General features: G+C 41.7%; 3 protein-coding genes across 4 annotated transcripts in view; 2 read left to right on the forward strand and 1 right to left on the reverse strand.

Moving 5' to 3' along the window:
• Positions 1–12,778: 12,778 nt before the first annotated feature.
• TMEM120B (transmembrane protein 120B) lies at positions 12,779–50,587 on the forward strand. The gene is made up of 12 exons (XM_065417818.1): positions 12,779–12,847; positions 21,761–21,879; positions 25,322–25,438; positions 26,281–26,340; positions 29,215–29,310; positions 32,284–32,373; positions 41,808–41,873; positions 42,921–42,982; positions 43,621–43,713; positions 44,203–44,267; positions 48,348–48,416; positions 50,474–50,587. The coding sequence occupies exons 1-12, from the start codon at positions 12,779–12,781 to the stop codon at positions 50,585–50,587; spliced, it is 1,020 nt and encodes a 339-aa protein (XP_065273890.1).
• A 2,034-nt stretch (positions 50,588–52,621) lies between these two features.
• RHOF (ras homolog family member F, filopodia associated) lies at positions 52,622–76,148 on the reverse strand. 2 transcript variants are annotated; one of them, XM_065417649.1, is made up of 5 exons: positions 75,978–76,148; positions 74,710–74,797; positions 57,857–57,966; positions 55,656–55,790; positions 52,622–53,631 (listed from the first exon to the last, which is right to left on the reverse strand). In XM_065417649.1, the coding sequence occupies exons 1-5, from the start codon at positions 76,146–76,148 to the stop codon at positions 53,467–53,469; spliced, it is 669 nt and encodes a 222-aa protein (XP_065273721.1). In that variant the 3' UTR covers positions 52,622–53,466. The 2 variants fall into 2 exon arrangements, with proteins under 2 accessions (XP_065273721.1, XP_065273720.1); XM_065417648.1 differs by lacking the exon at positions 52,622–53,631 and having other exon boundaries at positions 55,461–55,790.
• Positions 76,149–98,310: 22,162 nt separating this feature from the next.
• SETD1B (SET domain containing 1B, histone lysine methyltransferase) overlaps positions 98,311–144,179 on the forward strand; it is a 65,314-nt gene continuing 19,445 nt past the window's right edge. Inside the window, exons 1-9 of the mRNA XM_065417632.1 lie at positions 98,311–98,533; positions 98,728–98,882; positions 99,309–99,407; positions 99,862–100,132; positions 104,753–104,865; positions 108,190–109,365; positions 136,823–137,590; positions 141,890–142,063; positions 143,512–143,599. Coding sequence (XP_065273704.1) covers positions 98,461–98,533; positions 98,728–98,882; positions 99,309–99,407; positions 99,862–100,132; positions 104,753–104,865; positions 108,190–109,365; positions 136,823–137,590; positions 141,890–142,063; positions 143,512–143,599 — 2,917 coding nt within the window. The 5' untranslated portion in view covers positions 98,311–98,460. The remainder of the gene's footprint in view (positions 98,534–98,727; positions 98,883–99,308; positions 99,408–99,861; positions 100,133–104,752; positions 104,866–108,189; positions 109,366–136,822; positions 137,591–141,889; positions 142,064–143,511; positions 143,600–144,179) is intronic.

Below are 144,179 nucleotides of genomic sequence, written 5' to 3' on the forward strand. Positions count from 1 at the left end.
CTACTAGTGTGGGGAACAACACAGATCCACCAGGAGCTATACTTTGAAAGGCTGAAGGTTATGGTTGACAAATTCTGCTCCCCGTGGCCGCATGGAACTTTCTACTATAAGGATAAAGATTACTCTGTGCAAGAAACAGTATTTCTTAGGGGGTGATTGCAGACTGTGGAACAAACTCAGAGAAGAACTAAGAACCACCGCAAATCATAACTCCTTCCATTCCATCAGCCTTTTTACCAACTGCATCATATTGTTGACTCATATTCAATTAGTGATCCACTATCATCCCACATCCTTTTCTGAAGTACTATCCCCTAGCCAGTTAATTATAATTTTGTAGGTATACATTTGATTTTTTCCTTCCTAAGTGAAGTACTTTGCACTTGTCTTTATTTGATTTCATTTTCTTGCATTCAGACCAATTATCCAGTTTGTCAAGGTCATTTTGAATTCTAATCCTGTCCTCCAAAGTGCTTGCATCCCCTGCCAGTTTAGTGTCATCTGCAACTTTTATAAGCATATTCTCCACTGCATTATCCAAGTCATTAATTAAAATATTGAATAGTACCAAACCCAGGACTGACCTCTGCAGGAACCCCTCCCAGTTTGATAGTGAACTATTGATAACTCTTTGAGCACCAGAGGGGTAGCCATGTTAGTCTGGATCTGTAAAAAGCAACAAAGAGTCCTGTGGCACCTTATAGACTAACAGACGTATTGGAGCATAAGCTTTCATCTGACGAAGTGGGTATTCACCCACGAAAGCTTATGCTCCAATACGTCTGTTAGTCTATAAGGTGCCACAGGGCTCTTTGAGCACAGTTTTTCAATCAGTTGTTCATCCACCTTATAATAATTTAATCTAGCTCACATTTCCCTAGTTTGTTTATGAGACTGCTATGTGGGACTATGTCAAAAACCTTACTAAACTCAAGATATATCATGTCTACTGCTTCTTGCCTATTCACTCGGCCAATAACCCTGTCAAAAAAGGAAATTAGATTGGTTTGGCAAGATTTGTTCTTGACAAATCCATGCTGGCTATTTGTTATAACCCTATGATCCTCCAGGTACTTACAAACTGATTGTTTAATAATTAGTTCCAGTATCTTTCCAAGTATTGAAGTTAGGGTGACTGATCTATAATTCCTTGGGTCCTCTTTGTTCCCTTTAAAGATAGGTACTATGCTTGCCCTTCTCCAGTCCTCTGGAGAGTTATCCGTCCTCCAGGAGGTCTCAAAGATAATTGGTAATGATTCTGAGATTGGTTCAGCTAGTTCCTTAAGTACCCAAGGGTGAATTTCATCAGGACCTTCAAACTTGCATACATCTAACGTATTTAAATATTCTTTAATCTGTTCTTTCACTATTTTGGCTTGTATTCCTGCCCCCTTGTTGTTAATATTAATTGTGTTGAGTATCTGGTCACCATTAATCCTTTTGGTAAAGACTGAAGCAAAATAGTCATTAAATACCTCAGCCTTCTTGATGTCATCAGTCATTAGCTCTCCTTCACCACTAAGTAGAGGATCTGTATGTTCCTTCATCTTTCTCTTTCTCCTAATGTATTTATAGAGCCTCTTCATATTGCCTTTTACGGCCTCTGCTATGTGTAACTCATTTTGTGCCTTAGCCTTTCTGATTTTGTCCCTACATGCATGTGCTATTCTTTTGTACTTCTCCTTAGCAATTTGTCCATGTTTCCACTTTTTGTAGGATTCCTTTTTGATTTTCAGGTCATTAAAGAGCTCCTGATGAAGCAATATTGGCCTCTTCATATTCTTCCTATCTTTCCTTCGAATCAGGATAGTATGCCCTAGAATGATGCGATAATTCCGTAGGCAATGTAAGGATTACGTGACAGGTGCTACAACCTTGCACAAAAATGCTGAACAATTCTGTTGTCTGACTCTGGCAGCCAGAATTATATTCCTTTTACTTTAAATAGATGAGTTATTTCTGTGTTTTGTAAAGGTTGTGAAAACCCACAAAACTTTGATTGTAATGCAGATGACAGTCAGGACAGTGAAGCATTTAGATACAAAATACTTATTCCCTTGTAAATGTTAATAAATGGGAAGTTTATCCAAGCACTACTTTTATTACAAGGTATACTTCAGTCAGAGAGGGGAGCACAAACCCATAATAATTTATTCTGAGGTAAAATTCAGTCAGTAGTTTGAAGTGGAGGACTTTTTCCCCCTCAGGTAAATTTTTGGTGGGGGTTGAGAGTTTAAGCCATGAACACTTTGGCTCTGAGGTAAATTTTAGTCAGGTAGTTAGCAAGAGAACCACAATGTTTTGATTTCACACATCAGTGTCAGTCAAGAACTCCACAAAACAACACGAATAGTGTTCTGAAGTATATTTTAGTGAGGGAGACAATTATTTAAACCACAAACAATTTTATTCTGAGGTATATTTTCATCATCAGGGAGTTTTAATGTAGAAACGATGTTATCCTGAGGTAAATGTTAATCAGATCAGAAAATGTAATGCACAAACACCTGTCTGGCTTTTAGAAACTGACTGCTTTCTGAGAACCCGCCCCTCTCCTGTCTGTGGAGAGCAAGAAGCTTTAATGGAGCTGTGCAGAGCAATAATTGATCCAAACCCAGGTCAAACCCCAACTGCCAATCCAAACTATTGTCCCCTCTCCTGCCTCCCTTCCCTCCTCCCCCAAACAAATGCAGTGGATTGAGACGTTCTAACTCACATTTATTCTATCAACACCACATCAGTACTACATAAATGTTCAGACCCATACATGCTCCTTTTAGAAACCCACAATAGACATTCTCTTATTTCAGTCTGCGCAGCAGTTCTCTGCTATAAAGTGGACTACTCCTTGATTCCTTCCTTGCAGAGGGTTTTGGGCCCTTCCTTCTCTCTCCACTATTACCATAATGTATCCTCATATTAACAGATATCTGTGGTGGTCTATTGGAATCACAGTCTCATTTCAACCACTGCCAAATCCTAATACAACCAATGTTCAGTGCAATGAAAGGGTTATTTTTCTCCTGAAAATTTCTTCATCTCCACTGAATTACCCTTGAAATTTCAGCTTTTCTCATCTTTGAAGAGTACCTGATACAGGCCTAAGAGAGACACATTGACTATGAGAGAGACAATGTGGGTGAAGTAATATCTTTTATTGGACCAACTTCCGTTGGTGAGAGAGAGAAGCTTTTGAAGAAACTGTAGAAGGGTTCTGTGTAGCTCTTTGCTGCAAGACAAGTATGGCTTCTGTGCTTCAGCCACTTGACTGGTAACTTGAGTCCTGAGAGCAAAGAAGTTACTATGAACTTTATTAATCATGCCTTTATTGGATGAGATACATTCACACAGGAATCTCTAAACTCCCAAGTCTTATCCCAGCACATGGAGCAGAACTGTACTGTACTGGTATATTTTGCTGAGTTTACCAAAAATTAAAAATAAAAATGGAGGAGAAGGGGCACTTAAGCCTAGGACTGGTTTGACATGAGTAATTGTCAAGTAAACCCCAAGAAAGCCTAAACAACTTTTATTATGAGGTAAATTGTGTCAAGGCAGAGGAAGAATTTAAACAACAAAACACTTTCTCTCAGGTAAATGTTAATTCAGTTGGCAGTTTAACCGACAAACATGTTTTTTCTCAGGTGGTAAATGTTAATGAGGGAGTAGTTTAGCCAAAAAATATTTTTATTCTGAGGTAAAGTTCAGTTAGAGAGAAGAGCTGAAACCCATAACTAATTGATTCTGAAGTAAAGCTTAGTCAGTAGGTTGAGAAGGAGGACATTTTTCCTCAGATAAATGTTTGCTGGGTGATGGAAACTTAAGCCACAAACACTTTGATTCTGAGGTAAATTTTAGTCAGGTAGTTAGCAGGGGAACCACAATGCTTTGATATTTTTGATCAGGTATATGTCAGTCTGCAGGTCAGCTAAGGAAAAAAAGAAAAACAAAAAAGAAAAACAGTTTTCTGAAGTATATTTTAGTGAGGGAGAAAGCAGTTTAAGCCACAAACAATTTTATTCTGAGGTACATTTTCATCACCAGGGGACTTTTAATCTAGAAGCACTGTTATCTTAAGGTAAATATTAATCAGGGCAGAAAAGATAATGTACAAATATCTGTCTGAGATTTAGAAACTAGCTATTCTTTGAGAACCCACCCCACTCCTTTTTGTTTGGTGCAAGCTTTAAGGGAGAGATGCAGGGTAATAAATGTCAGGCCCCAGCTGCCCTTCTAACTTCTCTTCCATCTCCTCCCCCTTCCTGAATACCGTGGACTGAAAAGTTCTGATTCAGACTTATATTTTCAACAACACATTTATAAGCGCACAGATGTTCAGACCAATACACACCCCTTTTAGAAGCCTACATTGCACATCAAAGTGTCACAGGTACTTTTGAAAAATCTATTTAAAATACTAAGGAGATTCCCAGTTTAAAAATGTAATTAGTGTGAACCAGAGATTGTAAATATTTAACATTACTTATGAGAATATTCCCCAAGGAATATGTTGTTTTCTCAAAAATATAAAATAATAATTTTAAAATGTAGAATGCTCAGAAATGAACAATTAAGGTCACGCAAGGCCACGTATAATGTGGTATAAAGACCATTTTGCTTTTATCAGATTATGTTGGCCCCAAAGTTATGGTTCTGTTAAAATTTGCAGAAACAAATAATCATAAAGATATACAATCTTCTTAGTTTGGGAATAAAACTGTAACCTCTGCTAAAATAAAGTAAGAAAGTACATAATTAGTAACTCTGTAGTTCTCTGTTACCATAAAAATCACTGGTAGTTTAATCTGCCACACTGTTTTGTTTTATATGCACAGATGTGGTTAAAATAATGAGATTATCCAAACTCCTGTAATCTTCCAGTAGATATGAGATTACACATACTTCTGAAGTCTTCAGTAGTGGGAACAAGATTACATATATTTAAAATAGCTGCACAGGTAACCAGATTACGCATATAACCATACATGTTTAATGAAATTCTTTTATATGAATCTCTTTAAGAGCATACAAGTCTTTTGAAACAATACATGTCTCATTAATGATTGGCAAATGTTAGTGTAAATATATTTTAAAATCTTTTTGTGGGTATCATTGTAGGTGACATTTCTACACATAAGAATTACTTCCAGACAAGAAACTCAGACCAAGAGTAAACTTACTTATTCTTTTTAAGAGCTCCCCACTAAATACTGTCTCGCAATAACAACAATTCAGTCTTTCTTCAAGACCTAAGGCCTGGTCTACACTACCCGCCTGAATCGGCGGGTAGAAATCGACCTCTCGGGGATCGATTTATCGCGTCCCGTCAGGACGCGACAATCGATCCCCGAATCGACGCTCTTACTCCACCAGCGAAGGTGGGAGTAAGAGCCGTCGACGGGAAGCCGCGGAGGTCGATTTTGCCGCCGTCCTCACAGCGGGGTAAGTCGGCTGCGATACGTCGAATTCAGCTACGCTATTCGCGTAGCTGAATTTGCGTATCTTAAATCGACCCCCCCCTGTAGTGTAGATGTAGCCTAACTTATCTGCTCACATGTTAAAGAAGTAACAGAGGATGTAAAAATCAGACATAATAGCGCCATCTGGTGACTCCCCAAATAATATTATATTCTCTGCATCTTCCTTAGTTGAGGAAAGTGCATAATTTCCTGCTTTTGTGTGTGTTTTTTCCTTAAGGGCCTGATCTAGTAAAAGACTGGCTCACAGCCTGACAAATATTTAACAGGGCTCCAAAAATATGACACAGGGCAGAAATCCAAGAATGATACTAAGAGCCTGTTCCTTCTCTTTTTGCACACACAGTTAAGTGAATGGCACACACAGTTAAGTGAATAACAAGCTAGTTTTTAAAAGTTCTTGTTTACAGTTGTGTAATAACCACCCGAGACGCATGGCTAGAAAGGGTTAAACATCCTGAAAAATAAATAACCCACAGAAGACATGTGGGGAGATAATGTTTGTGTTTTTGTGTATTTACATATGTATGAGTAGGGTTGACAATGTAATCAACAATCCTTGTCTATGCTGTATTCTGATAATTCAGAGGTCAAAAGAAGATCCTAGCATTTAAATGAATTGTAAACATGGGATATCTCGGTGTTCATCTCTTTTTGAAATGTACTGTGAATGGTGGAGGAAAAAGCAAATGGCCTTATGTTAATTCATATAGCTAAGTACTGGTGATGGACCTCCTTCAAAGTCATCTTAATTACCTTTTGTTCCATGAGGAAATCCCAACTTGTCAAAGAGGACATGAAATTGTATAAAAGATCCTTGGGTCCTGATTCTGTCATCTCAGATCTGCTTAGACTTCATCAGGGGAAGTTTCAGTATCAAACTTATCAACAGCCACAGAGATAAGAAACAGTTGCTGATACTGAACAATACACAAACAGTTACACATGCAAGAAAATAAGGAAATATGTATGAAACCAGCTAATCCGAAAATACTCTGACTATAGTTTTACATTTTACAAAATGTTGTATTACTCTCAGACCATGATTGACTGAAACATTTGCTAAGGAGTATAGTGTGCAAAACACACAAGAGGCTAAATTATATCTCCTACCATTAATAGAGCAGTGGGGTGGAGAAATAAAGGGGATGGGTGAGCAGTTGTGGCACTCTAGGTTTGGTGGCTGGAGTACTGGGAGTGGAGTATAAGCGTTCTGGAAGTAGATGATGGACTCAGCACCAGACACTAGCCTCCAGACACTGTACTACACACTAGCTACTGCAGAGGAGGTTGTGGACCCAACCAACCAGGATCTGACGTCTCGCATGCCACGTCAAGAGACCTCACTAGATTGTTTTTTTTTTATTATTATTTGGAGCAGTATGGTTTTAAGCTTGTGAGAACAGGACATCTTTGAAGGATAAATAAGCAGAGGTGGAGGGATTATTCTCACACAGGGAAGAAAAATATTTTGAACATAAGAACGGCCATACTGAGTCAGACCAAAGGTCCATCTAGCCCAGTATCCTGTCTTTCAACAGTGGCCAGTGCCAGATGCCCCAAAGGGAATGAACAGAACAGGTAATCATCAAGTGATCCATCCCCTGTTGCTCATTCCCAGCTTCTGGCAAACAGAGGCTAGGGACACCATCCCTGCCGATTCTGGCTAATAGGCATTGATGGACCTATCCTCCATGAATTTATCTAGTTCTTTTTTGAACCCTGTTATAGTCTTGGCCTTCACAACATCCTCTGGCAAGGAGTTCCACAGGTTGACTGTGTGTTGTGTGAAAAAAATATTTCCTTTTGTTTTAAACCTGCTGCCTATTAATTTCATTTGGTGACCCCTAGTTCTTGTGTTATGAGAAGGAGTAAATAACACTTCCTTATTTACTTTCTCCACACCAGTCATGATTTTATAGACCTCTATCACATCCCCCCTTAGCTGTATCTTTTCCAAGATGAAAAGTCACAGTCTTATTAATCTCTCCTTATACAGCAGCCGTTCCATACCCCTAATAATTTTTGTTGCCCTTTTCTGAACTTTTTCCAATTCCAATATATCTTTTTTGAGATGGGGCGACCACATCTGCACACAGTATTCAAGATGTGGGCGTACAATGGATTTATATAGTGGCAATATGATATTTTCTATCATATTATCTATCCCTTTCTTAATGATTCTCAACATTCTGTTAGCTTTTTTGACTGCTGCTGCTCATTGAGTAGATGTTTTCAGAGAACTATCCACAATGACTCCAAGATCTCTTTATTGAGTGGTAACAGCTAATTCAGACCCCATCATTTTATATGTATAGCTGGGATTATATTTTTCAATGTGCATTTCTTTGCATTTATCAACATTGAATTTCATCTGCCATTTTGTTGCCCAGTCACCCAGTTTTGAGAGATCCTTTCGTAGCTCTTTGCAGTCTGCCTGGGACTTAACTACTAACTACTTGAGTAGTTTTGTATCATCTGCAAATTTTGCCACCTCACTGTTTACCCCTTTTCCCAGATCATTTATGAATATGTTAAATAGGACTGGGCCCAGTACAGATCCCTGGGGGCACAACTATTTACCTCTCTCCATTCTGAAAACTGACCATTTATTCCTACCCTTTGTTTCCTATCTTTTAACCAGTTACCAATCCATGAGAGAACCTTCCCTCTTATCCCATAACTGCTTACTTTGCTTACGAGCTTTTGGTGAGGGACCTTGTCAAAGGCTTTCTGAAAATCTAAATACACTATATCCACTGGATCCCCCTTGTCCACATGCTTGTTGACGCCCCTCAAAGAATTCTAGTAGATTGGTGAGGCATGATTTCCCTTTACAAAAACCATGTTGACTATTCCCCAACAAATTATGTTCATCTATGTGTCTGACAATTTTGTTCTTTACTATAGTTTCAACCAGTTTGACCGGTACTGAAGTCAGGTTTACCGGCCTGTAATTGCTGGGGTCACCTCTGGAGCCCTTTTTAAAAATTGGCATCACATTAGCTATCCTCCAGTCATTTGGTACAGAAGCTGATTTAAATGATAGATTACAGACTACAGTTAGTAGTCCAGCAGTGTCACATTTGAGTTCCTTCAGAACTCTTTGATGAATACCATCTGGTCCTGGTGACTCATTACTGTTTAGTTTATCACTTTGTTCCAAAACCTCCTCCAAATGACACCTCAATCTGGAACAGTTCCTCAAATTTGTCACCTAAAAAAAGTGGCTCAGGTTTGGGATTCTCCCTCACATCCTGAACCGTGAAGACAGATGCAAAGAATTCATTTAGTTTCTCCGCAATGACCTTATCATTCTTGACTGCGCCTTTAGCATCTCGATCGTCCAGTGGTCCTATTGGTTGTTTAGCAGGCTTCCTGCTTCTGATGTACTTAAACATTTTTTTGCTATTACTTTTTGAGTCTTTGGCTAGCTGTTCTTCAAATTCTTTTTTGGTCATCCTAATTATATTTTTACACTTCATTTGCCAGAGTTTATGCTCCTTTCTATTTTCCTTACTAGGATTTAACTTCCACTTTTTAAAGGATGCCTTTTTGCCTCTCACTGCTTCTTTTACTTTGTTGTTTAGCCATGGTGGCTCTTTTAAATGTTTTTTAATTTGGGGTACACATTTAAATTGAGCCTCTATTTTGGTGTCTTTAAAAAGTTTCCATGCAGTTTGCAGGGATTTTACTTTTGGTGCTGTACCTTTTAATTTCTGTTTAACTAACCTCCTCATTTTTGTGTAGTTCCCCTTTCTGAAATTAAATGCTACAGTGTTGGGCCGCTGTGGTGTTTTCCCCACCACAGGGATGTTAAATTTAGTTATATTATGGTCACTATTACCAAGTGGTCCAGCTATATTCACCTCTTGGACCTGATCCTGTGCTCCACTTTTGCCAGTAGGGAGTATTCCATCCTTATGGTGAATCAGAATGTTTTTAACATGTATACACGTAAATATTAATGTGCGTTTGTGATCTAAAAAGTGATTGTCAAACCTTATAATTTTTTTCTAAAATCATACGATTTGTCCAAAATAGCATACTAGAGTAGCACTCTCTATAAACTGCAGGTTTTTTGAACCATGTAAAAGATCCCATGGCACTATTCATAAGGTCTTGGGTTTGTCTTGGTATCCTTGGACAAATTCCCCTTTCCTTCACTGTTATCTGTTTGCCTGCTGATAGCTCCCTCTTCCTCAGATGTGTCTGTATCCAGCGTTTGGATGCTCTCAGAGAATGTAGGATGTTGTTTGATTAAAAACTCTCAGGGAGTTAAAACTATCCTACTTATCTGAAAGCAAATGGATGGCCTGGAGGGAACTGCAACAATATGCTTTCCATAGACATAATGCCCAGATGCCCTTTCCTTTCAACAGCATCATTATGGGTTTTACTAATGACAGATTAAATGAGAGGGGAACAGACTGTGAAGTATCACTAGCAGATGACCCTTGATAAATCTGATAATCTAACAAACATATATCTACAGTATATTTATATGCAATGGCTATGTTTCGAGACTAAGAATTTTATCTTCTCATCCAACAGAGTCCCATCAGCTTACAAGTGGTAAGATGACTGATCAGCCTTGATAGCCCCCAGTCAGTTTTAGAATTGATTATTTCTCACTATGAGGAACAGTCAGTCTACTTCAGAGAATGATAGTTCAGATGATCTCCCAGAAGCCATAGAAATGTCAAGGCAGGAGGGAAGGAAATGCACCATCCTTCCTGAGTTTCAGCCATTGCACTGTTTGGATGTTTAGATTCTCTTGGAGAGATGTGCAAACAAGTGGAGAATGTCTGGGTCCATTATCGTTGGAGATTAATAATGCCTGTTTATGAGAGGGACACCAGCCATTTCAGACCTGGTCCTGGCTGCGTCTCATTGGTTGGTGATCTATGTGGGACAACGGACAGAACTGCAAGTACCTAGCAAGGGCAGAGGGAATCACTTCAAAGTGGTTCTGCTTGTTCCTGTCAGAGATATCCCAGATGGTGGTGATGGGAGACTTCTCTGCCTTCTCTAGAGCTCTCAGTCATGCCACTCTTATTGTTGTTCAATATTAAAGTAAAACTACTGGGGAAAGACTGTGAGGTAGTATGGGTTACAATGCCCATCAATATATTGATGGTTCAAGTCTGTCTAGTTTCCAACAGCCCAGGCAGAACTATTCCATACTCTCTTAATATCTGGCAGAGATAGGGACCTGAAAAACCTTTTGATTCAATCTGGATAAGGTGGAAGTGATGGTGATTGATAGGAGAAAGCATTTTAAAGTCTGACCACCCATTCTCAAAGGGCTTTGCAATATCAGGGTCTTATAGACTCATGTCTGCTCCTGGATTCTCAGATAGCACCAGTGCTGAGAAACACCTTCTTTTAGCTGACCAAAAGATTGTGACTGTTCCTTTTTGATGCAGAGCTCATCACAGTCATCCATGCCTGTGTCCCTTCTAGTACTAGAATACAGCAATGCCTTCTACCTGAGACTAATCAAGTAGGCAACTCAGAAGTTTCATTTGTGCAAGATGTAGGTGCCTGCCTTCTGAACAAGGTGGACTAGGGAGTGTTAAAGACCAGAGGTTCTCACCTTGCACTGGCTGCTAGTCAACTTTGAAGTGAAATTCTAGGTTCTGGTCACCATCTACAATGACTTAATGGGCTACGACCAATCATGCCACGTATGTTCGTCCAGAATGCCTATGCTGTCACAAAGATGAGGCTTCAGGGAGCTGTGGGAGGATATTCTTGGTAGTAGGCCATCTACTTGGGAATTAATTTCTGCTAGAAGCTCTCCTGCCTTATTTACCCAAGCCTGGTCACATTCAAAAAGTGCTATAAGACTCATCACTTTGTACAGACTTCCTGCTAACTGCCAGCTCTAGTGCCCCAAGCATTCAGCCTATTGTCAATGTTCTCCTCATCTCTGTCCTTTAAGATGAGGAGCTGTGGGAGCCATGGGGAATTTGCTTCCTATGCTAGGAGATCATTTTGCTTTTAAGCTAAGACGGGTAAAGTGAGCCTAGATATTACAGTGATGGGTATCTTATAAATGTTTGCAATAATTAATAATAATTTAATAATAGAGTTAGTGAATGGATCATTTATCCTCATTATTCCTTGAAGCTAACAACAGGGTCATGCAATATTGTACATACTTTCCAGGACTGACATGGCTGTCTATATGAGTGAAAGGAATGAGAAAGCAAGGGAACAGGAGAGAAGCAGTGTGACTGTGGCACTGGGAGGGAGCCATGAGAGCTTTTTTGGGGCAGTATTTACTGAGAAAGCAGGCTTGGATTTCTGAAAGAAACACCTGTCTCATATAATCAATTTTTCTTAACAGAAACAACACAGCAAGGGTCCAAATATTGGCTAGCTGTTTGGGCCATGTGCAACATTATGAATTTAAATTCTTCCCCCCACTGTATCTGTGCATTAACAGAATAATCTAAGCAAAATATGGTCACCTCTGTACAGTCTCTCAAGGGACGCAGTTCCTACTGCTTGGTACATTTAATTATAGAATGATTAAAATACTATACTGTGTGCTAAAAGGAATAATCCCACACTGGGAGGGGAACAGGCTGAATGACCTAGTATGATTTTTCAGTCTGGTGCTTCCACAAATTTATGAAAATGAGACTCCCTTTGATCAGGCCCTATCTCTTACCTTGTATCCCTGAAGTGCCAGTGCACACCTATGCTCCAGAAGATAAAACTGAATTATTAATTATCATTATCATATGCAATAATTGCATTATATCTATTGCTGGAAAATAAACAATAAATCTCCAAGTGCAAAGTGTCCTTGGGCAGATCTCAGTTGACCTTGGCTGGGCTGGCAATGACAGACGGCAGGTTTAGCAGCGGTTGGAAGCAGTGGCTGTTCTAAGCAGACGTTTTCCTTGTTTCTATAAAAACTACAGAGGTCCTGCATGAGCGGAGATCCGGGTCTGCAGGTTGCGTGCTGAGTGTATGGGCAGGACAACCAAAGCATTACAATCACGGCTACAGCAGAGAGACTCACGCAAGGCGGCAGCAACACCACCCAGCTGTTCCTTAGCATAGGCCAAGGGGGCGGTGAGAAACAGAGCATGGGAGCGCGCGTGCTCAGTAGCACGCCCAACCCCTGGGTTCGCATGATGACGTCAGGACAGGGTGTGCACGTGGCCCTAAGACCAGCTGGAAGCTCGCGCTGCTGTTGCTGCTGCAGCAGCTAGAAAATCGCTCTAGCTCTCTGGAGCCTCCTTGAGGGGCTGAGCGCGGCTGGGACTGACTGTCCTTGCACCATGTTACTGCAGTTGGAGAGGTATCAGCGAGAGTGGCGAGAGCTGGAAGAGGAATTTCAGCAGCTCCAGGTGATGGGAAGCGGCAGGGTTTTGCAAAGTGACCAGCCAGTGCTTTGCTTTGGGAGGGGAAGCTTTTGCTTTGCTGTGTTTATATCCACACCCCTTTGTGTCCCTGAGCTATGCTTTAAGAGAGGGTTGGGACCGGGCCCTATCACAGCCAATGGGCTTCTAATGCAGGACTCTCTCAAGCTGGGTCATGCTGATTGAGAGAAGGAGATTTGAAAAACGTCTGTTAAAAATCCCAAACGCTTCACCACCGACAGAAGTGGTGGGGGTGTCCTTTTTAAAAAATGTCTAAAAATGAATTGTCCCTCGGCCTTCCCCTGTGAGGGACACCCTCTGCAGCTGGAGTGAGACCTGGCAGTTCTGATTATCTCTAGTATCAGATGAACCTAGGCTTGCATTAGAGGAAGCCTGTGATTGGTAACTGAGGAGGGAAAGCCTTGGGATTTGCCATGCATGGAAGGATTTATGCTGTGTATCCGCTAGCTATAGCCCTCCTTTTGCTCACTGTGGCTAATAACTTTCTGGAGAAAGTAAAAGGCTGTAGAAGGTTGCATTGGATCATGGATGCAATGCTTGTCAGTGAGGAGAGAAACTACTTGAGTAAGGATTTTATTTTTTCTAGAGAAAACTACTTTCTGTACAAAAAGATAATTCTGATTTTTTTTTATTGAACAGTTTCTGACAAGCTCTTAGAATTATTCTTTTTGGCGTATTTTCATTCTGCTTCAGATGAAATAATTAACTGAACAGCAATATTTTAAAAAAAGCCTACAAACACTTCAGTGGTAGGTAATAACCTTAAACTTTTTTAGGGTCCATTAGTCAGCCTTTCAGTTTCTCATGATACCTGTTCCTATTGGAGAGTGTATTATTTAACTTTATTTATGGGGTGATTATTGCAGTGTTAGGAGAGAGAATAATTTATTTTATTATGAATAAAGAAAATACTATGCATAGAACTGCGTTTTTGAATACAACAGCCAAATTAAAGCTCTTTTGGCATCCCCTGTATTAGTTCACCTGTAAATCTCAATAGCAATACTTTATACTATTTGCTGGGGAAGGGGAATTTACATTATAAGACATATGAAAAGATGTTCACTTGATGATGATGATTACTCTTCCAGATGCTGCTTTACACTTTGTTATATTAAGCTTGAATTTAATTTGATTCACTCCTATTAGTGCATTTTGGATCCCAGAAGATCAGATTCTAACACCTTGTGGTTTCTGTTGCTGTTTAGGGAATCTGCTGTAGTTTGAGTCTTGGCATTGAAGATTTATTAGGAGGTAGGGTGGATGAGGTAATATCTTTTATTGGACCAACTTCTGTTGGTGAGAGAGACAAGCTTTCAAGCTACACAGGAAGCATTCACGTTAGCACATCCTTTCCAGTTAGTCTATGGTTCTAATGTTATTTCTTAAATTGCAGAAAAGCTGTTTCTGCTGCTTACTGTAGCTGTATTCTGTGTGGAGAAAAGCTGAGAAAGCATTTCATGCAGATGTAAGCATGGGGATCCTGTAGCACTTCAGCACAGAAGTGGCTAGTCTTAGGGGTAATGCTGGAGTAACACCATTACTAAACATGGCTCTAAACATTTATTACAAGGATGAAACTTTAATGCAGGGTTGTGTGTGAATATATGTGAAGGGAAGGAGGTGAGGAAGGAGTCTCAGTGCATTGTTGCCTGCATTAAATGACCATTAAATAGCAAGCTTGGGCAGGCAGATGTGATATGTAATTTACATGTTGTGTTCATGTGATACTGCTGTAAAGTATCCGAGGTGGGCGATGCGTAACACTAGGAAAATTGTATGGAATATGTAGTTTCTGTAGCACTTTTTGTATGCAAGATGGATTACAAATGGTGCCCTATGTATGCTGTGGATCTCTGTGTGTCTATATCTAAATGCAGCTACATACATGGTGAAAACTAGGCTCATTATTTACCAGCTCTACACTACACAATAGTGTAGAGAAGGAACTGAGGGCAGTTCGCCCACATGCCCCTACATAGCCTCAGTGTCTGGCATGAGGAAGCATGGGATGCATGTATGTAAAGGCACTGTATTTGTATGTGGTGAGGAGGGGCGTTGAGTGTTTTTTTTTTTTTTTTTTTTTTGTGGTGTCTTTTTAAATGAAAAGTTATTTAGTTCCCATATCAAGATATCACCCTAAGCTTCGAAGATGATTAAAGTCCCTGCAGTACTACTTGCAAGAGTAAGTGTGTGAGCCCCAGCGCTCCACCAAATTCCAATTTGGCAAATCACTTTTATTGCAAATCACGTTTCTTACAAGTGCTGAATAAATAATTATTCTAGTCTAGTTAGTTTAGAGTCGCAAGGTTATTGTGGGGGGATGTCACAGTTTTGCCACTCTTACTTCTGCATTGCTGTGTGGCCAGAGAGCAGATGGCACTGCCGCCACTAGTAGCTGGGCAGAAGTAAGGGTGGCATGGTATGGTATTGCCACCGTTACTTCTGTGCTGCTGCCTTCAGAGCTGGGCCCTTGGCCAGCAACTGCCACTCTCTGGCCACCCAGCTCTGAAGGCAGCAGCACAGAAGTAACGGTGGCAATACTGTGATCCTCCTACAATAAACTTGCGACTCCCCTATAAACCTCTTTTGGGTAAGGACCCCTACAGTTACTACACCATGAAATTTCAGATTTAAATATCTGAAATCATTACATTTATGATTTTTTTTTTTTTTTTTTTTTTAAATCCTATGACCGTGAAATTGACCAAAATGGACCATGAATTTAGTAGGGCCCTATGCATAACATTTCTAAGACATGGGCTTTCCAATCCATCCACACTCTCATATAGGCACTCATCATCTTGTGGCTCTAATGCTGCAACACCCTTTTCTCTGGCCTTCACAAATGCTGCCTTGTTTCACTCGTTCAGAATGCTGCTGGAAGGATAACTTTCGTAGCCTGTTTTTTTGACCCTTTCGTCCCTCCGCTGTCTCCCCCTTCTCTGTCGCATCAAACAAGCTACTTTGTCTTTACCTTCAAGGCCTTTCATGGACATCCCCCCCCACCCTACCTGTCATCTCTCATTCGCTATTTAGAGGCTAACTCCTGCCTCTGACTCGTCAACAGTGCCAGCTTCCATCACGCACTAGTTACATTTTCAAACAAGCACCTTTGTGCCATCCCTCCTTCCCCCACCCCGAAGATTGAAGGTTTATTTCTGCCCCCCAGCGGCCGCGTGCAGACAGCAGCCGCCCCCCCCTCCCAGAGTCCGTTCCCAGGCCTAGCAGGCGAGTAGCTGTGTCCGAGGGAGAGGACATTAAATAAGAGTAATGCGTCCTGAGGAGTGGGCTGTACTCGTCTGTCTGTCCAGCTGTACATACATTCCTGTCCCGGGAGGGGCTGTGGGTGGCTGTGTGGCCAAGGCCTGCGGGGCAGCCTGCTGCAATCCAGTGCTTACTTGCGGGGCCGGTACGCGATTTTCCTGCCCTTTAGTACAGACCAATTGTGGCGCTTCAGGTAGTAGACGAGGGGTGCCAGGAGGCCAACATCATCAGCATCTTCATTCCCATGTGCTTGCGGTGATCGTGGGAGGAGTTCCCTGTAAACTCTGCCTATTATGATGATCAAGAGTCTGTCTTGTAGTATTTCCCTGTCTGTAATGTATCACCTGTTGTCGCTTGTCTTATACTCAGATTGTAAGCTCTCTGGGGAAGGGACTGACTTTTTGTTCTGTTTGTACAATGGCTGGTCCATGGTCCTGAGCCATGATTAGGGCCCCTTGGTGCTATGGGAACACAAATAATTAATAAGACTCTTGGATTCTGTTTATTCCTCCGTTACTGACTTGATGGGTGACCTTGAGCGAGTAACTTGCATGTTAATTTTCAAAAGTGAGTAGTGATTTTTGAGTACCTTACTTCAGACATCTTAAAGGGGCTCCCCCCACCTCCCAAGTGCTGATCATCTGCTCTCTAGAAATGAGGCCTCTTTAAGTTGTCTGAAGCTGGGCACCCTAAATTACTAGTTACCATGTCTTGGTTTCCCAATCTGTACGTGTAGGAGGGATGTCGAGACTAAATGTTTGTAAAGTGTTTTTGAGTTAATTGACTGGAAGGGAGGAGCCAATGGATCTATATAGTTCTGGACCCCAAGGCACACCTCCACACTGGAACCTTGAGGAGCACAGTTGTGCACAGGAAATGCTGAACCTCATGGCATGTGCTCCTGGCAAACTGCCTTCTTCCTTCCAGCCCTGCGTGGCACAGCCATACCAGTTCTGCTGCCTAGTTGGGCCTCATGCATCTATGGAAGATGTGGGGTAAGGATTTTCCCCATAGTGACTAAATAATCAAGTGTGTGTGTGTACACTTGTGCGTATGTGCACAGAATTTATCTCTGTCTACTAGGTATGTCAGCATATTGCTGGTCTTTATATACCAGCTAAATAAGCCTTGCAACAGCCCTGTGAGGTAAGTAGGTGTATGTGTATCTGTGTACATGTGCCATGCACAAGCCTAATTAATCAAAAGTGTGGTGTGTGTAGTAGAAGAACAGACCTATTTAAAAAAACAAACACACACAAATTTAAATGTGCTATCATATTATGGTCACAATTTACACTCAGAATGCACCTTTGATTTCCCAAATATGTAGGGGAAATATGTAGAAACATGACTTCCATTTGTATAAATGGGTAATCGTTGAGGCCATGACACTGCAGAGCTTATGAACTCAAGGAAAGTTGCAGTATTTAAAACCTTGCAGAGCTTATCAACTTCACATAGGTGCCTTTCTCCTAAGAAGCTAAAGTCCTTAAATGATCAGCACAGAGTTTTCCACATAGAAAGTTATGCACTGAAGTTAAACGTCTAGGGAAATATTTGACCTTTGGATTATGCTAGCTAACATAATAGGAGTCATGCACCCATTGAACTGCAAAAAGGGACCCTTTGTAAACTTTCCCCAGATATTTCTTAATGAGTAAATAACTTCGCTGTAAAAATTTTTTTCTTATGGACATTGATGTGGATTTTACAACAATTGTCTGCTTTCCTGCAGTTGTGGAACTCGCAATCTTTTACATCTATGTGTTTTTAATTAAAGTCTTTTAAGGAAAGTTAAGGCAGAACCAGAGTGTAAAATATATTTAAGAACATTTTAACTCCCTTTGGAAATTAACTTTTTTTTTAACCAGACAATGTAAACAGTCAAAAGAATTGATTGCACAAGCTCAAGAGAAGCAGAATTAGTTAATATTTAAACTGCCTTCCATTAAAGAACTGATTCTTAAAAATTAATTTGAGGGGCTGTGTCCAGTCCTGGAGATAGTTATTTTGATTATGGCTTTGCTGCCACTACTTACAGGGGGTTTTGAAACTGAAATCCAGTGTATACAGTACAATTTGTGTTGCATTCGGATTGTGCGTGTATATATAGTGAACATGTGTTAAACCCTTATGAGAAAAGAAGCAAATGTTTTTTTCTGTGTATTTTTACCACACTAAGTACTGCTGAATGATCTTAAGAAAACTGGCAAATGTATAATTGAACTCCCTCTGATCTTTACTTGAGGTGTGATTAGTGGATAGACCTGCCATGCAAATATAGAATCATAGAAATGTACTTCTGGAATGGAAGAGGTCATCTAGTTTCTAGTCCATCTCCTCATGTGAGGCAGAATTAAGTATACCTAGGACATCCTTGGCAGATGTTTGTCTAACTTGTTCTTAAAACCATAGCCCGTGCCGATGCTTAACTATGCTTTATAGTTAGAAAGTCCCTCCCCAACGGCTAACCTAATTCTCCCTTGTTGCAAACCAATTACTTTTGTCCTACCCTGTGTGGACATGGAGAACACTTGATCACCATCTTATTTATACATTTAACCCCTTCCTCTTCTCCAGTCCAAAATCTTATAAAGCAATGACTAAGATTTTAAATTGGTAGCATGAAGTTGGATTTAGGCACCAAAATAAGTGGCCTGAGTTTCAGAAATCTTGAGCATCCAGAAGTGCCCTTTGAAGTCAATTGACACTGCTGGGTGCTCAGCATTTCTGAAACTCAGGCCACTTATTTTGGTGCCTAAGTATGAACTTGAAGCCTAACTGTAGGCACAGATGTGGTTTTTTTTTTTTTTTTTTAAATCTTGGGCAATGGATTTCCCATAACAGTGGGTATATTAAGGCTCTGTCTAATGTGTTAAATTGACTTTTGTGGGAGGTTTACAAAAAAAAAAAAAAAAAAGAGGGTGGGGTTAATTATGAATGTAAGGAGAACACCCTTTATGTTAGAATCAGAACTCTGCCAGCTACAACAGCTATACTGACTGGCATTACAGAAATGTGTATGTAATAAAGATTCTGTTCAGAAATGTGTGGTTACCCTTTCATAGTATTCAACCGCTTTCTGTGTCCAGTGTAAACAGGCATTTGTGTTGCTTACACACTTAGAATCACGCTTGCAGAACTCTCTATAGAGAAACTTCCCTCAGCTAGTTCATAGCACAGTTGCTATTTGGCTTGTGATCATACTATGTATAGATGAAAATGGTGTCGTCTGGCTGGAATTGTATTTCGAAAAGGGCTTCTGACCTAGTTTGGACAAGGATTTGGTGTCTAGACAATGAAATGAGTTGTGCTTGTCCAGGGTGTGTTGTGTCATGTCTTCAGGCTGTGTTGAAAACAGTTGTCTTACTGGTGGGGACGCAGTCAACAGAGTAGAACAACTATTTTAACAAAGCAGGCTGTGTAGCATTCTAACCAATAGGTATCGTAGTTTGCCACAATTGGTGTTGAGCTTGGTTTTCTGACTGTTGTGGATGGGATCAACCACTTTCACTCCAGGTTGGGAGGACCTGGGAGAAAGCTATGTCAGATGCTTGTTGTTAGACGTAATTGTTCTGTATAAGTTCTTATACCACACTCGTCACCATAGCAGCTGAGCACTAAGTGATGTGACTACATCTGTCGTGTGTGTGATCTCTCCCATTCTTTCCCTGGGGGAGAAGTGTGTTGCAGTAGTGTCTTGTCTTTGGAATTTTTTTTATAATTCACAAAAATACATGTTGCCCCCCCTATGTTTGATAGAGAAGGCAAAGTTAAAGGAAGATGCCTTGCACTTGGAGTGGAAGTTGGTGAAGTTTTTGATGCTCCTTAGTTCCTGTAGGTGTTCACTTCACAATCTGGAACTGGCCCCTGAGAAAGTTCTGTCTTCTGCACCATGGAGCTTCACCCTTAATGCAACTTTTTACAATGCGCTAGAGGAGGCAAGCTATCGCTCGTGGTCTTCATCTCCGAGGTTTAGTTGATCTAGCTACTCAATGACCTGGGCCCAGTGTAACTTGAAGATCAGGACAGAGACCTTGAACTTGATTTGATATTCTATGGGAAGCCAGCGTAGAGAGCAGAGGACAGGTTTGATGTGTTTGTTGGTAAGGCAATATACTGCAGCATTCTGTATCCGATGGAGTGTCGTCCTAAGAGCTGAAGGCTTCATGCCCAGGTATATCACATTGCTTTAGTCCAGCTGAGAGGTGAAGGCCTGAATAACTGAGGCCAGGTCATCATTTGTCAGGATTGGATGGTGTTTCCTAGCCGATGGTAGATGGAGATGGTAGAAAGCGTTATTCATGGATGTGCAATGTGAGAGCTTAGTGCCAGTAGGAATCCAGGAGCATTCCTTAGGTACAGACTGAATTGACCGATTGTGGCTGTATACCTTTAACCAAATAAGACTGCACCATAGCTGCAAACTCTTCAGAGTTCTTTCCTGGGCCCACCAGCATAACCTCTGTCTTGCTTGGGTTTAGCTTCAGCCAGCTGGTGTGGCCATAATGTGGTGAATGATCGTTGGTGCTGAAGCAGCTTTAATGTGTACTTTTGTCCCAGACTAACTTAGCAAGGGCAATAAATCCAACATAAAGAGTGAAGAAATTACCCCGTTAGCCTGCAAGCTAAAATGAGGGGTGTGCGTAGGTGCAAGGAACATGCACATGTGCTCACAGGCGGTGGAAAAGCCAGTCAAACAGTAATTTCTGGGTTCAGAAAGTGAAAACATGACAGGTTTTGATGAGGAGGCTCTTCTTTAAAGAGGGCCTGTCAGGCTGCAGGGAGTGGCAGACTTCAAACTATATCTGTTAATCAGAATATGGTGCTGGTTACTAGTCATTCAAATTTGTTTAATTAGCAAAAGTGGTAAAGAGGGTTTTATATTTTAAATAAGATCTGTTTTCCTCTTTTCTTCCTAGCTCTTCATCTCCCATTTTATTGTACAGTGAAATTGGAGTCCTTGATCTGTCATTTAACCAGCCATTTCACAGAAACAGATTGGGATGGAACATAGGATTATGACTTTACTGCAGGATCAGACAGGAGGAGGAGATTTTTTTTTTTAGGAGTGGAAAAGCTCATTATGAAGTATAAATGACATCCTCAGTAACAGCAAGGGAAATGAAGAAAATAGGAGACATTCATCCTCTTTATATAGGCTTTTTATTTTTATTTTTTACGTGAAATTTATAATCACTTGGACTGGGCATTTGTGCCATAGGTATCCTGAGAACCTTGCATAGAATGAAACCAATTTATGATAAAGGGAGCAGTTGGCCATATTTCAGCAGCAGATACCTTCCCCAGCAGGAATGACATCAAAATCATGAAAATTACTTTTGTTTTTGGTGGTGGTGTTGAGGAACCACGGCTCCAGCTGAAGTCACTGGGAGATGCAGATGTTAATAATCTCAAAACTAGGGTGCATGGTAAAAATAGCACCCACAATTACAGGCAAACCTGTTCCTTAGGCAGGCAGGAGCAAGCCGGAGAAGCAACCTGGGCCTCTGCTCTCCCAGAAAAACAGGGTGTGCCTTGTTTTTGTTTTTTGTTTTTCTGACTTAAAGAGATTGCATCTTCTTTCTGCCTATTTTCTCTGCTCTCTTGCAGGAAACTCACAAGGTCTATAGACAGAAACTTGAAGAACTCAATAACTTGCAGACTGCATGCAGCAGCTCCATTCGTAAACAGAAGAGGAAATTAAAAGACTTGAAATACAGCCTCCAACGGTAATGGGATAGTCTTGGGGGGGTTCTCCTGAGTGACTGAAATACAGGTTATAATTATTGTTTTGCTGCATGTCCAGTCTCCTAAAAAAGCGAGCAGCCTTAGGTTATCACAGCTGTGTAAATTTTGATTTAACTTCTACCATAATAGATTCATAAAGTAGAAAATACCAACTAGATCATCTAGTGTATCCCTCAGGAGCCAGTACGGAATTGCTCCCTACAATATATTTTGTGTTAGGAATATTTTTATACTATAGGACTGCATTGCCATCAGTCTGTTACCTGTAGTTTTATTAGTAAGATAAAACTCAGTTCCTTCTAACTATGGAAAAGTCATGTGAATTCGCTGGTAGCAATGTGGTTGCATTTGAAGGTAAATTTTAATCTTCAGTGGTATTCTTCCAATGTGGTGCTTGGATACTCAACTCCCACCAACAACAGGAACTGTGTGCTTAATTCCATTGGCACTAGGCTAAAAATATTGCCTTTAGTGTCTCTCAAGGTTGCAGGTTACTTCCAATTTTCACATTAATTTTTGTTTTACCAATTTTCCCATAAATTACAGGCTATGACAAATCACATGTAGTGTAGGAATATTTTAAGCCCCTAAAGCTACGTTCTAGCTAAATTTACAAAAACTCTATGATGATTTAATGTTTAGAGATAAATATATGGGGTATCTCTTCTGGCTTATTGGAGACTTTAATATACTTCTAAAACCGGAATAGTTTTTATAATTTTTTTTTTGAGATTTAAAGATTACATTGCAATATTTGTATTGGTTAACATTTGCTTCCCAATTCATCAAATATTTATCTTTTAGAGTTTACTGTCAGTGTTAGATCATATGTAAGCATTGATTAACCGCCAGACTAAGGTACATGTTTATAGAGAAGGAGATGAGGAATTGATAGTGTTCTACTACATGGACTTTTAGTTATCATCTACTAATATTTCCTTTTCAGAATTTCCTGATGTGACCCAATTTATTGTCCCATTTCCAAGTGCTCAAGTGGCAAACGTTGAAAGAGGAACTCCCCTTTCCTTCTGTTCTACCACTACAAAGGAATACTCCTGAGGGCATTCTGCGCCAGAAAATTAAAAATTCTGCAAATTTTATTTGTCAAATAAATGTGGAGGCTCCAGCATGGCGTTGGGGAGCACAGGCCACTGGCTGCACAGAGGTGGGAGATCTCTGTGCAGGCCTCCCTCTCCCCCGGACATGGACTCAGCGGTGAGGTTGCACCCAACCCTGACACAGCGCAAGGACCTGGCGTGCCCCAGAAACACCCCAGGGTCCTGCTCCCTCTGTGACAGATGCATCAGGTGTTGGCTGGCAGGCAGGCAGGCTCAGCAAGGCAGGATCCAAGTGTGGAGGGGCTTAGTGTGGGGGACTCCAGGTGTGAGTTGAGAAGGTTCTGTGTGGGGCAATCTGGGTGTGGGCGGCTCAGTAGGGGATCAGGCTGCGGGGAGGATCTGGATGCACAGGGGCTTGTTGGGGGGGTTCTGGGTGTAATGGTAATGGGACTCTGTCAGGGGGTCCAGGTGAGAAGGTGGTTCGGACTCAGTGTGGGGGTCTGGGTGTGGGGGGCTCAATGGGGGGGTCCAGATGCTGAGGGAGTGGGGCTCAGTGGGGTGGGTATCCAGATGCAACTGGTTGGGGCTCGGTGGGGTGGGGATCCAAGTGTGGGTGGCTCGTCGGGGCAGTGCAGGTGGAGTGGGGCTCATCTGGGGGGTTCTGAGTGCGGGGTGGGGGGGGAGATGCTCGGCGGTAGGGTCAGGGTATGAGGGGGTCTGGATGCATGGGGGGGGGATTGGGCAGATGGAAGAGCAGCTCCCTGTACAGGGATCCCTCCCCCTGCAGCTGAGGAGTGATGGGTGCAGGAGGTGGGGGTGGGGAGTTTGCAGAGCTTCCTGCCGCTGGGGGAGAAATCTGGGGATAGGTCTGTCCCAGCCCCAGATGCCGTGCAGAGGAAGTCCGGTCCTCCCCAGCCTGGCTGGGACTAGCAGCTAAGCCCGGCACAGGATAGAAGCCACCAGCCAGGTCTTCCCCCGCCCCATGCCCCCACAGTAATTTACCTCTCTGCCGGCTGCCCTGGGTACCCGAAACACACTGCTGGGGAGGATCGACTGACCGCTCTTGTGGCTTCCCTGTCAGAAAGTAATTTTTCTGTGGCGAAGCAAAAAAATCTGCAGGGGACATAAATTCTGTGCATACACAGTGGTGCAGAATTCCCCCAGGAGTAGAAGGAATCTGCATTTTTCCCCTTTGTTTTGAGCTCTGGCAGGCTGTTCCCTATCTGTTCACACATTGGCAGTTGCAACTGGAATAGTCTCTTAGCAGAGCTGGGCAGGAACTTAAAAAATCCACAGAAGTGTCATCTTGCTATATAGTTTGGAGATGAAATTTGTCCCTCCTCCTCACCCCCCTCAAATTCTCTCTCCTTTGGTACAAAGCAGTGAGCTCCATATGACAATCTATTTTAGAGATTTTTTTAAAAAATATCCATTATTGCACTGTTTCAGCACTTATATCTCTTCCTTCCAGCCATAAGAACTTTGTGTGCTGAGCAGCAGTATGATTGAGGTTAGAGTCACAAAGCAGTTAATGAAAAGCCCTCCTATTGCTCTAATATTGTCTGTATTCAGCAGTACTTAAACTGGCACCACCTGCTGTCCCCAGAGCTGCTGATTTCAATAGAGGAGACACTGCAGGAAGAGCTGATCAGAAGGTCCTTTTCCCCTGCCTTCCTCCATCTAATGTACCATTAATTGTGTAGGGACCAAATCGATCTCTTGAATTTAAATTAGTTTAACATCCTTTCACTTGGGGCTCTGTAGGATGCATGATGTCACTTTGAAAGGCTATACAGCGTGGGTTTGTTGTTGGGGTTTTTTTTTTTTTTTTTCTCTTCAGATTGCCTTTTATGAAGTTTATGGTCTGGATAGAGATTTTTCAATTTAAAAGCATACTCAGATCAGTTTAGAATTTTTAAAAGCAAGCTTTTATAAAACATCTGTAAGACTATATTTTAAAAAAATTAAAGATAATGAAAGGCTCCTTTTGGAAAGGGATTCATAACATTACTTAGCAGTTTTTGGGGATCGAAACATAGCATCCTGCTAATGAACTGAGAAACAAAAAGCGAAATTGATCAGAACTTTTCACATTAGGTTATAATCATTGACTAGTCTTTCTGTTGCTTAAGCTGAACATAGTGTAAAAGTAAAGAGAGAGTGTAAACAGAGGAAAGTCAAAACAAATTTTTTTTTTTCAGTTTTAACAACCAAAGTTTAAAGGTAAGCTCTTGCTGTTAGAAGTGCTGGTAAGGAAATACTTTATTTAAAAAAAAAAAAAAAAAAGTTGCCATGTTTAAGCTGGTTTTATGCCCTTTAAAATACATTTTGTAAAATGGGATCTGTGTTTTCACCATCCTCACAGGTGCAAACACATGTCTAGTCCTGAAGAATCTGATCTCATACAGCAAATTAACACCCAGATCAAAGACAGGCAAAACGTTTTCTTTGACATGGAAGCCTATTTACCAAAGAGAAATGGGTATGTATTTATTAAATAATCTTCCTAATATAAAGCTGTTACAAGTATTTAGATCAATGTGTCTTTTCTAAAAGGATTTAACAGATATATCTGCAAAGAATGAGAGGAAAGTATAAGATAAATGAAACGGTAATATGGTAGGTAGCACAATAGACTATTTGATGTTTAATCACATCCCTGCTTACAGGAGGATTGAAATGGAGAGGGAAAGATGGATCAGAAGTAAATTTCACTTTTGAAAGAAACTGTATGGGCTCTAAGGCTTGGCTAACATGGAATTTTATTATTCAGACTATTCATGTAAACACTCCCATATTACAGTATAATCGTATTGGCTTTTGCTCTTTGGTACCAAGAGAGCTCTCATCTGTGGTACTCTGTCTTAACAGTACTGGGATGCCATTCATGGGCTGCTTCTTGCAGATGTAGCTATCTTGCTGTGAAAATATTAATCCAGTTTCCACGCCCCTGATTCTTTTGACTATTGATTCGTAATTTCTCCTGATCCCTAACATTACAGAGAGTAAAGAGGCCTCCCGCCAGAAACTTTTTATCTGTCTTACTCATTAAAATGTTGATTTTAAAAAAATGAACCAATCATCAACTAATATTGAGGATCAATTTGAAGAGAGCACTGATATGTATTCCTAGGGTACCATCTGCATTTTAAACGAATTTCTGTAGTTTTATCTCTTGCTTGCTATAATTAAAAATTTAGACCAAAATATATAGTATTGCTTACTGAAATTGGATCATCTCTCTAAATCTAGCCTGCAGGGCAGTGGTTCTTTTGTATTAAATTAAAATGGACTGATCTGTCTTTTGGCTGTTTTGTCTTTCAGGTTGTACTTAAATCTGGTGCTGGGAAATGTGAATGTAACTCTTCTAAGTAATCAGGCAAAGTAAGTGGGTTTTTTTGGTTTTGGTTTTTTTACAGTTCTTCCCAGTTAGTAGAAGACAGATGTTGAAGTATGGCATAGATGATTTTTTTCCATCGCATGAGCAGGGTATTGGCCCTGCAAGATCAATCAATAGAGCTATATACTATTCAAAATACTGTGCCATATTTATCCATGGTGTAATTCCACTGAATTCAATCTGACCACTTGTTTTTAAACAACTAGTCTAATATTTGGGGGCTACACACATGGACTTAATAGTGGAGAAGAGCGTAAATTGTGACTTTTTTTTTTTTTTTTTTGTAACTGTATAAATAGCAGTGTGATTCCAGCTATATTGGCTCTCAATGGCTTCCAGAAAAAATTTGATCCATTTATAAATAGAAAAGGAGAAAATATATTTATATTTAACTGCCAGTCCTGAAACTAGCCCTTCAAATTTTAATTAAGCTGGGTTCTCTTTGGCTTGTACCTAATCATCAGTAATAAAAAAAATCTGCAGATGAGACTGTGACCGCCAGTTAAACATCTGTAACACCATTGTCTTCAAGGTATTCGCTGTGTGAATCCCTATTGTGCGACTATGTTAAGGACCGGTGTTACTGAGGACAGAGTATAACTCTAGAATTGGAAGTATAATTATAGTTTTGAGTAGAAATGTGATATGTTGGCAGTTGGGGTGCCTAAGCTCTGGTTCTGTCTTCACCACAACCGGTTTAATCTAAGTATAAAATTAATAGTCTAATAATGATTCACGGTGTATCTCAGGGATGCTGTTAGCAGCCTGCAAAGACTGAACAGACTCCCTGAAGGGTCCGTTCTAGCTCCAGCACTTTTCAACCTACATACCAGCGAAATTCCACCAACATCCTCCTACAAGTTCATGTACGTGGATGACATTGCACTGGCTACCCAGGCTTCCTCATTTGAAACCTCAGAAAAGGTTCTAGAACAGGACTTTAAAAGCCTTAGAAATCTGTTTCCAGGTGGTTAAAGCCAAATGCCTCAAACAATGGTCTCAGCTTTCCATTTGAATAATAGGCAGGTCAAGAAAACATTAAATATAAATTTCTGTGGGTCACTGTTGATGCACGATCATAATCCTGGATAACCCTGGACTGCACATTCCGCTTCCGTCACCACCTTGAACACACCAAAAGGAAAATGAAGGCCAGGGTCAACGTCATACAGAAACTTGCAAGAACATCTTCGGGAAGCAACACCTGCATACACCAACTATTGACACTAGCCCTACTCCATTCCACAGCGGAATATTGTGCCCCAATTTGGAGCCAAAGCCCATGCACTATTTTAGAGGACACAGAAATTAATGCTGCTTTTTGGATAATCAGCAGCAACCTCATGGCTATCGGCATTGGTTAACATTGTGCCAGCAAATATCTGACAAGATGCTGCAACAGTTAGAGAGAACATAAAGATTGTGGCAAATACAGGGCCGGCTCTAGGATTTTTGCCGCCCAAAGCAAAAACAATTTTGGCTGCCCCCCCCCCCCCTGTTTTTTAATTACCCTGGCCCCGCCTCAACTCCACCCCTTCCCCAAATCCCCAGCCCTGCCTCCTCCCCCCAGGCTCTCAAGCCTGGGAGGGAGGGGGAGCAGCGGTTTCGCGCGCCACGGCCGCTCGGGATCTCCCCCTCCCTCCCAGGTTTGAGAGTCTGGGAGGAAGGGGGAGACCCGAGCGGCCGCAGCGCGCGAAACAGCTGATTCGCGCGCCGTGGCAGCAGCAGTGGAGGTGAGTTAGGGCGGCCGGGGCACATTTTTAGGGGCGGCATTCTGGCGCCGGCCATGCCGCCCCTAAAAATGTGCCGCCCCAAGCACCAGCTTGTTTTGCTGGTGCCTAGAGCCGGCCCTGGGCAAATACCACACTACTGCTCCTCTAGGTCGTGGTGAAAACGCGCGCGCACACACACACTCGCCACTGATTAACGTTGAGAAAACCCTTCTGGTCTTGTGCCACAGCCCTCCTAGCAGAAGATAAAGACGTTCGCAGAAGATGCTCTGAAGCCTGGGCAGCTGACAGAAATCTAATCCGTGACCCCAGCTGTGCAAGTGCTGGGCTTCTCCTCCCCACGGCACATAGGTACAGCTATAAACCATATCTGCATCTGACATGGAAGATATGCATACTTACTCCATAGAAGGAAAGTGAGGGAATCGCCAGACTACGACTGTGGCGTGGTGTAAACTGTTGGCAACATCACATCGGATGATTGCTCATCCTGGAGGAGTCACAGCCATTCAGGTGGCAACCCTATCTGCTCTGAACTGGATAAGAGACCTTAAGATCCAGCTGTAGTCACATCGTTGCTTTCACTGCTCCACTATTGCCATACAGAAGGAAGTAGTCTAATAATATTTACTTATCTCGCAGGGTGTTTGAGATTGAATTAATTCATGTTAACAAAGAGCTTTATTAAAGTGAAGCCTCTCTCAGTGGTGCCATATAAGTACAAAGGTCTTACTTCTATTATACCATGCTTGCATTTTCTCAGTGGGGGGTGGAAATGGAACAGTGAGGGCTACTTTGTGGTTTTGGGTGGTGGTTGTTTTTTTGTTTTTTGGGGTGGGGGGACAGATGAGGAAGGAATGTTCTTCAGGATTACTTTAAAGCTTGTTTTTGTGTGTGTCCCCCTGCCCCCATGACAGTTGATAAGAAAAGCACCCAAGAAAAAACTCTATGAATATTAAAGATGTTTTTTGTCTTTGGACAGATAGGGTGTTAAGTGTACAACATGTATGTAGAATGGGAACTCTACTTGTACAATGTAAACCAGTTTTAAAATCACAAATATGTAGATGTTTTACTTGTTTTTAATGGCAGAAATATTAATGCTTTTACTTTATTTTGTCATCCCAGGTTTGCCTACAAAGATGAATATGAAAAGTTTAAACTTTATTTGACAATAATCTTGTTACTTGGTGCTGTAGCATGCAGGTTTATTCTTCATTACAGGTAAGGCAATACTTTTATTTCTGATTAAACATTTTAAATAAAAATATAGTGTTGAATGTTTAGTTAGAATCCACTATGTTCTCTGCATCTCAGTATTGGAAGTTGTTATAACTCTGTTGTGATTAGTGCAGAATTCAGAGCTAAGAGGTGCTGTCAAGACAAATCATAGTGCTGATCCTTAAAACACTTACACTTATGAGTAGTCTCATTTTCTTCAATGGAGCTATTTATGTACATAAGTTATTCACGTGGAAATATTTGGAGGATCAGGCACCATATCTCTTAAAACCAATTTCCTTTCCTTTGCACCATAAATTATTACAGCTGAAAGAATTTTTAAATTTACTATTTAATAGGGCTGTCAAGCGATTAAAAAAAATTAATCATGATTAATCGCACTGTTAAACAATAATAGAATACCATTTATTTAAATATTTTTGGAAGTTTTCTACATTTTTCAAATATATTGATTTCAATTACAACACAGAATACAAAGTGTACGGTGCTCACTTTATATTTATTTTTGATTACAAGTGTTTGCACTCTAACAAGACAAAAGAAATAGTATTTTTCAATTCACCTAATACAAATACTGTAATGCAATCTCTTTATCATGAAAGTTGAACTTACAAATATAGAATTATGTACAAAAATACTGCGTACAAAAATATTGTGTACAAAAATAAAACAATGTAAAATTTTAGAGCTTGCAAGTCCACTCAGTTCTACTTCTTGTTCAGCCACTCACTCAGACAAACAAGTTTGTTTACATTTGCACGAGATAATGCTGCCCGCTTCTTGTTTATGATGTCACCTGAAAGTGAGAACAGGCGTTCTGATGGTACTGTTGTAGTTGGCGTTGCAAGATATTTACGTGCCAGATGTGCATGCTTCCCCCACCATTCAGGGGACATGCGTTCATGTTGATGACGGGTTCTGCTCAAAAAACATCCAAAGCAGTGCGGACCGACACATGTTCATTTTCATTATCTGAGTCAGATGCTAACAGCAGAAGGTTGATTTTTCTTTTTTGGTGGTTTGGGTTCTGTAGTTTCTGCATTGGAGTGTTGCTCTTTTAAGACTTATGAAAGCATGCTCCCTACCTCGTCCCTCTGAGATTTCGGAAGGCACTTTAGATGCTTAAATTGTGGGTCGAGTGCTGTAGCTATCTTTACAAATCTCACATTGGTACCTTCTTTGCATTTTGTCAAATCTGCAGTGAAAGGTGCTGGGTCATCGTCCGAGAGTGCTATAACATGAAGTATATGGCAGAATGCGGGTAAAACAGAGCAGGGGACATACAATTCTCCCCCAAGGAGTTCAGTCACAAATTTAATTAACGTATTACTTTTTTAATGAGCATCAGCGTGGAAGCATGTCCTTTGGAATGGTGGCCAAAGTATGAAGGGGCATACGAATGTTTAGCCTATCTGGCACGCAAATACCTTGCAATGCTGGCTACAAAAGTGCCATGCAAATGCTTGCTCTCACATTCTGGTGAAGAGGGCAGCATTATCTCCTGTAAATGTAAACAAACTTGTTTGTCTGAGTATCCGAGGGGTAGCCGTGTTAGTCTGTATCCACAAAAACAATGAGGAGGCCGGTGGCACCTTAAAGACTAAAAGATTTATTTGGGCATAAGCTTTCGTGGGTAAAAAGCCCACTTCTTCAGATGGATCAAATAATGCCCAAATAAATCTGTTAGCCTTTAAGGTGCCACCTGACTCCTTGTTTTTGTTTGTCTGAGCAATTGGCTGAACAAGATGTAGGACTGAGTGCACTTGTAGCCTCTGAAGTTTTACATTGTTTTGTTTTTGAGTGCAGTTACGTAAGTTGCACTTTCAGGGCAAAGAGATTACACTACAATACTTGTATGAGGTGAATTGAAAAACACAATTTCTTCTGTTTATCATTTTTACAGTGCAAATATTTGTAATAAAAATATACACTTTGATTTAAATTACAACACAAATACAAGATGTATATGAAAATGTAGAAAAACATCCAAAATATTTAATACATTTCAATTGGTAGTCTCTTGTTTAACCGTGTGATTAAAACTGCGATTAATCGCGATTAACTGCAATTAATCAACAGCCCTACTATTTAATCATTTGTTTTTGTATTTAGCTCAGCTTGGACAATGGTAGACTCATTGATTTTTTTTCTTGCTGGTGGTCATGTTCTATGACAGCATTGTAATTTTGGGACTGCAAACATTGCAGGGGAATGTGCAAATCAAAGCAAACGTCCTTTCTAAACGTAAATTTAAAAAAATGTCTCTGGCAACTTCTTGTATTTAATAGTTAACGGGAGGGCCAGGTTCAAGTTTTGCTAAGTTCCCTTTTAAATCTGCCATGAATGCAACATCATTTGTTAAGGATGTAATTCCCTGGAATGCACAAATGCTCAGGGTCGTCTAGACTTTAAACTTTAGGATGTCAAAATAGAGGAGTTTTTCAGGTCTTGAAAACAGAGTACAGTGCTCTACTGTGTTATTAGTTGATTGGATTTATATAGATCTAATAGTATCTGCTCATTGAATTAGCCTGAAAATGCCTGTGTAAATTGGATCATCTGCTTCTTCTATGGAGAACTGCCTCCTTCAAATGGAATCAATGTCATCTCTACACACTTGCTCATCAGCCTGGGATCCCAAGTCTTTTATCACATAGCACTTTCCCAGTCTCCCAGAGTAACGGAGTCTGTTTCTCTCCCCCGCCCGCTGCCCAGATTTGCATAGTTGTTGAAGAAAAGGCACAATGTAGGGGTTGTGTAGGGGTTTTTCAGCAGGACTAGTCATGTGTAACATTAAGCATGTACCTAAGGATTTGCAGGATCAGGGCCTTAAGGTCTGTGGTTTCACACAAACTATTTTTCACTTGCACTGTTCTTGGGGTAGGGAGGAGAATAATCTTGAAATGGATATTTATCATAATAAGGCTTTTTTGTTTGTTTTACTCTTTTTAATAGGGTGACAGATGAAGTGTTTAACTTCCTGTTGGTGTGGTATTACTGCACATTGACAATAAGGGAAAGCATTCTCATCAGCAATGGATCAAGGTACCATATGATATTCCAAAGTAATTCAAAGCACAGGATTCACTTAAAACAAAAAGGCAAAGATGGTTTGTTGTTGGAGTCCCAGTGAGGTTAGGATAAAAATCCTGCTGAACAGTCCTTTTTATTTGACCCTTTTAAACATCCATTTCCAAACACACACATTCACTTGGGGATGAGAAAAACAAGGCAAGTTATGAAGAAACTGCCTTGATCCCTTACACCAGAGTGCTGAATGTGCTTTTATTAATAAGCTAGTTTTTAGTGAGTTAGTAATAAGCAAGTCTGTCTTTATAGAAACTGAACTGGCAGGATTTCCTGTGAATGCAAAAGATTGACAGTCTAAATATGGTTTAATTTTCTACTTTCCTTTGACTACCTTCCCACACCTTTAACTCAGTCTAAGGCAGGGGTGGGCAAACTATGGCCCAGGGGCCACATCCGACCCTCCAGACATTTTAATCAGGCCCTCGAGCTCCCGCCAGGGAGCGTGGTCCAGGGCTTGCCTTGCTCTGGCGCTTCAGCTGGGGAGTGGGGTTGGGGGCTTGTCCCGCTCTGTGCGGCTCCCAGAAGCAGTGTCATGTCCCCCCTCCGGCTCCTATGTCTAGGGGCAACCAAGGGGCTCTGCTCGTTGCCCCCCGCTCCAAGTGCCATCCCCGCAGCTCCCATTGGCCGGGAACTGTGACCAATGGGAGCGGCAGGGGCGGCGCCTGCGGACAGGGCAGCGCGCAGAGCCACCTGGCCGCGCCTCTGCGTAGGAGCCAGAGTGGGGACATGCTGCAGCTTCTGGGAGCTGCTTGAGGTAAGCTGCCCGGAGCCTGCACCCCGACCCCCCTCTTGCACCCCAACCCCCTGCCCCAACCCTGATCCTCCGAACCCCTTGATCCCAGCCCAGAGCACCCTACTGCACCTCTAACCCCTCATCCCCAACCCCACCCCAGAGCCCTCACCCCCAGCTGGAGCCCTTCCCCCCCCTCCCCCCCTGCACTCCACCCCCCAATTTCATGAGCATTCATGGCCCGCCATACATTTCCATACCTAGATGTGGCCCTTGGGCCAAAAAGTTTGCTCATCCCTGGTCTAAGGTGACACTATTGTAAGCATAAGACATAGCTGAAGATCATCTGCATCACTGATTCCGTCTCCCTGCAGATGTTAGATGCCTCCCCCATAATTTAATAATGTATACATTCTCTGAGACGACACTTGATCTTAGCCAAAAGCTACACGTGATCTTAGTGAAAAGCCTACAGAGAAGACTGTATTTTTGTAACTTTCCAGAATCCTTGTAATTTTGGAACTACATTAATATCTCTCACCCTTCTTTTAAAATCACAGAAGAAACTCTGATTCCATACTAAAAAGAATGCAGAGAAGCCTAACTGTGATCTGGATTTTGTAATGTGACTTATCTGGTTGCAGAAATAGATAATGAACACATTTCCACTTCTTGATAGGTAGCAAAACATAAATCTAAACTACAATGGTGGAGGAGGAGGGGGGGAAAATTGGATGTTAAAGTGGATATAATTTAAGAGGTAAAAATAGTACACACCTGTTAGAAATTAAAAATAAACAAAAGCCCCCAAACACTATTTCTTTAAATAGCCTCATAGTCTAAATTGTTTATCTAATGTTTCCGCTTTAAAAATGTATGCTTTCAATATAAATATCCTAAATTATTTGCAGATTCATTTATAGCTGGAGTTGCTCTTTGGAAGTTTCCAGTATTGCCAATTCAAGTTACATCATCAACATGAAAACCGCTAGTGTTCCCCAAAATATATACTTAGGTGTGACTAACTATAGTGCTAGATGCTACTAATAAGTGGAACATTACTATAACTGAAAAAACACACATCAAAATTTTTCTGTTTTTCAATTTAGTTATTTAATGCATTTGACAGCACTTTGTGAGTAGCCAGTTTCACTGTTCCCCTTCTAGTTAGTCAGTCTCTCTTTTGATGAAGAGACTTTTATAAACATTAATGGAGGAGCAGAAAAATCTCTTGAATCTTATTTCAAAGGAATTTAAAAAAATAATTTCATAGTATTTAGAGCAGCGAATTAAAAAAACAAAACAGAATCTGCCCTCCTCCCCCTCCTAAAAAACCAAAAACAGGTGACAATCAGTCAATTTAAGATAAATCAAGTTGACAGCGTCCTTTTCAGTCAAACCATAGTAGGGAATAACCTTGCACTTCTAGGGGACCTGACGTCATGACCCCTCCCCCTCAATGTTCAGATTCCCTCGTCTGAGTGGTGGAAATTGTAGTTGCATCCTCAGTCCTACAGCATTCCAAAGAAGCATTACTAATAGTGCCTTTGAACTAGGGATGTCCTTCATTCCCCTTCTTATGGCTGGAAATATAGCCATTAAAAAACAAACAAAAGCTCCATGAGACATGAAACAACACTCTGCAAGATGACTTTTTGCCTGACTTTGTTGTTTTAAGCCCTGTGTATATTCCACAAGACATCTGTAATAAACCAGTGCAAATGCTGAGATGTGCTGCATGCACTTTTAGCAGTGGTTATACCTAGTGCCATTTCAGGACCTCTCCCAATGTCCTAGTAGCCAGCCAACTCACATTCCTCAAGTGCCTGGCTAGAAAGGACAATAATTGGGTCGCTGCCTTCTTCTCACACCAGTTTTACACTGGTGTTACTCTAACTTCATTATTTCTTATGTACACTGGTGTAACAGAGACACATTATTGCTTGTGAAGTCAGATCTGATGGCCCCCTGCTGTTTTGCTACTCATCCGTTGTAGATTGGCCCTCACTAGGGAAAGGGAAAACACACACACAATCTTGATAATGAATACACACGCGTGTGCACACACGCACACACACACACACACACACTACTGCTGTATTAATTAGTTCTCTCTCTAATTTGGCTTGTTTGCCACACTTTGAATAAGCAAAACCACTTTACTTCAACTTCACTTGTGCATCCTTGTCCAATAAACACCACCCTGGGGAACCAAATGGCTTATAAACTCCCTCTTAATTGAACTTAATACATGAGTAAACCAAATAAAATGGTGGTGGTAGAAGATTTGTGTTGACAGCACAGCATACATATAATTAAGCAGTAATGAATGAGGTACAGAATGTTTACTGGGATTTAATGACCAACTGGGAGGAGTTTATGGCCATTTATCTCAATCAGTCACTTTTCCAAAGCCTTGTACTAAAGTCATTTCTCCTGTTACATACTAAAAATGAGAGGCAGGAAATCTCCATACGGAGTGGTGGTTGAGGGGTGTGCGCACAAAACATTTCTGGGGAAACTCATGCCTAATTAGCTAATACAATTGCTTGCTGTCTTCAGAGATGATTCATCCAGATTAATCCGTATTACAGGTGAAGCTACAAAACTGAATATAATCACAGGATTGTAGCAACAATTATTTAGAAGTACCAGCATACTGGCCTAAAATAACAAATGTAGCCACAGTACTGTTTAAAAAAAAAAAAAAAAAAAAAAAAAATCCTTCTATTTTGCTTCTAGTTTCATTTCAGGAAAGCAGTTGTCTCTAGACTAGTGGTTTTCAAACTGCAGGTCATGACCCAGTACTGGGTCACGGAATGTAAGGCACTGGGTCGCGGTGCCTCTGGTCAGCACAGCTGACCGGGCCGTTTAAAAGTCCAGTCGGCGGTGCTGCCTGGTTAAGGCAGGCTAGTCCCTACCTTTTCTGACACTGCACTGCGCCCCGGAAGTGGCCAGCAGCAGGTCTGGCTCCAAGGTGAGGGGGGCGCCACAGGGCTTTGCAGGCTGCCCCTGCCCTGAGCACCTGCTCTGCACTCCCATTGGCTGCTTCCTGGCCAATGGGATCTGGTGGGGGGCGGTGCCTGCGGCGAGAGCCATGTGGAGCCACTTGCGCGCGCCTCCACCTAGGAGCCGGACCTGCTGCTGGCTGCTTCCAGGGCACAGCGTGGTCCGCGGTGTCAGGACAGGCAGGAAGCCTGCCTCCGCACCCCCACTGTGCCGCTGACCAAGAGCCGCCTGAGGTAAGACTGCGCCCCAACCATGCACCCCAATCTCCTGCCCCAGCCCTGAGACCCCCCCAAGCCCAGAGCCCCATCCCTGGCCCCACCCCAGAGCCTGCATCCCAATCCAGAGCCCTGACCCCCTCCCGCACCCCAGCCCTGAGCCCCCCAAACCCAGACCCCACCCCTGCAGCCCAAACCCATCATCCCTGCAGTCCTCACCCCTGCACCCCAACCCTCTGCCCCAGCCCTAAGCCCCTCCCACACCCGAAGCCTCTCATCCCTAGCTCCATTAGGTCATGGGCATCAACAATTTTCTTCAACTGGGTCACCAGAAAAAAAGTTTGAAAACCTCTGCTCTAGACCATTAATGATATCAAATGGCATGTGGTTTACATTAAGAGGTTTAACCCTTAAATATCAGCTGCACATGGTGGTTGGGGGAATGGGGCATGCTTTCTAATAAAGAATTTCAAAGGTGTCTTTTTTTTTTTCTTTTTTTTTTGGTAGTTCTTTGTATTTCTGCTTGCATTTTGTCTTAAATTTCAGGAACATTAAGGTTGGTGTTCCCTGGTTGGATGGGCAATCACTGGAGGTCTCAGATGTGGATTGTGACTTTTACCTGCCTTTAATTGAAGCAGAGATGTTAAATCTTTACCACAGATCTTTGCTCCCAAGACTGTTTGTTTAATTCAGAGTTTTAAAACAGTCTGAATAAATATTGTTTAACTTCTTTTGAACTAGGTTTCACTTTGATGACATCTCTGATGTCATCCTACCAGTTCCCCAGTTGTCTATAAAGTCTTCTAGGGAAAACAGGGCAGACATGTCCTGGATTTCTACTGTTTTTTTTTTTTTTTTTTTAAATAAAAATAACCCCCAAACCATTTCAGGCCTTTGTTATGCACTGTAAAGAAGCAAACAAGGCACAGTCACAAATCAGCCATAGAAACGTGGACGTCTATGAGCAGATTGAATGGGGGATGCAGGAGAAAAGGTTTGACAGGGAGCAGCAGCAGTGCTGTGCGAAAGTGAAGAAATTGTGGCAGGCATACCAGAAAGCCAGGGAGGCCAATAGTCAACTTGATGCTGAGCCACAGACCTGCCACTTTTACAAAGAACTGCATGCTGTACTTGGAGGAAACCCCACCAGCATCTTGCACGTCTCCAAGGAGCCTGAGTCATTGGCCCCTGGTGTGAACAGTGAGGAAGAGGAGGAGAAGAGGGAGGATGGGGGACGTGCGACCGTGAGCGGGGAGATTGTTGAGCTGTGCTGTGAGCCAGGACCTGTTTGAGACTCCACGGTCTAGTCAGTCCTGGCAGTCGAGTACAGGTGAACCTGATACAGGGGAAAGAACCTTGGGTAAGTGTGTAAATGTATTTCCCATTACAGTGATGGTGCCCCCAACTTAGCAGGACATAGCTATCGACTTTCCTTTCTTTTATTCGTACTAAAAGAGCTAGTGGTACAACAGGTAACACCTGCTTTTCATTCCCCCGTGGAGTTAGGCAGGGGACTCCTTATGGAGCAGTTTATGTACCTGGGGTTGTCCCTCGAATTCTCCTGAGAGATCTCAATGAAACTTCCACGGAGGTACTTTGCAATCTTCTCTGAAAGGTTTCTAAGGATGGCAGCCTTATTTCTTCCTCTGAGGAAGGATCCTTTTCCATGCCAGTCAGTGATAACTTTGGCAGGCACCATTTCATAGACAGGTTAGCAGCATACTGGCCCAGACGGCTTTGGAACGCCAGCAGCAACTATGTTGTCCGTGCCTTTGTTACTCTCAGAAGTGTGAGATCAGCTGAAATCACCATCACCTGTGGAAAGTGGTGACAGTGTTCAGTGGGCCATTCCCACCTCATTTCCCTCAGCCCTGGCCAGCCATACTCACCATGTGAGTGGGGCCATGCACAAGCACTCCGAAGCAGAAGGGTCAATAAGCATGTTTTGTTTAAAATTTTACGAGAGCAAAGGAAGGGAGTTCTGAACTTTAACTTTTGCTTTCTGTTGTACCGTTGTCAGTATAGTCACCTCTGTCTGTTTTATCTGCAGCTGCTTGAGGGCAGAAGGAGAAAAAGACAACCCAGGATGACCATTTCAATGAGATCCTGGAAGCCAGAGCTGCATCAGACCGTGAACAGAGGCCCTGGAGGATGAATATTGCAGACTCTAGGGAGAAACACCAGGACGTAATGGAGCTTCTCCGACAGCAAACACAGATGCTGCAGACACTAGTGGACCTACAGGGTCTGCAATCCCAGGCTCATCTCCCTTTGCAGTCCATGGAGAACTCCAGTATAGCAACTCCCTACACCCCCTCAACATTCCACGTGGCATCAGGGACGCATCCCTACCCCCTACACACGGGGAGACATCCCGGACAAACACAACTTCAGCTACAGTTGCTGTATGTATAGTTAACATGGACATGAATGTTCCATCCCCTTCTTTATGCTCTGTTCCATAAATTGATTACGGTTGTAATATATTTGCTTTTAACTTTCACAGATTTTTTTCTGAAGTGTTGTTACTCAATAAAATTATTATTTGGAAAATAAATCCTGGGAGAATGGCTGGCAGTCCTGAAAGCACCCACTTACTTGTGATTGTACACTTTGTCATTGATCCTATGAGATATTTCAAACACAGTGTAATAATCATAAATGTACAGCCTGCACCACAAAAGTAATAGGTGCGCATCTATGAATACAACACTGGTAATGCACCAAGTGCCACACAGTTCTTAACAGGTTCCCAAACTTCAGGGCCAGGCAGAGCACAGTACACCACAACACATTATTGTGACTCTTGTTAAGTGCTGTGTAGCTCCGTGTTGAGCTTTTTTGATAGTCTTGTATCTGGCTGTTCAAACTCAGCAGACAGCCATTCCACCTGTGCCCTCCACCCTGGCAGCAACTTTTCTCCCTTTGCATCACAGACATTCTGCAGGACCCAGTGGGCAGTTGTAACCATTGTGATATTTTTCTCACTGACATCCAATCTTGTGAGTAAACAACACCAGCATCACTTCAGTCTACCAAAAGCACATTCGGCTGTCATTTTGCGCCTGCTTGAGCCGGTAGTTGAATCTTTCCTCGGTGTTGTTGAGGTGTATGGTGTACGGCTTCATGAGCTAGGGGAGTAAGTGGTAGACTGGGACCCCCAGGATCACTATTGGCATTTCAGCATCACCAAAGGTGATCCGCCAGTGGGGAAAGTCCCTGCCTGTAGCTTTCTGAACAGTCCTGTATTCTTAAAGGTGCAAACATCATGTGCCTTTCCTGACCAGCCAACACTGATGTCAGTGAAGTGTCCCCAGTGATCCACGAGAGCTTGCATAACCACAGAAAAATAGCTTTCTGTTGATTACTCTGTGGCAAAGGAGTGTGGTGCCAGAATAGGGATATGCATGCTGTCCATTGCTCCACTACAGTTCGGGAACCTCATTGCTGAAAATCCATCTATTTTTGTCCTGCACGTTGCCAAGAGTCAGTCATGTGTAGCAGAAGACTATTAATGGCCCTTCACACTTGCATGACAGTGATTTCCCCCCCCCCCCCCCCCGTGGATTTTCCAACTCCAAAATGATTTCTCACAGCAGCAATCCAGCGTTGCAAGTTTCTATAGTGCGATCGCCACTCGGTTCTCCATTGTCAGCGCAATTCTCATGGTGGTGTCCCTGCACTGGAGGGCTGGGTTGAACTCAGCACACAGATCCAGGAATGTGGTCTTGTGCATCCGAAAGTTTTGAAGCCACTGCTCATCATCCCAAATCTTCATTATGATGTGATTCCACCAGTCAGTGCTCATTTGTCGGGCCCAGAAGCGGTGCTCCACCATTTGCACCTGTTCTGTGAATGCCACCAACAATCTTGAATTGGTTCTTACTGTGTCCCACAGCAATCTGACGTCCAGGACGTTGTCCTGTTCCCCGTGGTACTTCTTGTCGTTCAGCAAATACTGGAGGATTGTGCGTCTTGTGCTTGCAGTGCTCATGACGAGTGCAGAGCTGTGCAGGCTCCAGGCTTCTGTCACACGTGTTGGACAGCAACAAGTCCTGTGTGTGTTCGTGGCACTTTCAAAAGTGGCACAAATTACGTGATAGCGACGATGTGGGGTGGAGAAAGTTGGATGCTGGGAAGTTGACCTCTTCCTCCTAGTCTCCTGTGTAACTTGTTTCTGCCCCACCATGCATTGCCAAAACTTCCCAAAAGACAGTGTGGTGGATGGTGGTGAGTTGCATGCTGGGATACTTACTCATGGTGCACTGTGGTGTGCATTGACACAAGCACTCCTGGTGAGTACTTGCAGTGCCAGTGCAAGGCGCCAAGTATGCACACGCACAAGCGATGTACCTAACTGCGGCGGCTTTAGACCACCGTAACTTTTGTCAGCAAAGTGTAGTGTAGCCATGCCCTCTCACTCACTCACCTGATGAGTTCCCGTAGTGTGTTGCTGATGCAACTTGTGAAATATCAGTTAGAAAAATAAGGTGTGTGGGGGTGGGGGTGGGAGGGTAGGTTCTGCCTCTGAACATCACATCCCTTTCCTGTGGGTGTGGGTGTGGGTGTGTGGGTTCTCTCTCTGAACATCACTGTTTCCTGCTGCACACAGTCACTTGTATCGCATCCTCTAAAATAAAGTAGCTTGCAGGCCTAAGGCTTGCATGGATGTTGCTGGTTAGGCAGGTGGTGGCCCAGAAGAGGGCATTCTCCCTCTAGGCTGATCGGGGGTGTGTGTGTGTGTGTGTGTGTGTGTGTGAGAGAGAGGTAGGTAACGGTGCTTACTCAGACTTCAAATTACTCTCTGCTATTATTACATAATTAAAATGTGGGGTGGGGTTCAGTGACCTCTGAGAGCATTACTGACAAAATATATCCATTATGTATGCTGAGGAAAATGGAGAGGCCAATGGTCTGAACCCAGAATTGAGAGCCATTGGAATGTTACTCCTGATGGGATCTGGTTGGGGAGGATTAAGTCTGCTGCTCACTGGTGTTTTTTTTGTGACTGAGAGTGAATGGGAACTGTGGGCTTTCTTGGTATTTCTTGCAATTTCATTGACCGTTACAGTTGTGAACTGTAGAGATAAAACAATGGCTGCTTTTGCCTCCCAGTAACATTGAATAGACTATGTATTTAATCTCACAGTGGTAGATTGTTTTGACTCAAGACTGTGTGATGTTCCTGGTTTTCAAACCTCACTTATTTTATACTGATTGATTTTTTTTATCCTAGCTCAAGAAATGATTAGTACTGACCTGGCCAAACTATTTTAGCACATTCTGCTCAGACTGATAACTTTCTCCAGTTTATGCCAGTCACGTTCCATCTCAATATTGAAAGACTGGCTTTATATTTAAGGTGCATATTTGTGACTTTCCTCGCCACTGTCCTTCTTAATTACCTGTTTTGGTTTTTCTTTTTTCTTTTTAAGGATTAAGGGCTGGTGGGTGTCTCATCATTATGTCTCCACATTTCTATCTGGAGTAATGTTAACATGGTAAGTTTTCTCTTTACTCTGCTGACAGATTTTCATTGAGGGTTTACATTAACGGTTTTAAACCCTCCTCAGACGCGTCTAAAGTGACCTGGTATAAATGTGTCTTTCCAAGCACTTGCTGTAGCTTTGTGCCTTATATGTTTTCTCTGGTGTGACATTTGGAATGATAAATATAGAACTACTGGAGAGTTCAGTTACAGCTTTATTAAAACAACAGCTCAGTAGCTGTAATGGGGGCAGCAAAATGTCTGAATCTCCCTGATTTGCTGCTCTATATAAAGAGCTAAGAAATTTATATTAAAGAACAAGCAGATAAATCTCTCTATATAGACAATAAATGACATTAATTATATTCAATAAATCTTTGGGTTTTTTACTTTCATTTTACTGAACCCAGATTATAAAAGTAAACATTCAAACTCGTGGTTTTGGGTTGGGTTTAATTTTTATCTCCTAGTTAGGGTGATCATGCAAACAATTTGAATGTTGTTTTGTGTAATTTAACAAAACCTTGATTAAAATAGTCTCACTTATAATCTTTTTTTATATATGTTTAATATAAAAATCCTTTTATTTCAGTCACTATTTAACTTCTTTATTAAAACCACAGGAACAAAGTTTTTATTAAAACAATAAAAAAAATTACTTCTCCCCTCAGGTGCACACACCTATTTTGATTGTTTTTTTGCAAATATTGCTTAATGATTTGATCATTGGCTATAGAATATTGCCATTTAATTAACAAGAAAAGGCAACATTCCCAGTTAGAGAAAAAAACCCAGGGAAACCCAATGAGATAAGTTGCCTACAACCCAGGGTTGTGATGTTTAGACATTTACTGACATCATAAGCTTTGACATATGCTTTGCCACAAGCTGAGATCTGCAGCCTAGTGGGCCGCACTGCATAACAAGAATAACTGCTTATGTCATTCACTGATGGGCTCAGACTTGACTGAAATAGGGAGAAGGAACTTTATATTAGTTTTTGTATTTCTTATTAAACCAAAAGTGTGAATCTTTTCTTTTTTACCCCCCTCTCTATCAGGCCAGATGGACTCATGTATCAAATGTTTCGCAATCAATTTTTAGCGTTTTCAATTTTTCAGAGTAAGTATATCTTACCTTGTTAATTCTTGAATAAAATATGGATTCTCTACCCTTCTGCCTCTTAAATACTAAGGTTCCCTGGGGGGTGGAGGGGGAGAGAGAGCGAGAGCTCAGTGGTTTGAGCATTGGCCTGCTAAACCCAGGGTTGTGAATTCAATCCTTGAGGGGGCCACCTAGGGATGGAGCAAAATGAGTACTTGGTCCTGCTAGTGAAGGTAGGGGGCTGGACTCGATGACCTTTCAGGGTCCCTTCCAGCTCTATGAGATAGGTATATCATATTAGTATTAAACTAAGGGCTTGTCTACGGTTGACTGTTATAGTGCTTCACTATAGACACTACCTGTGCCACCGAGAGGCAGTAGCTATGTTGATAGCACTAGGTCAGTTGAAGAATTCTATTTAAACTGGGGGGGGGTGGGTTAGACCAGTTTAACTACATCATTCTGGGGTATGGATTTTTCACACCTCTGAGCCATGTAGGTGGGTCGACCTAACTTTTTAGTGTGGACCAGGCCTAAGATCGCAGATAATAATGAATTAACTCTTCTTACTGTTCGTGTTAGAGTAGCCACTGCAACATGATTTTGTTTTCTCTCGTCCAGTTTCAACTAAAATGAATAATTCCTTTGTTTTCCAGGCTGTGTACAGTTCCTACAATATTATTATCAAAGTGGCTGCCTTTACAGACTCCGTGCATTAGGGAAAAGAAACCACTTGGATCTTACAGTAGGTGGGTGTTTTTGTAACCCCTAATTTAGTTTTACAAAAACCATTTAATTTACATTCAGCAGCTAATTGACTTAAAGTTTTAAATGTGATTTCTCAAAAACTCTGTGGAAGTGAAAACAGGCTATCTCAAAGCCTTCCCAGCATCATTCCACTATCCTGCCCTGATCATTTTGAGTATGTAGGTGTTAGCAACAGGAGACTGAAACTAAATGATTTATGACCCTTTTGTTGTTATGTTGGACAAAAAGGATCGTATTAAACTGATATTTTGAAGGCTTTGTAATCTTAAATGTAAAAATTCTATCTTTGTTATTTGTCGTCTTATGTATAGCCATAGGCATCCAGGGTGGTTTACATAAAATGTAGAGCTCCTTGTCCTGAACATCTTATCTGAAGAAGACATAGAAAGTAATAACAGATGATGGTGCAGGAGAGTGGTGGGCCTGTAGGTACTAATTTATTTGTGTCTCCTAATGTTCTGGTTTTACAGAAGGATTTCAGTCTTGGATGTGGCGAGGGCTGACCTTTCTTCTTCCCTTCCTGTTCTTTGGGCATGTAAGTTGGAGAACCTGGCTCCTACATATTTCACTGATTTGTTTTATTTGAACACAAAGACCAGGGATTTTCAGAGTTGTTAGTGCTGTAATTGTAGCAAAACACAAAGTTGCCTCTTGGATCACATAGTGCATATGGTAACTGTGTTCCAGAACTGGGAATTGAGTATCCCTTTTAGAAAGCAGTTATGAAATGGTTGAAAGTAGGAAGACTAGTTTAACACTGATTATTTCAGAAACCTGTAGTCACTAGATTTTGCTCTCTTCTAATGAAAATACATCTGGTTGTTTTTTTTTCCGTATGAGATCATGAAGAAGCCCTTTAACCTTTGTAATTAGAGGAGTTTGCCATTGGAGTTCTTCTGTTTGGTTACCTGGCACCCCCTCTTTTAGTGATTGCATATGTCCCTTACGCTATGTAGGTGTATGCATGTCTCATGCATCAGTGCCAGAGAGTTTTCCCTAGTGGTAACCTTAGAGGCAGCCCCATATGTCCACTGGCTTCCTCCTGCCCTGAGCCCAGGGTATAAATCACGACCCACCCCACCCATCCTTTTGTTCTTCTTACCCTCTGTGGCTAGTAGTCAGAGCACTCCTGGGCTTTCCAGCCTCATTCCCCTGTGAACTGTTACTTATAGTTAGCTTTTTTCATTTAGCGGTACTCACTGTTTTTAGTCTTTGGACATCCTTTTTTTTTTTTTCCTTTTTCTTTTTAACTTATTTAATTTTCTTTGGCTACAGCAGGATTCTGGGCCTTGCCCGGTACTGGGGGAACTTATGTCAAGGTCTCCAGGTTTTAAGCCCTGCTTCCGCTGCCATGAACTAATGCCTATTAGTGACCTGAGGACTTGCTATTTAAAATGCTTGGGTGAGGGTCACATTAGAGATGGGTGTCTGATCTGCTGTGGCTTCCAATCCAGAACAAGAAGCAGAGAGCCTTAGCTAACTTCTCATGGCCCTTTGCCTGGCGTCAGGGAACCCCCTCGTTTGGCACAAGGGAGTTCATTGACTACCTCTTGTAGGAATGCTTCCGTGGTCTCTCCAGCAGACAGACTATAGGAGATCCCCTTCACCAGGGCCATTATTTTAGAGGCGCAAGACCACAGACCATTCCTGTCCTTTGAAGCATAAGAACGCACTGACTTCTTTGAAGTCCTGGGTACGGGCCTCCTCTGCAATGGAAGGCCACTCTGGTACCGAAGATACAGTGCGTGCCCTTCAGCTTGCCATTTCCTGTACTAGTTTGCAGTACCTCTCATAGGGCTGAGCTGTTGACTCCTGTATGCACCCCTGGACCGTTGAGATGGGCCATCTCATGAGTGATGGCTGTAGATGAGTCGTCCCTGCTTATGGTGGGGCAGCTGTCCGTTTCGGTGCCACTCTGCCATTGCCACTGATTCAGGGCAAAGATCCTCTTCTGGCACCATCACAGGTGCGATGGCCATCAGCACCAACGTCAGGGTCTGTTATGGCCCCATCGGTCTCAGGCCAGGTACCGCACTCATTGGCCTCCTCAGTAGGCCTAGGGTATGGCACCTCCACCTCATCACATGGTACCACTGTCTAGGAAGCCTTCAATGCTGCCACTGGTACTGCAGTCTTGACGTAGATCCTGGGCTCCGAGGACTCCTCCTGGTACCACACCACCTAGGATTTGGGAGTATTTTTACTCATAGTCAAAGTCAGGTTTCCCACTTAAGAGAGTCCAGGGCCGCCTCCTACTCTCACAGAAATTGCTCTGTCAAGGGCAGATCAAGGGATAGGGAACCCTGGCCTAGGCATAACTGGCTTCTGATACTGTGTCAGCCACCTCATTGGCCATATTGGATGCCTTGGGGAATACCACCAGCATCGAGATCAACATCTCTGCTTCTTCATAGAAGCAGATCGTCAAGAAGGGAGGCTTCCCACCTGATACCAAGGAACCACTAATGGTTGGTGCAGAACAGCATCCAATCAGCCTTGTGCCAGCAGTCTGCCTCAGCAGTCTGCCTCAGCAGTGCAAGATCAGCCCCGGGAGGCTTCTGCCTTGCCTCCTCTGAATATGTCATCCTCATCGCCGGATGACGCGCTCCTACCAGAAGCTTCCTCCCCGGTTCTGGATGACTATAAAGTTACTAAAAAGGATGGATGCATCTCTTGGCATTCAAATGGAGCTGGTCGAGGAGAATCCTCACAAGCTGATAGATGTTTTGCACCCAGCTACTTCAGCCTTTCCTGTACATGAGATGATAATGCAGCCCATCAAGTCACTGTGGCAAACCCCCTCATCTGTTCAACCAATGGCTAAGTGCATAGAGCACAAATACCAGGTTCCATCCCAGGGGCTGGAGAAGGTTTATTCACACCCCACACCATGCTCACTGGGAGTGGCCATGGTAAATGAAAGGCACTGTCAAGGTCAAGCTAAGGCTATGTCCCCTGTTTGCCCCCCCTTCCCCTCCCCCTAAAAAAGGATGCAAATCAGTTAACCCCTTTTAGGGAGAGAGGTTTATTCAAGGTGTGTGGGGGGGGGGGTAGGGGGGTGGAGGTTACATCTTCATATTGCTGACCACCAGGCTCTCTTGGCCTGGTATAACTATTCAGATGGGAAGGCAGTGTCTCAGTTCATTAACAAATTGCCTGAAAACTGTAAGGAACAGTTTCAGTCCCTCTTGGTGGCAGGTCACCTGGTTTCTCGATCAGCTGTGCAGTTTTCCAGGCTCCCTGAATCCACTTTTATTACTTTGAGGACAAATTTCCCCCCTCCCCCACTCTGGCTTCATTTTTATTTGGTGGTTGGGGGTATTTTATTTACTTCCACAATGGTTGTGGGTCATAGATCAAATATCCCCTTGCCTCTATGCCAGCTGCTAGCAAGTTTAAAAAACACCCCAAAAACCTGTGCAATATACATCACAATGTAATAATTCAAGCACCTCATTTTCAAAGCTCTGCCTGACTCCACCACCTAGATTTCTGCCTTCATTCTCCCCTCCATCCCCCAACTGCTTATGCTCCTAAATGCACTTTTTGTACCCTCCCACTCATAGCTACATCCCCTTTTATGCTGCCCCTCATGCTTAAAGTTCCCTCCCTTTCTTTGAATACCATCTGATCACTCTGCTTTGCTGAAATTCTACCTTCTAAAGATAGTTTCCATGGAGCATTTCAGCCATAATTCACCAACATAAGAAGTGTATAATTAAAAACAATAAATACAAACTACACTCCACTTTGTGATTGGACCTTCATGTAGCTCTCCAGTATATTACAGATTTGTCCTGTACTGTCCGTGTCCAATTGAAGCACCGATCCTCCATCCTTTACTTGAGTAACCTCTGAAATCTCATAACGAATGCAGACTCAAGCCCTTAGACTCTAAGCTCTCTGGGACAGGACCATGTCTTAGTGTGTACCGTGTGGTACAAAAGATGTGCCATGGATACATACGTAATGACATGGTGATACTGGGTGCAGTATAAAATTTTAAATAAGAAAAGGGACTTAAAATGTAGAAGTATTCCTCCCTTCTTGTAGATAAAACTACAATTGGAAAATCTACCTGGGAGAAATTGATTATTCTTGATTTGTTTTAAAAGCAGGGAGGCTCAATGTTGCTCTGCTGCTGTGGTTCATTCAAGACTAATTCCTACAACAATCTCAAACTCTTTAAAACATTTTAATTCTTTTGATACCTTAAATTTTACTGTTTTTGTTTTGTAGTTTTTTTAAATCAGCCCTCTCCCCCACAGGGAATGCACCTGTAAACGAACATCATACAATAGAATGCACTTGTGCATGAAAAGCCTGAGTCACGTTAATGTGCTGACTTGTTGAAGAACCAGACTCAAATATAAATATCTATGCAATGTTTTACATAATCCTTCATGGTCAGCAACAAGTATCTTACCCATACTTCATGCATAGCTGTGGCTTCCAAATTCAGTAGATTTTTTTTTTTTCTTTTGCCAAAGGACACACCAGCATGTCAAGTAGCTTCCCTTGCTGTGCTAATTGCTAATTTACAGCAGCCTAAACTGTTTAACAATCATTTTTATTTTTATTATCTTTTAATGAAGTGGTCTCTCTCTTCTCTTAGTTTTGGCAGCTCTATAATGCAATCACACTTTTTGAACTGTCTAGGCATACGGAATGCAAAGAATGGCAGGTAGGTAACTCTGTTTACAATAAACAAGAACTCTGATGTTATCATATTGATCCAAATGCCTTAGTCTGAAAATTGACATAGAATTTGTCAGAATAACTTCCTTTGTATCAGTTGAATACAATACCAAACAGAAGGTAGCTATAAAGAATATGGCAGTATCCACTTTATTACTATATCTTTAAGGATGCTGACACTTTTCTACTTAGTGTTCCTCATTGCCAACGACATGTACATGTTTTCTCGAATTCAGTTGCTTGTATTGATCTTAATATAGAATGATGTGAATCGCTTGGTAAGATGGGCTCAAGCAAACAATATGCATTCTGATATGGCTAAATAGAAATGTATACATCTAGGAACAAAGAATCAGGCAGACCATACTTACATGAGGGGGACTCTATCCTGGGAAGTAGTGACTCTGAAAGATGTGGGGATCGTGGTGGATAATCGACTGAACATGAACTCCCAGTGTGACTCTGTGGCCAAAAAAGCTAATGCAATCCTGGGAGTATAAACAGGGCAATCTCAAATAGGTGTAGAGAGGATATTTTACCTCTGTTTTTGGCCCTGGTGTGACCACTGCTGGAAGGCTGTGTCCAGTTCTGGTGCCCACAATTCAAGAAGGATGTTGATAAATTGGAGCGGGTTCAGAGAAGAGCCATGAGAACAATTAAAGGATTAGAAAACATGCCTTGTAGTGATAGACTCAAAGAGCTCAGTATATTTAGTTTAACAAAGAGGAGGTTGAGGGAGTGTGACTTGATTATAAGTACTTAAATGGGGAACAAATATTTGATAATGGGCTTTCAGTCTAGCAGAGAAAAGTCTAACATGATCCACTGTCTGGAAGTTGAAAATAGAGAAATTGGAAATAAGGTGTAAATTCTTAGTGACAGTAATTAACCACTGGAACAATTTGCCAAGAGTCATGGTGGATTTTCCATCACTAACCATCTTTAAATCAAGATGGACATTTCTCTATAAGATATACTCTTCTTCAAAAGGAATATTTGGGGAGTTCTTTGGCCTGTGTTCTACAGGGAGGTCAGACCTTCTGATACCTTCTGGCCTTTGAATCTGTGAATCCAAATGAAATCTAGAGGAGTCATTGCACACCCAGTAAGGCAGGGAATCTCATGTGGCGGGCTGTTGGTTTTTGTTGTTTTGCTGCTTGGTTTTTTATTTCAATTCAGCAGGCCCCATGCCCTAGCTCCATCACACAATCTAGCATTCAGATTTTATTTCCTAGTAAAAAAAGGAGGGACGCACCCTCCAGTGTTAGCTTGATATCTTCTTCTTATGCATGTAGTTCCTCTCATATAAATGGACGTTCCTACATATGCTGAGGCTTGGGACTAAATATAGCCCTGGCATAAGCATGAACAACTCCACTTTCTTCAGAGTAGTTGAACTGGACCATGACATCTCCCAGACAGTAAAGTAGTTTAAAAATAATCTGTGTACAAATGTAGTAAACTTTGTTAAAGGCTGTAAAATCCCATTTAAATACACCTGTTAACTGAATAATCCATGTGAGTTCTGTATATTGGACTAGGATCTTCTCCCTCTATATGTGCCCATTGCCCCTACTACTGCTAACAGAATCATAGGTCTGGTGGTGGGGCAAAGACCAGGACAGTCCTTCCCAAATTCTATGTACAATCTGAGGCATGAGATTTGGTTACCTCCTTATCTTAAGGACAAATGTTGTTGGTTATAAAATAGGACAATAGAAGTCGGAGCTGGAAAACACCCAATATATCAGACTTTGTCCTATTGCATGGAAAGTCTATAAACCCCTTCCATAGAACCCATGTCGAAGGGAAGACCTGTCATTTTGTATACAACTTTCATATATAGTGACTCACTTTTTAAGGCAAGTATTGAGTTTGCCTGATATTAGCGGCGGGGGGGGGGGTTGTGCATGTGTTACTTATGGCCAGGACCTCCTTATCATTTTAAAAAACCCTTTCAAATCTAACTGCTGTCATAATTGGAAGATTTTTAACAAATGGATCATCACTTTTGTGTGTTGTTTTTTCCCCCCCCACCCCCAGGTTTTTGTACTGGCTCTCACATTTCTGCTGCTCTTCCTTGGAAACTTTCTTACTACTTTAAAAGTGGTGCACACTAAGCTTCAGAAAAACAAAGACGAAATGAAGAAACTGTGAAACTGGGTTGCAATGGTGGACACTAAAATGTGGGATCTCTCTTCTTTCCACTCTTAGCAAATAATTTATCAGACTGAACCTGGTAAACCGCAGCTATATTGCAAATAAATCTTGGAAGAAATCCTGTTCGTGTTATGCTAAGAATGTGAACTCTCCCAGCACAGACTGCTGTACAGTATTATGCAAGCACTGCTCTCCAGCCTGCAGCCCTATTATTTAAGTATATTTAATACAAAACACATTTGGTGTTTTTCCTTTGTATATACAGCAGTAATGTGGCATGCACCTGCCAGAACAAACGCCAGTCTAGGGAGAAAGTGATATTTACTGTAATTCTGTTCCTTCATCTCTTGTTTTGTTTTTGGGTTGGGTTTTTTGATCCAGCATTATTTTATTTCTGAAATTCCAGGTACTACATTAGTAAAACTTTAAAAATGTTTTAGGTCAACCAGTAATGCAGACCTAATGTTTATTTCTAAAACTGTTAATTAAAACACTACATTTTCAGTGGCCTATGCTAACCTGTGTGTACTGTGAAACTTGCCCATATTTGTACCATGCTGCTATGCACACTTTTTAAAAACTATTTAAAGAACAAACTTTTTTAAGTTAATGGTTTAAATGTTGTTTTGTTATTGGCTTTGTTTGCAGGAAGCCTGGTGATATTCAGCTAGAGATCAAGTAATCTGGTCAGCCCTGAAAAACGCACAAAATAAATAGTACAACACAGAGCTGTTTCAAGACCTTCTTTTAAATGTTGCCTTTACCATTGTTTTCCAAAACCATGTTCTTCTGAAAATGGCTCTGACCGAAGGCTGTAATTGCAGCACTTGGGCCTCTAATTTCATTTGTGAAAAGTGTTCACCCACAGGTGATATGGTGGTTTTTGTCTTATTATTTTCCTGTGTGCAATTCATTCGAGAGCATAGCGACTGTGTGTTTGGTTTCACCTACATAGTTGTTTTATGGGGCACTTAGTGCACTGGATGAGGTAAATAGAATTAGTACCACTGTATTTGTCAATCTCAGGCATTGCTTTTTAGAGTACTGTATACTGAATTTTTGCCTATATGCTATAGCTTGCTTTGCAGTAAAAAAAAATTTATCCCTCTTTGTTAAGAAAACACACATCCACATCTTACTATGTTTTTCCACCTAATGAGGGCTGTGTAGCTCCTGAATCAGAGCTTTTTCCATAGAGCAATGGAGGTTTTCCCTCCTTCCCTTCATGTTCAGTCTGAGCATACTGCCTCTAGAGAGGAGGAGTATGTCCAAAGCTTGTTTTGTTTTGGATTTACAAATTATTCCATTTTAAGCTTGGAGGTATGTAAAGGCCTCCATGAATCTTAATGGTCCTTGGATTTTTTGCAGGCTTGTTTTGGGGTCAATTTCAAGTTAACAAAACCTCTGCATCCCATTAGCATACAACACAAAGGAAATAGATCACTCCAAGGTGGATTTTTCTATCAGCTGTATTCACAACCAAATGAAGAGAAGACTGGAAATGTACTGTTTCTAACCTAATAACCTGACCTTTGGAATTTTTCAGGCTGTTAACAGGAATCCTGGCAAAAACCGCAAATGTAAGCCTCCCAGACAGAGAAATAACTTGGTGACATGCTATGAACACAACCTACTCCCCCCTAGGATGGACTGTATATTGCAGCCCAAACCATGGCATATTTCAGAAAAAACACCTCTGCTGCAAAATATCGTTTTAAAACATGCTATTTCTGTAGTGTCACATTATTGTGAAAAAGATCTTCAGCTGTAGTAACCTCATGTACAGAGAAATTTCTCTCAAAACTTTAAAGCCTTGGAGTGCAGGTACTAATTTGAATGGGATGGTTCCTCTCACTTTAAACGGGAAGCAACTAGGACACCTGCATGCATTGTTAACTAGATGTCCTTGAAGGTAAAATAGTCATTGTGGAGCAGCAGGGATGATTTCACCATGTAATTCTTAACACACATGTAAGTAGCACAGCTCAATTTGCCACACACCATACAAGCACACGGTGTTGAATAAATTGCACTTTTGTTTATTTTAAAGTAAGTTTTGCTTGTATTGCACATTAGATCCTCTCTCTGGGTATCAAAATAGTGGCTGCTGTTACCTGCCACAGGTAAAGCATTTAGCAAGATGCATCATATCTGCACTGAGTGGCTTTCTGAGTAGACTATAATGAAGGATGTAAAACACTTTATTATCATAAATCCAATCTGGAGAGACCACACAATAGATTTTCAAACAGCTGCTTTACGAAGTGGACATTCTAATAAAGGTGCAGCAGAATAGTACACAGTTTGGGGCAGTTGCTTGAGGCTACTCTGAGAAGAATGGTTAACAGAGCTGTTGCTTTGTAATTATAATTAGAACTCATCAATATAGAACTTTGATTTTTATCCTCTCTGAATCTGACCATCTGCTCTGATTTAACTTCACTCTTCCTTTGAGAGAAGTAGCCATTTCTATCCTTTCCATGTCAGTTCAGCAGTGAACAAGACCAATAAATCAGAGCCAGAACTACCAGCACCTATGTGCTAGAATAAAACTATGAGCAATAAAGACTGCCAGTCAAACTGTCAGTATAAATAAGAGAGTGGATTTGGAACCTGGCTGACAGTCATTTACGGTCGGGAACAAAATCCAGATAAACGTAGCCATCTACCACAAACTAATATTGATAAAGCGCTTTGAAATCTTCATATGAGGTGCAACAAAAAGCACACACTATTACAAAATCAAATTTTAAAAATAAAATCAAAGTAGGAATAAAAATGTACTGAAAAAAAGACAAATTATAAAAATAAACTATTGGTAATAAATGTATCAAGATTTTTAACAAGCTCTTCTATAGTCCCAGTGGTCTGGATCATCATAATATCGAACACCGTTTCCTCTTTTTTCGGCGCTTAGCTTTTTTCATGGCATTCAGTGCAATGTTTGTTGCTTCTTTAAAAACATCCTCTATGTTTTCTCGACACTTGGCTGAGCACTCCAAATAAGCTTGTGCCTTCATCTGCTGACAAGTTGCTTCACCCTAGAAGAAAGGAAGGTAACAAATGTAAGTGTTCTTGGAGTTACAGTCGGAAGAAGTGAATAATTCTGAAGATATCTTTATACAATGGGGTCAGGCAAAAGAAGGCAGATGCTTTTGTTTGTAGAGTTAAGGAATAAGTAGTATTAGTCCTAAGCACTACCGTAAAACACATATTTAATAATGATAAATTAATAGGCTCCACTTATAGAACAACTTTATTGATTTTTAAAAGTTTTTAATCTAAAAGCCAGCTTGGAAGTGCAATGCAGTGGAGATCCCTTGGTTGCCTACCTTGTTGTGTGTTAAAGCCCAACTTTTTTAAAGTTTAGGCTCTAAACAGAACCTCCAAAACCCAAACTTGAATGCTCAAATTAGCAATAAGGTGTGTATCCAGTCTGTCAGGACCCATATTTGAAAATTGGGCCTACAGTACAATCAAATTGACCCAAGTGCAATTTTACATAAAATTTCTCCACTTTCAGATGTCAGCAGGCTCCAGAGGTGGAGGGATCAGTGTTTGAATCCCAAACTCAGTTCTTAGCATTAGAAATATCTTGTGTTGCATGAGTGGCCCCTTCTGCTTGAGCCAGGAACAGAGTGGATGAGTTTCAGAAGACGACTCAACCAGAAGGATGGGTCAGTTTTAGGTAGGGTATTCAATGAGGAGGAAATGGAGCATAAGAGACAAGAAATCCTGAAGCACGCTGCCCCCAAAAGAAGCTTCTTACTAACCGATAGCTGTAAGAATTCTGTATATTATTTACGTTTCTACAATACAAACTGCTGGTATATGCCTGTTATCCATTTGGTGATTGACCTCTATCTGGAAATGTATACTGTATCTATGTATGTCAGAGGAGCCTGTGAAGAAGCCACTCAAAGCTGGGACTGAAGCCAGGGTATTTAGGGACCAAAGCAGCAGTTCCATAGCTTGAGCTGAAGGAAGATCTCCCCCGTAGGAAAGTTTTAGTTTGCCACATTGTTGTAAAGGGTCTGAAAAGTTTGTGAACTAGGGGCTTGTCTTCACTACCAGGATAAGTTGACTTAAGTTACGCTACTCCAGCTACGTGAATAATCTAGCTGGAGTCGACATAGCTTAGGTCGACTTATCCCGGTGTCTTTGCTGCGCTGCATTGACGGGAGACACTCTCCCATCGACTTATTTTAATCATCTTGGGGAGCTGGAGTACCAGGTCAACTGGAGAGCGCTCTGTATCCTGCTAAATCGACCCCTGCTGCATCGATTGCAGGAGCGTTGATCTCCCTCGAGTGCAGACTCGCCCTCAGTCCTTTTAAGCCATACTGATAGATTTTCTTAGAAAGGAGCTTTCATAAATGTCTACAATTTCTTGTGGGAATAACAGTATCAAGGCTCCTGGCAGCACCTGAGCTGAACTAAATAATAAAATATTATATGCCTGACATTGGTGAAGAGAGCCACTAAGTGCAATGGAGGCAGTATGCAGAATTTCACAAGATGATGAACATTTTCGTTTCTGACTGACTGGAAAGAACACCGTAATTTCTGACACCGATGCAGCAATAGTTCCTTTTTTAATATTGCAAAATTTTGGTCCACGTCAAGCTGTTGCCCAAACTTGTATACAGAATACTCAAATTTTGCTGCTGTCTTAGTGACCTGTAACAGGAGGGATAACCGTATGTTATAGGAAAGAACAGGGAAGCAGCAGACCTAGGTTCTAGTTTCATTTCTGTAGAAGCTTCCTGTGCGACAAGGAACAAGTCACTCCACCACTGACTAATCATCCCCATCTGTAAAGTGGGGATAGCGATACTCGCCTACATAACATGGGTGTTGTGAGGCTTGGTTAATGTTTGTAAAGTGGTGCTTGAATGGTAAATTTTGCATCAATAAGCAACAGTAACCTTTGAGGTGAGATGCTCCTTTTTGTGTCAAGATTTTCATGGCAGTACTTACTATTCATGAGTAATAATACCATATTATAGGAAATGTGCCGATTGCTCGTGCAAAGGACAGAACTCTTAAATGCAATCCTCTTTACCTGGTTATAGGTGATTGGTTCCTGCTCAGAAGACATGAGCTTACGTAAATGTTCTTCGTCCTTTCGAAGGTCTGTTTTGCAGCCGATAAGTATTAGAGGGACTCCCCGGCAGAAGTGACTTACTTCAGGATACCACTGATGGTGGAAAATGAAATGTTTAGGTAAGCTTTAAAAAAAAAAAAAAAAATGACAATGCCTAGGAGCAAAATCAGCATTCAATTTACAACAAAACTGTAGAAAGTATCCAGTGCTAGGAACAGGGTAGGATATTATTTGTTTAAGTGAGCATTTATAGATATACCGCAACCTGACCTGTAAATATGTGGGGCCCCTCCTTTCCTTAAAGTACTCAGAGGTAAATTATGCTCTGCTCATGGAGGGTTAACTCTGCATGGGACTTCCTATATCTCAGTGGTTCTCAAACCGTGGGCCGCTTGCAGTCCAATCACCACACAGCTGCAGCCCATGTGACATCCTCAAGGCCACACAGGTAGTATTGGATGCGGCCCACAGAACACACTGGTAAATAGGTTGAAAACCACTGCTATATCTCCTACATTGTGTTTTAGGACATGAGTGAAGATTGAGATAGAGAGCAGTTTGGAAAAGCTGGCAGTTTCTTTAGGACATGAACTTGCATTTCTTGCACACCCAAAATTTCTATCCTGGGCAACGAAATGTTGCTATTGACTTCAAGAAAGCAGGATTAGCCCCATAACGAGCAAGCTTTCAATAAAATAGCCAACTGAAGTAATTTTTTTTTTTTTTTTTTAGCTGAGCAGCTGCCGCATCTAGACAGATTATTTATATAATGAAAGCACCTAAAAGCCCCAATCAGCATCAGGTATTGTATAATCATATAGGTAAGATATGGTCCCTGCCCCCAAAGAACTCACTTACACTAGTGTAAATCCAGAATAAATCCTCTAAAGTCAGGTACAAGATCAGAATCCAGACCAGTCGTACTTAGTTTCATTTATCTGTTTTTAGTCTTAAGCTTTCACTTTGGAGCATCAAAGACTGAGCAGAAATACTAAATTCAAAGATATAAAGAGGTGCCTACCTCTGTCTCCCCTGTACCCAATACCATACATCACTAACTTTAGAATCAAATTCACCTCCATTACACTCAAACCTAGTGTTATCTCACTGTTGTTGATTTCAGAATTGCTTAGAAAACAGACTAAAAAATTCCAAACCCTTTAAGAGAGTGAAGGGCTAGCCCATCATATATTCTGAAACAGATGGAGTGTATGCTACTTAGGGACACTGACAGCTATTGTACTGAGAGGCTTTTTTTTTTTTTTTTTTGCTTTACTCTTCAATGTTTAATACCATCTTAAAAAAATTTGAAAATAAGAATTTTGTTCTAATTTATACAGACTGGCAGCAAGAATAGCTGCACACACTGACAGTGTTGATGAAGAGTCAATAGAGTGAAAACCAAGAGTGTGGAACACTTTTTTATAAATTCTGTAAAAAATAAGATTTCTTTTTAAGGCAGTGATGGAACTGTGGATTTTAACTAACAAAAAGATTTATGATCCAGAGGACATTCTCCATCAGAGTACAACCACTTTCACGTGCTGTAGGTCACATTTTGAGCCTTAAGTGTGCAGTAGTCTCCCTTTAGATGTTTCAGCCTAAAGATCTGTAATCAATCACAGAACTGAAACTAAGTTATAGTAAATTTCTCTTAGTAACTGGAGCAAGGGGATTGACCTTGAACTTTCTGCCTTCTGGATCTGGGGTCCCAGTCAACCTTGCAGCAGGGGGTCACAAATAGGATTACTTGTTGTTAAAAGCCAGGTGTAAGAGTTCTTTGGGGCAAATAACAATAGAACAAAAATATATGAATAAAAAGACAGGGAGAGAAGACAAGCTTTATATGAGGTACTCCTGGAGAATTAGATCTTGCTCTTCTGATTTCTCTGTATTTTTTTTATATTGTATTGAAACTAAGAGGGCCATAAACCCAATCCCGAAATCTGAACACCCATAAATGTTGGAGAAACTCTTATCCAGATCTCAGCACTGTGTCTCAGGCCCATTGCTAGATGTGTGGTGATAAATGAACAGTGCATTTATTAGTTATCTTAGGGAGTGGGGCTGCTAAAAGCATTGTTACAAATCAGTTATTGTCACCCATATAGCATAGTAAATTTAACATGAATGAGCCAAGTAATTATGAGGTCTCTTACCTTAATTAAAACGTTATCATAGCTAGTAGGGTTCATAACATCATAACAAATTAAGACCATGTTTGTATTCTGGTATGAAAGTGGTCGTAGCCGATCATAATCCTCCTGCCCTGAAACACGGGGGAAAAAGGTGATGATGCTTTGGATAAAAAACCTCATTCTTTACAATATTACAATACAGATATTTTAAAATGCATTCCCATTGCCCGCAGTATGTCTTGTCTTAAAAACAGTAATGACCTAGATTGTAAACATTTTTAATAAATCATTGGCCTTAATAGGATTAGTTCCTTGTTTGAAAATGTATAAGAAGATATGTTTAAGAGAATCAACTTGATAGTAAAAAGGTCTATAAAAATTGAGTCCTTGTGAAATCTCAGTATGAAGCAAAAGGATTTTTTTTGTCTAAATGTTCAATATTTTGCAACTTGATACTAAGCAGGACACAAAGCCATATAGTGCAGGATCTGAAACATGAAGGCTGGATTGTCATTCACTAGCAGAGACAAATGCATGAGTCTAGACTGGAAGCTTATTACTGATTAAAAACTGTGGAATTGGCAAGGGTCTTATTGACATACAGGGTTCAATGGGCAGGAAGCATGCCTACTTTTTGCCAGATGTGAATACAGCATAATAAAAAGGCTTAAATAACAAATGCCCCTCTCTTACCGACATCAGTGAATGGAGTGAGGTAATGAGCATGACAACTGCCACCCCTCAGATGGATTGCCATCCATTAGTGAGCACGTAGCCTCACCAAGCTACACCGCGCAACATGCCCAATTCTAGAGTACTACTACCAGCTGCTAGCTGATTTTACAAGATACACAGCAACATGAGCCAGTCTTAACTGATCTATGAAATGGGCCTTAAGAGCTGCTGATGCCGCCTGGAAATGTTTGTAAAAATTTCCTTTTCGGAATAATTTGACATGTGGGGAATTCATTTTACTATTCACACACATTCACATGAGAAAACTGGTCTGCTTATTTCCCTGTATTTATGACATACCAGTCACCTTCAAACCAGAGCATTGTGATGTCACACTGAGCAAGCGTCTGGAGGTGGCCAATCAGCACCAGAGGCAGTTGAACTAAGAAATCAAAGATCCTGTTTCATCAAAGGCCAATACTTCAATAGGATGTTTTTCAAAGTTTTCCAGAAGGCACCAGCGGATGTTTAAGAAGACAGTGACGACTCTGATGACCACTTGAGTGCTGCCCCATGTGTCAGGTATGTCAGCAGGAAGTTTTTGACTTTCCAAGAAGTGAGTCAGGGATGCCAATCCTTTTTGCATTATTATTTTCATATATTTACTGAGCACCATGTGTGCCTAATACTATACAAAAACACAGAGGCAATTCCTGCCCAAAGGAGATCACAAAATCTTTGCATCAGCATTACGTAGAGCGTACCCCTCTGCTAACCATTATCTCAACATACTTTCTAATATACAGCTGTTGTATCATGGTATTCAACACAAAGCCCTGCACTTCTTATTGTACTCAAAATGCTTGACTCCAAAGTATGGTGCTATCAAGAAGGGCATGGATATAGAAAGAACAATATCGCTACAGAGCGTTCAAATCTTTCACCTGAATATTTAACCCCTGCTGGTAACAGGATTCCCAACTATTTGCATAAAGGGATGGTGGTGGGTTAGGACCCAATTCTGGATGGTGCCAAGAGCCCTTAATTTCAGTGGAGTTAAGAGCATTTAGTATTTCAGAGGAGACGCTCCAAAACAGTGCAGAATTGGGCCGTTAAATTTTTAATCCCAGAATAAGACAATTAAGGAATTTATTGTGCTCTGCAGTGTTTATATAACATGCAACAACTGTATTTCTAATCCTTCTCATTTTCTGAAATCCACCTAGTTGTTTGCACCAGATTTACCACTTTTTTTTGGGGGGGGGGGGTAATGTAATGCTTTGCTTAGGTGATCATCTAAAGTTGTATTAAATTTCAGGAGAAAAAAAATAAGGAAATTAGTTGTAAAGCAATATGGCTGGGATGTGTGTGTTTGTACACGTGCTTCTTTCACTCACGTTTATTACTCTTAGCCTCCACAAAGGCAACTTTATGAAATCAAGCTATCCTCTAGCAGCCAGTTATAAAATTACCCACAGTAACCACTCCAGCCTCTCAACTCATTTGCTGCTACTTTGCCATAACACTTGTGATTGGTGAAGCAGATTGATGGATGTTCCATTTTACAAAGTCATGATGACCTGGCCCAAGTTGGAACAGAGCAAAAACACTTAGTCTGATGAACATGCCAGGGATCTCAAAAGAGCTGCTTTTGATGGTGTAAATGAAACTGATGTGCCATAACAAGAAACAGAACAGATAGATATGACATCACATGGCTTCATCTTCACAGTCAAAGTTGAGGATGGGTTGAGAAGAACCAGGTATTTATTTTTAATTGTAGACTAAGATAACCAGATAAAGACATGAGGAAATCTAGATTTACACAGGCATAACACGTTTTTTCTTAAGTATTTCATACACCTCAGGAATGGCAAATACAGAGCATAGCAAAAGCTAAAATACACACACACCATAATGGGAAGGCTAGAAAGGACATGGTTTATGGAAATATAACATGATCTGATTCCAGAGAGTGCTTATTTGTTTCTCTTCAACTCTGCCAAAATTAACAGCTACAGAGTTGTTCTTAAAAATAGTTGTGTTATAACTTTAGCAGGCTGAAACTGATCATCTTAAACAACATTGGAAGAAGGACACTTTCAAGTTCTCTCTATTGCAAATATAGATACTTTAGCACTTATGTTGTGGTAGATATATACATAGAATAGTGCAATAGGAAATGTTTGCGCGTATGTGAAATCCTATTGTGCTTTCTCTTTTTTGTAAAAAGCAAAATAACAAAACCTGTGTGAAAGAAGGAATGATGGAACTAAGGGTTTGTTTATACTGTATTCGCATAGACATAACCGAGCTAGCTTTAATCAAGCTAGGTTGAAGCTGTAGCAGTGAGTGCTTCAGCACAGAGTAGCCCCGTAAACAATTGCCCAGGGTTCTCAGTGGGCTTGTACAGGTTTAGCTTTGGTATGTCTACTCAAGCTGTAATCACACCCTATGAGTAGAGTATACACCCCCCCCAAATGTTTTAGCGTTTAATTGCCAGAAAGTTGGAGGAGGAGGACAGAGATGTGGGGTGGGTATCCAGATGCAACTGGTTGGGGCTCGGTGGGGTGGGGATCCAAGTGTGGGTGGCTTGTCGGGGCAGTCCAGGTGCAGGTGGAGTGGGGCTCATCTGGGGGGTTCTAAGTGTGGGGTGGGGGGGGAGAGGCTCGGCGGTAGGGTCAGGGTATGAGGGGGTCTGGATGCATGGGGGGATTGGGCAGATGGAAGAGCAGCTCCCTGTACAGGGATCCCTCCCCCTGCAGCTGAGGAGTGATGGGTGCAGGAGGTGGGGGTGGGGATCAGGCTCAGGAAAGATCCTGTGTGTGCAGCAGGTTGAAGGCAGCAACCTGAAAGCTAGCTGCAGAAGGGATCCATGCCAACATCTCACTGGCATCACCAATTGAGATACCTCTGTTTAGTGCAGGGGTCGGCAGCCTTTCAGAAGTGGTGTGCCGAGTCTTCATTTATTCACTCTGAGGTAAGGTTTCATGTGCCAGTAATACATTTCAACGTTTTTAGAAAGTCTCTTTCTATAAGTCTATAATATATAACTAAACTATTGTTGTATGTAAAGTAAATAAGATTTTTAAAATGTTTAAGAAGTTTAATTTAAAATTAAATTAAAATCCAGAGCCCCCCGGACCAGTGCCAGGACCCGGGCAGTGTGAGTGCCACTGAAAATCAGATCACGTGCCGCCTTTGGCACACGTGCCATAGGTTGCCTACCCCTGGTTTAGTGATTACATCATCAGACCCCTTGGTGCTGCAAGGCCCAGTAATTCCATATTTGAAAGCTTTTGTCAGACACCAATATGACTTATTCAGGATGCAAACATTTTTTAAATATTATGGAAATGTTAATTAACCAAAACAAAAAACCTCCTCTGATATTTTAGGAACAGGAAAAGGACATCCAACTAAACCAATTTGCTTCATCCAACTCTGGATGGCAGATTCCATTTTCCTAGTCAATCCCCTTTCATTCCTTGGTCCTCCTACCGAGATGGTCAACACAAGGGCTAATTAAAGGTCAGTTGTGGTGGTGGTCTGTGTAATATGGACAACTGTCTTCTAGGAAGTGGAGTAAAATCTCTTAATTTAGGCCAATGAATAATAATCAGATGATTGTAAATTTCAACCTGTTTGCAATGCCCCAGGTTTGACAGGAAGCTATTACATTACATAACATTTTGAGAGACCAGACCGTGGTGCCTTAATTAATGGGGGGGGGGGGGGAGGGATAGCTCAGTGGTTTGAGCATTGGCCTGCTAAACCCAGGGTTGTGAGTTCAGTCCTTGAGGGGGCCACTTGGGGATCTGGGGCAAAATCAGTACTTGGTCCTGCTAGTGAAGGCAGGGAGCTGGACTCGATGACCTTTCAAGGTCCCTTCCAGTTCTAGGAGATGGGATATCTCCATTAATTTCTAATCTGGGTCCAGTTAGATCCCAAAACTAAGCTATACATGCCTTTCTTCTTGCCCTCAAACACAGTGATGAGAATTGTCAAAATAGCAGACACATCAAATTCTCATCATCCTGTCACACACACAAAAATCCAAAACCTTATCAAAGACTTGCCCTTTCACAGCTTTCACCATTGCATCCGGATGATGACATGCAAGAACAGTAGTGTGAGAACACCCTTTTTCAGTAAGGTTACTCAGGCTGTGGTCAGAATTTTTCTTCACTGTGGCTTTAAAACAAAAATTCTGCAAGATGAGATAAAACAAACTCGCAGGACTGAACAGAAGGGGCCACTTAGCTCAGACAAAACCTTTGATTACTTGTGTTCAGTCTCAGTTTTAATTCTTCTCTCTCTGTTGTGTTGTCAAAATTGGTGTATGAAAATTTCATTAAGGTTCTTTTATATATTTTTTTTCTTTCAAAATTTTCACTCTCTCTCTTCCCAAAGTACACCTCTACCTTGATATAACGCGGTCCTCGGGAGCCAAAAAATCTTACCACGTTATAGGTGAAACCGCGTTCTATCGAACTTGCTTTGATACGCCGGAGTGCGCAGCCCCCCCCCCCCGGAGTGCTGCTTTACCGCGTTCTATCGGGCCGCGTTCTAGCCGGGTAGAGGTGTATTGTAAAATAATTGCTATTTAGCATTAATTTCCTGCATCTTTGTGCCTTCAAGAAGCTGCCTGCACAGCGCTTCACTTGGTACAGCTAATTTCACGTGAGATGCTTAATTCCTTGCCAAAGACACATGCTCGCTCCTTTGCCTGAAATGGCAACTAGCCCAGGCTGTCACAACTTGGCCTTCAGAACAGGTGGGGCTTCAGTCTGATGGGGGACAGGAAGAGAGGAGGAAATTAGGCCCCGAGTTGCACTCTCTCCAGTCTCGCTGCCAGAAGGGAAAATTGGGCAAGTTTGAGTTTCTCAGCCTGCATGAGGCCCTAAGCAGCTTGGATTGCTTGCATAGACTACCCACCCTGCACTCTACATGGGGACATAATTAAAATTCTCTCTTGCATCCAAGATCCTTGGGAATATATCATGATACTTTCAATCAGCTTAATGACCATTGTGCTTTGTTGTAGTTATTCAGTAGGTTCCTACGAATGAACTATTTCTCTATTCTATAACATGCTGTCCATGCAAAGAGGACCAACACCTAAGAATTCTTAGACCAGGTCTCAGAGAACATAACTTTAAAGGAAGGCGTTAAACTCCTGTAACAGACAATTATACAATAGCCTACCCACAACAGATGTTTCTTCCTAACCCCTGTCAATTCATGTCTAGATTCTGTCCTGAAGCATGAAAGCTTATATCTCTTATAAATTATAATCCTAGCTGGTGTTACAGTAAAACTTATTTAAATAAATAGGATTCTCTTTTAATCTAAGCTCATTTCTTCATTAATTTCTTGTGGCAGTGAGTTTCATGAATTAATTACATATTGTCTGATAAAATATTTCAGTTGATCAGTTTTAAATGTATTGCCTGTGTACTTCATAATAATGTTGAAAAAATGCAAGCCATCAGTATAATGGACTTTACACTTATTTTTAGATTTTTCCAAATATTTTAATTATTTACTTCTAGAATATAGAAGTACTGGATAGAAAAGGTCCCATGGGACTACAATTGACAGACAAGGGAAAAATATTTATTTAAAGCTAAATGTCAATGGCATCCTATGAACTGACCAGCAAGAGTGCTCCTCTCTCTGGGTATGTCTACATCAGGGGTAGGCAACCTATGGCACGGGTGCCAAAGGCAGCACGCAAACTGATTTTCAGTGGCACTCACACTGTCCAGGTCCTGGCCACCAGTCCGGGGGGCTCTGCATTTTAATTTAATTTTAAATGAAGCTTCTTAAACATTTTAAAAACCTTATTTACTTTACATACAATAATAGTTTAGTTATATATTATAGACTTATAGAAAGAGACCTTCTAAAAACATTAAAATGTATTACTGGCACACGAAACCTTAAATTAGAGTGAATAAATGAAGACTCGGCACACCACTTCTGAAAGGTTGCCGACCCCGGTCTACGTAGCAGTTGAAGATGGGACTGCAGCATGGGTAGGCACAAATGTGCTAGCTTTAATTTAGCTAGCATGACTAAAAATATCAGTGAAGATGGGGCCACATGGGCTGTACAAGCTCACCTGGGACTCTGGGTACACACTTGCATTGCAAGCACATGCCACCATGTCTTCACTGCTATATTTAGCTGTGGTCGCTAGATTAAAGCTGGTACAGATATGCCTATCTGAGCTGTAATCTCACCTCTGAATACAATGTAGACATACCTAATTTGAGGCAGCATGTTGGCATGACCTGTGAAGTGGTATGCAGGATCCTAACTACATGAAGATTGAAAATAATCTCCTTTCCAGCCTGGCAGCTGGTGGCAATTGATAGTGCTACAAAGGGTATATTTCCTATTAAAATGAACATTTCAATCACATAACTGAGAACCCCTATAGTTAAAGAAAAATTCTGAATTATCTTTTGTTTAGTCTGTGGTATGTTAGCTAAGGCTGTACTTTCAGAACTCAGTTTAGAAAACTTGGGGAAATTTACTTTCTTCCTGGCAGAAATGAATCAAAAATTAAATATGACAATATTTACAGCCTTACATTTTTTCCCAGGAGGGCCCTGTGAGTCACCTTGTTACCCCCCGGCTCCTGCATGAGGGAGTCTTGTGCTTGGCTGGGTGTCAGCTCCCTAACTCCACCAGACTGTGAGCCACTCAAACAATCTCCTCTGTGCAGTCCTACCCTTTACTTTGTCTTGCAGATTAACAACATGTGCCCCCCAGGCCCTTTGAAGCATTCCCCTGTGATATCCAGCCCCTGACACTGGTTACTCACAGAACTACCAAGTCCACTGTTCCAAAGGAACAATATACCTACCAGCTTGTATGATCCAGCTCAGGATCACACCATTTAGATATACCGATAGTAAAAACAAAAGAGTTTTTATCATTAAAGACTAAAGATTCAGGAGATAGTGAGTAAGGATATTGGAAACAAATGGTTACATATAAAACAAAATCATAACCTGCTTTCTAGAGACTAAACTTCATTAGCAAGGACATTCATCTGAGGATTAAGTTTCTCACCCCCAAAATATTTTACAGCATCCTCAACCAAGGCTGGCTGAGATCCCATGTTCATGAATGTAAATGCACTGCCCATTTACTTCCTAGGTGTAGGATAATGGGGTGTCTTTTTTGCCTCATAAATATGCCCCCAAAGTTCATTGGCTTTGTACACAGCCAGGATAACCACCTGAGACTTATTTTTCCTGTGTGCTGCTTCCCTGTTGACTTCAGATCTCCTTGCTAACTTGACTTTGTATGTAAATGGACATCCATTGTGTTAGCTTACAATGTTTAATTTACATCCTGACAGAGACAGACACATTTCTTACCTCCTGTCCGGAGGAAACTCTGTTTTCACTTCTGCTTTGATACAGACTTTAAAAACATAGTTTCAGTATATATACATAACATCTGTACATATATTTCACAATGATATTGATGACCAGTGTGATCCTGCTTTTCATTTAAGATCTGACATTACATTCTCTGATGAACTAGAATGTACATGCCAGAATCAAGATATTCTTGTAACCCTGTTGCCAATTGCCATTAAGGGGTTCTTGGGTCACACACGCACTTTTCTAAACTCCTCATCAGAAGGTTTTGGATCTTAGTGGCAACAATCTTTGTGGTCATGTAGGACTGGAAGGACTCCAGCTAGAGATTGTCAATGTCACTTTTAATCAGCCACAGTGAGCAGTATGTGTGACAAAAGGCATTACCCTCCCCTCCCATGCGTCCCTCCGGAGCGGAATATGCTCTTACCTAACCTCCTGAGATGGCAGTGGAGGGAGAGACCAGCATCAGAAATTAAACCCAGATCTCCTGAATTACAACATAAAGCATTACCACCAGTGGATTGTAATTCTTTACATGCTAAATGAAAGGAGTTAATTTACCTCTCAATTCCTTTACCTCACTTTACAGTGAGGCATTTTAATTGAATAAGCAGATGCAACATGTATTTGCAGGCAAAACAATGTATTGCAAACTCTTTGTGGGTTGCAGCACACAGACCACCAACTTCCTGCTACAGCAAGAGATGTTTCTGATAAGGAAGATTATAGAGAAAGTAGCACACAATAATACAAAAGATCTACTGTGAAAAATTCTTATTCTATCCACTTTTATTCCAATTCATGATTTCCAGTTGTTGCTAAACTGATCATATATAATGAAAATTTCCCCCTAATTTGAATTAAACCTGTGAAATATATTAAAACTCTCCTCCATTTTTATTTTTAATATTTCTCCATAGTCTCCTTGTTCATGTCCTCACAAAGTGGGAGGGAATGGCTTAGAGACCTAGACATCAGGTTTGAAATACAGAGTCCTTGAAACTACAGGCTTAACACATGGCAGCACCAACTCATCCCTTCATCCTACTGAGGTAATACATTGAGTTATATAAATTTTAATATGTGGGGGTGTCTTGGACAAGACCTTAAACAACTCTGAAGTCGTTTGCTCTGTGTGAATACTGAAGACCCAACAGCACTTTCTTGAAGAAATGAGATTTGACTCCGTATCCCATGCCAGTTTCCCCTCTGACACTGTTGTCAGGTGTGCCAGTTGGTTGAAGCCCTTCACCCCAGAGATGGCTGCATTTCTGTGGTACTGTAGACATATAGTTTGTGAAATGTTCTGGGATCCTCCAGAATGAAAAGCACTACAGAAATGTAAACTCTTATTAGAGTTTCGTTCTAGTTTTGCATATAGGTCACTATTCTGTACTTGACAAAATAGCTAATGATCTCCTGTTGTTTATATATGAAGAGTGAAAGAGAAATGTCCAAAACTACCTCGATATTTATGTAATAACTTTCTTAGAGACCCAAAGATTTGTTTCACTGGAAACAATTTCAATTGTTTTGTGTTTAAATACATTACTGGGGGATGAAACAGCTCCAACATGTTTAAAAGTATTACTTCAACTGCTCAGTTTATCTTCCTTTTCACTGAGCTGGTCAGAAATCTCATACTACAATCCTATTACAGTTTGCAATATTAAGGTTTCAGACTTTGTTATTTTCTTGTCAACAGAAGAATCTGGGGGATCTTGGGCTTATAAATGCCATATACTTGTAACTATATGATGGTTTTCGGTCAAGATTTTCCATGACTTTAGTAAGTTTATTTTACAAGAATCAAATTTTAAACAATGTTCTTTTGCCTTCAGATAAGTTATACTAATTTTATAACACTAACTATGCTTTTGCAATGAGACAACACCCACTAGTTGACAACCTCAGCTTTAAGTTTCAACTGCTTCCCTGGTGACAAAAATGTTAACTATATACACAATGGGGCCTTTAACTCGTTTGGACTTCTATGTTCTATTGCAATAAAAATGTGAAATATAGTAATAGTACATTTTCAGAAATGTTTCTATTAGTACAGAACATAAAATAGTTACCAGTTGCTTTATTACAATTTTAATAGAAATGGAAAATTTGCCTCAAATGTTTTAAATATTAATAAAATTCATTCTTCATGCCTTTTATATATCAGCACTTCCATTTTCTCATGGACTCATATTCTGAACAAACCCTGGTTTGACATCAGAAGAATAATTTAATAATCACTGATATTCTTTATGTCACAGCTATATGAGCTAAATAGGGGGAAAAAACAAGAATGTATACATTTGAGTATGTAAACCTCAAGTGGCATTAATTCAATCTACTGCTAGTCAAATCTGGTGATTGATACTGTTCAATCAGTAATTGAAAGGGCTTTCCAGCTGTCTTTGAGGCAGAGAGAAAGCATGATCCAATGATTAGGTCAAATTCCTATGTGACCTTGGGCAAGTCACTTGGCCCAGATCCACAAAGGTACTTAGGCTCCTCAATTCTATTGATTTATGAAAGTTAGGAGCCTAAATATCTTTCAGGATCCAGGCCTTAGTCTCTCTGTGTTTTATCTCCACTTTACAGATGGGGAAATGAAAGTACTTCCCTGCCTCACAGGGGTGTTCTGAGGAAAAATGCATTAAAAATGGTGAGAAACTCAGATACTATTGTAACAATGGCCATATAAGTAGCTAAAATAATTTAACTGCTGCTATGATCTAAAGCATCTATGGTGCTCCCCAGGACACCTAGGGTTGCGAGGCACCTCACTACCACCTGCCCTAGGTGTGCGGAAGTGCTGTGGATCAGCTCCTTGAAACCACCAGGCTCTGGCAACATGAGCACTGCCGTCCAGGCCTTGCTCTCTCTATGCAGGAGAGTGATAGGCACACACCAACCCCGGAGACCTCCAAAGGTTCCCCGCAGAGTTCAGCGCTTTTTCCACTGAACACTCACAGAATTACCAGGCCTGCTGTTCCCAGAGAAACAGTACACACCAGCTTGTAAGATTCAGCTCAGGATCATTTTGCTTTACACCACAGCACTTGGATATATTTATAGTGAAAACAAGAATAAGTTTATTACCAAAGAACAGAGTTCAAGTGATAGCGAGTAAGAATAATGGAATTTTATATATATATATATATATATATATATATATATATATATATATATATATATATATATATATATATATATAATCTCACACCACTCTTTCTAGAGACTAAACTTAACTGACAAGTTTACCACTTGTCTAAAGAAGCTTATCTCGACCAAAGTTCTCTCCAGTGTTTTCAACCAAGCCTGGCAACCCCTCGCCAAGCAAACTCATTGTCCTTCCTAGGCGAAGGATGCCAGGATGTCTTCTTTGTCCCCCAAATGTACTAGAGCTAACCATTCATGTGCACATCAAACTAGGGTCATCCCCCATCCCCACTCCTTACTTCCTCTGGTTATTTTTCTCTCTTTGAAGTTTTCACAATCCTTCCTTAGCATTTGGTTCAGACCAGTTGGAGGAGCCCCACGGGGAATGATACAACACATAATTTACATGTAAACAGACACCTAGATAAACGTATCTTGTCTGACAGAAAACCTGTTTTTCACCATTGCTGATGACCAGTCCCTACGCATAGCTCTTAAGAACATAATTTTCAGCGTACATACGTAACTTCTTACACAACATTCATATGTGTGTTTTGCAATGATACTGATGACCACTGTAATACCGGGATTTTTCTGAGACCTCACATGACACTCTTTGGTGAACCAGAATGTATATACCAGACCCAGGAGATTCCTGTAGTTCCTATTCACCCCCCTATGTGTCCCTTGCAAGTTGGCACTAAGAGGTTCCTGGGTCACAGCATCTGAAACAACTGAATAACTTCATTGGCTCTGGACACTATAAAATATATTGGACTAAATTTGCAAAAGTGACCAGTGATTTTGGATGCCCAACTCGGGATACCTTAGCATGCTGAAGATATACGGAGCATCTTCCCTTTGAAAATTAGGCCCCTGAATCATAAAAATGTAGGGCTGAGAGGGACCTTGAGAGGTCATCTTGTCCATTCCCTGGTGCTGAGGCTGGACCTAGTATACCTAGACCATACCTGACAGGTGTTTGTCCAACATGTTCTTAAAAACCTCCAATGAGGAGGATTCCATAACCTCCCTTGTAAGCCTGTTCCAGTGCTTAACTATCCTTATTAGGAAAAACTTTCTAACTGTATCTAACTCTAACTTAAATCTCCCTTGTTACAGGTTCAGCTGATTACTTGTTGGGCTAATATCATTCCGGATATGGAGAACAATTGATCATTGTCCTCTTTTAACAGCCCTTAACATATTTGAAGACTGCTAGCAGGTCCCCCCTCAGCCTTCTTTTCTCAAGACTAATATGCCCAGTTTTTTAAACCTTTCCTCATAGGTCAGCTTTTCTAAAACGTTTATTGTTTTTGTTGCTCCCCTCTGGACTCTCTCCAATTTGTCCACATCTTTTCTAAAGTGTGGCACCCAGAACTGGACACAGTACTCCAGCTAAGGCCTTACCAGCGCTGAGTGGTCGGGACTATTACCTTATAACACTCCTGTTATTACATCCCACTATGATATTAGCTCTTTTTGCAACTGCATCACATTGTTGACTCATTCAGTTTGTGATCCACTATGACCCCCAAATCCTTTTCAGCAGTATTACTGCCTAGCCGGTTATTCCTCATTTTATAGTTGTGCGTGTGATTTTTTTCTTCCAGAGTGTCATGCTTTGCACTTGTCTTTATTGAATTTCAGCTTGATGATTTCAGACCTATTCTCCATTTTGTCAAGGTCATTTTGAATTCTAATCGTGTCCTCCAAACTGCTAGCAACACCTTCCAGCTTATGTCATCTGACAATTTTATAAGCATGTTCTCCACTTCATTATCCAAGTCAATAATGAAAATATTGAATTGTACTGGACCCAAGACAGACTCCTGCAGCATCCCACGAGATATGCCCCCCCAATTTGATGGTGAATCATTGATAACTAATCTTTGAATAGGGTCTTTCAACCAGATTTGCACCCATCTTACAGTAATTTCATCTAGACCACATTTCCCTAGTTTGCTCATGATAAGGTCATGTGGGACTTTATTTTTTAGTAGTAGTACTAGTAGTAGTAGTACTATTTGTACTATGGTAGTGCCTAGGGGCCCCAGTAATAGACCAGGCCCCATAGTGATTGGTGCAATAAGGTGTCTCATGATGGGTACTGAAAAATTGAGGCACCAAAAATCATTAGACACTTTTGGAAATGTAGGCCATTATGCTAGTGGAAACAGGGTCACCTAGGCAGATGGCTGCATGACTTATCTTTAAAAAAAATTAAAACAAAACCCCAAACATTTCAGCTAATCAGAAATTTATTAATAAACTGCAGCCAATATAATGTGCTTTTAAGATAGTTACTTTTATGACAAAACTGGTCTCCATTAGGCTATAGCACACACTAGGGCTTTTCTCTAGACCAATGGGAATGCAGTAATTCAATAATGCTACCATACATAACTGCCACATTAGTGCATCAACATTCATCTGACAAAGTGATTTAATATACCTAAGTCATGTGATATGATAGAAATAAAGTCATTGTACTGGAACATTGATCCTGTAACAACATCTCGTGTCCTGAAAATGAATTCCTCAGCACTTATGTAGCAGAAGGACAAACCCCATCCTTTGATAGTGTTCTGTTCCAGTTAAATGCTCTCTTAAGCCCACTTCTAATAATAATAATATAAAGATATACCTATCTCATAGAACTGGAAGGGACCCCGAAAGGTCATCGAGTCCAGCCCCCTGCCTTCACTAGCAGGACCAAGTACTGATTTTGCCCCAGATCCCTAAGTGGCCCCCTCATGGATTGAACTCACAACGCTTGGTTTAGCAGACCAATGCTCAAACCACTGAGCTATCCCTCCCCCCATAGTACTGCACCATTAAGATTTACAAGAAAGAACACATAATTCTTGGCCCTAATCCTGCAACCAAAGAAGTCAAAGGGAGTTTAGCCCCTTGGAGCACGTTTGGACCTTAGAAGATGTACTCATATTATAAACTTTTACTCTGAGTAAACTACCAACTTCAGAAAAAGGTGAATTTAAGAGGATCTATTCTTTACAGTGTGAACCCAGTCCAACACTGAGATCTGCTAGTGTGGACCCAAACCGCCAAAAAAGGCCCCATTGACTTTAATGGGACTCCATATTGGGCTAAGGATCCACACTAGCAGATTGCAGTAAAGAATTGGGATCTATGGTTGAAACTGTGCTAGCAACAATCATAGTTTTAACCACAGTGTTTTGTGGGCATGGCCACATAGTCCAAAAGAAACTGGAATGGTCTCACAAGACACGTGGTAGAAAACACATCACTGAGTCATTTAAAATTAGACTTGACAAAACCCTAGAAAACTGTCTAATAGATAAAACCCTGCACTGACAGAGGACAGTCAATATGACCCAGCAAGTTTACAAAAAATAAGTGACACAGTATTTGCACCCCAAAATTCTACATTAACAAGTTCCAGACATTGGTTATGCATAGTAGATTTCACACCGTTCTTTCCTGAACTTAAAAAAAACTCCAAACTAGTGTATGGTAGGATCCAGATTATCTGTATCACTGGATTCAAGAGCAAGTGTGTCAAAAAAAATAGGGAGACATACTGGCAATTTATTAGGAAAATGTGGGTAATCAAGATCCTACTGTACTGGACAAAAGGTTCACCGCAAAGATCATTTAATATAAAAAATAGTGCTGAAAGATGATTACTCTGATGTCCTACAATGGATTTAAAAGGCCAACTGTATTTTTTTAAATATAAAAATTAAAAAATTGCTTAATCAGCCAAATTCAGCTGTAAGTTAAACTGATGTAAATTTGGAGTAACTGCACTGCGTTCATAGATTTATACATTCCACAACCAGAAGGGACACTGGATCATCTAGGCTGACTTCAAATATAATACAGGCCATAGAACTTCCCCAAAATAATTCCTAGAGCATACCTTTTAGAAAAACATCCAATCCAAAATTGTCAGTGGTGGTAAACCTACTACAACCTTTGGTAAATTGTTCCAGTGGTTAATTACTCTCACCTTTAAAAATGTACGCCTTATTTGCTCCCTGAGTTTGTCTCGGTTCAACCTCCAGCCAGTATCGTGTTATACAGTTCTTTGCTAGATTAAAGAGCCCATTATGAACTATTTGTTGCCCATGTAGATACTTATAGACAGTAACCAGGTCACCCCTTAACCTTCTCTTTGTTAAACTAAATAGATTGAGCTCCTTGAGGCTATCACTATAAGGCATGTTTTCTAATCTTTTAATCATTTTTGTGGCTCTTCTCTGAACCCTCTCCAATTTATCAACATCCTTCTTGAATTGTGGACACCAGAACAGGGCACAGTATTCCAGCAGCGGATGCACCAGTGCCAAATACAGAGGTAAAATATCCTCTCTAACCTACTTGAGATTTTCCTGTTTACGCACACCAGGACTGCATTAGCTCTTTTGGTCACAGGGTCATGTTTTGGACACACTGGAAGCTTGTGGTCAGTAGATTATTTCTCACGACACCCAAATCTTTTTCAGAGTCACTGCTTCCCAGGATAGAGTCTCCTATCGTGTAAGTGTGGCCTGCATTCTTTGTTCCTAGATGTAAACGTTTACATTTAGCCATATTAAAATACATATTGTTTGCTTGCACCCAGTTTACCAAGCAATCCAGATCGCTCTGAATCAGTGACCTGTCCTCTTAATTATTTACCAAATAGAATTGCTCCTGGTTCAAACTGGTGTAACAGAGCAGAATTTGACACAGTGTATCTTAATGTTAGGGTTCTCTTTTGGAACACAGTTGGACTATTGAGAGTCATTGCTATAGAAACTATAATGAACAAAGTTGAGCACAAACCATTCCATTCATCCCTGGGAAGAAACCATAAAAACTGTCAATGTTCTAACATACATTTAGCATTGTGGGCTTTCTATTTTGAACACTAACAGGCTTTTTCAAAAATCCCTTTTACTGTTTTGATCACACATGGTGGGAGATTAAAGTATTTTCCTGGTTGATTACATTACATTTTGCTTCTGGGCACTTGATTTTTAATACCTTCAAGATATGCATGCTATTTGGTGACTTTCTTAATAGTCTTCACTATTAAGAACAAGGCCATGACTAAAACTGTAAATTCATTAGGACTAGTGACGTTCTTCTCACTGGCAGTCACATAGACATGACTAAATTGATAATAGAAGTTGTTTTATTCTTTAAGGGTTCTGTGTGTTTTGACCTCTTGTAGTTTTAACTCTAACACAACCAATAAAAGTACCTTAACTGAAAGCAAAAAGAAAATTTGCTTGGTTTTACAATCTTTCCAATATCAGCCTGCTGTACATCCAAAAGAGAACAAGAACAATCTAATTTGGTGAATGTCTAGTATTTTGCTGGTAAAGGGGGTCACATAAATAACATCCCCTCAAATGTCTGAAATATTAAAGAATACTTGATATATCAAATAAAAAAGCACAATCAACTAAATCATTTCTGTAGTGCAAAAATTGATCTGCTGTATTGCTATTAATACCACAAAAAACTTTCAGCCAGCTTCCTACTTGCCTAAGGTCAGTCCCCCTGTGTAATCCCTTACCAGGTGCTGCAGAAAAATTGGGTGTGCTGGTTTACTTATTTATTTTTCAAATAAGCAAGATCTTGTTTAAAGTGATTTACCTGCAGTGTCATACAAATTCAGAATTACTTCTTTATTGCCAACGGTAATACTGGTGGTATACTTCTCAAATACAGAAGGTGCATATTTCTGTCAAAAAAAGGAAATACAATTCTAGTTAAATGATAATAATACTATTTTGCAGTTCAGTAATCCCTTCACTCCAGGGATCTCAAAGCACTTTATAAGCATGAATGAATTAAGCCTTACAGGAACTATGGTAGACAGATATTATCCCCATTTTACTGATGAGGAAGGTGAAGCAGACAGGTTAAAATGACTTGTCCACTTTCAGGTGGCAAAGAGCAGAAGGGCTAGAAACAGCACTGACATCTCCTGCAGGCTATGTTCCCATATATTTGGTGTATGTACTCTAACAACAAGTTTTAATTCTCTGAAATGCAATTATACAAAGAGAAAGGAATGATTCAGCTGTTACAGGTTTCAAGCTTTAGTTGAACCTCACCACCAATATTCTAGGTACAGCTGTTTTCTGAGCCCGATACCTGGTATTCTCCCTCCTAAACCTTTTGTGTTACCAGAAAGCCCCAACCATATCTTCACATTACAGGTTTCAATACAGAGACTTCTCTGAAAATAAGGCTGTTTACAAATGCCTAGAGGAAAAGTCATTCTTGAACTTCAATTTTTTAAGGCACAACAGGCAAGATAAGGGTCTAAAACCAACTCTCAAATTTACTCAGAATAGCTCAGCCACCGCCTGGCAGTTGCTTCTCTCAGGCAGGTACAAACCAGTCGCCTGCACATCCTGCCACGACTTGGTTTAGCGATGAGTTGAACAGCCTCCAGAAAGCCCCCACCCCGCTTCCTGGAAACCCCCGTCACCCCATGACAAACCTTCCCAGCCTCTTGCTAGCGCCAGCAGCAGGCACCTCTGCCTCGTCTAGTGCGGAGCCCGGCGCGGCCCGGCACCTGCTGTCGCTCTTGCAGCTCTGGCCAGCGAGGAACAACTTCTGGGGCATGACTGTCCCCTCATCTCTCTGGCCTCCGGGAAAGAGCCCCGCAAATGAGCCCCCCGGGGGGGGGGGGAGCCCGGCCCGGCTGCTCGGGGCAGCCCAGCGCCCAGGGGAGGGCTAGGCTCGTCCTCTTGGGGGTAATCCTGGTGGAGGTGGGCAGAGCCCCCTCTTGTCTTGGGGTGCAGGGGGGGCTCCTGGAGATGCCAGCGGGCTGCCCCCTGCTGGGGCGGGAGGGCTGCCGGGCAGGGGCTCCTCAGGGAGGGGCAGGATGGGGGTCAGGCCCCGGCACTCACCTCCGGGAAGGCTCCCTTCGCGTACACCATGAGCAGAGACGTTTTCCCGCAGCCTCCATCCCCCACGATCACGATCTTCAGCTCCTTCTTCCCGGAGGGGGCGGGCGGGCTCTCGCTCTTCTTGGGGTCCCCGGGCTCCCCGCCGGGGACGGACCCGTTCGGCACCGCCATGGGCGGGGGTCCCCGGAGTGCGGGGGGATGGTCCCGGCTCTAGAGCAGCAGCAGCCCTGCGGGAGCAGGCGGCATCTCTGTCAGCTCGGCTCCCTGTGCGGCCGGGGGTCGCTGCTCTCCGCGAGCTCCGGGCTGAGGAGGGCGGGGAAGGGGCCGAGCTGCCCCGCTCCCGGCTCCGCCGGGGATTGGCTGAGGGGAACACGCTCGGCTCGAGCCGCCTGCGCCAGCCGCAGCAGCCCCGGCTCGGCTCCGCTCCGCTCCCTGGAGGTGCCCCACACACCGCAGAGCCGGACCCCGCCCCGCGGTGGCGCCATTGCCCGTAAACCCGGCTCCGCCTCACGGCCCGTAGGCAGACGTCGCTACGAGAGACTTCAGTGCAGCCCCTGAGAAACCCCCCCACACACACCCTCACACAGGGGGCCCCATGGGCACTGAGACACCCCCACACACACACAGATCCTCCTACACCCAGGGGGCCTAGGGAACTGAGACCCCCCACACACACAAGGGCCCTAGGAATCTGAGACCCCCTCACACACACACACAAGGGCCCTAGGGAACTGAGACCCCCTCACACACACAAGGGCCCTATGGGAACTGAGACCCCCCCACACCCAGGGGCCCTATGGGAACTGAGACCCCCCTCCCCTACACACCCAGGGGCCTTAGGGAACTGAGACCCCTTTACACACACAAGAGGGTGCATTAAGACCCCCCCCCCCGACTTCTACCTGGAAACCTTCATGCAGACCCCTCACATTGCACCGAGATCAACCCCGTTTATATAGGAATCTCCAGTGCATGACAGACTTGTACATAGGTACTTCTTACACTCAAAGAAGCCCCTGGTGAATTGAGAAGCCCCCTGTCAGATATCCATCCCTTTACAGGAGCTCCACTGCACTGTTCCTAAGCCCTGCCCTCCCCCTAACTGTTCTGGCATCCTCACCTTTTCTCAAGAGCATTTCCTTGGGCTTTAAACATGTATTTTATTTGTTTAAAGTCTCTGGCAGCTGGGGGAAACACTTGTTGGAGGAGCAACATGGTTTTTACTCTCTCCAGAAATAAAAGCAGCCAAAAATATTTATATCTGACACACCAGGTACTCCTTTTCAGGGTGCGAGTGATGCGGTATCACAGGTGAAAATAACAGCTGTTAGGACAATGAAGGTAAGGTACTGAGGCAAGTTCATCCTTGATGAAACTCCAGATTACATCAGTATTTCACCAGAGATCCATGTGGCTCACTTTATTAATTTCTAATGCATCTATTACCATGGTACTTAGCTGCCCTAGTCTTAAATTAGGAAACGTCAACTGTGTTCAAAGTTATTGGTAAAATACTGACCTTACTGTCATCAAACTTAGCTCGTGTTTATTTCAGTTACATAGACCAAACCCTGTGTAAACGTTTATGCACAGACTTAACTGTACACACATAAGTAGCATCTGTTTAAAGCTAAGAACGAAAGGGATAAGATTATAAATATGGCCCCAATCTTGCATTTCACTGGAGTTATTCTGCATTTACAATGTGGTAATTGAGATCAAAATTGGGCCCCACTCTCTGTAGGGACTAAGTCCTATGAAGCACTTGCTCCCTCTTGAGTGAAGAGTGTCTCAACTCTTCTCCTATTTACTATGCAAATCTAAATTCCTTGGGAAATTTGGCTCACCCCTAAAACTTTCTGAAATATTACTTGTGTAAGGGGTAACAATCCACCAACGGAACTGTTGAGTTTATCATTCCCCAATTGTACTTAATTTTTTTTAAAATTACAGTTCACATGGGGTCTGACATTTCTTCCTGCATAGTTGTGTCACTAGATGGCCTTCGAGACTGCATGCAAAACACACTTTCACTACCAGTGAATTGTCTCATGCCCTTGGAGTCAGTGATGTTTCAAGGAAGACATTGGTTCATATACAGAGAACTGAATAGAAAAAGGAGGTGATATTACAGTGGTGGGGGGGGGGGCATATAAATACCCAGGTAGGAGCTGTAAAATCAAAATTTAAAGACAATGGGCATCTGAGCTCACTCCTATATGATGTTAACATTTTATTTTTGAGAAAATATAACATGAACATTTAGAGTATATACATCTGTCAAAAGATAATACAAAACCTTATGAACATTCCTGACCTAAACATGCTCTTAAAGTCTGATCCTGCAAGATGGTAAGGGACTCAACTTGTATGGACTTCAGCTGAAGGAACTCAGCACTGCCCAGGAATGGCTCAGCATTTTGCTGGATTAGGCCCTTATACTCATCTCAAAATCAACAGATATGTTATTACCCATAAATATGCTTCTTCATGTCCCTTGAATGAATTACTGTAATTCATAGAGTTTTAATTCAATAACTAATTCAAGGTAGGATTTGTTTGATTGTTTACAAAAAACATGTCTAAACTTCCCCTTTATACTTTGTGTTAGGGGAAGCATTTTAGATTCAGGGCTCAACATAATACAAGTGAGCAATTTAGTCTACTCTCATCAACATATAGATAGATATACTATAGATATAGTAAAAATATAGATTTTAAAGTAATAGATAGTCAACCTAACATTTGAAAAATGGAATCATTCAATATTTTGGTTACATTCATTATTTTAAATTAATGTTTGCACAATGTTTTGCACATATAAAGTAGTATATAAATGCTAAGTATTTTTCCTAGTTGTGATAAATGCACACACCTGTATTATGAGTCTGATCCCGAGTGGAAGTTTTGCCACTGACTTCAGTGGAAGCAGGGCCTGGCCTTTTATTAACAAATTGCAAATATGATTTTTAAAACCTGTAAGTGTTTATCCCATTTATTTATTTATTGCAGATATAACAAGTCTAGCACCAGTACATTAAAGCTCAACTCTTATCCACTACATACTGTGAAGCACTAAGCATATAAACACATGCAGTGACTCTGGAAAAACAAGAATCTGCTGATAGTGGTATGTAAATGTTTTGTCTATATTGCATTTTTATTACCACCAATATTGGTTACCAAATTAAATGTACACTGCTCACCACTTCATCAACTGATACTTGGTTTATGTTTGCCACAAGACACAAATGAAATAGATTGTACATTAAATTGGGGTCCTGTTTACACTGGAGGCAAAATGATGCTAGGTATAGCCATGTTTAAAAATTAACATTAGAAGAGGGGTTCTTTAACCAAGGTGGACAAGGATTTTTGGCCTCCGGGTGTCATAAGACCATGCCGTAGTGTATTTAGTAGAGGGGAACTGTCTATTGTGATTTGGTGACAGTTATCAGGAGAAAAAGAGAAAACATTGTCCACACTTCCACGAAAACCATGCTGGAACCCTATCATTTTAAAATGTTTTATCTACTTTACAAACTGCAGTTAAAGTCAATCCGTTAAGCAGATATTACTACACAGCAATCCACCTGAATTATTGTGTTTTTCTTGGAAAGAAAAATCAGCATTTTTTTTTTAGGTAGATAATATGAAATGAAAACAATAGCAGAAGATAGAGAAATTTTGTATATTACCAATCTAAGTGGGGAGCATAAGAACAGCTGTACTGGGTCAGACCAAAGGTCCATCTAGCCCAGTATCCTGTCTACCGACAGTGGCCAATGCCAGGTGCCCCAGAGGGAGTGAACCTAACAGGTAATGATCAAGTGATCTCTCTCCTGCCATCCATCTCCACCCTCTGACAAACAGAGGCTAGGGACACCATTCCTTACCCATCCTGGCTAATAGCCATTAATGGACTTAACCACCATGAATTTATCCAGTTCTCTTTTAAACGCTGTTATAGTCCTAGCATTCACAACCTCGTCAGGCAAGGAGTTCCACAAGTTGACTGTGCATTGTGTGAAGAAGAACTTCCTTTTATTTGAGAGGGGATGCTAGGATTGCACTTAAAAATTTTGTTGTAATTAATATAAAAAGGCAATAAAGAATAGATTTTTGCTTTAAAAATATATTTGGTTCTTTGCATTGGGATACAGAGACTTTCACTTATGGGTTGCCAGTTCAAATCTAGCCCAGACTGGTAGCTACTGAGAGTTGTTATATAATCTTGGGTACCCAATGAGAGATAAGTTTAGTGGTCTTAGAGCAGTAGTCAGTGATTGTGTGTCCTCATCACAACTGGCACCAATTGACAGTTTCAGCAGAGGACAGGGATTGAAGGGGCATAAAGATTGAACTCCTCTGCCCGCAAGACGTAATGAAAGCACATCATGTTAAGGTTGAGGCAAATGATTAGGACCCTGTGGGGAAGTTTAATGCCAGTGTCAAGGATATTTCTTTATCGTGGATCAATAAGAGAACTCAGTGGTCAAGAGCTGTCAATCCCATACTTTTCAGAAGTACTGAAGTCACTAAAAACATTAAAATACATCAACAAAAAACCTACTAGTTATTAGTATTAAGTTTCAAAAAATAAAAAGCTACACACATGATTGCAGTTTTATTCTTTTTTTTTTTTTTAATTCAAAATTTGCAGGTTTGATTTGTCAGACTGCATTTTGCTGTTGTATGAAAGACCTTGTGCTTTCATACACTGAGCTGGCAGAGCTTGCCTAAATTCAGAGGGTAAATACACTCAAATGGCATGGACTGATGTTAATAAAAGTGATTTAAAAATCAGATCAGCAAACAGGAAACTTTGATTTAAACAACTGAATTTAATCTTGTTTTGCATTTGTACTTTTTATTTTTCTAAAGAATAAACTTATTTAATTGGTTAATAATTAAAACACATTTGATTGCCTATGTACCAAATTTGGTGGTGGTGGGGGGGGAGGGTTGTTTTTTTTGCTAACAAGGACAGCACTATATCTTTACATATATACTTAAGTAAAAATTAAGACTGAATAAATGTATGTTAAGCTACATAATTACTTTATATTAGAAAATGGTGAATGATTCATTTCTTATTAGATAATTTTACTCTCTATTTGTATCAAGCTGCATTTGAACAGAAATAGAAATTTGATTAAAATATACAAAAATGGCATTTTAAAAATGTTTTTATTAAATAAAGCTACCTTAAATGTGCTGGATTATATCAAGAAAAAGTAAGTTTATCAAAACATGTTTAATAAATCAGTTTCAAATGCAAAACAATGGAAGAATGAACAGTAAATAGTGAACTGATGGATCATTTCCTGCATCATGGATATGTACCTAAAGATCCAGATAGGTGCCTAGTGAGATTTGCAGAAGTTTAGGTGCTTAACTCTCTCTCCACCTGCTAGTTAAACTGAAAACAAAAGTAATTAAGGCAAAATCTTTTCTGTGCAACAGAAACTGAAATAACTTACATTTCGAAAAATGTAAATAGCAGCATTCTCTCCATTGTAAAGACTGAAAGCAATTTTTATATATATATATATAAAAATAAAAAAGAGAGAGATACTTAATGAGATGCATGATATTATGACATATTTATAAAGCTGGAGTTGATCTCAAAAGTTAAAAATGTTTCCCCCTAATTCTATATATAAATTTAAAAAAGTAACATCCTTTAATTCATTAAAATTCAAAGAGGGGTCATTGATGCAGCATATTTTTAAATTTTATTTTAGTAGTTTACAGTAAATTTAGCTCTGAACATAGGTTGTCAATTTCAAATTTAAGTTTAAGCAGGTTTATATTTAAAAATAAAAATACACTTAAAAACAAATTTAAATAAAAAAATCTGATTAAAAACATTTAATCCAGGACGGAGAATTTAGGTTGAAATTAACATGAGCAACCTGTGAATCCCACCCTGCAGCACTTGAAATTCATCTTATAAATTTTGCAGGTATCAAGCCAATGCAGAGGAAACTGGAAGCATTCTATCCCAGAAATTAGATGCCAAATAGTCATTTTTTTTTATATTCAGGCACAACTTTTTAATAATGTGATTAAAATATGTTTTAGAGCATGGTGTGTGATGTATATCACACACAGGAACATATAATTCCCATACACGTCAATATCCTGTGATGTGATGCACTCAGGCATAGCCCTGTCTCAGTGCAGAGCCCCATTGGAATCTGATAGTTCAACAGTAATGAAATCTGGTGCTAAGAAGGTAAACAGAAACTTAGTAAACTGTCACAAGACTCTTTTCAACCAGTCCTGAGGCAGAATTTTCTTCTTCTGTGTAACAATATTCTAAAAACATATAGTTTGACTCATATAATCTTCCAATTAAAAAAAAAAAAAATCTGATCCTGTAAATAGCTCAACTTGTTTTAATTTGAATTGCTAATTTAATCCTGAAGCCCCTGCCTCAGGACTACAATTTTCACTTTACAGATTTTTGCATTGTCTTAAAAAAAAAAAAATCTAATCATGGAATATATTAATATCGTGCTACACTGATGACTCAGTAATTAAGCAACACTTAAGAACTTAACAGTTTCTTAAAGTTTCCCTCAAATCCTATACTTCCAGAGAAATGACAAGTTGATATGCTTTCTGCCAATGAGTGGCAAAGCAAACTAGTTTCTGTATTACCACACAGAATGTTTTCTCATCAAGGTAGGTTATATTTTCACATTAATTTTAGGGAGGAAGCCTGTTTAGGAAAGATAATAGTGTATTATATTTAACATCTTTCCCACATGCCATTCAGGAAGCATGAGCTAGTGTTTAGAGTGAGGGAGCAGACATTTGGATACTGAATTCATTTCCCTGCTCTACTGTTATTATTTGTATGACCATAGCGCCCAGGAGCCCTCGTCATGGACCAGGACCCCACTGTGCAAGGTGCTGTAAAAACACAGAACAGAGAGACAGTCCCTGTCCCAAACAGCTTACAATCTAAATATAACATGAGACAACAGATGCATATATAGACAGAAGGGGGAATATGAGTAAATAATGAGACAGTATTGGTCAGCATGGTAGGCTGTGGTCTCTGCACAGGAGCAGTGTCAATTTTTTTGTCGGCATCACCACCGCTCTATGGCCTTGTCTACACTACGAAAATTTTGCCAAGATAGTTACACCAACCAGCATAGCTAAACTAGCAAAAACCTCCTAGGCTGTGTCTACACTAAGCACTTACTGATTTTGGAATATCAGGATACTATTCCAGCAAAGCATTCCTAGTGTGGATGCAGCTATAATGGCAAAACTGTGCTTTGTACTGGTATAGTAAAGCCACCCCCCCACAAATGAAATTAGCTATACCAGTAAGAGCGCAGATTTGTATAAACAAGGCCTACATGAATTTGATTAAGTCATTTAACTTTTGTGCTACCTGTAAAATGCATACAAAAATAGGTCAATGGGATACTGTGAATTGTAATGTTTGTAAAGCAGTTCAAGCTCCACCCACGAAAGGCACTATGTAAGAGCAAAGCACGATCAGTACAAGTTATTGTTACCTCTTTTTGTCCCAAGTGGTTAGCTAATTTCCAGAGTCCTGCAGGTTGTTTCAGTTAGGAGAAGAAACTGATGACGGAGACAGGTTTTTTTTTTTATGGAATCCTGTTTATTTACAAAGAATGGTCAAAGTCTTGTTTCCCTCAGCACAGTAGGAATCAAACAGGAGAGAGTTTCTTTGCTCACAGTTCCAAGCCTCTTTCAACCATCGCTCAGCCAAAAAGTTCTCTAGGCTTTTTCTCAGGGCCATGCTCCTCAAGGTCATTCTGCTTTCTCCATGTCTGTTTCTGTGGTGTGTTGCTCTACTTCTCTCACAACCAGCTTCATCAGTCACTGCTCTACCCCCTGCCTTTGCCATACCAGTCCCCAGGGAAACCTCTTGGGCCACATTGTTCAGCTTTTACTCAAGCCCTACCTTGTGCCTACGTTTGGGTAGTACTTCATGTAGACTCTCTCCTCAGGCCCTACACTCCCAGCACTCCCAGCTATCTTCGAGACACCACTGACTTCCTGAGGAAACTACAATCCTTTGCTGATCTTCCAGAAAACACCATCCTAGCCACTATGGATGTAGAAGCCCTCTACACCAACATTCCACACAAAGATGGACTACAAGCCATCAGGAATAGCATCCCCAATACCATCACGGCAAACCTGGTGGCTGAACTTTATGACTTTGTCCTCACCCACAACTATTTCAGATTTGGGGACAATTTATACCTTCAAGTCAGCGGGACTGCTATGGGTACCCGCATGGCCCCTCAGTACGCCAACATTTTTATGGCTGACTTAGAACAATGCTTTCTCAGGTCTCGTCCCCTTACGCCCCTACTCTACTTGCGCTACATTGATGACATCTTCATCATCTGGACCCATGGGAAAGAGACCCTTGAGGAATTCCACCAAGATTTCAACGATTTCCACCCTACCATCAACCTCAGCCTGGACCAGTCCATACAAGAGGTCCACTTCCTAAACACTACACCACTCTATACCGGAAACCTACTGACTGCTATACTTACCAACATGCCTCCAGCTTTCATCCAGACCACATTACATGATCCATTGTCTACAGCCAAGCTCTAAGATACAACCGCATTTACTCCGATCCTTCAAACAGAGATAAACACCTACAGAATCTCTATCAAGCGTTCTTAAAACGGCAATACCCACCTGGTGAAGTTAAGAAACAGATTGACAGAGCCAGAAGGGTACCGAGAAGTCACAAGACAGGCCCAACAAAGAAAGTAACAGAACGCCACTAGCCGTCACCTACAGCCCCCAACTAAAACCTCTCCAGTGCATCATCAAGGATCTACAACCTATCCTGAAGGACAATCCCTCACTCACAGACCTTGGGAGACAGGCCAGTCCTCGCCTACAGACAGCCCCCCAACCTGAAGCAAATACTCACCAGCAACTACACACCACACAACAAAAACACCAACCCAGGAACCAAACCCTGCTATAAACTCTGGTGCCAACTCTGTCCACATATCTATTCAAGGAACAGCATCATAGGACCTAACCACATCAGCCACACCATCCGGGGCTCGTTCACCTGCACATCTACCAATGTGATATATGCTATCATGTGCCAGCAATGCTCTTCTGCCATGTACATTGGCCAAACCCGACAGTCTCTGGGCAAAAGAATAAATGGACACAAATCTGACATCAGGAATCATAACATTCAAAAACCAGTAGGAGAACACTTCAATCTCTCTGGTCACTCAACAACAGACCTAAAAGTGGCAATTCTTCAACAAAAAACTTCAAAAACAGACTCCAACGTGAAGCTGCAGAACTGGAATTAATTTGCAAACTGGATACCATCAAATTAGGCCTGAATAAAGACTGGGAGTGGTTGGGTCATTACAAAACCTAAATTTAATTTCCCCAATACTAATTTCGCCCTACTATTACTCACACCTTCTTGCCAACTGTCTGTAACGGGCCACTCTCTTACCACTTCAAAAGAGATTTTTCCTCCCTTGGTATCCTGCTGTTAATTGATTTATCTTGTTAGACTGACCTCACACTTGGTAAAGCAACCCCCCCATCCTTTCATGTATTTATACCTGCTCCTGTATTTTTCACTTCATGCATCTGATGAAGTGGGTTCTAGCCCACGAAAGCTTATGCCCAAATAAATTTGTTAGTTTCTAAGGTGCCACAAGGACTCCTCGTTGGTTGTTGTTGTTTTTTTTTGGTTCCATAAAGGAGCTCAATTGCTTTTTTACACTTATCCAGAATGAAAGGTGGCTGTTACACGCACCAGTTTAAACAAGGTTTAGCCCAAACCATAACATTATTAAATTGTTACTTGGCCAAGTAGGAAATAATACACTGTCCAATTCTTTTCAGCAGAAAGAGCTGCTAAAACAATTTTCTAGAATATTAAGTAATGTGGAAAAAGGAAATTTCAATGAGAAAATACTCTATCTGCTTTTCCATGTCTTGGAAACAGAGTTCCTGTTTAATCTGGCTCAAAGTGGCTCATGCACTAACCCAGTGCAAACACTTAGGCAAACTATGCATATAAACCATCCAAATGCTACCATAATGTTCAAAGGGCTAAAAAAAGGAAAACTGGACAACTGTCTGTGGCAGGAAAATGGAACTGACAGCCAAACTAGAAGCACAACTCAGCAAAACCAGGCAGGGAATGTTCAGCAACTCTTACGTAGATGGGACAGATCTGGTTCATAAACCACAGATTGTCTTCTACCTAGAAAACAGCTATTCATAGGGAATGCATACTGTTCCTCTTCAGGTTATTTTCTCTGATATCCCTTAAATCAGGGGTGTCAATCATGTGGGCCAGAGGTATTTATGTGGCTGACATGACTTTCCGAATCTCAGTGTTGAGTGAATTAGCACTGGTGAAAGGGGTGGTGCTCACAGCCCTAGAAGCTGAAGCGCACTGTCCACTGAGAAGGCACACCGTAGGCAGCAGCTGTGGAAGCTTCTCCTCCTTCCATGCTCCCCCAGAATATGTCCCTCAACCCTGCTCTGGAGGGGTTGAACAGAGGAGAGTGCAAGCTACCTCTCCATTAGGGATGTAAATATCGGTTAAAAAGGTTAACCAATTAAAATGATATCGTTTAACTGGTTAACCGAGGTTGCTCCGGCCGGCCTGGCACGGCTGGGGCTGGGGTCCCTCTGGCTGGCAGGCACGAGGCAGCCGGGGCTCAGGTTGCTCCAGCTGGTGCGGGGCCGCCGAGGTTAATGGTTAAGGTCGTTTAACGGTAAGCCTAATGCTTACCAGTTAACCTTTTACATCCCTACTCTCCATTCAGTCCTTGACTTCTCTGCCAACAAATGCCAGCCGTGGTTGTTTTCTATGATGTGAACAACTACACACTAGGAGATGGGCTCAAATCATCAGCTTATTTAATATGGATAACTGAACAGCTGTCAGATAGGAATAATTTTGGGGCACTACAAACTGATTCCCCCGGTCCTTTGTGGCACCAGCCCCCTCCTGTAGTCCAATACCTGGTCCTTGAGAGCATCTCCCTCAGGAGGCTGGTTTACAGAGTCCTCTCAGGAGAAAGAGACCTGGAATGGGAGGAGCACAGGCAACACTGTGTGCAGATGTGTTTGCCCCATCTCAAAAAATATGTACTGGAATTGGAAAAGGTTCAGAAAAGGGCAACAAAAATTATTAGGGGTATGGAACGGCTTCCATATGAGGAGAGATTAATGAGACTGGGACTTTTCACCTTGGAAAAGAGACCAATAAGGGGGGATATGATAGAGGTCTATACAAATCATGACTTGTGTGGAGAAAGTAAATAAGGAAGGGTTATTTACTCCTTCTCATAACACAATAACTAGGGGTAACCAAATGAAATTAATAGGCAGCAGTTTTAAAAACAAACAAAAGCAAGTTTCCCCCCCCCCCCACACACACACACAACACAGTCAACCTGTGGAACTCCTTGCCAGAAGATGTTGTGAAGGCCAAGACTATAACAGAGTTCAAAAGAACTAGGTAAGTTCATGGAGGACAGGTCCATCAATGACTATTAGCCAGGATGGTGTCCCTAACCTCTGTTTGCCAGAAGCTGGGAATGGGCGACAGGGGATGGATCACTTGATGTTTACCTGTTCTGTTCATTCCCTCTGGGGCACCTGGCATTGGCCACTGTCAGAAGACAGGATACTGGGCTAGATGGACATTTGGTCTGACCCAGTATGGCCATTCTTATGTAATACTTTCCCTGTCCCAGAAACCTGCTCCCACCCCAATAGCCGCTAGTCTTACCTCAGCATATTAGTAATCAGTCGAGAGAGGAGTCGCACTGAGAGAAAAGGAAGGACTTCACCAGCAGGGAAGGTGTTGGGAAGTAAAGTGAGCTCTGCTCATCATCACCAACTCCTCTCAGGAGGGAGTGGAGAAAATGAGCAGGCCGCAGCTCTCTGGAGGCGTGGAGAGAGTTTACTTGAGTTCGGGGATTAGAGCTGTCTTGCAATCTGAAAGTAGTCTGAAAGGGTTAAAAATAAAAACAAATATTTGGAAATAGGCTTGGCTATAATAAATTTTTAAAAATATAAAAGGCAAGGGTTAAAAATGCACGTAGGATTAAGCAAGAAATGTGCATAAATGCAAGGTACCATTCTAATGTGGTAGCAGTTTTCACCCACTTTGCACTGGGATAAGTGTCTACACAGGGTGCAGGTGAAATAAGCTGTTTTCTTCTTCCTATATTTTCTATCCCATCATTTGCAGGCCTTTAAGTTCCTGCCTTATTTCTTGCTCCTGTGTATACTGTTCTCTCTCCTGTTTCTTTCCCTTCTGAGTTGCGCTCTTGGCCTCTCTCCTATTTCTTTCCCCCTCACTGTGTTCCCCTGCTCTGTGTAAGATCTGCTCTCTTTGTAATCTACATTGTGCACATATGCTAGTTCTCCCTCACCGCTGCCATCAATGTCTCTTTCCTCAGCACCTCCTTCCTCTGCTCCATAAAGTTTACCTTCATCTCTCATCTTCGAGTATTTTTGCCAGGGGCCCTACCAGCCAGCAGAAAAGGAACAGTTTTGCCATGGCCACTGCTCATGTTTTCATGCTGCTTATGCTTCTTAATGGATCAAAGGGAACTGATGTTTCTTCCACTGAACAGCTGATTGGTAGCTAAGGTAAAGAAGAATCTGCAGCTGCTTAGCAACTGTAAGCTGCTGTGCTATGCAGCAGAATAGGGCTATAGTGGACCAGCCAATATTAGGCAGACCACATATCCAAGCCAGTTCTACTGAAAAACCCTGGCTTAATAAACCAGCTGGAGCACTCCAACTGCCCTGTCCAAAAAAGATCAAAACTGGGATACCATCAGGAATAGCGATAACATACTGGGGAGAAAGAACTCAGCTTGATTTCATATCACAAGTGGAGCTTGCAATGCAGCAGTTAGAAAAAACTGTTTCACTTATAAGCTGAACAAATTTGAAAGTCATCACAAGAGAAAAAAAAGACAATAGCTCACAACTTTTTTTTAAAAATAACTCTTCTAACAGCATTTTCCATCAGCCAGTTATAATTATCACACGCTCTGCGTTCACACTTGTTAAAACAGCTCAAGTACAATAGTGTCTCTAGACAGTTTGAGTGATTGAAGCCTCAATACACAAGTATTTTGATCCATATATGTTTGTAGTTTACCACTCAGTGTATGCTTTCATTTCCTATCAATAACACAACCTCAATGAATGCCAAAATTCATAACTACTGAAGTAATTTCTGTTTAAAACTTGACAGTTTTAGGCCAAGAAGCATTAAGCTAAAATTTTGAAATGATGTAATGACTTCTAAGTATTGATCAGTTTCAAGCTTGGTTGATTTATAACAACTTTTGAAAGTTTCAAAGTACTTTATACAATTACCAGCTGTAAACACAAAAGGAATCATTTCACTTCAGCAGTAGCTCTATTTCAATTGTGAATGAAATGAGATGCAACAAGCTGGGGTATGACAGGAATTGAATTTGCTTTGTTATTCTTTTATAGCTCAAAAATTATATTTTTTAAAGCATTCAAAAACTGTCTTGATGTGCTGCTCATGCTTAGTATTACAAAAAGTATAATGAATAACCAATATATTGAGGTTACAAAAATCATATGTGCATCAAATGTCATATGGATTTTTTTCTGACGACAGACATGTTCTTTCCATCATATGTGATTAGCTATGGACACAGATCTTGTATCAAGACCGTGAAAATAATACAATAGATAAAGGTTCCAAGTCTCATGCTAGATCAGTGGTTCTCAACCTTTTTGGGCTCAGGACCCATTTGCAAATGTTTATGGCCTGTTGCGACCCAGCAAATAGACTGGGGTGGGGTAGGGGGTGGAGGCCCTGGGGTGGTTTCAGTCAGATCCTATCCCTGGGGGGTTGAGTCCTGCTTGCCCAGCACTTGCCCCACAATGGCAGCTCCTGCAGCTCTTGTGCTGTGGGGCTGGCTGGGCTTGGCTCTCCACTCCAGGTGTTTCAACCTCCATGGTTGCAGCACCACTCAGGTTTGGCCCCGGCTCCCTGACTGGACCAGATTTGTGAGAGTGGAATTGTGACCTGGCTCATGGGGTTGCAGTGCCACTCACTCAAATTTGGCCCACCCAGACTCTCGTCATTGTGACAGCTGGGCCAAACCTGAGCGGTGCTAGGACCCCCCGAGGTTGCAGTGCCTGGAGCAGGGAGGCAATCCCAGTCAGCCCTGTGGGACAGGAGCAACAGAAGTTGCCATGCAATCCTTCGAAACATTCTGGTGACCCAATTTTGGGTCCCGACCCATGGGTTGAGAAACCCTGTGCTAGATCATATGTATATTCCCAGTGAATATATTGCAGGATAGGATAAAGGTGAAAGGCTGCCCTATCTAGAGATGGCATACTTTAGCTGAGAAATTACAGACATCTTTTCTGCCCCACTCTGGCAGAGGTTAAAAATTGTATGGCGCGCACACACACACACACACACACACACACACACGGAAAACCATCTTCCTTGGTCAACGTTCCCATTCTTACTATTTTAGGTTCTAGTGTAAATTATATAATGTTCTGATAAGATTACAAGTTTGGTTGATAAAGGTAACAGTGTTGATGTAATAGACTTCTGTAAGGCATTTGACTTGACTCCGTACAACATTTTGATTAAGAAACTAGAACGATATAAAATCAACATGGATTCAAAACTGTCTAACTGATAGGTCTCAAAATGTAAATTGTTAACAGGAAATCATCAATGAGTGGGAATGTTCCTAGTGGGATCCTGCAGGGATTGGTTCCTCGCCTTACGTTATTGAATATTTTTTTATCAATGATGTGGAAGAAAATATAAAATGGTTACTGACAAAGTATGCAGATGACAGAGTGGGGTAGTGGGTAAATAATGCAGAGGACAGGTCATTGATACAGAGTGATCTGGATTGCTTGGTAAACTGGGCTCAAGCAAACAATATTTTTAATATAGCCAAGTGTTTTATTATGGCCAAACGTAAAGACATACATCTGGGAACAAAAAATCCAGGCCATGCCTCCAAGATGGGAGACTCTGAGACACAGTAACTCAAAGAACTTGGGGGCATTGTGGATAATCATCTGAATATGAGCTTGCAGTGCGATGCTGTGGCCAAAAAGAGCTAATATGATCCATGGATTTATAAACATGGGAATATTAAGTAGGAGTAGAGAAGTCATATTACCTCTGTATTGGACACTGTTACTGGAATACTGTGAGCAATTCATGTGTGTATATTTCAAGAAGGTGGTTGAAAAATTGGAGAAAATTCAGAGAAAAGCCATGAGACTGATTAAAGGATTGGTAAACATGCCTTATAGTGAGAGACTTAAGGAGCTCAATCCATTTAGGTGACCAAAAGAAGGTTAAGGGGTAATGTGATTACAGTCTAGAAGTACAAGTACCTACAAACAGAAGTTTGATAACATAGGGCTATTGCATTTTTTTTTTTTTAAATGAGGGTAATTAATCACAGAAACAATTTATCAAGGGGTATGATGGATTCTCCACCCTAGAAAGGTTAAAACCAAGACTTGATATTTTTCTAAAAGATATACTCTAGTTCAACCACAACTATTGGACCTGAAGCAGTCGTTACCTGGAGGAAGTCCTATGGACTGTGTTATGCAGGAAGTCAGACTAGATGATCACAGTGATACCGTCTGTCCTTCTATTAATCTAGTGTCCAAAGCCGCATGAGAGTAGCTACACATGCCTGCACAGACACTGCACTACTGTATTAGTTTCTAATTTACTATTGTAAAAAAACTGGTACAGGACCCTCAGTATAAGAGTCGTGAGACTGAATACAGTCAAAATTAATGTTTACCAGGGTAGCTACAAAACTTATCATATAAATATCTGCTTCTATAGTGTCTCTCATCCTAGAGATGACAGCCACTTGGACGACTGGCACAGAGCATGCTGCTCGATAATGAAGCAGTGGGATACGTTGGGCAAGAACAAATCCTGTTTCTATGAGAAGGAGCATTATTGAATCATTAGGGAGCACATAGAGCAGAAATCTCAGGACTAAAACTGAGTCAGTCTAATACAAAGAAAGTCTGGGTTGACCTTTCTGGAATTTAAAATGCAGTGATAACCCAGTGTTTCAGACCTGATGCTTGGTCGCTAAGCCATCCACTCTACAGTTATAACTGCCCTCAGATTGCCTCAACAACTTTTAGACTACATTTAAAAACACTTACTATTTAACAACCTTACAAAAGCAAGGAAATTCCAAGTTCAGACATATATGATGTGATTTTCAGGGGTGCTAGGTAGCCTCTTATTCATCAAGAGCTGCAGGTGCTCAGCACTTCTGAAAAATAGGCCACTAATCTCTGCCTCAACCCACTTTATGGTACTTACTGCAGCACATTTGGGCCCAGGTTTTCAGTGCTCCATCACACTGGCTTTCACTTGCATATACACCGCTACCTCGATATAACGCGACCTGATATAACACGAATTCAGATATAACGCGGTAAAGCAGTGCTCCGGGGGGGCGGGGCTGCGCACTCCGGTGGATCAAAGCAAGTTCAATATAACACGGTTTCACCTATAACACGGTAAGATTTTTTGGCTCCCGAGGACAGCGTTATATCGAGGTAGAGGTGTATGTGCAACTCTCTACACATACTTTTCAAGCACTAGTACTTGCTAGGGCAATTCATAGATTGTAAGATTCCACTGCCTGAGGACACAGGTGATGGTTTTGTACGCTGCAGAGTGGTTAATTGCACACAAAGGAATTAGCACTGGAAAAGTAACTACACAGATGTGTGCTTGGACAGAGTTGTGCAAACACACACAAAAGTAGGGCCTTGATACACAAGATCACCTACTATTTGGAAACCATAATCACAGTTGGGTATAACTAGTTAACTGAAGAACAGAACTTCAGTATTAAACCATTTTGGGGGGACGAGGGGAGAAGGAGGTGATAATTTCAGTTTTAACATTTGTTAAAATATCTGAACACTTACAGTTTAATATGCATTTAAAAATAAAAAACAAGCACCAGAAAGTTGAGAGATGTTGCTTAAAATTAACTGACCACTTCCTCATTCATCACTTATATGTTCAGCTTGCACAATATAGTGCAAGATCTAGAACTGTTTTACTATACTAAAAAATAATCTGCAGCACTGTTTTGATTTGGATGCTGTTTGGTTTTAATTGTCTTTCAGTAAATTAAAATGGCTTTGACGTCTAGTCTAATAAAAAATAGTCAAGGAACATCTTAACAAGGATTTATGGTAAAGAAAAACTATATAGTAGTTTATGCAAATATCTTTACTATTTATTATTTAAAGTGATCAGAACTACAGGCATGAGCAAGAGCCATGCCTATGAATATGCCTTCATGGGTTAGGGCACTCTGAGTTTTACATGTTGCTAACAAAGAGATATTTTACTGAATACAAATATGCACTCCACTTTCTGAAATTAGCCCAGATAGTTTCCTGTTTCACTATACAAGGGACAAGCAGGCTCAAGTGCATAATGGCTCCAAAGAGATTCCAGAAAAGCAGGGGAAGAAACAAACAAAAAAAGTAATGTTTTTGAACCACTGCATCCCAATTAGAGAGGAGAGGTGGCTTGGAGAGAGAAGGAGGCTTGGAGAGGGAAGGCAGGGGAGCCAGTTTTCTAATTTTAATAGTAAGCCTCGTGTTTTAGAGGCATTTTCATGTGGGAGTTTCTGTTTGTGTATCCCATATAGACACACACACACACAAACATATATATATGCATGCAGGTTCATTGCTTGTTCTAGTATAACAGTTTGATTCAGGTTGTGGAAGGATTATGGATGAAAATATAGTCAACTGTTAAGAGTAAAATAAACCCTTATATTTATTGTGAAAAAGATGAAAATGCAATGCCTTATTTGCACAACCCTACCCTACCGTAACCCTCTCATCACATACCAAACAATTTACAAAAAACAAGAAAATGACTAACTTTACACACAAACTGGTACAGTGAACCCTGCACTATGGATCCCACCTCCAAGAGGCAAGCATCTGTCTTAAGTAGCCACTTACCTTTTTTCCTCCCATAAAGGTTCACAGTATGATTTTCTTCTACCCTTAAGAGAAGGCCACCTCTACAACTGGGTTTTGCTGGCCCTTTGGATGGTTGATTAAGGCAGGTTGCACTATCTGATCTAATTTAATATGGAGTGGAGTGGAATGAACAACTCCCCAAAGAGCAAAATGAGTATTATAAACTCTGAAACAACCAGAATACCCTCATACTTAGCTAGATGTAGGAAAATCTATTTAATCTGACACATTTTGCATTTCAAAACCACCCATAATGGATTTAACTGCACTGAAAACGGACATCTGTTAATTCTCCTTGTGAGCGAACCTCCTACACTAGTATCAATCGTGCCCTAGATTTTTTTTTCTAGAAATACAGAATATGAGCTGGCCTCTCGCCTTGATCCTTTCTGTAAGTGGATATAAATGGATCAATGGACTAATATGACCCTCCATTTACTAAAAGTTGAGGCTGACAATAGGCGAGAAGTGAGGGAGAGAGGCCTCTCAAACTCCTTTTGGAAAGGCAAGGATCCCCCTGCACGTACACAGAGTGGTGCAGAGACCATAAGTAATACAATGGCCGCAGGATCTACAATGAACAGACAGATCCCTGCACAGCATCCTTGCAGTCAGCAGAGAAGCAGGGGCAGCCAGCAACCTGATCTGGCACAGGCCATGCACTCTGCTGTCAGCTGCTCCTCCCTCCCATCTCAATGTTGGACCCACCCTGTTTGTGGGCCGAAGAGGACAGAAGAAGATTAGCAACATGCAGTGAAACCTACTTTGAAAAACAATGGGCTAAGAGCTAGGGGACGGTTTAAAAGGCTGAACTCAAGATCACAGGACTTGTCCCGGTCTCTACATAGCCTTACACGTTTCTAGCAGTATAAACCCCATTACATTCATCTGAACTCCAGACAGCGAGCCCGTCGTCTGATCTGTTTAAAGAAAACACCACCTTCTAGAGCGACAAGGGTGCCTCATGCCATTTCCTGGCCATTTGGCTATTTTTGTATTGCACCCGCTTTTCAAATGCCTGTGCTGTGCTACGGTAATTGTTTTTTTAAGTTTTAAAAAAGTGACCTGGAGGATCTTCATAGCAACAATCGTGTTATTTATAGCCATGAGGGCTTTGACTGCATTACTCGATACTGCTTTGTCTTCCCCAAGCTAGTGTCCTGTTTCTTTAAGAGAGCTGCCAGCCTAGCCCTGGCCTCCCCTCCCCCTCCCGGCCCCCCCGGGAGTGCCTAGCAGAACAGCAGGCAATAGCTGGAGCCCTGCCAGGATCTCCGATTACAAGCCCCTGCTCGCTTCCTTCTGCTGCTGCAAAGTGCTTTCACGAAATGGCAACCATTTTTTCCCCTGAGCCTTAAAAACAACCCCCCCTCTTACTTCTCTTCTTCACTTTCCACGAGCCTCACAAAGGGGGGGCGGGCAGTCACCTCCCTGCAATGATCGGAAATAGAAACAACGCTAGACACTGGGAGACACAGACGTGCTGCTGCCCCCAAACCTGACAAGAATACAGCATTACAAAGAAGAAGCCATTACGAACCACTACCCCACCCCCTCACAAACAATATGGAGTACAACCTGGAGCTGCATGCTGAAATGCCAGACAGCCTCCCGGTTTTTCTCGTGGCACTGGGCTGCAAAGGCATTACACGCTTGGTGCATTAGCAGATTTTAAAATAAAAATCAGCTGGGAGTTAGTTGCAGGGGCTCAGTAGCTGCATGAAAGCACAGAACTGCTGTGAACATCAACTGCGTCACTTCTTCCCAACTGTAACAATCCAGGCTGCAAAGTGTCCCTCCTTTGGAGGCAGCCTCCCTCATTTTGGATCTATTTTCAGACCGTTTCTAAAGTAGCTGCCTCTCGTGGGGAAGGATTTTGCAGCGCATTTTAGTGAGACCTTTACAGGCTCGTTGTCACCGTTCTGAAAACAGTCCCTTTTTGTTTTTCGCGAGCCAGATTCTTCAGTAATTAGATGGATAAACACGTAAGGGGGTTCCCTTTCGTCTATTCGTCTTCTAAAATCCTCCTTCCTAATCTTACTGTTTGGAGGTAGCTCGGGGGGGGGGGGGAGAGAGAGAGAGAATTTAACAGCCATGTAATGCCAGCATGGATCCGCAGTCTCCTTCCACAAACAGCAGAGTTGCTAACAAGCGCTTTGTGGAGAAAAAGAAATCACCCTCTGAAAAATATATATTAATATAGTCTGTATATGTATCGATGACACAAGAACAAGATAGCTACCGTTTTACAGACGATCATTAGGCTCTCTCTGTCCAGGACAATAACATTTGTCGAACAGGCCTGGGCTATCTGATTCTCTGCAAGGGCAAAAGGGTTTACTTACCCGCTCACCACTGATGAATGCAGTTCTGAAGGTGAAGTTGTGTTGTTTAGCTTTTTTAAAAAACATATTTATAAATATATAGCTATATAATCTGTATCCCCACTTCTCTGGTAAATTTGCAAGTCAAAACGTATCTTGTTAAGACATTTAGAGATCGTTATATGGCAATGGTGTAGCATCAAAAAGCTATAGAAAATGTTGTCCAGTTATGGTGACTGACAGTATCGTTAGAACTGGTACTCGAGGTTTAAATCTAGGTTCCTGTGACAGATTTACGTTGTACATTAAAAGGACAACCAGTGGCTTTCCAGACTACACAGAAACTCAAAAATGTTTCCTCCAAATATTTTAGTCTGTACATGTTAGTGTGAAAACACCTGGTTAACATTTACTGTATGTAAACATTTTAAAAACATCTCTCGCTAGATATTTTGCTTTATAAATAAAATATTTTAAAAGCATAAAATTGTTTTAGCTAAACAGACAAAAAAACATAAGACATGCAAATGAAGGCTCAGAAATAAGGACAACTCCAGTAACATTAACATGAAAACTACACTTAGTAAGGACAGAATGGATTGGGTACTTACAATGTAAAAGAAAAAAAGTTTATCATATTAAATTTTTATGCCAGAATTCACTATTCCTAAGTCTATATTTAAAACGTTACCTTATAAGCACCAAAGGAGTTAATAAAAATGGCCAGGAATTAAGTGTTTAATACAGGAACTTTTTTTAAAATTTATTGTTCAGTCATAATATAGTTCTAAAGCTTAAAAAACCCAAACAAAAATATGTATTTACTTATTTTTGAATTCAAAATTGTTACTGCTGACATAAGGGTGTGCCATGACCTAGTTACACAAGACAAAGATGGATTCCAAATCATAAGGAAAAATCCAAATCTTTTTTATCTTCCTTCTTCATTGAGTCCTTTCAAATGTTGTCAGACATTAATACAACACTGAGAAGTCCTGAAATGGATGGTGTGGATTCAAATAAAGTATCCCCTTTTGGAACAAAGGAAAACCCAGTTGGCCATTTAATTCCATTGCAGAAAAATGGCTGCCTGATCTGTTGGCCTCTCCTTAGCTGTCTGGTGAAGGATGTTTTTAGATCAGCGTCTAATAACTCAAGCCAAATGGAAGCTGCGCGCTGATTGGCTGCGGGCTCCTGGTGCCTTTAACCAGCCAATTACCTAACCACGGCCAAATTACAAACCAAAAGCACAAGATGAGCTAAAACAACATGAAGCCCAAAGCCAGGCGAGACGCTCCTCGCCCAGGAAAAGAGGCAAAAAGAGAGATCCCCAGCTGCCTTTCACCGCTAAAACAAAATGGAAGCTCCACGCTGATTGGCTGTTGCAACCCCAGGACCTTTAATAAGCAAAACTGCTACTTTCTCCCCCTTGTTCCCGTCCTGTGCAATGGACACATTGTAACAACGCGGCTCGCGAGCCAGCGGGGCTCGGTGGGGCTGCGGGGAAACACTGTAGCAGGGGGGCAGAAACACAGCTAGTCACCCCGTGCCCCGGGCTGCTCCCTGGCTGTCCCTGCAAGGCTCAATGAGTGCCCCCAAACTTGTCCCACCTCTGTCCATCTTGTTTAGAAACAGTTTGCGCTAAGGTAAACGCAGCCCGCAGATTCCAAGGAATTTCCTGCATGCAATTAAACCGGGGGAAAATCCCCTCCCGAGGCTAGCTGGGCTCGGGAAAATGCATGGCCCTTTATTTCGGGTGGGGAGGTGCCACGGCTCGGCGAGGCTGGGGGCTTCGCGGCGCGCTGCAGCTGCCGTGAATGTGCCTTCGGTTGAGGGCGGTTAGCCATTAGCCGAGCTCCATAGTGGTGTATTGTGGGATGCCTGAGAAGCAAGCAGAAAGCACACACACAATATGTGTTGGCTCGCAAAAAAAGGAGGCAGGAGCCTTTCAAAAGCAATGTAATGTAACCAGCCAAATGTGAAAAGGAGCTCGCCTTTCGCTGCAAGGAGACGATCGGCCACCTCACACAATGTCTTTCAAGGAGATCAAGGCAGGGGAAAAAGCCAAGCACCCAGAAGATCATGGCAAAAAACAGAGTTCAAGTGAGATTGGGTCTTTTTTCCCCCCTTCTGTCTCTTGTCTCACGGGGGTGAAGGGGTTGTCTAAGAATTCCCCCATTTTAGAGTCTTCCCGGTTGTGTATTTTCCCCCCGCAGCTTTGATGTGTTTAATGGGTGATTCTTAAAATGGGATCTTTATTACATTTTTAAAAAACTTTGTGTTTTTTTCCCCCCCAGGTTGGATCAACGGAATGGAGAATAGCACACAAGCCAGCACTTCTGTCGAGAAAAGAAATCACCACTGGAGAAGTTACAAATTGATTATTGACCCAGCTCTGAAAAAAGGACAGCATAAACTCTATCGTTATGATGGGCAAAATTTTAGCATGCCTGTAAGTGTTTTGTTTTTTAAATAAATTATATACCCCCCACAGACCCCTACCTCGCCCCCCTCTCTAGCAGTCCTTGTTTAGGGGAGGTGTGATGGGGGAAAGGGATTTTTTAATGCTGTAATAATTCATGTTGTAACAAATGTTGGAGGGTGAGGGGAGGAAAAGGCACGAAAGTTACTGCCACCTGACACAATGTATTCAACTGTCAGGATCCCAAGAAGGAGCTAAAACCTGGAGCTTTATTTCTCTGTGGTTCCAATCTGTGTCTATTTCCCAGCAGTATTGCAATTTGACACGTGTGTATGTGTGCTTTTCTCTTCCCCCTGAGGCTTCCCCTGCTTCCTTGTGGTATGTTCCCCCCCCTGAAATTTCTAGCAATATTATTGATGTTTTTTGTGTGTTCTATCCCCTCCCCCCCCCTTGTAGAACTCGGGAATTGCCCCGGTGGATTGTGTCAGAGATCCCAGGATAGGAAGAATATGGACCAAAACCAAGGAGTTGGAGCTTTCTGTTCCCAAATTCAAGGTACCTGCCCTAGCCTTTAGGTTTAGTTTGGATTCTTGTTATCTGTCAACTGAGCTTGAGTTTGCAATAATGTAATGGGCCATTTAAATGACAGATTCTTATTAACATTATCTGGCAAACCGTTTAACAATAATCCTATTCCATAAAGAAATCAATACATCTGTCTGATAGGCTCAGTTTACCTGTTTTGAGTTAGAACTCTGATGCTTGATATAGCTGCTGAAAATACGTTTTTAAGATGAAAAAGTAACCATTTCCTTATAAATTTCTGAGAGTGTAGAGGCTGGATTTCTCTTCAGACTGGTGTGACATTGTTTGTAGACAGTTTCTTTCCCCAGAGTTCTAAGGAGACTAACTCTGTCTGTCTGTTCCAAATGATTTAATTTTCTGCTGCCAGTCTCCCTCCTGGTTCTTAATTATTTGTATTTAATTTTATGTTTGTATAAATCTCCAGATTGATGAGTTTTACGTGGGGCCAGTGCCCCCCAAGCAGGTAACCTTTGCCAAGTTGAATGACAACATCCGTGAAAACTTTCTGACGGACATGTGCAAGAAATATGGTGAAGTGGAAGAAGTAGAGATTCTCTACAATCCCAAGAATAAGAAGCACCTGGGCATTGCCAAAGTGATCTTTGCCACAGTGAAGGGTGCCAGGGAAGCCGTCCAGCACCTGCACAACACATCAGTCATGGGCAACATCATACACGTGGAACTGGATACAAAAGGTGGGAAGCAGATTTTAGCTCCATGCTCTGTCTAGTTGCAACCCCTGCATCCCCTCTCCCCTCTTAAAGTGAGATGCTTTTCCAGACTGGAGGGACTGGATGATTAAAAATACTAATAAGTGAATGTTGCTCCTTCCCCCTCTGTCTGTCTCTCCTTTTCTCTGGGCCATTGGAAGTCACGTGGAGCTGAATGTGTTGTCTGTTGCTAGGAGACAGTCCTGTAATTTACAAAATGCTGCCATCCTGTCCATTTCATTCACTCACACTGACACCCGGTTTGGCAAACTCTGCCCTTGCCATCGCCCTCGTCCCTTTTCAGAATCTCTTTACAAATGCCTTGATCTAAACTGGTGACCGTTTTCAGAGGCTTAGAAATGCACTTCGAAATATGGTTGTAAAGTTTTTTCCTGTCTTAGAAACTACTATATATATAAAAAAACCACACTGAACTACAGCAGGATCCTATTTTTTGAGCTCCTGGTGTTTCACTGGTACTTAGCAACAAACCCAAGTCTGGCAGTAAAAAGTGTACAGCACTTGACACTGTGTGAGAGTGAGCGAGTGTGTGTGTCTCCTCTCTCTCTTAAAGGGACAGTAACACTTTTAATCCTCAGCATGACTGAGCCACAATGGTGGTACTATAGGAATTAACAGTGCAGTAACTATTCAAGTACTGAAAATATTAAAATTCTGCTTATTATTATTGTTTTATGTGTGTTGTTTTTTCCCCAAGCATGCTAGTGAAGGACCTTTCTAAACATCTGGCTAAAAGCTAAAGCAGCGAAGTACGCAAAACGTTACAGGCATTTATTTGTAATTTTTATTATTATTATTATTTATTTGCACTGTAAGCATGACAATTCGAGTTTGAAGCACGTGTTGCACTGTTTTTCTTTAAGAAAGAGGAAGAGCCCATGAACACCTTTCTCTCAAAGAAAAAAAGTGCTATGTTTGTCTCAGTTAACCATACAAAGTATAAAAAAAAGTTTCAACAACCTTCAAGTGCAGTGTTTACATAACATTGGGTATGTAACACATGTTATGTGAGTATAATGGAATAATTTTTGACATTACTGCCTAAATAGTGTAAAAACACCCAGAAAAGTGTTTTAAATCATTTGCCAGTATAAATAAACCATGACTGTGAAATGCATATGCTTTGATTTTGGGATTTAATATTTTTAGCACTATTTCATCTTAAATTGATATATATCCTGTTGATTTGAAATTTGAGGAAGATTAACATATACATTGAAATTGGAGCAAAAGCCACTTTCAGTTTTAATAATGGGAATTAAAGTGGATTCACAGGGGGTGAAAGTAGGTATTAAGAGACTTCTTGAGCAAGCTGATTGGAGAGTTTTTCTCTGTTTTTTGTTGATTTTATATTTCACTTTTGTAATCCTAGAACAGGTGGTCGTTCAAGAGCTAGGAAAGTTAACTGCATGTTAAGAAGTTCGTGGTTTTGCATGTTTTAATTACTTTGGTGAAAACACGAAGACTTCTTAATTTTAAATTGCACTTTCATTTTTACATATAACTCATAAACTCTCTCTATGCCTCTAATTTTAACCTTTTAAAAACTTGTGGCTACTTTGGTTCTTTTAAAAGATGCAATAATACCAGCAATGCTTTGTGGTATGGCAAGATCAGTTAAAATATAATGCTAAAAATAGCAGTTGCAGCTTATGACATCTTTGGCTAAACAGTCTATAATTTTTATTTTACTTATCCATTTATTCGCAATATTCAGCTTTTCAAGAAGGTAGTAAAATATACTTTTATAAAAATTCAATATTGGATTCCAAATTTTAGTAAAATAAATGAGTATAAAAAGGAGTGCAAGAAGTGTTTTATCTGTGTATTTAATGATCATGTGGTCCGAGCACAGGACTAGGAGCTTGGAATTCATGAGTTCAATTCCCAGTTCTGAGATGGACTTCCTTTGTAGCTTAAGGCAATTCAGTTAATTTCTCTTTCTCCATCTGTAGAATGGATATAATAGTTAATTACCTACCTCAGTACCTCTATGGGGGTAATTCAAAGCTCTGTGAAAACAAAAATATAAATACTAAGTATTTATTAATGTTTTACTGAATAAAAAGGGGATTGAGGAAGCTAAGGTATATGTGCTATTTAAAAAAACTAATTTTAAACTTACTTCTACTTTAGAACATTGATGGCAAGTGCTATAATTTCATGTGAATTCAATATTTCAAATGCTCTGGGCCAGATCTCCAGCTGCAAATTGTCATAGCTGCATGGACTTTAACTGGGCGATGACAGTTTACACAAGTTGAAAATCTGGCCCAATATTTATATATGTGAAGCAGTGTTGTAAAACCGAACATTATTGGAGACTGATGGGCAGTATTTATTTAATGGGCGTTTTATCTGAATAATGCAGGATCAAGGTCTTAATCTGGAGCAGATTCTTTAGACAAGTGTATTTGTAGATACTAGTTATGCACAATTATGTACGAGAATTGGGTGTTTGATCCTGCAGCACTTACTCGGGTAGTCCTGTTAAGTGGGAGTACTCACTCACATGAATACATACTATGTGTGTGTGAGCTGCAGGTTCAGGCGTTGAGGTTGTGCATTTTTACTATATTTTATTTCTTTTTCAGTTATACATTACTTATTTTTTTTTATTTGTAATTGAAAAGAAAAAGATAAAAACCCTCGGTAAGAAACATCATCTGCTGTGTTGACTTAAACTTTCAATTTAAAAAAAATTATTCTCACATTCTAAAAAAACAAAGAACCCACCCCGCATGTAAGCAAAACTGAAAATATCTCAAAGGGTCTGATCCAGCTTCTTTTGAAATCCGTGAAAAACTTACTGACTGCCAAATGAGCAGGCTCAGGCTCAAAGTAAACAAACTTGTCTAATATTAAGAAACTGTGTATTTACTAGAATTCAGCAGCCTGAAAATAAGAATGTTAAACACAGATATCAGTATTGCATGAGGGTTTGCATTCTTTAGAACAGTGGTTTTCAACCTTCTTTTCTGGCGACCCAGTTGAAGAAAATTGTTGATGCCTGCGACCCAACAGAGCTGGGGAATGAGAGGGTTGGGGTGCAGGGGTGAGGGCTGTGGGGTGGAGCCAGGAATGAGGAGTTCAGAGTGTGGGAGGGGGCTGTGGGCTGGTGCAGGGGGTTGAGATGCAGGAGGGGATCAGTGCTCTGGGCTGGGGGTCCAGGCTCTGGAGTGGAGCCAGGGATGATGGGTTTGGGGTGCAGGAGGGGGCTCTGGGTTTGGGGGGGCCTCAGGGCTGGGGCAGGAGGTTGGGATGCAGGAGGGGGTCAGGACTCTGGGCTGGGGGTGCAGGCTCTGGGGTGGGGCCAGAGATGGGTTTTGGGTGCAGGAAGGGGCTCTGGGTTTGGGGGGTGCTAATGGCTGGGACAGGGGATTGGGGTGTAGGGTTGGGGCATGGGCTTACCTTAGGCGGCTCCTGGTCAGCGGCGCAGCGGGGGTGCTAAGGCAGGCTTCCTGCATGTCCTGGCACTGCGGACTGTGCTGTGCCCTGGAAGCGGCCAGCAGCAGGTCCGGCTCCTAGGCGGAGGCGCACAAGCCCCCTCCAACTCAGGATCCCCGTGGTCCCACCCACCTAGGAGCCAGACCTGCTGGCCGCTTCCGGGGCACAGCGCAGTGTCAGAACAGGTAGGGACTAGCCTGCCTTAACTGGGCAGCACTGCCGATGGGACTTTTAACAGCCCGGTCGGCGGTGCTGACCAGAGCCGCCGTGACCCAGTACCTTACATTCCATGACCCAGTACTGGGTTGCGACCCGCAGTTTGAAAACCACTGCTTTAGAATGTTCATGCTAGGAAAGTGCTACATACGCATTACATCAAAACACAGGTTAGCCAGAACCTTCTTGGAAAAGAAGTGATAATTATTTTGTCCATTGTGTTCGATTGCATCTCATTTGTATTAATAACACCTCATATTCTATTGGAAAGGTTTATGTGAAAAAGGCTTCTAAACTGGCTACAGGTATTGGCAGAATTGGTGTTGCATTTAGTGAGATGAAGCTTTTCTAAAAGTTACAGTTCTGACACACGTAAACCATTTGACACTTCTGCGAAGAAAAAGATTACTGCTTTCCAGAAAGCATGGCACAGAAACAGAGCAGCCAAATAGAATAAGAGGGAAAAAGCCTACTTAGAAACCCCTCTCAAGGGAGCACATTAACAGAGACTACAGTATCCTTAATTATATATACATCAAGTTTCAAGTGTAACTACTAATGCTGGATTCTGCCCTGGCTAATTTTTTTAATGCTTTCTGGTACCCTTTCCCATTTGTCTCAAAGAGCGGTGGCCTATTGTTAATGCATTTTTTCAGATGCTGTGGTTGAAGATGTGGTCGCTCCCATCATCAGAGAAGGGAGCGCCTTGCATCACTTGTCCGGCAGATTTTTAAGAAACGGTGGCACTTACCTTAAGTGTTGCCCTGGCCTCCTTTGGTGGAAAGATGTTTGCTGAAATGGGGGCTATTAAGAGGGCTAGCTGTGTCTGGGGAAGGCTTAATAAAGAGACTTTCGATGTACGGTGTGTGGCTTTTTTTTTTTTTTTTTTTTTTTAATAAACTTTCATTGTGGTTTGTGCAGGTGAAACCCGTATGCGGTTCTATGAACTGCTGGTTAATGGTCTTTACACTCCGCAGACCCTTCCTGTAGGCAATGAGCAGGATGTCTCGCCAACTGTGAATGAAACTCAGCAGGTACAGTTTGCTTGGGTGTATTTTAATAGTACATTTCTAAAAACTTACAAGCAGACAGTGGTTGATTCAAATAGATTCTCCTATAACACGTGACGTGTGGTATTGTTTTATTCCATCCTGGGGTAGTTTTGTCAGTACATTGTAAAAATTACTTTAAAATTCATTATCTGTATTTAAATACGTTGAATTTAATAACTGGAACTTGCCAGAGCAAATTTAATTCTTTATAAGTGTCATGTGCAAATTCACGCTGTGTCTGAGTGATCTGTGTCCTGTTATAAATATACAGAACCAACTAAATGCATCCAAGAAACTTTAGTAATTTCTGTAATTAAGGATGCCGGGCCAAATCCATCCATCGGGTCCCCCTGTTGAAGTCCATGGAGTGACTTGCAAGGATAAACTTGTCCTCTTTTCTTTCACTTTAAAGGTTATTCTAGGTTTTTGCCAGAAGATGGGAAAGATGTGTGTTTTGAATTTTAAAGGTTAGGGTATCTTTTCTGCTTTTTTTTCTCTTTAAAAATATCAGGAATGCCCATCCTGGTTCCTCCGTAGTTTTTCAGGAGGTTGTCTCATGCGTTTGAGATTTTTTCCTCACACCTTTTAAAATGAAGAATAGAGGTGTTGTGTCATTGTTAAAGACACATCAGTTCTCCAAAATGGTCATTGGAATCACTTGGTTAACAAAAACAGAGCCAAGAAGTTCCAAACTGGGGTGTCTAAAGTTTGGCTCTTAAGTAGTAGTCTGTGTAAACAACTCTCTTGCAACTGACTGACAGGCAGTCACCTGCTTCTTCACGGACCTCCATTTAAATTAGAGAGACTCTTATGGGCCCACGTTCTGTGTGCAATCACTTGCTGGTTTGGAGCCATAGACTTCCAAATAAAAGTGGCCTGACTTTTTTCAGTGGTCTTGAGCACCCTGCGCTCCCATGGATTTCTGTCCACATTTATGTAGGAGTCTGATTATGGATTTAGGTGCCCGACTTGAGGCATCCAGGTTTGGAAGTTTTGGCTTTAATAGTTTTAAACATTGTAGCTATAAATCTTTTCCCCCCTCTCAGTTGCTCACCTTTCTCTCTCTTTGATTCTTCTTATATCCTCATTTCACTAGTTCTCCAGATAGACAAGTCTTGAATACTGAATGTGAACACCAAACTGTTCCCCCCCCCCCCCCCCCCGAATCTCCAAAGTCCCTCAAAGCAAAACCTTTCAGGTCATCTTTCTCCATCATAAAGAGGCCTCATTTCCTCCTCAGCAGGTCACCCTTAAATGTGGAAGAGTGGAGCTGAAAGAGGTTGTGATTTGACTAGATAGTCCAGTCCTGCCACGTGCTGAGCATCCCATGTTGGGCACCTTCCACTCCCAGTGACTTCAGAAGGAGTGGATGGTGCTCGGCACTTCACAGGGTTGTACTTATTGCCTCGTTACAGAGGATCCAAAATGAATGTGTACACGTCCACTATTGTGGGTTGGTTTTCACAGTTAGTAATGAGACCTCTAATTGCTTCATCATTTTTTGTTTACATCAGTCACCACCATTATTGTTGATTAAAGGTCTTGCAATTTATTATACAATATTACCCTGAACTGAATTTTTTTGGGGTGACCCACAGAACGATAATTCTGGTGATTCCTTCAGTTAATATCTACCAGATTCTCCCAAGACACTGCTAATGTGCTGTAGTAATTCCAGTAGAGTAGCTTGAAATTTCTTGATTTGCCTCCTCTCCCCCTGTTTCAGCCCTAAAGGTTAGCTGGTCTGCCTACTCCCTCCTTAGAGCCCTCCCTCACTCAGGGCCTGATCCAAAGCCTATTGAAGTCAATGGAAAAATTCCCATTGACTTCAGTGGGCTTTGGATCTGGCTTTTATGTTGCCCTTGGCTGGGAGTGCGCTCTTGGCTCTCACCTGCAGGCAATCAAATACCCAGGGAGTTGATACATAAATTAATTATAGGAGGAGTAAGTATGACCTAAGCTGCCTTTGTAACCTTTGGAGGAGAGGGTGGAGTGAGGAAGAGAAAGTTCAACTGCCAAATCTTTATGGTCTGCAACAGCCATACCATGCAAAAAATAACTAAATCTGTAAGTGTGTTTGTGTCAGTGTATCAGACAGTTGGGTGCTGCACGAAACCTGACAGTGGCGATGATTCTGTGGAGCCACTGAAATGTGAATTTTAATTAAAAAAGTAGCAGATAACTTTTAAATAGGAACTTTAAAAACTATTACTTCACTGCGGCCTCAGTAATATCTTCTCTGTTTTTTGGTTGGTTGTTTCTGTTTTTTGTTGTTGCTGTGTTAGAGCTCAGGCCATATCCTGCTGATCTGAAAGGGATTTGGACTGGGTAACTCTCTGCTGCCTATCTACATTACTGAACATTGATTTTGGCATGATGCTGATATGACTCATCATTGTTTGAGGGATTTTTTTTTTCTTTCTTTCTTTTTTGTTACTGGCTTCAAACTTTAATCGGATTGTTTGGATAAACCCCTCAATGTGCCTTTGAAGTAAATTTCATTGAGATCGATTATTTGGCTGTTCTGCGAGGTTCGTGTTTTTTAGTTTTTAGATTCCATAGCTGGAAACACTCTACCTGATCATGTGTCTTTGTGAAGTTTCTGTTTAATTTTTGTTTGTTTGTTTGCAGTTCAAACACAACCTCTTTACATATAGTAGATAGATTGACTCTTCTGCTAGAGCTTAACATGTGGCAGGTGGGCAGATCGGGGGTCTGAGCCGACAATCAGACCAACACAAAGCCCCATTGACTTCCACAGGTTCTGTGCTTGCATACGGGTCTACTATGTGGAACTGATTGCAGGTGTGGGGCCAGTGTGTATATGTATATGGTCTGATTTGATATGTATATGGTCTGATATGTAAACTAGCTACTTGGGTCCCTTCATACTGTGTAAAACAGTCTTAATCTTTTGGTTTCAATGGTACTCTTCCATTCTCTTCTCTAGTTACATTCAGAAACCGTTGACAGAATTTTTTATTTTATTTTCAGTATTCTTGATGTCTCATGTTCACCTGATTCTCTTGACCTTAACGTTGCTGCCAAAGAATAAATAGTATTTGCCCATTTCCTTCACTTCCTCTCCTACAGACTTTTTTAAAACCAAAATAACTGCCTACATATTTTAACGGATAATTATTTGTGTATGACTTGGTTTTCAGAGCTGCAAGCACCCACTACTGCCATGGAAGTCAATTGGAAGTCTTGGTGCTCAGCTTCTCAGAAAATCAGACAAATAGGTTTTGAATGTATATGTGTGTATATATCTATATCTATTATTTACTTTTATTTTATTTTTTATAGTTGACTGATTCTGTAAAACGTCTGAAAGACAGTAACCTTTCTTCTGCGGGATCATCCATTACCCCAAACAGTAGCACCCCGTTTTCCCATGATACAGCCTATTCCAGCAGTCGGCAAGACACCCCAAACTCGTATAGCCAGTATACCCCACAGTCCCAAGGAACCCCACTCACCCCACGACTGGGGACTCCGTTTTCCCAAGATTCAACCTATTCCAGTCGTCAAACGACACCATCTTACCATTACGGACAGGACTCTGGGTATAAACCCAGGAGACATGAAACAAAATTTACAGATGCCTATAATAGACGACCAGGACATCACTATGTCCATAACTCGGCAGGTGTTTACAGAGGGTCAGAACATCAGTTTAGCACGTTCAAGTCTCATCAGCAAGAGCCAGTACAATATTCTCACACTCCTCCCTTGAGCCACTCTGGTTCTTCAAGTTATAAATCTGCCTTCTCTCCATACCAAGCACCAGCTGTATTTCCCCCATCTGATGAACAGCAGTATCCCCAAACTTCCAGAGACACTGAGTACCGGAGACCTGCACCACCTCCAGCTGAGATCTTAGTAGAAAGTAGTGTTGCTACGAATATTGATTTTGTTCCTGTGAAAGAAAAACAGGAGGAACTCCCATCCCTGCCACAGTCAAACTGTCTTACCGAACAAAGTACAGCATCCTTCTCTCAGACTCCAGAAAGGAGTGAGACACCTGGCACCCCAACCATGGAGTCTGAAATGCAGCATAACAGTTTAGACTCAAGGATTGAGATGCTCTTGAAAGAGCAGAGAACAAAGTTACCTTTTCTCAACGAACATGATTCAGACAATGAGATCCGAATGGAAGGTAGCCCTATCTCTTCCTCCTCCTCCCAGCTTTCTCCTATCCCATTGTATGGCTCTAACTCTCAGCCCAGTTATAGAGCTCAAACCCCATCCTCACGTCCCTCCAGCACTGGCTTGGAGGACATTAGTCCAACACCGTTACCAGATTCTGATGACGACGAACCAATCCCTGGGACAGCTCCTCTGAGTCAGAATTCAAGAGGAACGTCAGAGGCCAGTATGACTCCTATTGATCAGCTGAGTAGGACATCCAAAGCTGAGACTTCGGAGACTAAAGAAATGCTGCCTGGTGACCAGACACCAACATCAGAAAAAATGGATGAGGTAAGAGAGAGAATTCAGATAAGCTACACGAATGTCTATGTGACTAGAACAAGGTGGAGCATGTACTCTATTCAAAAAGTGGTCTTTAGAAACTGCTGTGGTTTTGTTTGTTTGTTTGTTGTTGTTTTTTGAGCCCAGGTGGTTTTAACCAGGTTTGACTCAGGGAGTTGGTAATGGGGTAGATGTGACATGTGACCGGTCTTAGTCCGGTTCCTGGTTAACAGGCATCCCTATTTCAAGGACAACCCCTGTAATTGGTAGTTTCACGTAGGGAGCTCTAAGATTGAATAGGCCATAAAAACTGAATTCCATCTTGGTGGTGCTCATTCCAGCTTAGGGTTGAAACTTATTGGTGAGACTGAGGAAATTTGCATTACCACTGCTCATGCAGTTACTGTCCTGTGGATCAACAGATTTTTGAGTCACCAGAGCGGTCAGTCCAATTCCGCTTGCCAGCTCTGATGTCCCTTTTAAAAAATACATCTACTTTGGTAGTTGTCAAATTGTTTATTCCATCAGGTGTGAACAGGAAACAGTTGTTGGGTTCTAACATACTCTTTCCTTAAGCGATTTAGACGAGAGGTAACTGACCTACTGGGGATGTGTTCCACTGAGTCTTCCAACAATAGAGCACAGCCTGCTGCCTCTAATGGAGCATTTGGGGATGAAGGACTTCAGGAGCGTAACTATATGGAATGCTGCCAGCAGACAGAGAGTGCATTGCAGTGGGTGTTTTATTTGGTGTTTCAATTGAAACAAATGTGAGTAACATACTGTAATGTACAGTTGGGTCCCAGTATAACATGTCACTGACAGTCAAAATATATATCTACACAAGTGCCTGACCCTTCTATTCAGTACTGTTTATAACAGGATCTCAAGCAGATGAAATTATTATAATTTGAGTACAAGAAAAAAACACATTCAGGGAGACATCTAGTATTCTAGATTGGTTCTGTCTAATAAGTGAACACGGTGTAAAAGATAATTTGCTTTATTTATAAAGCATTTCTGTAATTAAACTGGCAGAAAATACTTCCATGCTCCAGTAAACAGTTGCTGTGTTTCCACCCTAGAAGTGGCTGCATTTCAGGAGCAGGTGCAGCATTCCTGTGCATCTGTGGTTTGCAAAATGCTTTGGGATTGTTTGGTTGAAAGGCACTACAATCATCAGATCACACGTTTTAAAATGTTAAATAAGGCTAAGAGGAACATTCTCCTCAGATCTATTTTTTATGCCTAAATGATGACCGATACTTTGTGTGTGTTTTGTAAGTAAGTACATGTTCAAATCTTTTTGAACTTGACCAGCACTGCCGTCCCTGCTTTAGAAGCAGCTCAACCACTTGGTGTGCCCCCATTCTTTTTATAGGCTGACCCAGTCTCCACCCCTCTGGTAACATGACTGGAGAGGTCCGACGAAGTGGGCATTCACCCACGAAAGCTTATGCTCCAATACATCTGTTAGTCTATAAGGTGCCACAGGACTCTTTGTTGCTTTTTACAGATCCAGACTAACACGGCTACCCCTCTGATACTCTCTAATACATGTTTCCTTTGACGCCCCAGTCTTGGTTGGGAAGTGGGTTTTAAACCAGAAGACTGGCCCTGCAGGATTGAGAGAGGATATTTTTGAAAAACCCACGTTTTGTGACTAGCTTATTCACAGATGGAAACTCTGCATGATCTGTTGGGCATTATGGGCTTGAATCTGCTTTCTTCTAACGACGAGCATTTCATCACATTTTAAAAATTGGACGAATGCCACTGTGATAGTTTGGGGTCAGGGACTTTCTACAACTGCAATGTTAACGTCCCTTACTGGCCTCAGAGGAGTTCCCGGTATATTGTATTAACAGATTGTAACATGGGACAACAATGTGCAGAAGTTGAAGCCTGTGATTAATCTTGTCTTCCCTTAACGAGATATCATTGTCAGAAGTTCATCTTCACGGTTCTGTTGCACAAAACGGAATACGTTCTAAAAGCCTATTTAAAAGTCAAAAAGTTGCTAACAGTATCTCAAAACCTATTCTCCCTGCTGTTGTTGTCTTCTTACAAAAAGGTATTCTATTTTTTTTTCTTCTTAGAGCTGTTTGTTCAGAAATTCCTATTATTTACAAATCACCCTAAAACTATTCCAGTGCATTTAAAAAAATGTATGTGCCTTTCACTGCTCCTTTATGATGTGTGGGCTGGGTGCTTTTTTGCTTCTCTCCCCCCAGTGACCGCCCCCTCCCAGTTTTCCACAAACTAGGTCCTGGCTACCCTCCCTTTTGCTGAAGGATTCTTTGAAGGACTGGAGTTGAATAGCAACTCCACCAGAGGCTGAAATTTGAGCTGTAGCTTTCCAAACTTCAAGTGAGTCAGAAAGGAGTACTGAGTCTTGGGCTGGGAAAACTGCAGCTCAGGCATCAGCCTATTGTGATGTTACTGTTCAGCTCCAGTCCTTCAAAGAATCCTTCAGCAAACAGGGAAGCCAGGACCTAGTATTTCTAATGTGTGAGGGGGAAGAGCAGAGCCAGAATTAGTATTTGGGTGGGGAGGGGCCCGTGGTAGCCATCTTTGTGTCTTAAAGAAGCAATCAAGGGCAGATACTTGGAACCTCTGTTTCCTTCATAATTCGCTTTTAAAGTGTCCGACTGTGTATTGATGTACAGTCTGAGTGCACGCTCTGTCTGTAAACACGCAGACTGTGACGTCTCAATACTTGTAATAATAATACCCCCAAAAAAGGTAGCAGGGAAGTTTTCGTTTAAGGTGGCCGCAGCTTTTCATGGGCCCAATCCTGCTTCCACCAAAATGAATGGGAGTTTTGTCAGTGGGAGCAGGTTTTGGCTTTACCTCAGAATTGCTGTTCTGCAGTAACTCTTGTTCTCTAGGGAAAGCACCATGTACCCTGCATAAAGGCAGGAAACCCAGAGTTGCAATTGCAGAGGTTAAAATGAAGAGAGTGAGGCTGATCCCACATTAACTCTGCAAGACACCCGAGTTTGATTCCAGGATCTGGCCTGACTCGTTGAGCTTGGCAGTGTGTTTGGCTCTGAGAAAGGGAATGCCATGCTTCTATTGGCAACACCTACCCATGGCTAATCTCAGGATAGTGATTATGGGCTCCAAAGAAAGTCCTGTTAGCTGCTTTCTTTCAGCCAAGGGAAGCTTAAGAAGCAGAGCCTAAAGTGGAGTTGAAATGTGGGCTGCGGGGAAAGGGGCAGGAGGAAGGGATCCTTTACAAAAAGCACATGCAAGAATTTAAGAAAACCTGTAGAGCTCATTCAAAGTAGTCTCGAGTTCGGGAACAAAAACTGGGGCAGTGAAATAGAGTTTAGTTAAAATTTTATTTTAGCAAGATTCCATAGGTAACACTGAGAAAAACCTTTTGTCCTGCCTAACTGAGTGACAGTGAGGAAGGTGTAATCATATCAAGCTCTTTAAAAACAAAAAAAATCTTTGCGTGGGGTTTCAGAAGCACAAGAGTTAAATATGTAACATTTGATGTTTTGACATCCCACTTGAGCCAGGTCTTGTTTTTGCTTGAGGCCTGCTACAGGAAGAGGCCCTGCATATGCATATTGGGGAGGATGGTAGTATCAGAACAAGTCACTTTGTTTTATATTGATGGTGCCTTTTGTGTTCCAGCATATGAAGACTTTGGGTCTTTTTTTTTTTAAAGCAGCTTTTTTTTATGATAAGAATGTCATCCGATTAGCACTTCACTTATTAGGAAATACTTTTATGTTGATGATCAACATCCTACCAACCGTCCTTGTAAATTGCCTATGCACCTAGATACCAGAGTGACGGGTGCCTTATAAATGCCTAAGATGATAATGAAAATAGGACTCCTCGGAAATAATAATGAGGAGGCTGTTGCTCTGCTCTGTACTTTACTTGCTGTAAGTTTTAGTAAAGGGTTTTGTGACACAAATGGAGATTACATAATATGCAGTTGTCCTGAGGACACCTAAAAACTGCTGATGAAACCAGCTCCAAGAGCAAACTTTGTTTTAATGCGGTGGCACAGTTTTTCTTTGTCAGTTGATGCTGAAATGTGTCATCACAGGATTGCAGTTACTTTATTTTATATTTTTTTTGTAGAGACTTTCTACATCTAAAATTATAGATCAGCATAAACTGAAATGAGCCAAATTCATCCCTAGTTAAGCTCCACTGAAGTCATTGGAGTTCCATCCAGGATGAATTTGCCCTACATGTTTAAATGTATTTAAGCTTTTGTTCCTCCGTAGTTATGCCTAGACTTCGGAAACTTTACCATGGAGCTGACCTGAAGAAGAGCTGTGTGTGCTCGAAAACTTCTCTTTCACCTCACTCACTTTGTCTCTGTAAAAATATCAGACAGGCCAGTTCCATTCTACCTCCCTAATTCCCCTCCTCAGTTTTAACTGGATATGGCATTCTTCCTCCCCTCCTGTTCTAAAGTACTGCAGAGAGTTGTGTGCTGTCAAACAGCAGCTATATTCGCACCCTAGAGTTGGTTGCATTTCAGTAGCTGTTGAATGGATTCCTATTAAACGTCCATCTAAATTTGCCTTTCGCAGTAGTGACTGTTCAGGGGAGCAGAGCAATGCCATCTGTGCTTCTAGTACTAGAACCATTGTGCCAGTGAAGGGGGACCACAGGAGCACTCATAGCCAGCCACGCCTTGCTGCTCCTTTGTAAAAGGATGCATGAGCTGCCTGGGAAGCTATCTCTTGATCAGGGAGTGTGGCCCATACCTTTTTGGAGCTATGCTGCACTGTGCAGGCAAGAACCAGCGCCCCTGTCTATAGTTCAAAAGGTTAAGATCCTTAAATGCTGCTGAGTGGGGCGGAAGAGACCTCCCCATGTCATCTTTTCCCCATTCTCATTCCCACTCAACCCAGGGCATGATCTGGCTCATCATATGTTAACTGCTTGGGGATCCTTTAAATACACAGTGATTCGGTTCATATTTGTTGAGGCTGGACGTTTCTGCCGTATCCTTTTCTGTAAGGCACAGAAGTTTTAATTCAAGGCAAAAAGCAATGTAAATGCACATTGAGGCTGAGAATTTAAAACCTAAGAGCCAGGAAATTCAGAGCTATGGTTTCCACAGTAGCAGTGTCTCAGCCCTCATGCCCATAAATAGCTCTGCAAACTGTTATGTATGTGCATTATTTGTATGCGCACCTGGGACCCCATTTACAGCTAGAATAGGAACCATCGTCTCTGGACGGGGTAGTTGTGTGGGAAAGTTGCACTGAATTTCTTTGTGTTAATTAAAGATGAAAAAACCCTGAGACCTGTGACTTATTGCCCATTCTCATAAACACACCTTGTGTGATTCAAATAAAACAGGCATTTTCCTGAGCTCTGAGGTCTCTAGAATGCGATCATGCTTCACAGAACCTGCTCATAATCGAAATTCAAGAAATAGGTACATGTTGTGACCATTAATTTCCATCTATGCAGCCAGCCAATGTCAGTGTAGCAGAGTCTGGCACAGTAGCTCTGTTGTATATGTGCATGATGTCACTTATGCCAAGCTTGTGCAATGTAAGCAGTGAGAGAGAACTACTTAAACTATGGATTCCGTTCTGTCATTTTTTACTCAAACAAAGCGCCTCATAGAAGACATTGTTACTGGAGGATTGGACCCTAAGAGTGTAAGGTTACTCAAGGGAAGGCAAATGCCCAAATCCATTAAAAGATTATTTAAACAGGACATTACATTTGTCTTTTTCAAATCCTCAGAGGTCTGTTCATTTCCAAGTGTGAGTCTACTGTAAAAACAGACTATGTATAATCATTTTATTTGAATGTGCTCCTTGGGACAGGTTCTGCTCTTGTGTAGAGGGTGACCAGATAGCAAGAGTGATAAATCGGGGCACTATTTTCTCGAGGTGTTTGTGCGCATAGTTGCTTATATAAGACAAAGCCCCTATTATCAAGACATCTGGTCACCCTAGGATAGGAGCCACCGCAGCAGCATATAGGGACCTCAAATAGCCCTCAAAAGGGCCATAGGAGAATTCCCACCCCCATCCTGGCACAGGCACTCAGTACCCTGACCACCCTTTAAACCTCAGGGTAGAGGGCATGCTAGGGGCAGGTTCATGCCCCCAAGTGCTAGGGGGGGGAATTTTGAACTGCTCCAGGCTGCAGAGCAAACCAGAGGCCGCCCTCTCGAGGCTCTTGTAAATTGGGGGCTGCGCTGGCTCCTGAAGCAGTGCAGAATTCTGAGGGTGCAAAAATTGCTTAAACGAAAGCCACCTTTTCCCTCCCCCAGAGCCTCCTGGAGGTCCAGCGCAGGATTTCAACCTTTGTGTGGATTTGGTGTCCTGTCTGCTGCTCTGAGTGATGAAAATGAGCTGTTACTGGTTTATACGCCTGCAGAGCCAGTACGGCTAAGAGACTGAAATGGACGGGCTCTCTTCCTCGTACAGTCTTGGATTTGTTTTCTAACTTCCAGTTGGTCCCTTCTACGAAACTTCATTGAAGGCAAAGGAGTTGCACAATTGTTACCTTCAGTCATAATTTGCTCTGTAGAATCCATATTATTGGTGATGGTGCGAGAGAGAGACCAACTTGATTCTCACATACCTGGTTGCATTTGCAGGGCGGGTAGTTAGGAAAATAGTAACTTGCTTCTGAACAGAGCACATCGGATATGGAGTTGAAGGGAGATGACAAACCCGGAATTGCATTTTTTTACAGTCACTTTTCAGAGTAGAACTACATAGGACTGGTCAGAACTTCAGTTTGGTTATGTAAGTACTGTATTGCGTTCATACATACATATATGCAGGGATAAACGTGTTTTTTAAATGAAGAAATATTTCACTAGATTTTTATACATAGCCCTGATAGTGAAACAGAAGAACAAAGGAACACGTGTCTTGTTAGTAACAAAACTAGAAATGGTGAAATGCTTTTGAGTCTGACTGAAAAATAGAAAGCATGTTGTGGTTGAGAGGTCCAGTGCTTCTTTCACTGTCTGGTGTCATGCTAGGACTTTGAGGCTTTTAAAGTTTGCATATCTAATATAAGTGACATTTTCATACCCTTTTATAAATCACTGTTGCTGGTCATATATCCTCTTTTAATTCAGTTTTCTCACAGTTTTACCGTATGTGGTTTTCTTAACATTTTCAGCCATTTAAAGGAATGGCTATATATTATTCCTATTTAAATAATAAGTAAGAATACTGCTCAGAATTTGCATTGTGAAATCTGTAGAAGTTCTCATACTCTAAGGTCATACTGCAGCTTTTAAGGCTGTGTGTGTGTGTGTGTGTGTGAGAGAGAGAGAGAGACAGAGTGGAGGTGCACCATTATACAGTGCAAGTCCCCATCCACCAGCATTCCTCCTAGAGAAGCATGCCCCAAATGGCAACTCTGTCACCCTTTCCAGGGATGCAACATGCAGTCCTTCACCGCCCAGCTAGAGTTGCTTGTTGGTATAGAGGAATGAGGCTGTGGCCCTGCCACTTGTCAAATACCTATGGCCCACAGGGGATAATATCAGGAAACAGAGACTTTGCTCCTCAAGGGATTTATGACCAACGCAATAGCTGGTGAATGGTCCCTGTTTTACATATGTCTAAATCCTGCTTTTCACAGATGTGACCATGCATAGACACAAAGCAGTGTGAGCTGTTCTTCTGGTACTAGAATCAGCCTGCCAGTAAAGGGGGCCGGAGGAGGACTGTGCCCAGCACACCTTGCTGATCCTTATGACCAACTCCTGTACAAGGACATTAGTGGGGGAGACTCTTGTGCTGCCTTCTCCTCCCTTTCCTCTTGTGCTCCTATGCAGGGTTTGGATATGACTTAGCCCCAGAATATCATAGGGGCTTATTAAAAATGCTTGATTGTTATTTTTGGCATTTTAATTTCTGCTTTTTGTAAATAGTACTTTCTCTAGACCTTTGTTCCCATCAAAGTCCAACCATTAGTTGTGATGTTATTGGATATTTAAGTCTCATAAATGCACGTGGCGAGGTTTCATATGATAATAATATATACCTTACCCAAGAATTCCTTCAGTTTCTCCGATTAGTTATATGCCCAATTGTCCTCAGCACTTGGTGGCTGTGGAAAGTGACCAAGTGAAAGCAAACAAATTACTTGGTAACAGTGTGTGGCAAAATGAATGGCATTGAAAAATCATGCCAGTGTATTAGGTAATCTATAGATATATTGAGAAAATAATTGCTGTTGACATATTGTGCTAGGCTGTCTGCTGCCAGCATTAATCTCTCAGTGATTTTTAAGAAAACCGAGAAGCCACTGTATTCTGTGTTCAGAGTGCCCTGTCTGTCTGTCACACACAGAGCAATAGATTGACTAGTGCATATTCAGATGTTCAATTGCTGTTGCCTTCCCTGATGTTCCCTAAAAAAAAACAGTTAATGAGTAGGACTTATGTACACGTCAGCTGCAGGTCATGATTGCGCCCCATTAATTTTGGTTTTCGGTTTGGGGCTTAGTTTCTACCTAGTGCAGCAAAGGCAAAACCCAAAATGAAACCAGTGAGTTCGTTAAACCCCATGTGTGTCATACCTGTGCACAAGAACTCGTTTGATCCAGACTGCTGTCTCAGGTTTTGTTATAAAACTACCAGTTGATCTTTTGTAAATGTTGTACCCATCCAGGGATAAGTTTTTGCTTTAGGTGTTATAAAAGATTGGGAGGCCTAAAAAAGAGTTTTAGTATTTGTAAAATTTTATTTGTTTAGCCTTGGCAATGTGATTGTACTTTAGAATGTACAAAAATAAAGAAGTGCCTGTTCTGAAAAGATTACAGTGTAGAACACTGGCACATAAAAGTCAAGATGCACTAGGAAATCTAGAGATGGTGAGTTGGATTTTTTAATGTTCTCTTCCCCTAACTTATAGTAAAATCACTTATAGGTTTTGCAAAAGTGAATTTTTAGGAGTGATTTCAGTTAAGGGAAGTTGGTGGGTTGGGATCCTGAGATCATTCTATGCATAAAGGACAGCATGAACAATGCACAGAGACAGGAATGAGAGAAGGAAATGAAACCATTAGGTTTCATTTCTCTGTTTGAACCTGGAGCTGGCAGAGTTTCTCCTGGTTTGGAGGCTTGGTTGCAAAAGGGTCACACTGCTGTAATAAAATTGCCAATTTTCACATTTTACGATTCTTGTATTTTGACTTATGCATTTTGTTGGTGGGATTTAGGTTTCATTTGCAGATTTTGGTGTGTTCATTTTGATGTAATGTAGATTTATACCTCCTGTGGAGGTGATGAACATATGATAAATACAATTTATCATGATTCTTTGACCAGCAGCTCTCCTCATTTACCTACTATCCATGAAGTAGGTTGATGGCAGAGCTAGAGAAAGAACCCAGGAGTCCTGAGTCTGCAGCTTTAACCAGTAGCCTGGGAGTGAGAGACAGTCAGACATTTTCTTACACTTCTTTCTGGAGAAAGCTTAATATAATTCAGGACAAGGATCGCATAACTGTGTTTTTGTTCAAGAAATGTGTTCTTTTCACATGACTATATGGGATCGAAATGTAGTTACTACAGTAATGAAGAAAGACTCCTTCTTTAGAACAAGCAGACTGATTTTTTTTTTTTTTTTTTTTGGTAACCAGATTCCTCACAGCTTCCCCTTCTCCCAAAGTCTTTTGCAGAGACTATTATTCCAGGTGGTTGGTGTTTTTTCCAGCCACTAAACTTTAATCCAGAGCACACTAGTGATATTGCTGCAGGCTTTAGACTCGATCAGGTCAGGTTTAAGTTAATGTTTGGAAAATAGTTTGTAGGGTTGTGCACCATTCATCTCCTGTGGCTGTGCAGTCACTAAATATATCCATTTCAGCTGGAGGATGTTGTGGGTAATGGGGTCCAACTGCATGTTTTGGTGGGAACATGGAGTTAATATGGGCAAAAAACACAGAAACCTGTTATCGTGATATGAGCTTTGTATGTTGCCTAAAACATAAATAACTCTGAAAATACAAAGATCTTTAGTACTGAACCAAAACCTTTAAATTCAAGTGAAATGTAAGGAAAAGCTGAACAGAGTCATACATTGTAGTAATAGGAAAATGTGGTTAAAATAGTATATTTTGACTAGGGATCCATCTTTGAATTTGTTCAAACATTATTTTTGTTTTTTTAAAAGGGATGTGTCCAGTCAGAGATGGCCACAAATTTAGATTAAAAAATAAGTTGTAATACAAAAATCTTTTACAAAACCTAAGTCCGTTAGAAATGTTTCCTTAAACAAGTGCTGTGTGAATGTCTCACCCTTATGTCTGATCCTTCAAAAGCATCATGTATGTGGATGCCTGCCCATGCAGAGCCCCATCGCAGGACTGAGGTCTAACAGATTTTTTGCTTTTAAATTCCAATGGAAACAGTTTTTTGTTTCAACAAACACTCCACTGCATTGTCTGCAACCCAAGCAGCGCAGCCTAGTGCAGGAGAACCAGAAAGTGAAACTTGCTGTAAACCAAAATGATCTTTCTCACTACTGGATATTTGTTTTCCAGTCCTGCCCATGACATTCTAGGTACTGGGGACATATGCAAAGATGACAGTACCTGTTCTGAAGGCCTTACAGTAATCGGTTTTCATTGTCATTAGAAAAATACAACCTTGGGGTGGCATATAGAGTAAAATGTAAAAGATTTAAAAGATTTTAGCTGTTAAAAATCTATAGTTTTATTAACGTGGATGAAGATTTTGTTGGGCGAAGGAGAAGCTATTGGACTAGACTCATCCCTGATGGAACTCAATTGACTTCAGTTGGACAACACCAAGGATGCACTCGGATCTTTATTATTGATCTGATAGCATAATTTTAAATGGTCCAAAGAATTTAGTGTCTATACGCTTTTGACTCATATTTTTGGCCATTTTCATTAGTGTGCTGTGGCAACAATAATACTCCACAATTGCCACTACTTTTTAGCAAGATACAGCATTAATCTTGTCTGCAATGTGTTAAGCATATTGATTACAGTATATGGAATACAATTTAATTACCTACTGTTCACTTTTGCCCTTTTTAAAGGAGTTGAGGATAAATAATCCAAAGTAAAACGGTATTAACTGAAAACCATAGGGTAAGGTATTTTTAAAGGGAAGATGCATGATTGGTCAATAAAGAGACCGAGGCTTTGGTAGTTAATGGACTAAATCAAGTAGGTGAGTTGTGGTGGACTTAATTCTGAATACTTAAGCAAAGAGCTGTCTTCAGTGTGGAGTTATGGCTTTTCTCACAATTGTTTGCATATAGTATTTTGGATGAATAATCTGTCTATGCAGGTACTCATCTGTAATTTCAAAGTAATCAACTAGTCTAATGGGAAAGCATATTTTGATAAAAACTTTATCCATCTGGAGTAATCTAGAAGTGGCCTAAGACAGAAAATATCATTTATATATATATATATATATATATATATATATATATATATATATATATATATCTCCGCGGTACGCCCACATCTTGAATACTGCATGCAGATGTGGTCACCCCATCTCAAAAAAGATATATTGGAATTGGAAAAGGTTCAGAAAAGGGCAACAAAAATGATTAGGGGTATGGAACGGCTGCCATCTGAGGAGAGATCAATAAGACTGGGACTTTTCAGCTTGGAAAAGAGACGACTAAGGGGGGATATGATAGAGGTCTATAAAATCATGACCGGTGTGGAGAAAGTAAATAAGGAAGTGTTATTTATTCCTTCTCATAACACAAGAACTAGGGGCCACCGAATGAAATTTATAGGCACTAGGTTTAAAACAAACAAAAGGAAGTATTTTTTCACACAACGGACAGTCAACCTGTGGAACTCCTTGCCAGAGGATGTTGTGAAGGCCAAGACTATAACAGGGTTCAAAAAAGAACTAGATACATTAATGGAGGATAGGTCCATCAATGGCTATTAGCCAGGATGGGCAGGGATGGTGTCCCTAGCCTCTGTTTGCCAGAAGCTGGGAGTGAGCAACAGGAGATGGATCAGTTGATGATTACCTGTTCTGTTCATTCCCTCTGGGGCACCTGGCATTGGCCACTGTTGGAAGACAGGATACTGGGCTAGATGGACCTTTGGTCTGACCCAGTATGGCCGTTCTTATGGCCTATTGCATGTACACTCAAACGTGTTTAAAATTGATATATTGAACACACAAAAGCGTTGTTAGGGGAGAGATTTTAATAGGAGGGAAATAAGAGCTTTAGGTTCTTCCCAGCCCATCCTCTTTGGATCCTGGACTGGAATTGTAATTCTAATAACGTTACTGTTCACTCTTTCAGTGATTTTCAGTCAAGAATCTCAATAATTTAAGCAAAGTGCTTTAAGTGTTATCATTCCCATTTTTACAGATGGCGTAACTTAGGCCCAGAGAGGCCCACAGTCTCACAGCAAATTAGGAAAGGGAACCAAAGTTCAGTCAGGAACCAGAACACAGGTTTCCTGACTTTTAATCTCTTGTTCTAACTAATAAACAACCTACCTATTTGCAGTGACTTGCTTACTTTCACGGTGATCACCTCTGAAATAACTATCCCAGGATTGCGACTTTCTACGGGAGAGAATAAGTGAAGAATCTGGGCCTATCCAAGCACAAATCAGCAAAGAGAGGGCAAAGACTGGCTATAGAAGTTCTCAGCAGGCGAGAATAAGATGGCCTAGTCTGCCTTTTCCATCTCTAAATTCAGTTATTCAAGTTTCCTTCTCTACCTATTTTACATACAAACTGCGGTGCTATCCTTATAAATGTTTTTCATCAAATCAAAATGCCAATGGAAACACCACCCCAGTTGAGGGATGTATTGAAAACAGCGTTAGTTTGTGACATTTGCTGCTACTTATCGTAATTTATGTGCTGCTTCTCATCTGTATTAAGGTAACTGAGCAAGTATAATATCTGCAGGGAGCTAAGAGGAAGCCAGATGTCCTTCATTTGGGTACCTTTAGCTACAAGTTTAGCCAAGAATCTCCAGCTACAATTGTAGAAAGTTTTTCTACTTCTAGCCTTCCTCCTGCACTGCCCCCCACCATCTGGAGAGGAATAATACCAAGGGGGAACTTGCCTTCTGGTACAGAGCTCTTGTTCGTTGGGCAGGTTTGAAAAGGAAAAACTTTCTGATGCTCCTGACTGGATATTGCTATAGGCATTGATGGGGATTGAGGGAGATAGCTGTATTATTTTTATGAATATTATATGTACGTCAGTTTACCAGCTTGATATTATTCTGCCTGCCTCTATGAAGTTGGGAAAATGAAGCAATGACAGAAATAAGATATCTGCAGAGAGAATACCAAGGGTCCTAATGAGAACAATGAAGAACTGTTAATTGGGAAATGCCTACTTGACCGGTTCAAGCCAGGTTAACAAGTTTGTTTTTCCATCTGGGACCCTAAGTTGAAAAGGATCATAACCTGTTAAAACCCGCTTGGAGAGAAAGGAATGGGGGACCAGGCAGCAGCAGCTTGGGGAGAGATGCTGACGGGGAGAGAGAGAGAGAGAGAGAGAGAGAAACAGCAGCAGATCTGTCTGTCCCTCCCAGGCCAGAAGTAGGCACCCTGGTCTGAGTGGAATTTACCAAAAACTTGCAAGGTAAAGATAAGTTTTCTGTAGGAGCCAGACATATGGGGCTTTTGGTGATTTAACACTTTTCTCTGCTTATGTACCTTTTGGGTAAATAAACAATACTTTTGTTTTCAGTCACTTTAATGGGGTGCAGGTCACAAGTTTCTGGAGAGAAATTTTAATGCAGGTGCCAAATACAGTTGATCCTGTCATGTTTACACAGTTGGGAAATGGGGGCTGCAACCCAGAGTTCCAGTCAAAGAGTGCTTGAACTATGGCATTCCAACCTTCAGAGAGGTGAAGAAAGCCAGGCAGTCACCTGAGGGGTGCACTCGAGAGGCAGTGCAAAGGTGTCTAAAAGGCAGCTCACCTGTAACTGTCACAGCATCTGTTCCAAGAGAAAACTGATGTGAAAGAAAGATCATTAGTTTCTAAAGAGAAGGGTAGAATTGAAAGGTGACTTGATAAATACTACTTTTTGCCCACTGCCTCTCAAACACCATCTCCCTGTATTATTATATTCTTGCTGAGGAAACCCCATACTGCAAGGGCTGCATTTCTCTTAGTTGATAATATATTATTACATATTGAACTCCTTTTATTACTGACTGTGGGAAATCTGCAGAAATTCCCAACTGGAACAAAGACAGTGCTTCCCTAATTACATAATAGTAGTAGTAGTAGCAGTAATAATAATAGTCACATGATTTCATCCATTTTTGGTGGTAGTAGAGAGGTGTTAAGGAAGAAAGTCAAATCAATCTAGATCTACTGGTGAAAAGTTGTTTGAATACAGTGTCTGTACAAAAATAAACTGGTTTGATAGTTACTTGCTAGCAGACCAGGCTGTTTTGCAGGCTTATCTGCTTTATTATTACTTGCGCTGAGTAGCAAGAACTGAATTCATGAGTTAGTTTGACTTAATAGTTTTATATATGAGAGGAAATTCCAGAGTTTGGGAAGTGGTTTTCTGAGCTGTTACCTAGTACTGTATGCTATCTGTGACCTCTACTAGGATATTGTGTCCTTTTTGCTTGCAGATGGACTTTGATCTAATATAGTTAGTTCCTTTCTTTAACGTTGACCCTAAGGTACCACTATGGAACGCTGAATGGATCTGTGACTGCACATGAGAGGCAGTAGCACCAATCGTATCTGTAATAGTTTTGGTACTGAGGACTTTAGGTCTCCTCCCATCAGCCCCAAATTCCTTGGTCTTTCTCTGCCTCTTTAGAGAATAAGATGCAGCCTCAAATCCCTGCTCTTTCCAGCCTGCAAAACCTTAGAATAAAATCCACTGGTAGTGTCTGAGATGGCAGAAAACTTCAAAGAGCAAGCCAATTAAATGTTCTTTTTTCAGGCCCTCTATCAGCTGGATTTGCCTTATTTGTTTCCAGAGACTCTGAACTGTTGAATCAGGAGGTGATGGACAAGAGATTTACCTGGATCTTCCACCTCCAGCAGGTCTGGCTGATCTGCATAGAAGTCTTTGGGAGAAGTAGAGACTATTCCCTGACTCTTTTGTCAGTAGGGGGTATTCTCTTGCCACTCCACCATCACTTATGCATGATTTAGCTTCCCTGTTGGCTAAAGCCTTTGAAGTGAAGAGTGCAAATGTCTCCTTAAAATATCCCTTTCCTTCCCCCACCCTAAATAGGGAAACCAGAACAGTATGTCTGCAGAAACTGGCTGCATTGTTAAATAGCTGCCCAAGGGCAGGACACCCCCCCTCCTGCATCTCCTACTCTTCCTGATAAAGCTGGCTTAAACCTTCTTGACAAATCTCACAATAAACAGGTAATCGCTAGGAAAGAGCTTTGGGGAAGCTCTCTTTTCTTCTCCTGTGGGGGTTGTCCCTGCAGACAGCTATGTCTGAGGACATCCCAGAGGAAGAGTCTGGCTCCTCTAAATTCTCCCTTTTAGAGAACTTACCTTTCTTGACAGTGGTATCACTAAATCACTTAAAATTAAGCCTACAGTGCAGCTGTTACTTAGGTGGAAATCCCCCAGTTTTGAAGGAGGGAAAGATTTGACTAAATCATACCCTCACCTGGCAGTTAACGCAAGCAGTAACAACACATGGAGTGAAACCCCCTCGCCCCCACACACTACAAAGTATTGCCCTTTCCACCAACTCAGCTAAGCTCTCCAAGCTTCCCATTGGAGCAAAACTGGCGGGAGTTTTCTTCCAAGTCTAATGTATAGCTCTGCTTCAGTCAGGGAGCTGTCTCTTTAGGAACCTCTTCCATTGCACTCTTAAGGCCTTTTTGGAAAACTGGGATCAGATGCTGTGGCTAGTCATGAAAAGCCCAAGGATGGGGTTTTCAGAAGTGTTCCGTGGGAGCCAATGGGAGCAGTTAGATCAATGCCGAGAGCTCGTGAAAAGCCAACCCCAAATATTTAACTTTTATAACAGACCCAATTTTTAACTTTTATGGTCCTGGCAGTAAAGGAAAGAAACTTCCAGAGGACCTATTTCTTTGGCTCTAACTCTTCCTGAGAGGGAGCTCAAGGCTCCCTGTTGTGTCCATTCCTGGAGTCCTCCTCTCTCCCTTTCAAGAGACCTCTGGAGCTAAAGGGCAGACTTCTCACCTTTCTAGACCAGTGGAGACGTGATCACCTCAGACCACTGAGCTCTCTGCAGCATCCCAAGGTTACTGCCTACATCTATCCCCTTTGCTCAGAACAGCGTTGTCCCCCACAGGCTGCCTCAGTTCTTGAACAAAATATCAAGGTATTAGCCATAGGCAAATACAAGCAATTGATCCTGTTGTTCCATTTCCTCCTGACAAGAGATTCTCTGGTATTTACTTCATTGTCCCCAAAAGAACAAGCAGGGGTTTGTCCCATTTTGGGCTTGAAATAGTTAGACCAAGGTCACTTTGTGCCCAAAAGGTTCTCACACAACACGCATGGTCATTCCAGTGTTCATCTGTGGACCCCCAGGAAGCTTATCTACGCATACCACTAGCAGTTCAATACCAGAAACATGATTCTGCCTCCGGCACTTCTGTCTACAGTACTGTGACCCTCTTAAGTTCCTTCATCTTAATTTACTGGGTCTCACTCTGTGGAGAGGACCAGTGGCCTGGATTCCAGATCCTACATAGACGTTAAAACAGGAGCTGATTTACTGGTGTTCCAAGTGTAAAAAGAAGCTGAATGTGACTATTAAGGGGATCTTCCTTCCTTTTTTCCAGTACTAGCCTTAGGCATTTCTCTGCTATGAGAGAGCTATTCCGCTGCTTATTAAAATGCCCAGGTGAGCTGAGGTAGTTGACTTCCTCGGCTAATCTCAATTGCCCTTCTGTGGTTTCTCCCTGCATGAGGCACAATCTAATTAGGAACCAACACCTGAGCCTGGCACATTGTGAGACACAAACATGCACTGTAGTGGCATTTCTTTACACACCAGGTAGTCCTAGGAGTGAGCCGTGGTTTTCTGGGGAATTTCTCCCTCTATTCCTTTGTGTTTTGCGGTATCGTCTTAAGGCGTCCTCTGAGCGTTTAACAAAGCAGCATAAATTAGGGGGTGATGTTTGATTTTTTTCCAATAAGATGCTCTTTGTTTTTGATGAGTACTTTAATTTTACAATTGCTTTTGTCTCTATTTGTAGAGCAGTGTAGGTTTACACTGTTCTGAATGGCGGGTGATCTGTGCCAAACAAATAATGTGTCCTTGCTCCAATTTGCTGCCAGTTTAACAACACAATCAAAAACAAGCCAAGACGCAGCATGCATTGAGTGAGGTGTTGCCATTGCTTATAACTATTGTTATTTGTTAGTAAAATAAAAAAAAAACACCCAAAGTTTTATACTGAGTGGTTAAAAAATGAACAAACAAAAACTCTAGTGCGTTGAAATCCTACCTTTTGTAGCACAGTACCAGCATATGCATTGGGGCTGGTTGTTGACTTAATCTACTTTCCCTCTCTGCCTGTGTCGCTTTCTCTTCTTGCAGAATTTCCTTTTGTAACCTTTGCCCAATGATTTGATTTGAAAGGTGCTGTGTCAAAAGTGTGGAAGTAAATTTAGCTATTTACAGTCTTCCATTCTCTAATTAAACACTTTTGTTTTGAAGAGTATTCACAGTCATTTACTTAAATTACATGATATTGTAATCTTATAATTTGCATGTAGATATACATGGCACTTTCCAGTAGTCTGTGCTCCAAAGAGCTGACAATCTGAACCCACAGTGAGCCCATACAGACAATCACTACAAATGGTGTGTGGTGGAGTTTGTCTGATATTGCACCCTGGCTTTGCAAAACAAGCTCTTTTTTGGGGAGTGGCAAGTGTTGATTCAGGAAGCTGTTCTGTAGTAAGTTGTGTCATGGAAGAATGGCTGATGTGGGCAAATGAGGCAAAAGGATCTCCTAGAAGGAGAAGTTTAGTAGAGGATAAGGAGTCTGATATAAATAATAATAATTTTTTTGTATAGCTGCAGCCGCATGCATGCTGCTAGGTTTCAGAGTGGTAGCCGTGTTAGTCTGTATCAGCAAAAAGAACGAGGAGTACTTGTGGCACCTTAGAGACTAACAAATTTATTTGAGCATAAGCTTTTGTGGGCTAAAACCCATTTCTACAGACCTCAAAGTTGCAATACTCCAACAAAAAAACTTCAAAAACAGACTCCAACGAGAAACTGCAGAATTGGAATTAATTTGCAAACTGGACACCATTAAATTAGGCTTGAATAAAGACTGGGAGTGGATGGGTCATTACACAAAGTAAAACCTATTTCCCCATGCTAATTTTCCCCCCTACTGTTACTCACACTTTCTTGTCAACTGTTGGAAATGGGCCATCCTGATTATCACTACAAAAGTATTTTTTTCTCCTGCTAATAGCCCACCTTAATTGATTACTCTCATAATAGTTAGTATGGCAACACACATTTTTTCATGTCCTCTGTGTGTATATATATATCTTCTTACTGTATTTTCCACTGCATGCATCCGATGAATTGGGTTTTAGCCCACAAAAGCTTATGCTCAAATAAATTTGTTAGCCCTCGTTCTTTATGCATGCCGGTGTTTGCAGTCTACAGTAAGATGAAGGACAAGACTAATTGATGTGAAAGGTCTGGGGAAGAGAGTAAACAAACAATTGTAGCTTCTATTTGCATGTTTGGTCCCAGATAACCTCTAATGCAGTGGTTTTCAACCTTTTTTTCATTTTCAGACTCCTAAAAAATTTCTAATGGAGGTGCGAACCCATTTGGAAATCTTAGACATGGTCGGAGGACTGCCCAGGGGTCCATAAACCACAGGTTGAAAGCCACTGTTCTATAGTAGTAACAAGCTTTCGCAGACCCCTTAGACATAGTCTGCGGGTCCTCAGAAGTCCACGGACCACTGGTTGAAAACCACTGCTTTACAATATATGCATCATTGAAAGAAAGATCTGTTTTATGATCTCAATTAAAAATGCAGGAGGAGTTTGTCATAAATATGCTCTTGAGTGTTTCGGCCTCATGCCTGCCACTAGCAGGCAAAAGATAATTACTAATAGCATCCACTCGCTCATGTCTTACTGCTTGATCATTCCACCTCTGAAAGGCAAAATGTATCGTTGGGTGCGGTGTTCTTTTCTATATGCTTTGCAGTTGTTCCCTGAAAGTGTATGTGTAATTAAAACCAAAACAAAAAAATCCCTAAAAAACAGCACTTCTGCCCTGGCATCTAACTCTGGACAGCAAAATAATGACGTGTTGCACTATGCCACCTGTGTCTGCAGCAGGATCTCTGTGCTGGGTTTGAATCTGTTTGTGTTTAAAGAAAAGAAAAATGTTTCTCAGAGCAATATCGTGTTTTTGAGGAACTGTTGCGTGTGACTAGGCTGCATGCTCAGTCTTGGAGTTGTTTTTGTTCTGGTAAGGTGACCAGACAAGAAGTGTGAAAAATCGGGACAGGGGGTGGGGGGTAATAGGAGCCTATATAAGAAAAAGACCCAAAAATCAGGACTGTCCCTATAAAATCGGGACATCTGGTCACTGGACACCGTAGTAAGAAATCTAGTGACAAGTTTAAAATGTTCAGTTCTCTTTCAGATTTCCAGGAGAAGCAACTCAGGAAATTGCTCAAGGAGATTTGTATGTAATAGATTCATGGGCCATTGTTTTCTTCTAATCGTGGGCATATTGACCTTGGGCTATTTTCTTTATAGAATACCACCACACTGTCATGCGGATGGTAGGAGAGAGCCCAACATGTACCCTGCAATAAATGGCAGCAATAGTCTAGTAGCTAGGAAGTTAGAGGAACCTTGGTTCTATTCTTGACTCTGTCACTGCCTTGCCGTTTGCCTTTGTTAAATCAGTTAACTTCTCTGGTGCCTCAGTTTCACAGGCAGTGGAGTGTTGTTTTTGAAAAAGAGATTAATGATACTTGCTCCCTCCTTTTTGTGAACCTCTTTGGATGGGCCTAATCCAAAACTCAGTGAAGTCGTTTAAGTGCTCAGTATTTTGTCATTCAGTGAGGTTATGCTAAAGTAATGTTTTATTTTGAGAAACGGGACTGGCTTCTTTTCTAGCTCTCTTGCCAGGCTTCCTCTCAACATTTAAAATTGCTAAGATTTTGGTATTTAAATGGGGACTACTCAGATTTTTAGTCATAGCTTTAAGGGCCAAATTCTGCCTCCACAGTTCCCATTCGTTGGCCGGTGTATAGGAGGGAAGATTTGGAGCTTAAATATCTCACAAAGAGCATTCAAGTTGGTAAATATAGTATAATTTAAATTGTTGTTTGTTTATATTGTATATGCACCTAGGTGCTGACTGTGAGCACTCTTTTTAAAATCGTAAAGAGTCTGTTTTTTCTCCCTTTTCATGAGGTATCGCCAGAAAAGTAAAACTTAATGCTACATTTTCCTTTCTGAGGACATGTTTTGCTGGAGGGAGAAAGGGAAAGTAAATTTGTTCCCTCCTCTTTTTGTTTTGAGCATTAGCTGGAACAGGCGCAACGGAGTTTCCACATTTTACAAGCAATGCTTTGTTTCTTCATTAATATTAACAACCTCGTCCTGCATCACACTGACTGCTATTTAACCTGCATTTCATTATATTCATTCTTGATGGTTCATCTGGGATTGCTGACCCAGTGCTATTTACTGTAGAGATATATTGGAGTAATCTTTTGCATTTGGTGATACAGGCTGCCTAACACAAATGTGTGACTTGATGATAAACAGAAGGTTTGAGTAAAAGTGACAGGCAGTTGTCAAGTTCTGATAACATCTAGCTGAAATCTAGGCACACAGATGTGATGAGACTTATTTATTTTAAAGTAAGACTAAGTCTTAAAGGTGCCACAGGACCCTCTGTTGCTTTTTACAGATTCAGACTAACACGGCTACCCCTCTGTTATTTTAAAGTGAAATTAGTGCTTATAAAATTCTCCTGGGACAGGACAGATACAGCATGGACAGTTATAGTGCAGACTTCCAAACACAGACCTTGTCCCTGTTCATGAGATCACTCCTACAGCTCAGAGGAGAGCTCAATCTCTCTGGCTTCACCTCAGTGCTTGAAACTACTGAAAAGGATACCAATTGTGCTGATGAATTTTGTAATGTGGAACCTTTCTCAACTGAGACTGGATTGGATTAAGATTTAGGTCACCAAATAGTGACTAATTTTGGTCATTACTGACCTGGATTAGGATTGCTACTCTAGATGTGAGGGGCTCCAAATTCCATTGCTATCCAGCCTAATCGACCATGGGATCTCAGGATGTGGTGTTCTGTTTTCTTTGCTGTAGAAGTCTCTGTGCTGACAACTCGCTGTACCAGTATCAAATGGGGCACTTGGCGTTTTGGATTGACAATAAATGAGGCCATTTAAAACCAGTTATGCCGGTCTATCCAAACAGATTTGCATTCTAGAACACCTTTGAAAAATGTGGCATGCATATAATTAAATACCTGTTATGCCAATTCTTAAACACATTAGTGCAAAGTGAAGATGGCACCACTGATGACTCAGAGGTGCAACACAGATTAATACAGTTAGAAGTGCCTTTTCTTGTGGCAGGATTGGCTTTCTCTGAACTCATTTGATAAACTATCCTTTTGAAATCCAGGACTCATTGGTTTCGGTATAATATCAAGGACTGTGATTTAACCCAGTTTTGTGGAAATGGAGTCCCCAAGTGAACAAAGCCTACTCACTTTTTTTCATGAAGAAAATGAGGGATGGGCAGATGGTCTAGGGCAGGGGTTCTCAAACTTCATTGCACCGCGACCCCCTTCTAACCATAAAAATTACTACACGACCCTAGGAGCGGGGGGACGGACGGAAGCCTGAGCCCGCCCGAGCCCCACTGACCTGGGCAGGGGATGCCAAGCTGAAGCCGAAGCTTTAGCTTTCACCTCTCTCTCCTAATCTTGTGTATTGTTTTTTTCCTCTTTCCTTTCTGCCCTGTCTCTCCCTACTGTTACCTTTTACCTTCCTTCTCTATCTCCCCATGGGATGAAAATTGGACCTCAAATCCTGTTTGCTCTCCAGATACTGGTGAATTGCAAGCCTTGATGTTTTAGGAAGGATGGGCAAATGTTGTGACTTTCCATACACAACCCCATAAATGTCAGAAGAATTTACATTGTTGTATGCAGTATTTTTGTAGCCGTGTTGGTCCCAAAATATTAGAGAGACAAGGTGAGTGAGGCAATATCTTTTATTGGACCAACTTCTGTTGGTGTGAGAGACGAGCTTATGCAGAGCTCTTCTTCACATCTGGCCAGACCCACCCATCCACCTTGTCTCTCAGAATAATTTACAGCAGCATTCCAAACTTACACTGGACTTTAGTCCATGTGTATTTGCAGTTCCCATGTCAGTGCAAGTAAGCCAAATAAAAGAATAAAGAAAAGCTCATTTGTAGCCAAAGCACTTTATTAAAGTTTTAAAAGAAGTCAGGTTAGGCCTGCTGGCTTTTGTTACCTATAATTTTGAACACCGTTCTGCTAGATCATTCCTTGAAGAGGAAATCTTCCCTCCTCATCCTCTATGCAGGATTGCCCAGCACTGAGACAGCTGCCTAGAATGACCCTCTAAGAGTGTTTGGAATGTTGGGGAATTCTGGGTGGCGGTTGTTCCCGTGAGCAGGTCTTATGAGTTATAATGTAAATAGGCTACCTTCTGGTGGGGGTTTTCCAGCGGGGGGTGCTGCTGATCATGGTGCCTCAGCATTACCTGTGCTCCAGAAAGAAGGTGCTGACTCGGGCAGGATCATTGGGATTAATGTCACATAATGTTGGCGCAGTATATCGGAGGTGGAGAACCAGGAGCCAGTGAAGTACAAACTGTCCAGCTGCTGTGGAGGGCTTACGCTGCCTCCCTTGTGGAAGAAGGGGAGGACTGGGAGACAGTCTGTCTAGGGCGCACAGAAAATGTAGGTGGATCTGGGCCCCAACGCTTGCCATGGATCTTCATATTCTGTCTCTCTGCCTTGTACTGTTCCTCCACCAGGAGGAGATGAAGTGACTTTCCCTACAGATCTCAGCACTGCTTAGCCAGCAGAATTTAAAGTCACCTCTCGCTTTGCTCAGTAACCTGAACACACCAGATTCCCTTGGGTTTCATAACCAGTAATGGATATTTTACGTTGAGCACCTCCTGTGTTGGATCTGGGTGCTTTTTAACAACATCTTTCATGCTTCGCTTGTTGAAAAATGGGTCTAGTTTCAAGTAACCTTCCTTACACCTGACACAACCTGTCTATTCATTCCCCTCCTCTGCCCCCCTCTGCTGAAGCATTGTTGAAACTGCAGGATTTCTCCTCATTCATAGCTTTCCTGGTCCCTGAGACATAATCTGCTGCTCCCTGAGCTGCCAGAGTGGACCAGTGGGAAAGATTGCAAAGTGTATTAAACACAATTGGAAATTTTAGATGGCAAGTCACGAGGTGCTCAGGATGAAGAGGGCAGAAATCATAATTATATTGAAAGTCCAGTGCTTTGGGTAATTGTTTCGGACCCCAGACACACTTTATTTTTCAATTTTAGCCAGTCATTTTAGGATTTATAAAATGCATGCGTGAAGATAGAGAGTTACTAAAGCAAGACGCTGAGCACTTTCCGTATTATTCCCATGTCACTGTCACTCTGTAGAGCTCTGCTAACAGTTAGGGTTGCCAGCCTTCCAGGATTGGCCTAGAGTCTCCCAGAATTAAAGATTAATCTTTAATTAAAGATGTCGTGATGAAATCTCCAGAAATACATCCAACCAAAATTGGCAACCCTACTAATAGTGGGCAGAGACAAACCATTATTACCTGCATTTCAAAGTGGAGCTGGGCAAATGTCTTTTGGCTAATAGCTTGTTTGCTGAAAAATGCATTTTCCCATCAAACAAATCTATTTGCAAATTTGGGTTGAATGTGGCAAACAATTTCAGCCAAATAAAAAATGGAGGAGGGGCTTTGAAAAGTCTAAATGAAAATCAGTGTTTCATTTCAAAATGTAGCTAGATCTGTTAAATAAATAAAATGGTGAAAAACACCCAAAAACCTGTTCTAAAAAGAAAAAATACCCTCTTCCCGCCCCTCTAACTCTCCCCCCCCCTCCCCCAAGTTTCTGGTTGAATGAAATGTTTTGTTTGAACCGAAATTTATTTTTTGTTCAGCTGTTACAGATGAGCCACTGAAATATCAATTATTTGCTCTATTTCTAAGGCACCCACCATAGGCATTAGTACATGTATGTTGGTGATTTTTCAGGAAAAAGGGCCAGTTTTCTTGCCATTTTTGTAAACCACTTACTTATGAGTGGTTGGGTCTAGCTTAGAGAGACGAGGTGGGTGAGGCAATCTCTTCTATTGGACCAACTTCTGTTGGTGAGAGAGACAAGCTTTCGAGCTATGCAGAGCTTCAGTTCTGGGGGTTGGCACTTGCTGGTGTGATTATTTTGCAGTTTATGAGTTAAGGAAAGGGCCTGACAAAAGAGGTGTACCGTGAGCTGAAGGCTTGCGAGCATGCTGTTGCAAGTCTTGTGCTTAGCCTGCTCTCTGGTGGTAGTTGCTGTACCAGAAGTATCCTTTGATTGATGATGCATGTTTTTATAGTGTGTGTTGGTGAGTTCCGTGTAGTCACAGTGCAATCGATTCAGCTGTTTTGCCAACATGCTCATCCACCCATGCGCAAATATTCCAGTTAAAAAAAAAAAAAAAAAACCCACAAAAATCACAGACCCCATGAATCCCTTGACTGTTATGGCAAAAATACAGCCACAAATACAGTGCAGGTTCCGTGTCTTCGGATTTGTGGGGTGGTTTCTGTATTTAGTCTAGCTTGTGGCAATGTGCAAGCTGTTTGTTTTGCCTTGTTATGCACTGCGGTTGGGAAGAAGGAACTGCTTGCAAGAAATAATAAGGCAGTGGGTCCAGTTGTGTTCAAGCAGCGGATGCAGAGGGGAAATAGGTGATCAGTTGTGCTCCCACTATTCAGTGCTGCTAGCTGGAAAAATGGAGACTGAATTTTATTTTGTGTTTTTTTTTTCTTCCCCTGGGGCCAGTGACAAGGTGCTGTCACTCTGGCCCTAACTGAGATCCAGTTAATAAGCAGCTTTTCCCTGATCAAGTATTCCAAAAAACCTGCCTCTGAGTGTTAGGTGCCTCTTCTATTCCCTATATTTTGCTGCTGGAATTTTTAATGTGTTGTTTTTTTTAATCATCTGAGGGATGGGATGGCATACATCTGCTTCCTGTGTGACTCCAAGCCTAAAATGCCTTTCCAGTATAATAGGCAGGTGAGACCTTGTTTGCTAAGTGCAACTCTATCTAGAATGGATTTAGCTGATCAGTTGCTGTTGTGCTGTATGGTGTTTACAAAGGCAGTTCTTGGTACTCTCTGAATCTCAGAGCAGCCAGGTGCCCTTGGATGTGTTAATCCATTTACATAATAGCACCATTGACTTTGAATGGGTTTGTTTGTTTGGTGGGGTGGTGGTTGTTGGGTTTTTTTTTTGGGGGGGGGGGGGGACGTAGGTTTTGCATTTTATACAAAATATCTATATCCATATTCCATACGGTCGTGTAGAGTGTCTGTCTGTTCAGAAACTTGGGCTCTGTCCAGTGATGACCTGCCACAATCTTAACAACCGGTTCCCTCCTCCTCATCCCACGAGGGGGTCATGGTCCGCCCCCGCCCCCCGGGACTCCTGCCCCATCCAACCCCCCACGTTCCTTGATGCCCCCCCCGACACCTGCCCCATCCACCCCCCTTCCCTGTCCCCTGACTGCCCCCCGCCTCCCCCATCCAACCCCTCCTCTCCTTCCTGATGGCCCCCTGGGACCCCTGCCCCATCCAACCACCCCTTCTCTCTGTCCCCTGACCGCCCCTGGAATCCCTGCCCCTGATTGCCTCCCACCACCCCATCCAACCCCTGCTCCTTCCTGACTGCCCCCCCGGGACCTTTGCCCCCATTCAATCCCCCAGTTCCCTGCCCTCTGATTGCCCCAACCCCTAGCCACCCCACCACCACCCCGAACTCCCCTGCCCTCTAGCCAACTCCCTGCTCCTTTACCGCGCTGCCTGGAGGTGGCTGCCGGCGCTACAGACGCATCACTCGGCCGGGGCCGCTGGGCCGGAGCCGCTGGGCCGGGCCGCGCCTCCCTGGAACCCTCCTCACGCCCCCCTGCCCCAGCTCACCTGCGCGAAGCTGCCACTTGCTTCTCAGCCCTCCCAGGCTTCCCGCGCGAACAGCTGATTCGCGGGAAGCAGGGGAGGGGGAGGAGAAGAGGGGTGGAGCATTCAGGGGAGGAGGCAGAGGTGAGCTGGGGCTGGGGGCGGGGCGGGGAGCTGCCGGAGCTTTACCAGTTGTTAAATTTAAAAGCCCTTTTAGAACCAGTTGTCCCACGCGGGACAACCGGTTCTAAAAGGGCTTCTAAATTTAACAACCGGTTCCCGCGAATCGGTGCGAACCGGCTTCAGCTCACCACTGGCTCTGTCTACACTTGGAGAGAGGGGTGTGATTCTCTTCTCAAGTAGACATACTCGCGCTAGCTCTCATTGAGCTAATGTGCTGAAAATAATAGCGTAGCCAAAGTAGGACAGGCAGTGGCAGGTACCCGTGAGGCCTGAGCGGGTTTGCCCTTGGGGGAGGTACCCAATGCCCACATTTGCTGCTGCCTTTTCTACTGTGGCTACACTACTATTTTTAGTTCACTAGCTTGATGAGAACTAGTTCAGTGTGTCTACTCAAGCTGGGAATCCACATCCCTAGCTCCAAGTGTAGACATACCCTGGGTCAGTGCCTCTCCCCATTCCCCTACCTCTGCGAATTTTGGATTCAATCTGTGAGGATCAAAGATAATTGAAAAGTAGATAAGGCGCTCCTTTCTCAGTCTGAAACACTTTGTCATAAGGCAACATTGTAACAGTTGCAAACATCACATCTCTTCTGACTATTACTTACGGTCAATATTTAGCTGCTAAAGTCTGAGGATTATGATTTTTAAAAGTGGAAACACTAACTTGCTGGAGAGTGTAAGGTTGATTAGTTACTCTTTTAAATTGTATTCTCTATCAGTACTATGTGTCAGCAACAGATTGTGTTGCACACCGAAGTGGGATTGTAGGTGCTTAACAAAATATGGGGGCAGCATTTACTATGTTGCATAGAAGCCAATTTTTGCTATTCAGTTGGCTAGTGCTGTTTCGCTGTTAGAAAGCTTTTACCTCATCACTTCCTGGAGGTTCCATGTGTAGTCTGACATGAAACAGAATGGCTTAAATGAAACTCCATGTGCTCAGTGGGACACACCTTCCTGTACATCACTTTCCTTTATCCAATTATGATTAAAATGTCAGTAACATGACTCTTGTTCCAAACAACCAGTATAAAGGTAACTTTTATGTTAAAGGAATGTGTTTCTCTTCCCCTTTCTTCCAGGGTCAGCATTCTTCAGGGGAGGACATGGAAATATCTGACGATGAAATGAATTCTTCACCAATCACCAGTGCAGAATGTGCCAAAACCATTGTGGTGAACTCCTCTGTTAGCAACTCTGCTGTGATGACTCAGTCGATACCCATGCCCCCACCAGGGTTCCCTCCACTTCCACCCCCACCCCCACCCCAACCAGGCTTTCCAATGCCGCCACCTCTACCACCACCACCTCCACCAACTCATCCAGCTGTCACCGTCCCACCACCTCCGCTTCCTGCGCCACCTGGGGTCCCACCGCCTCATATCTTGCCTCCACTTCCTCCATTCCATCCTGGCATGTTTCCTGTCATGCAAGTGGATATGATAAATGTCCTGGGCAACCAGTGGGGCGGCATGCCAATGTCCTTTCAGATGCAAACTCAAATGCTGAGCCGCATGATGCAGGGGCAGAACACGTACCAGTACCCACCTTTTATGGGAAGTCGGATGCAGTTTGTGAATCTTCCTCCCTACCGTCCCTTCTCGATGGGGGCAGCTATTGGCCGGGGGCAGCAATGGCCGCCGCTGCCCAAGTTTGACCCCTCGGTCCCACCACCGGGTTATGTGCCGAAGAAGGAGGATCCGCACAAGGCTACTGTGGACGGTGTCCTCTTGGTGATTGTGAAGGAATTAAAAGCAATTATGAAAAGGGACTTGAACCGGAAAATGGTCGAGGTGGTAGCATTCAGAGCCTTCGATGACTGGTGGGACAAGAAAGAACGTCTAGCAAAGGTAGGCACTCTTAATGTTTCATACGTTAGAGCTGTGCAGATGGATCTGGAGAAGAAGGGCTTAAGGTGTTCCAAGGTAGGGTGTGAGCAAGCGAAAATGCGGGGGATCAAATTAGAGGAAACTTAAGAAGGAGTATCAGGAAAAGGTCCTAAAGAGTGAGCAATGAGACTATGGAATAGCTTTCCAAGGAAAGAGGTAGATGTCCCATTAAAATTAAATTGGAGGGGATGAATCCTAGACTAAATCTTGACCCAGTGAAATCAGCGAGGAAAACTCTCATTTGACTTGAGTAGGACCTGGCTCTAGTTGACTTGCAGTAAAATATCAGCAGATACGTTCTGCAAATTAGACTTTCGGATGTAACATAGAGCCACGGTCCTCATAACTTGTTACTTGAGATCCCATGGCATTTTTTGTAAGACGAGAGGTGTTAACTCTGGCATCAGGGGAGAGTCCTCTACTTTGAGCTGGACACGGTATTCTTCACTTCCTTTCCAGCTGCTGTGTTCCACCCCAGACATTTGCTGCATTTTAGTGCTGGGTTAAATGTCTTGCATTCAGAACTACACCTCTCTCCTTGATTAATACTCAAGACATTCACTTCTTGACAAGGTCCCTCATGTTAACAAAAGAGTGAGTGCAGCATAAAGCTAGCTAGTGGGTGCATAAAGGGAAATGGGATAATTTGAGAAGTTGACTTAAACGAGACCCTGAAGTGACCAAAAACTGATGGCAGAGCTCTTCAGTGGCAACTCGGTCTATTTTATACACTTCTGCCGCTGCTAGCTCTTGTGTTCTCTTCACTCTCCTGGAACTTACAGCTTGATTCAGTGTAGGAAATATTTCTAAACACAATCTGCATAGACTCACTGCCACAGGTTATGGAAAAGTTGGATAGTCTAGTAAGATTAATAAAATTACACTCTTATGAAACTAAAATTGCAGTTACGCTAACGAGGATCAGACGGAGCAGGGCTGTTGACGCTGCAGGGTGTGAGCTGGACATCAGCTGGGATCTGAGAAATCTTTGTTGGCACTTTGCTCTGTATAAATATTATACAGCTAGGTGAATTATGGGGGGTTCAAACCTTCCTCTCAAGTACTGGCCAGTGTAGGATACCACCCTGGATAAACCACTAGCATTGTGTTGCAGTGTAACAGTTACCATATAGTGACATTGAATTCTATCAGAAAAGTCCATTTGACTAGTTCACCTGGGCAGTCTTTTGTTCTTTGTTTGTACTGACCCCCATATAACACATTGGGGTTCCTAAGTACTACAGTAATATAAATAATAATAATTAATTAATAACCTGATGCTATGCCAGAATTCCAAAGCCAACCTGCCAACTGCTGTCCAGCAAGGTGTAGTGGTCTAGACAAGCCATTTTGATGTTGTAGCTTGGGCCTATTACAGTTAATCTAGTATGACCTGTACTGCTTGCTTGATATCCTCCTCAAGCTTTTTCTGTATTGGCAGATATGAGCTGAACTTGTATTTTGTGTTCAATGAGGACAATGAACTTTGACCAGTTTAGTTGATGAACGGCAGTAGAAGGAATTGATCTTCTGATAATGCTTGTGAAGCCTCATCATGGGATGGGTCAGAGTGAATTTTAGAAATCCATTCCCGAAGAGCCAATCAGAAGTAAATTATATCATCCTTCACTTAAAAGCTGTCAAGAGTCACCACTTCTTGAGACAGCTGCACATTGATCCTGACTCCTCCCAACCCATGAGGTCTAGAGCTCCAACCTTGAAAAGGTTTAAATTCTCTTCTCCATCTGTTGGATCGAGTTTTCCCATCCACACCTACCTTGGATGAGCTCTGCTTTGCTGCAGCTGGGTTTTTCAAAGTGAGACTGTAGATTTGTCTATCAAGTCTCTGAGTGGCTAATATGTTTCATTTTAAAGATTTTGCTGTTTCTATATTATCTGGGCTTGGAGGCCTCTGAGGCTTTTTATCAGTATGGGCCTTGACCCTACTAACTAAAAATGAACACTTAGCTTTTCTTTGACTCTCATCATCCTTGCACTATAATATTGTGCCTTAAATTTAAAAAAAAAAGAATTTTTAATTAAAAGGTCCAAAGTCACTTATTAATTCTGTCTGCTAATAAATGAAGTCTAATAAAGTGGGTTTAGGTTATAAAGCCCATTGGTTTCTCTAACCCATCTAAAATTCATTAGTATTGTGCAACGCAACATTGGTCCTTCACGGGTACACACATGTAACTCAGTTACTTCATGTAGTTTCACACAGCTCGGTAAGATCAACAGTTGTTGGTTTCTGGGCTGTGAACATGAATCTGTTTCAAGAATGGAACTGTCTCCAAAAGGTGAGTAGTATCCTCCTGGGTGGTCCACATGTGGTTCTGTTCAGGGTCAGGCTGCTTGAACATTAGCTTACTCATTGACTTCTGATTGAGAGAGTATGATTTGGAGTATCATAGATTCTGGCTCAGTAGTAGAAATGTATTCTCTTGTTAGGCTGCGTATTTTACTCACAAGTTCCTCCTGCACGTGCTTTTCCAATTTTATTTTCATGTGGGTACTGAAGGTGGTAGCTGTGGATCCAGCACCTGGCATTAGGGAGACCTAAAATGAGCTCTGAACTTGATAGCACTGCCCATTTGCCTTGTCAAGACTTGGAACCACCTGCTGTTTGAAGCTGCACTGGGGGGATTTAGAAAGCATGGCTCAATCTGGCACAGTATGTGGAACAAGGCTTGAGAATGTTCACTGCTTTCCTTCATCAGAACTGATGTGGTGGCTTCCAGAAGCAAGATGCTGCAGAGTGAGGATAGTGCGACACCGGGTACCGGTCAGTCCTAAAAAGGCGTGTGTGGCTTGAGTGCTTTTCAGCAGGATCCACTATCATTATTGCTCAGAGCAGTTAGTGCCTCTTGTGCAGCGAAATAGCTTCTTAATAGCCAAGATGGAAGAAGACTTCTCTTCATATGAAGAGTAGCTAGGTCATTTTTCCATCCCTTTTAAACATGAGTGCTCCCCAGACATACCAGAAACCCAACATGGGTTATTTGGATATATTATCAGTGTTACGGTCTGTTGGACAGGATCCTGAAGCTGATGTAGACCGCCAAATGGCAATGGACCGTTGCTTGCCTCTACATCCTTGACACGTGGATCACTTTTTGAAAAGAAAAATCCCCTCCTGTAAGTCTTTAAGGCCTTGATGGTTCCCAGATGTCAAGCTGTATCCTCTTGGGTGTATAACATGTAGTCCATCTGCAAGACGCAGTTTGAAAAGACACTATCAACATTGATAATCAAATTTTGGGCTGATTTGCTTGATTTTTTTTCCCCTTTCCCTTTTGTTTGTAAATCCATATAATTTTTTTAAATCACTTTTGATGCTAATTCTCATAAGTAGCCCTACAGTAATAAATCAGTGTATCCCAATGTGCATGAGGGAAACCTACAATATGAACCCAGCATATCCATGTCCATGCACATACCTAAATTGGAGGGGGCGCGGAATCCCATTACAAGAGGATCAGGACAACCAGTGTCAAGCAATTATAACAAATGGCAAATGGGGAAAACCTCTACTCAGATCATTTAACCGGTCTATGACTGCATCCATCCCACCAAGGAAGGCTCTTGAACTGAGGTAGACACTCTTCCAGTTCAGAATGCAACTCCTTGCACAAGCATCAGAGGTTCATCTATGCTAAAGTGTCTGGTTGTGATGGCAGTTCTGAGAGCACTTCGGTGCGATCCCCATTTCCTGAAGACTGATTCCCCCTAATTCCCCCTCTCCTCTGCATCTTGTCTTATCTTACTTGTTTTGGACTGTGATGTAAGCCACATACTCTATCTTTTAAGGACTTATTTGCATATACAGTGTTGGTTGTCCTAAAGTTTCCCTTAGATGGATCCTGTCACTGTTTTGTTTAACTCTTTGATGGTTGGGGCATTGGTAGAGAAGTGGCTTAGATGACTTAATACAATTCTTATCCCTGATTCATCTGGGTAAAGCCCGACCAATGGAAACTTGAACAAGTATGTTCTGTATTTGTCATTGATAGTCCTCAGCATTGGTATGCTGGGGAGGCGTGAACAAAAGCTCAAATTTTCTAAAGGATTCCTATACACACACACACACACCCCATAAGCACGTGTGACATAATGGTGCATCTTTCAGAAGATACTGTCTTTCCAGAAGCTAAAGCCTGAATAGGTGATGGTCCTTCCCCGAGGTATTCAAGGCATTTCCAATGTTTGCATACCCACCAGGGTGGTGTTGCCTCTTTAAATGTTGTTTCTTTTATGCAGGCATCGCTCACTCCAGTGAAGTCTGGCGAAAATAAAGATGAGGAAAAACCAAAGCCAAAGGATCGAATTACATCCTGCCTCCTGGAGAACTGGAACAAAGGAGAAGGGCTAGGCTACGAGGGAATTGGCTTGGGTATTGGGTTACGAGGGGCCATTCGGCTGCCATCTTTCAAGGTATGAGTTAGAAAACAATAGCAGTCTTCCCTGGCTGAGCAATCAGAGTATAGATGCTGCCTTCCTTTTTCCATCCAGATCCCCACACACCAACACTCTCACTTTTCTACTGTTTCTTGTCTAACAACCTCCCTCGCTTTTAACATAACCTGTAATCTTTGGGAAGGGGGATCCCTACTCCTTAGTGTCAGTTTCTCTTAACCTTTTGACAGTGACCTGTATTAGGAAACAAAGTTTCAGCACTGCTGGAAAAAACAGAGTTTCTGCTAGGCTGGGTTATATGCAGTTACCAGTCAGCGTGGAAGAGACAATGCAGCTTTAAACTGTTAGATCAAGAGGTGGACTTGGCCTAGTACGTAGAGAGAATGTAACTCTGTTTACTTCAGTGGGTTGTCACCTATTTACACAAGAGTGGAATTTGGGCCTAGGTCCCTTTGTAACACAGGTCAAGCATTTTTTGCCAGGCAAATGGCTTTTAATTCATGTTAGCAGAAACAATTCTGGATTTTACACGTGTCAATTTTAAAATGTGGCTGGGGGTGGAGGAGTTGAGTTAGAAGACTGCTTGCAAAATATGCTTGCCCCACTGCGTCTCTGATTAAGCAGTCTGGATATTAAATGCTGCAAGCAATATGCAAAGTATGAAAAATGCACAGTCCCCTGCGCAGAGTGAGACCAAGACCAAGCTGGTTATCTTATTAGATTATTATTTCTATCTTATGTTAGAAGAAAGAGAGATGAGAGCAATGGAGTGGAGCATACCTAAATTCCTGAAGTTTGAAACTCTAAATTTCCTTTGATGCTTTGTAGTTATGGTGGCTGAACCTTAATGTCTGGAAGGTTTCACTGCCCCTCTTTGAGTTAACCAAATTGGACAGGAAGTCTTTTCCAAAAGAATCGTGGCATTTCTGCCACCAGTCAAGAGGCAGAAGCATGGGGAAATGGACAGTGGTTTGGTGAGAGGAGTGGGGTGTAATTCACTTTTCTGAACTCAGTTTGGCTCTACAATACTTTTAAGTAAAGATTCAAGGGTGTCTTCAAGTCCTAATTTAAAGCTAACCTTGCTTTGAAATTTCTTTAGCTGTCTCAACTTCCCTGCTTTAGCAACCAATTTATGTCAGTTTAACTCGGGCGTATGGGAAATCCCTGAGTGACATAGTTATACTGAGCTAACCTCCAGCATAGACAGCACTATGTTGATAGGAGAGCTCCTGTCCGCAAAGCTACTGCCCCTCACAGAGGTGGGTTTATTATGCTGACTGGAGAGCTCTCTCCCCTTGGCATAGAGCATCTTCACCAGCTGCTCTACAGTGATGCAGCTGCAGCACTTCTAGTGTAGACTAGCCCTTAGTTATGCTAGCAAAGTAAAGCAGCTGGGATCTGCTTGGAAAGTTGGTTTCTTCAATTCTACTACCTTTTTAGAAATGCTAATTCTGTTCTTTGTTCAGGTGAAGAGAAAGGAGCCGCCTGAAGCTGCCTCAGCAGGAGATCAGAAGAGAATCAGGCCTTCCCCCTCTGTTGATGATGAAGATGAAGGTTTGCAATCCACATTTAATTGATACACAAGTGTGAATGCAAACCATACAAAAACTGAATTCCTTTCAGCTTCTCAGCAGCACATTCACTCCCAGTTAGACACACATTCAAGAATTTGAGCCAAAATTCAATCGACCTTAAAACTCTGATCAGCTCGGAGACCTGCTCTGGATTGTACTCCTTTAAATTTACTGTGACCAGGAAATGTAAGACCCAGGGTTTATGCGTAACTTTACCATATTTTTGTTCCACTGCTGCAGAGCCAGTCAGCCAGCAGAGGGAGCGCAGGTTAGTTTAGCAAGCACATTCCAGAGCTGTGTTTATCTTACCGATATCAAGGCCATTATGGAAGTAAGTAAGAGAGAGCCAATTTGGTTTGGATTTCATTTAAAAAAAAAAAAAAAAGGTAATTTATTTGTTAAATTTGGAAGGGAAAGTCTATTTTAAAATATTTTAACTCTTTTAAAAGTTTACTCCAAACAGTGCAGAGTAAAAATAAGATGATAAATAAAGGTCAGTTGAGGATCTCTTTAAGACTAATGTGCAGTTTACTAGCCCATATAAACTTGATCCTTGAGCC

Source organism: Emys orbicularis, chromosome 16 (assembly GCF_028017835.1).
Source record: "Emys orbicularis isolate rEmyOrb1 chromosome 16, rEmyOrb1.hap1, whole genome shotgun sequence".
NCBI lineage: Eukaryota > Metazoa > Chordata > Testudines > Emydidae > Emys > Emys orbicularis.

What these genes read in the sequence shown, in the direction of transcription:
- RHOF (XM_065417648.1), bottom strand. Translation starts at nt 76,148, where the DNA reads ATGGCGGTGCCGAACGGGTCCGTCCCCGGCGGGGAGCCCGGGGACCCC. An exon ending in GAATTTGTATGACACTGCAG is followed by an intron (nt 57,967 to 74,709) that starts GTAAATCACTTT and finishes CCCGTGTTTCAG; the next exon opens with GGCAGGAGGATTATGATCGG. An exon ending in ATGATAACGTTTTAATTAAG is followed by an intron (nt 55,791 to 57,856) that starts GTAAGAGACCTC and finishes TTCCACCATCAG; the next exon opens with TGGTATCCTGAAGTAAGTCA.
- TMEM120B (XM_065417818.1), top strand. Translation starts at nt 12,779, where the DNA reads ATGTTACTGCAGTTGGAGAGGTATCAGCGAGAGTGGCGAGAGCTGGAA. An exon ending in TATTTACCAAAGAGAAATGG is followed by an intron (nt 25,439 to 26,280) that starts GTATGTATTTAT and finishes TTTGTCTTTCAG; the next exon opens with GTTGTACTTAAATCTGGTGC. An exon ending in CTTCTAAGTAATCAGGCAAA is followed by an intron (nt 26,341 to 29,214) that starts GTAAGTGGGTTT and finishes TTGTCATCCCAG; the next exon opens with GTTTGCCTACAAAGATGAAT.